Raw genomic sequence first — 144,179 nt, forward strand, 5'->3', positions numbered from 1 at the left:
TAAAATATACCAAGATTTAATATATAACCACATACTGGCATTTCATTTACTATTTCTAAAATCCTCCAATGACACTAAATCCTTATGTCCTATTCTAGCTAAACATCCATAATATTTAATAACAAAGTTTTCTAATCCTTATTTCCAAACCACTGTTTACAATTTACATCCCATTTCCTTATACCCATACATAAATATGCACCTTATTATCATTATCCCTCCTTTATTTGACTATATCCTGCATCATATCATTTCCCCCCTAATAATTAAGACTTAACTGAATCTAACTTAATTCTTTTTTTTAATTAACCTTTATATATAATCCAAAAGGGTTTCTAATCTTCCTTTCATGGGTACCATTCAATATTCATATCCAATTACTACTTATCATAACACTACACATTGTATACATTATTATCATCATCAATTATTTATTTAACTATATCTATTGTCACTAAATATCACTAAGTTTAGCTAGTTTTAAATTATACTCTTCCATCTATCAACCTGTATCTTTCCAGTTGCAAAACAATCTCATATCTTCTGCCATTTGTGGTGTCAGTCCTCTAATCATCTCCTTAATCAACTTTGTATGGACTCCTCTTAGCAACTCTTTGCTTACAAAATCACTCATGTAATTTCTTTTGTTTACTTAATCAGCTTATCTTTGATTGTCGGTAGTGTTATCAATGATATTGCTAATAAAATTTCTCTCTTTAAATCTATAAATTCTTTTGTTTTCTCTTCTTCTGTATCTTGCCATCTGGGATAGATTTCCCCTCCATTTAATTCCTCTTTCAGTATTCCACTCTTTCTCTTTTCAGAGACAAACCAATCACCATAAATATCAGCAATTTTAATTTATTTATATTCATTTTCCTCTTTGATTTTTAGGATTTTAACCGCCACTTTTTCCATTTGATTAGCATCTTCAACTTCTTCATCATATTTTGCTGTTAGGTGAACTAAGTCTTCCAACTTCTTCTCTATCCTCTCATGTATATCTGATAATTTCTGTATTTTTGAGAGTATCTTTTACAAACTTAAAACTTCTTTCTGCTGTTGAAATTGTGCCATTATCTCCAGCTAACAAACACTGCTGCCCTATCTTAGAAGGTTTTAACAGGATTAAGCATAGATTCACAATAACATTTCACCTTTCTCTGGTTGAAAATATACTTCAAAGGAACATCTGTGTGCTTTTCTTCTTATCACTCTCTATAAACAAGCTGTGAGACCTTGAAGTGCCAAGATAGGATAATCAGTGAAAAAAAAATAAAAGTGTTTCGTTTCCAGTACACAAACCTCCAGCCTTGGAGTAGCGGTGTTACAATGTTACAATTTCTTTGTTTCTTTTTTGTATCTTTTTTGTATTTCAAGTTTTAAAAAAGTCTGATTCTTAAATGAGTTAGAAAAACACCCACAGTAATGAAAGAGGAGAGTTTTAGTCCATAGATTACAGAGAATAGTAAAAGAAAAAAAAAATAGAAGGAAACTTAATCCATTCGTTTTAAAAGGCTTGCATAAATTCCATCCGTGAAGATAGCGTTTAAAAAGTAAGATAACCCACTGTCCAAAACCAGTCCAAATTTAATTCCGCCGCTTATTTCTTCTGTTCTCCAATTTAAATTAATTTTAAGTTTTTTTATAGGCAGTCACTTTTAAAACAGTAAAAATTCCTCACCAGCTGGAAACACTTTCTCTTTCCATATCCTTCCGTTTTGCAGCTGCCCCGACTTCATCAGCCAAATGGCGGGATTTTTTGTCACCGGCTTGAAGAACTTCTCTTGGATCAATCAGGGACTTTGCGATGTCCCTGAGATCAGTACGACGTATTCTTCCTGTTCACCATCTCTGCGGGACGGTTTAGGTCCGTTTGGACCACCCAGCGGCAAAAGTGTCGACTGCGATCTCAGAGCATTGAGATCGCACATCGTGTTGTCACGACTTCGGCTCCTCCCCTCCCAAAGTGTGCAAGTCTTAAAGCTGTCAAGTTACAAGACCCTTGCACCCCTAACCCTTTAGAAAAAAAACCCCATGCGTGTTCAAGCTTGACAGCTTTAAGACTTGTGGACTTCAACTCCCAGAATTCCTCCTCTCGCTCTTCATCTTGATGATGTGCGGACGGGCGGGAGGAGGGAGCTGGAACCGGTTCTAAACGGCACTGTAGATTTGTGGAACCTCTTCTATAGAAGAGGTTAGAACTGGCAGGAACCCACCCCTGATAGAATTGTAACATCTCATCCTGTCTGTGACGTGAAATGAGCAGTCCTTTGCCTGGCCCAGTTCTTGGGAATGACTATGTTCTTTTCTCCATCACACCAAGTTTCTCGAGATCCATAGCTTCCCCTTTTGTATTTTAGTTAAGCCAAAGATGCATAATTCAAGGGGATCACCTGCTACCAGAAGCATTGGGTTTAATCCAAGGGTGTCAAACTCAAGGCCTGTGGGCTTGATGCGGCCCACAGGGTGCTTAAATGTGGCCTGCGGGACTGGCCTGGAAATAGGAAAGGACTGGCCTGCAGTGGCTCTTGCAGCCAAAACGGCACGGGCATGGGGGATGCACGTGCCCCCATGCCCCATTTTGGCCAGCAAAGTGCTGCAGGTGGCGTCCTGGTTTAAACTGATCTGGAATTGTTTTCTTTATTCTTGCTTGCTTTTAAAAAACATCCATATCAAAGTTTTTAAGAGCATCACCTTTTTAAAAACATTGCATATGCTCTATGAAGAAACAGTTCATGCACACACCCTGAAAACAAGTTTTATTTATTCTATTTTAATCCTATTTTTTTCTCAGTTGATAACAATCACGGGTTTATTGTTTTGAGGCTACAGCTCAACACTTCAGACCAAACATTTCTACTGAAGAATTGAGAAACCATAACAACGCTCAATGGGCTTTGCGAAGGTAGCACCATTGGATTCCTTATCTGACACTGACCTGCAGAGTTTTACAATGTGATTGAGCCATACCAAAGCTGGAGCTTTGTTTTGCCCTCTGCTCCTCCTCTTTTGAAGCCAAATTCAATAGGAACGTTCAAGTTTCAACACTATAGTTAAACAACAATTTGGTGTTTGGCTGCTATGAATCACAATCAAAGTTCCAGGAGAAGACATGCAGCTGGACATAAATCACCATTTTTCTGAACATAGTGAGAGAGGTGTTATTCTATCTAGGAGAATGAATTTAATTCCTTTAAAGAAGTGCTACCTGGGGAATTCTGGGAGTTGAAGTCCACACATCTTAAAATTGCCGGATTTAAAAACCACTGCTTTAAAGCATTTCGCGGCAAGTAGCCTTCACTTCTTCTTGATGTAGCAAACATAGCTACTACCACAGTTTGATTATGGAGAGTATGCCGAAGCACTTCCTTAGTCAGTTTTAAATTTTTCCATCGTTCAGCTGATTCGTTGGAAGAGTCTGGCTTCTAATATAGGCAATCCTCAACTTACAACAGTTCATTTAGTGACCATTCAAAGTTACGATGACACTGAAAAAGTGACTTATGACTGTTTTTCACACTTATGACGGTTGGAGCATTCCCCTTGGTCATGTGATCCAAATTCAGAGGCTTGGGAACTGACTCACATTTATGACTGTTGTAGTGTCCCGGGGTCATGTGATCACCTTTTGCAACCTTCTGACTAGCAAAGTCAATGAGAAAACTAGATTCATTTAACAACCGTGTTACTCATTTAACAACCGCAGTGGTTATTAACAACTGTGGTGAAAAAGGTCGTAAAATAAAGCAAAATTCATTGAACACTTCGCATTTAGCAACAAAAATTTTGGGCTCAATTGTGGTCGTAAGTTGAGGACTACCTGTATTTTCAAAAAAGGCCAATACACATTTTCCACACCATCTGTGATTTGAGAAACATCTACCACGTCTGCCTCTCTTTATTTGAATAAACTTTTTTTTAAATTTTTTTTTCTAAATCTAAGACTTTCCACGTTTTTCTCGCAGGGCAGTTATTTCAGCTACTCCATCGTTTTCTTTGCTCTTTTCTAGCTTAGATAAAGGTAAAGGTTCCCCTCGCAAATAATTGCTAGTCGTTCCCGACTCTAGGGGGTGGTGCTCATCTCCATTTCAAAGCCGAAGAGCCAGCGCTGTCTGGAGACATCTTGTGGTCATGTGGCCGGCATGACTAAATGCCAAAGGAGCACGGGACGCTGTTACCTTCCCACCAAAGGTGGTCCCTATTTTTCGACTTGCATTTTTACATGCTTTCAAACTGCTGGGTTGGCAGAAGCTGGGACAAGTAACGGAAGCTCACTCCGTTACGCGGCACTAGGGATTCGAACCGCTGAACTGCCAACCTTTCTGATCGACAAGCTCAGCGTCTTAGCCACTGAGCCACCACGTCCCCTTTTCTAGTTTATTAAGATGTAAAAACTGAAATGATGTGGAGTGTTCCCAGAGAGCCCACTGGGGATATCTGCAGTTTGTAGGGCCGGTTTGGTATAGTGGTTAAAGTCATCAGGCTAGAAACCAGGAATCTGAGAGGTCTATTCCCACCTTAGGCATGAGAGTGACTTTGGGCCAGTCACTCTCAGCCAACCCACCTCACAGGGTTGTGCTGTTGTGAGGAAAATAGGAGAGGGATGGAGTATGTTTCCTCCCTTATTTATAAAAATAAAGGCAGGTTACACATAAAAAAATAAAATTGAATTAATTCTTTAAATGGAACTCACCTTTTCACTGTTGCCCGTCTAAATTGCTTGTTTCAACTGGTACTGCTGCACGGATTTGTGGAGACAGGTCCAGAGGAACCTTGTAAGATCCATATTCAGATAGGCTCAATATTTGCAATCCAGAAGAATCAAACTTCCCACAACTATCTAGGCATCTTTTCTAATCCTCATACACGTTCAGGCTTGTTTTATATTCAGGGTAGTACTTCTGTTGTAAAAGGTTAGAAAATACAACCTGAGGGCATTGGAAATGATGCTATGGCTGCTTTCTTAGGCCTTCATTTAAAGGGCCTTAAAAGGATTGGAGGACACCTCCCAATTCTGTACAGGCAGACAAGTTTCCACCTGAATTGGACGGTAAGTAAAAGGCTGGGAATTCTGATTTGAAGGACATCTGCGCAGATAAAGCTAGGCCACTCCTTTTATACATTGCTTTTCTGCTTATCTTTCTGTCAAAATGCAAAGAAAAGAGGAGGAGGAGGAGGAGGAGGAGGAGGTAGGAAAGGAGGAGTGAAATTATTACTTTTGGAGAAGATCTTCAGTTGTTCCTTTCCTACAGCTGGTTGAAACAGAGGCTATTCTGTGAAGAATCCCATGGTAGTTGCTGCAGGTGAAATTGGTTGACCGGTAGAAATCAATTATGTTGTAAAGCCCGAGGATTGGGGTGGATGGAAACTGAGATGCCTAGAAGCTAAGGAGGCTCTGCTCCAACCAATAGAATTGTTTTGAACACAATATCTAACCATTCCACTATTTGACTGAATACAGATAGCCCTCGACTTAGGACCACAATTGGGCCCAAAATCTCTTGCTCAGTGAGACATTTGTTAAATGAGTTTTGTCCCATTTTACAGTTTTCCTTACCCCAGTTGTTAAGTTAATCACTGCCGTTGTTTAGTTCAGTAACACGGTCGTTAAATGAATCTGGCTTCCCCATCGACTTTGCCAGCACAAAACAGGATCGCGTGACTCCGGGACACTGCAACCATCATAAATATGAGTCAGCGGCTGAATTTGGATCACATGATCAAAGGGGGATGCCCGCAACTGTTATAAGTGTGAAAAACTTAAGATTTTAAGTGTGAAAAACTTAAGTCTTTAATCATGTTTTTCAGTGACTTTTGAACAGTCACTAAATGAACAGTTGTAAGTTGAGGACTACCTGTACTACGTTCCTTCATACTTCTTTTTTTTTTAATCCAGGCCAAAGCCATTTCTTTTGTCATCTAGTTGGGAATTCCGGGAAGTGCAATTCCCAGGTTAGGAAAGACTGGCCTAGAGAAACCTATTAATATTTCAACCCCCAATTTTGTACCAGAAAAGCTTGGGGTAAATTATAACAGGCTCCCCACTTTCCAAGGGTGGGCTCTGGATTCTGCAAGGCTGGTGAAGAGAATGCATTAGTGTCTGAGCGCTACCTTTCCGCAGCTGATGGTAATTGTACCCCACAGAACAGCTTAGCAATTAGTTGCCCTTTTCGAATTAAGTCGTGCTAAAACTTCCAATTAGGCAGATTATCCAAAGAGAAACAAACTGCTGCAGCAGAGCTTGGATTTTTTTGTCACTCAAATTAAGCATGCTGCAATATAATTTTTTTATTATACAACTTTTAGAATTTTCACTAACACCAGGTATGACTTTTTCCCCTGACACAATCTTGGTTCTGGAAGGTCCTGCCAGGCACTAGTGCACACACACACGCAATATATACCATACTTTTTGGAGTATAAGACGTACTTCCCCCCCTAAAAGTGGGTGAAAATTTAGGTGTGTCTTATAGACCGAATATGGGCCCGTTTTTGGGCTCCCGAACCTTCTTTGCGTCACGTTTTCACCCTCCGCAGCTCTCAGAACACTGGTGGGTCCCTCCTGGTTCAACCAAACCGGTAGTGGTTTGGCGGCCTGGGTCTCAGGAACTGGCAACAACCCAGGCGTGCCACGCCCCTGAACCAGTTCTCTGGGTGCCACCGTAGGTACCATATTGTTTTTTTGCTTCTGCGCATGCGCATAGCAAATTTTATTGCACTGCACATGTACGCACAGCACGCAACAAGCACACATGTGCAAAGTGTGTGCACGGTGTGGCCATGAACAAACCAGCAGTAGCGATTGCCGGAACCCACTCCTGCCCCAGAAGCATTCTGCATGCCAAAAATGGAAGCATTCTGCATGCCAGAAACAGGACACGCAGAGGGTTCGGGAGGCCAGAAATGGGCCTATTTTTGGTCTGCAAAGTTTTTCCGGAGGCTGGGGAGGGCGAAAACATGATGCACGGAGGCCAAAAACTATTTTTTTCTTGGTTTCGTCCTCTAAATCTAGGTGCGTCTTATAATCCGAAAAATAAAGTATATATTGGTACCTGGCAGGATCTTCCAGAGCCACTTAAAATTGATTTCATCCCATTTTCATATTAAAATCTTATTCTCCAGTTGTGTATCTAAGACCTTTTCTTCCTACACTCATTAAATATTAACAATTTGATCACAGTTCTGAGAAGTCTCCGGAGGACTGCAGCTGGCTTTGAGGACTCAACTCAGATTTTATTCTATAGTTAGGAAAACATCCTTTGGTGAAATGGGCAGCATATAAGACAGACAGACAGATAATAAACCCTCTCAGGTGATTTCCATTTGTAAGCTCATTAAACATTAGAACTGGAAAAGCAAGAACATCAGCCTGCCAACCAAATGTAAAGTTTGTCCACTTTATCATAGCTATCTATGGTTGTGGAAGTTGGACCTTTTAAAAACGAGATGGTGAAAACCGATTCTTTTGAGTTGTGGTGTTGGAGAAGTCTCCTGCATATTCCTTGGACAGCACAGGTGGCCAACAAGCAAGTACTAAATTGCCTAAAAGGAGACTGAAAGCAAATCACAAAACTATGTCACATTTATTTTGGCCATATTATACAGTAAATTCATTGGAGAAAGCAATTACTGTATATTTGGGTGAGTTAGCAGTAAAAGGAAACTAAGCCACAAAAGAATACGGTGGCTGGACAGGTCTAGGACAATTCATTTTGCCACGGCCATCTCACCATAGCAGTCTCACCATGGCCACCTCACCACGGGGACAATTTGCTGTGGCCAACTTGCTATGGAACAACTTGCCACTCAAAATTCCACGAGGGATAACTCAATGCAATAAATGTTATTCTCTACAGTTTCTTTGTCCTGTGCCATGTTGGCCACGGCGAGGTGACCTGTAGTGAGTTGGCTGCATCGAAACGGCCACGGCGAATTGTCCCTGGCGACATGGTGTGGTGAAATGGACACGATGATTTGGCCACAGTAAATTGTTCCATTCTGTGGCTGGACACCATCAAAGAGGACACCAGCCAGAGCATGGAAAAATTCAAAGAAGTAGTGCAAGATCAGAAGATGTGAAGAGATTTGGCCCATAGAATCACCAAGAGTCGAACACAACCGAGTGCTCCAACAACCCTCTAAAAGGATGCAAATCACCAGCTGTCTGCAAGTAATAGAAATCCTTCTATTCCCCACCATCCTGTCAGAGCTGAAGAAGCGTCTTGGATGAGAAGCAAAATGTCTTCAAATAAAAAAACAAGAAAGTCCAGTTGCCTCTTGAAAAAGTACCTTTGGGATACAACTAAATGGATAACATCGTCAACAACAACATTATAACAGGACTGGGCACTTGCTTCTCCTGTCATTATCCTCCGGAATAATCTGCTTGGCCTGGGCATGGCCAGGCAACCAAGTGGGATCAGCCTATTCCCCCTCCCTTTGGCTGACCTGCTTTCTCTCCTTCCCCAGCCAGCTGCTAGCTAAGGAGTAAATTACTTACAATTCTACAAATGGTTTTTGGAATTAAATCCAGGGGCTGCTTGTCACACCTAAGCTTCTAGCTCTACATTAGAAGCAGGAAAAATAAGATGAATTATTTCCTATTTGGGAGGAGAGCAAAAGCATTAGGGGCTGGTGGGCTATGCATTTAATAATTGGGTTGATTAAATGATAGCTGGATTAGAGCCAGATAATAGCTACGGAAAGACTTAAGAGGATGGGCTGCAGTGTTCAGTGTTGGGAGCATATGGTCTGCAAAAATGGAAATGCATCCTAGCTCAATCCTTGGCATCAATTCAATTTAAAGGATGAGGTTGCAAGTGATTGCAAACCCTTCCTTTGTCTGAAGCCCTGGAGAATTGCAGCTTGTCAGAAAAGACGGCACTGTAATACATGGAGAAATAGTGTGACTCAGCCTGTGTTTAGATATGCGACAAAACATTTTGAATCAAATCATATTAAAATCATACTTTTACCCACAGCAGTAGTGCAGCAGTTCCCCTGTCACAAACTCATTTATTTATTAAATGGGGAGACAGAACCAGCCAAAGAGAAAGCATATTAAGCCTATTTTGTTTTGGCATCAAGCCAGCAGGGTTGTGAAGGTTAAAATTCCGGCCTTAAACTTGCTGCAACAAACCCAAAGCTAATTAGATGACTTCAGAAAAAAAACGAGGCAGAGAAAGCTCTGAGCTCCTTGACGAAAAGTAGAATTCAAATGTGAATCGTGTAACTGTCTCTCACATTACAACAATTAACAGTGGCAAAGTTAGACCAAAGATTGCTTACCTTTAGACTAAACCATTTTGATAGCAACTTTTTCCAAGGAGACATCTTAGGGCTATCAGTCAAAAAGCACCACGCACATTTCTATATCAGTATGGCCAGTTGCACAGTTAGCCTGATGTTTAGGTTGGATTTGGCATTTTTGTCCATCTAGTGTGTCCTTCCCAACAATAGCAATAGCACTTAGACTTATATATTAAGTCAGTGCTTTACAGCCCTCTCTAAGTGATTTAGAGAGTCAGCCTATTGCCCCCAACACTCTGGGTCTTATTTTACCCACCTCGGAAGGATGGAAGGCCAAGTCAACCTTGAGCCTGGTGAGATTCGGTCTGCCAAATTGCTGGCAGCCAGTGATCAGCAGAAGTAGCCTGCAGTACTGCACTCTTACCACTGTGCCATCGCAGCTGGGACAGGCAATGTTTGATGGTCTTAAAGGTATCGCCTGTTTCAAGTAAAGCTGCCTTTTGCAGTTGATTGATGGGGATTTTGTCATTGTTGATGGTGGTCAAATGGTGTCCAGTTGTTTTCTGAATTGCACTCAAGATGCTTATTACTGGTACTATCTTTGCTTTTTTTTGTCACAGTCATTCTATACTGACGAATATTTGTAGCTCGGGTGTAGGATGAGGGTGAAGGTTCGTTTGTGGATTGGTTTTTGAACATTTCATTACCAGATAGGTAACATCTTCAGCAGACTTTAGGGGATGTCTGTGTCAATGTTCTTCTGTTTATAAAGGCTTCAGCGGTCAAGTGAGGGTCTCGATACACTCACAACTGAAGCCCTTACAAACAGAAGAACACTAACACTGACACTCCTAAACTCCACTGAAGATGTTATCTGTCCTGGTAATGAATGTTTGGAAACCAACCCACAAGCTCCAAGAACGAACCTTCATCTTCAGATCTTTGTATTTTGTGATTTAATCCAGTTCTGCTGTCTTCTCCAGATACCACCATGTCCATGATTGGAATTCTCTAAATATCAGATTTCACCCAAGAGCCAGTTTGGCCTAGCGGTTAAGGAACCCGGATAAAAAGTAGGAGACCCTGGGTTCAAGTCCCACCTTAGCCATGAAAGCCAACTAGGTGATTTTGGGCCAGTCATTCTCAGACCAACACAGCTCACAGAGTTGTTGTTGTTGTGACGAAAATAGGAAGAAGGTGTTGGATATTTTCACCGCCTTGAGTTATTTGTCAAAATGATAAAGGAGGGATAAATAAAATGAAATAAATGAAATACAAACACTGACCTCAAGCATCAGAAGTAGAGTGTGTGATCCTCCATATCCTACTAAACTATCAACATCCCAGCTTTAACTAGCTAGGGCTAATGAAAATTGAAACGAGGGACTTTTCTCTCCTCTCATACGGAAGAAGAAAACTACTTGTAACAAGAGCCACACTGCAAAGTAGTTTAGCAGCAGGAGACAGCGCAGGGTGGATAGAAGATTGGATTCAAGTATCCAGTGCTTGAATTTGCAACCAAGGCTCTCTTGTTTAGCTTATATCACAGGTGGTTTTGTTTGGTTTGATGCCTTTGAATCAGTATTGATTCCTAGCAAATATAGAGCAATTCATACATTTTCTTGACATCTTTGGAACGGCTTGCCATTGCATCCTTCCTAAGGCCGAGAGAAAGCGACTGGTTCAAATTCAGCCAGCTGACTTAGTGTCTAAGACAGGACTAACATTTACAGTCTCCCAGTTTCTTGCCTTAACCGCACCACCAAATTGGCTCCGCATGCCACAATGGCTTGTATAAATCAAATGGAATGGTGGGAAAATTGCAGGCAATCCCTCTTTTTCTTTGGAGGAATAGATACATTAACTAATCATAAAGAGAATGGGAACTCTGTTTTAAATGCCACAGGTATGATAAATTTTAATTTTTAAGGATTCTTTTTACTACATGTAGGTTTCCTTTCGTTGCCATGTACATTGTTCTGCCTGCTGTAAAGACAGTAGGTGTAGAATTTCATATAACAATTTCAAATAATAATTTTGTTATTTTGCAGTGAGAGTTGTAGTTTTTTCTGGAACAAGCAGCAATAAGACAAAACTCAAGCAAGGAAGCAAACTTGTAAGAACCGAGGGCTCATTGTAAACCTTCTCAAAAATAGGTCATCATGCAGATAGTGGATTTGGAGGGGGGGGGGGAAACTTCTCCTATAAGTTACATCAAGCCTGTAGTCTTTTTTTTTTTTCAGGGAAGCATTTTGAGATCTCGGAATAGGCCAATCAACTGTTTAACTGGCAGGTACAGCAAATTGGTGAAGGATTATCAGAGGTCTAAACAGGAGCCTGCTTCTAGATTAGGTTCTGCTCAAATGACATGTATAATTACAGTAAACAGTCTTTAAGAGTTCTGTGGAATTAGGTGGCGCTTCCAGCTTCATTTCTCTTAAAGGAATGCTGTTCAGTTTTACAGATACTTCTTTAGAAATCCTTTCAAGTAACTGCATACTCTTGAGATCATGGAAAAATACTCATGAGGTGCGGGCCATTGTGTGCAAGTCATAGTTGATTGCGCAAAGGACTGTTCACATGTCTTCCAGCACTTCTTGTCACTTCTTCAGGGATTTTCAGGGAGTGCAGTATGAGCCCAGAATAACACAGCAAAAGACTCAGAAGCAACCCTGCCCTAGCTTGCAACCCTGCTACACTTTTACAGCTGCTCTCTACTTTCTGGAAGCAACTGTTATCCAGGGTGTGAATCTGGGGTCGATTTATGCAAAATCTGCAGTGTTTTGTGAGAAAGGATAATTTGGTCATGGCTCCAGCATTTTCATCTGTGAAATGGGATGTGGGGGGGAACTGGATTTTAATTGTTCTATTCTGTACATTTCTTCCTCTGGCCCTCTTACTGAAATGTTTTCCTGCACCCGGCGGGAATGACTTTTAGCAAATGGCATGATATTGCCTCTTGCTAGGTCCTTGATTTTAAATAGCAACAGAGCAGCGCAAAGCAAAAGAAACTGGCAGCTGCAAATAATAATTAAAGGGCCACATGATAAGGCTTTTATTTATTTATTTATGGCAACTGACCAGCTTACATAAGATAACAACTGAAGTAGTAAACAAGCCAAGCACGGATTGAGTTTGAGCGCTAACGCTGCATCTGATTTGGTTGCTGCTGATCAGAGAGCTGCCCTTTAACTGATGTAGCTCCCCCCCCTTTTGTGATGGCGGCTGTGGTCCAGATGTGCAAAGGTGTTTCTGAGTGCCACTGAAAATGCAATGCCCACCGTTCACAGCTCTATGTATTGAAATGCAAGTTCATTATCATCAGGCATGTGCTCCGGCAACCCTTATTTTTATAGCATGTCTTTTCCCAGATGATTCCTTGATAAAGGGATTTGCTTCCTCAACTAGATTTGAATTTTCACAGGAAAGTCGGGTGTCTTTTGATTTGCTTTCTCCCGAGCATCCTCTCTCTTCTGCAGGTCCAGCTGTCTTTGTTGCCATATTGTAAATGGACAAATCAGCAGTATTTATATTGCAGGTATATTTGTTTTACGGCAGGGGTGTCCAACCTTGGCAACTCCGGTAAACTTCAACTCCCAGAATTTCCCAGCCAACCCACAACTTGTTGAAGTCTACCGGTCTTAAAGTTGCCAAGGTTGGATACTCCTATATTAGGGAGTATAATGGAAGACGAACCAGGAACCTCTGTGATTTCTTTGCCCTTGGTACCTGTGCCAAAGTGGCTTTTATATCTAAAGTGCTATGGCAACCATATTCTGCTGGCTGAAAATGCTTTCTCCGCGTGGTTGGGCAGAATGTTGAGTTCATTCATACTGATTTCTACCTGAGGAGTTAAAAAGGGAGCAACCAGGGCTACTAATGCACAACTGCCTGCATTGAAGAAATTCCACCTTGTTTTGTAAAGACCCTCGAAGCGCGCTTCTTGATGATGTACATTCTGTATCATTTGATAAAGCAAGAATTCTTCCACAAGCTGCTAGCACTGCAGAGCATAAATATTATCTGCCACTGGCCTAGTCAAGCCTTACTGGTTTACTTTAACCATTATGCAATTTGTTTCATTTCTTTTTAAAGATTTTTTAGATTTTAATTTTTTTTACAAATCATTTCTATTTCCTGATTTAGAACAAAAGCTAAGGCAATTTTAAAAAAAAACTTTTCATGTGTAACGATATCCATAAAACAAGAAACATCTATTTTAAATAGTCTAAGAGGCATTTAGCAGAGAAAGATTAGGACATTTTAGTATTTTTTCAAAGTGAAGGATTGTAAATAAAAACAATTCTTTTAGTATTTACTAATTACATATTGAGGGGCAGATGAAAACTATATTGAATTACTTACTATTGAATTATCTATAAATTTTTCTTGTTGATCAATAACAATAATACTTGCTTGAATTATCATTCCAATTTTATAAAGTAAAGAACTATCTGGCCTTCAACACAACGCTAAATGAACAGAGCCGTTTAAAATTATTTATAGTAAGAAAAGGTCACCAATTTAATCATGTACGTTAAGCAGGCAAGCAATTTGTAAACATTCAAAAGCGGCAGCATCCATGTTACAAACATAAGGGAAACAAAAATCAAGATTGTTTTAACGATTTCCCCAACCCTTCTTTGCCCTCCCAAAATTTTGGAAGTAATGTTTAAAAATACTACAAACACCAAAGGAGATTCTACCGGGCTTAACAGTCCTTTCTTACAAAAAGAAAAAAAAGTTCCAAATTTTCAACACAACATTTTATTGGTGTGCTCTTTAATATGATCTATATTGGTCACCAAGTTCGAGCTCTGTTTAAATCCCATTAGCAAAGGGAATGCTTGTATCTTGATTCAACGCTTCTTTAACTTCTGAGGACAATGTATCAAAAAGATGATCTTCTACAATTAGTCCACTTTTTCTGAGAAGCCGACACTGACCCAGAGTGGCTGGCAGACGGTCTAAACAGTTCCCCTTCAGCTCTAAGTTAGTTAGTTGCAACAGCTGGCCAATTTTTTCTGGAATTGAGGTGATGCAATTTTGTCCCAAACTCAAAGTTCTCAACTTGGAGCACTTAAATAGTTGCTTTGGCAAAACTTCCACTTTATTTCCTGTGATATGCAAGTGCTGGAGATTTTGAAGCAACCCTATTTCCACAGGAATCACCGCAATGGAGTTGTAGCTTACATCCAAGCATCTGAGTTTTTGTAAACTGAATACTGCAACAGGTAAGGATTCGAGTTTATTGTTGGAGAGGTAAAGCGACTCCAAGTTTTTAACATGGGTAATGGAAGAAGGAATGTTAACTATTTTATTGTGCCACAATTTCAGACAAGTTAGCCTTTTTAAATGTTGGAAGCTGATGACTTCTTCAATTGTGCGTATGCTGTTTGACTTTAGGTCTAGTTCCTGCAAGTTAGTGAGACTAAAAATGGCATGGGGAATACGTTCCAGTTCACAGTTCTGCAGCTCTAATTCTGCTACATTCATCATTTTCTTAAGGCTATTCAGTACAAAAAGCTTGGTACCATCATTGTGAATTACCAGCTTGGTTAGATGTGGTGCTACATCTGTGATGTTAGATGGAATTTTGGTCAAATTGCTTTTCACATAGAGAATCTTAAGGTGCCTTAATTCTCTAAGCGATTCAAGTCCTATCATTTTATTGTTTTCAGAATTCAAGTTGCCTACCAAATACAACTCTCGGAGATTTTTAAGTAAGTACACCCAAGCTGGTATCTCTGCAACATCAGTAAATTTTACATGCAGGCATCTCAGGTGGTCCCGAAGAAAACTGAAGGCTGTCTGCTCCACCTTGGCAGGGCAATGATAGAGATGTAGCTCTTGAAGGTTAGTCATCTGGGATATTTTAGCAGGGATTTTTGCTTCAGGAATCAGCTCAAGCTTTAACACATCTAAATCTGTCAAATCAAAAACCGCATCCGGGACTCCCGATAGCATGAAAAGATGTAATTCTTGCTTATCCTGAGCATTGCGAGAAACGTGTTGCCTCAATTTCTCAAAAGTCCATTCGTGGTTCAAACTTATTTCCCTCAGTTTATTTTCACTGACCTCTGACAGAAATACACCAAACCTCTTGGAGTATAACTGATCGTACTGGTCAACCATGTGCAAGAGAAAAGCAAAATCATTTTTAACATCTGGAATATCGCTGAAACTGCTCTCCTCTCTCACTTTTTCAAAAGAGTACTCCTTGAGGGGTAACCGAAACAGCCAGAAGAGAGTGTACAGACAGACAAAACCATAGACACAGATGAGAGAAATGTAACTAATAAGCAACTTTTTTAACATGTAAGCCATATTGTGTGTGCATTCAAATTCTTGGTAGCCAGTCAGATGTTCCACTTTGGGCATGCAAATATGCTCAAAGCTGATTTCATTGACAAAATTTGCTGTGTAGCAGAGAATAAATATGAATTTTACAGTTTTGATGACAGTCTGAACAACGTAGAGTTTATAAATCAAATCGCTGTCCTCCACGTGGGCCCGGAATTTCCGTACTTTTTCAAAGAGTGCTTTGGCTTGTTCTCCATCTTTTTTGTCCAAAATGGTCATACCCGGGACTTCAATCACTGGCTTTTCTGCTGAAAACTTGAAACCAGTCTTGTTTATCATGGGGGTACTGGCATTTGGACTTCCTTCATCACTACTAGTTGATACATGCTTTGGCAGGGACTGGGCTCCAGTTAGTCTCTGTTTATTCTCCTCAGAGTCTTCACATGCCGTTTCAGACAATGCTTTGGTAGTCCAAGGGGATTCAAAGCATTTTCCTAAAATAGAGACAAAATGCTCAATTTTTGAGCAGGTTTTGGGGTATTTAAACCAAAAATTGCTACTGACCATTAAAATAATTGTGTGTATAAGAGCTAGGTAGGGAAAGTACTTTGAATACCAAGGAAGAGCCACATGATAACACATCTGGTTAATGAAAACATATTGCTGATAATCCAAGTTAGTTTTACGGCCCAGAAAATCTTTCTGTTCCTTCTTTGCTTCCTGACTTGCAGCAGTTGAGTGTAATGGGGGATAGGCAGTTCTACGTACATCAGGCGTAGTGACAGGTGTCGTGTCAAGAGATACAGCCATGGCTGCCTGTTTGTCTTTGTCCTGAATAGCTGGCGTTTCGGATTCCGGCATATCTGTAGCTTTGGCATTTCCCAAGGGGCTGGGTTGCATTTTCGCACTTACAGCAGACTGTAACACAGGCAAACAAACCACCTGATCTTTGGTCAACTGCATGGTTCCTGCAAAAATGGCAACCATTAGCATTACAACTGCCAGGTAATCCATAAATACATCCCACCATGGTTTCAGAATTCGGTAAGTTGGCTGTATGTCATTCAGAGATGCAACTTCTGCAAGGGTAAACATTCCTGTAACAAAACAGAAGTTCCTGTTATTCACTGCTGAGAAGCACAATAATAATTTATGCATTTCTTTATTTTTAATTTCTATTTTTCCTACTTGTTTTAATTTCAATTTTATCTCTTATAAATGGTGGACAGCAGCCACTTTTAAAATATAAACGGTGGACAATAGCCACTATTAAATATAAAACAAAATATATATTTAAGGTCTCTCAAGCTGTATTGACAAAAAATTAAGACACTGGCACTAAAATATGTTCCTTGAAAGTATTTTAACATTTTAGTAGATGTTTTAGGGTTACCATCTTAATTTAATAGTTTAGGACAGAAATGAAAGAAAATAATACAGAGCAAATGAGAATCTTCAATGAGAATCAATCTAATTGTAATGGGTGGGTTACACAGTAAAAATCTATTTTATAAATTATAACCAATAATAGTATTATTACATCAGAGCAATAATCCATTTAAAAGGACAGTAAGCAGTACATATGTGGTTTTATTTTTCCAACTTCATATATACTTATCCATTCCAATATGGATATATTGCTATATTCCTGTTTCCAAAACACTGACATTTCTTATGGTAAGGAAAAACAATCTAATGTAATGGACAGGGGATGCTTCAATACTATTAAATAATTAGCAGATGTAAATCCTCCCTTTAATCTTTTCCCATAAGGTAGGCATTATACTCAAGGTTTTAACCTGCAGGCTGATTTTAGGACTAATTGTCTCAAAACCAAAACAATCAAAGTTTGCTTTGAACTGCCAAAGAAATTATGTTTCTTTGGAATACTGGAAGGCTTAGAAGTAGGAAGACAGAATTAATGTAATTCAGCATATTTTTCTATGTGAGTTAAACACATCTTTACTCCAGTCCACTGAAATAAAAGAGAATCAAAATGTTTTCATGATCATGAACTTGAATGACGTAACCGCCCTGTCCATGTTTAGCTCAATCCTAAATTGTTTAATGGAAAAAAAAATTCCCTAAATTCAGTGTAAGTTTATTTCCAAATAAGCAGGAGACAATTGGAGTCTCAATGTCTTCTGAGTTGCAACTATGATATACCAGTAAATATGAAACACAAGTTCTGAAAATGCCAATTATCAGAAATTAGCTACTTGATGCAATCAAATCTTTGCAATAATGTAGACTAACCTAATCATGATCTTACAAGAAATTCATTAAAACCAGCCTTGCTGGCAGTTTAAGAGCTCTAGACAATCCCTGGAAGAAGCACAATGTAATTTAGTTACTCTTTGTAAAGCCTTCAAGTAATAATGCTAATAAACAGGTTTTGCTTGCTCGCCCATTGCTTACCTCCAGCTGTGCAGCCGGGTTCCTAACAGGCCACGGACCAATACCGGTCCATGGCCTAGAGGTTGGGACCCCTGCTACAATTAATAAATCTCGTTTACAACAGTGTAAATAAAAAAAAACATGCCAAAAACCACATGTCATATAGGCAGAACTGATAAAAGTTGGGAAGGTCACTAATCATAAGCCAGCATTCTCCAAATCATACACATACAGTACCTGACTTTTACATGCAGTAAGTGAGACTAGGGAAAGATTAAAGGTATACAGTTATTTTTCATGTTTACTGCCTAAATAACCATCAGTTTTAAGGCTGCAATATTACTGAACCTAGTGTGAGTGGGTAAATATAGTTAAGACTTAATTGTTAATGCTGTAATAATTTAAAACTTTGAAGCCAGGAGGAAAAACTAAAAATAATTATTTCATTATTCTAATTAGATATATTTACACATGTAGATTTTTAGCACAATGAATTCCATTTACTATGGACTGCAAAAATCTGTCTGTTCACTAGATGCTAGCAAATAGCTTGTTTTTTGCATCTCCTTGTTGCCACCTAATGGTGGTCCAAAGTTTTGCAGCCCACATTTCATAATAGCATTTCCCCCCTCTTTCACTCAAACTTAAACTAGATTAAGCTTCCATCTCCCACTGTCAATATATGGAAAAGTCAAGATCACCTAAGGGACAAAACTGTGATTAAGTAAACCAACAGCAGAAGCTCAGAAGTTTAGATCTGAAGGCCAGAAATATTTTTCAGAAGTCTTGACTATAGTTCAGAAAACAGCTCCAAAATTTGCTGAGAAAGTAAATTTTCTTATATGACAAAAAAGAGAGTTCATGTAGAGCAGGGCTGCCAAACCTGCAGCCTATGGGCCAGATGCGTCACACATTGGCCACGCTCATGCCTGGTTTAGCAAAGGGGGGTAAAATCATGATACGTCACGAGATGATGCTGTGATGAAGCGAGTTTGACACCCCTGATGTAGAGTAATATTAATTAAATATATTGTAAACTATTTGTTCAATAAGTTAACTATATTTAACTTAAACAAAGATTTTGTTCTGGGTCTAACCACATCTTTTTCCTGTCTCTGTTATTTTGACTGTATTTGTGGCACCAGGTGTTCTACAATGTTTGAAATGCAGAAATGTGGTGGTATTATATATGTAATTCAGTATGCCAGTAGATACTTTCAAGACTGCAAGTGTGGAAAATAGGATTAAAAATGTTTACTAATGTATTCTCAGGAGTTATGTAAAGAATGTTTCAATTTAAAGAGAACAGTAGCCTAGAAGCTACATTTAATAATAATAATAATAATAATAATAATAATAATAATAATAATAATAATAATAATAATAATAATAAAAATAAAAATAAATATTTATTTCTTAGCCGCACCCTCTCCCGAAGGACTCGGGGCGGCGTACAATGAAACATATGAAATAAATATGGACAAAACAAACATATAACAGAGACATATACCGAGACATACACAAGGAGGAGGTCGGCTGATAAATAAAACAATTAAAATACAGTCTTTAAAAACCCCTAGATAATTAAATTAAATATAATTAAAATACCCAGTAAAAGCCCGTCAGGAGCGATATGGTTAGATCAAAGTTGAGCCAGGCCAGCTGCTTGGAATAGGTGGGTCTTAAGCTTAATACGAAAGGAGCGGAGGTCAGAGGTATTCCTAATATCCGGAGGGAGGTCATTCCACAGGGCTGGGCCCGCCACAGAGAAGGCTCTACTCTTGGCGCCGCCCCCCGACACTGTCTTGTGGACGGCACCTGGAGGAGGCCCTCTCTGTGCGAGCGGATTGGTCGCAGGGATGTATGGGGCAGAATACGATCCCGCAAGTAACTAGGTCCTGAGCCATGGAGCGCTTTAAAGATTATTATCAAAACCTTGAAACGCACCCGATAGACCACAGGAAGCCAGTGCAGCTCGCGCAGGAACGGTGTCACATGGGAGTACCTAGTACTCCCCATAATTACCCGCGCGGCTGCGTTCTGGACCAACTGTAGCCTCCGGGTGCATTTCAAGGGAAGCCCCATGTAGAGAGCGTTACAGTAGTCCAAGCGAGACGTCACCAGCGCATGAGTGACTGTGCGTAAGGCGTCCCGGTCCAGTAGGGGGCGCAATTGACGCACCAGGCGAACCTGGTGGAACGCCCCCCTTGCCACGGCTGTCACATGGTCATCCATGGACAGCCGGGCATCCAGGAGGACGCCCAAATTGCGCGCCCGCTCCACGGGGGCAAGTTGAATGCCCCCAATGGCCAATGATGGAATTAATTGGCTGAACCGGGGAGCTGGTACCCACAGCCACTCCGTCTTGGAGGGGTTGAGCTTGAGTCGGTTGTCATCCATCCAGATCCGTACGGCTTCCACACACCGGGACATCACTTTGATGGCCTCGTTGGGGTGGTTCGGGGTAGAAAAGTACAGCTGAGTATCATCAGCGTACAGATGGTATCCCACCCCGAAACCACGGATGATCTCACCCAGCGGCTTCATATATGTGTTGAAGAGGAGTGGCGAGAGGACCGACCCCTGTGGCACCCCACAAGTAAGGGGGCGTAGGGTCGACCTCTCTTCTCCTGCCAACACACGCTGCGTCCGGTCAGAAAGGTAGGAGCCGAACCACTGCAAAACGGTGCCCCGGACCCCCAGCCCCTCCAGCCGGCGCAGCAGGATACCATGGTCGATGGTATCAAAAGCCGCCGAGAGGTCTAATAGGACCAGGATAGAGGAACAACCTCTGTCTCTGGCCCTCCAGAGATCATCCACCAACGCGACCAAGGCCGTCTCCGTGCTGTGACCGGGGCGGAAGCCGGACTGGCGCGGGTCTAGATAATCATTTTCCTCCAGATGTCGTGGAAACTGGTAGGCCACCACACTCTCTACAACCTTCGCCAAAAAGGGAAGGTTGGAGACAGGACGATAATTGGCCAGCTCCAAAGGGTCCAGGGAAGGCTTCTTGAGCAAGGGTCTCACCACTGCCTCTTTCAAGGCGGCCGGGAGAGACCCCTCGCTCAGCGAAGCATTCACTAGGCCCAGGAGCCAGTCTCGTGTAACCTCCCAGGATGCCAGTACAAGCCAGGAGGGGCACGGGTCCAATAAACATGTGGTGGGTCGCAGTCGTCCACGCAATCTGTCCAAATCCTCGATGGCAACCAAGTCAAACTCCTCCCAGATCGATACCTCAAGACTCGCCATGGACGTCTCCATTGGATCACTGACAGGAACCCAATCTCTCCGGATTTGAGCGATTTTATCCTGCAGATATTTACCAAATTCCTCTGCCCTGCCCTGTAGGGGGGCCTCCCGCGGCCTCTGAAACAAGAGGGAGCGGGACACCTGAAACAGGGCGGCAGGGCGGTTCTCCGCAGATGCAATGAGAGTGGCACAATATTGGCGTTTGGCCACTCTCAATGCCACAAGGTACGTCCTTAAATGGGCTCGTGCCTGTGTTCGATCAAATTCGGAGCGAGAGGATCTCCAACGACTCTCTAGACGTCTCTTGCGGCACTTCATCACCCTTAGCTCCTCGGTAAACCAAGGGGCTAGGGTGGATCGTTGCCGCCGGAGAGGCCACAAAGGCGCCACCCGGTTCAAGGCCCCGGTAGTTGCATTATTCCACGCAACTACCAGGTCCTCTACCCGAGGGCGGGTCAAGGTTACAGGAGGTGGCCCAAGCTCCGTCTGGAACCTATCAGGTTCCATCAGGCGCCTGGGGCGGAACCATCTGGAACTTTCCGGTTCCGCCTCCCCGCAGCGGGAGGTAGCACCAGGGAAGTCAAGACGGAGGAGTGAGTGATCTGACCATGACAGGGGAGTGATGGTTAAGTCCCCTCCTCCCAGATCACTCAGCCACTGGCCAGAGACAAAAACAAGGTCCAGAGTGTGTCCTCCCTCGTGTGTCGGGCCCTGAATCATTTGAGTCAGGTCCATGGCTGTCATGGAAGCCATGAACTCCTGAACCCCCTCTGATGCTTCTCCCATCGATGGCAGGTTAAAATCCCCCATCACTAAAAGTTTGGGGGTCTCAACCGCCACCGATGCGATCAGCTCGAGGAGTTCAGGCAGGGCCGCTGATGTATAGCGAGGAGCCAGTATACTATCAGCAGGCCCAACTGTCTCCCAGGCCCCCATTTCACAACAAGGGATTCACATCCGGACGTCTTCGATGAACTATGTCAGTTCTAAATGGCTCTTTTATTCACAAGCTTCCCTATACTCAATGAACTGATTTACCATTGCAAATCATACTTTAGACATATTAGATGTTCATTTAAAGGAGTTACGGTTAGTCCTCAGTTAACAACAAGGTAACTGGGGCCGGAATTTCCATTGGTAAGTGATGTAGTTAAAAAGCACAACGTTGCTGGAATGCAATCCTGCACACCCCATTGCTATTGTTAAGTGAGGATCCTGGGTTGTTAAGCAACTCCCAGGTAGTTGCAAGCAGACCTGCAGGCAGGTAAGGCATAGTGGTGCCTGGAGTGGCTGCTGTTGCATAGGGGTAGCTGTGCAAGTGGCCTGAGAGGCTTAGCAAGATTATAGACCAGGGGTGGGGAACTGTGGCTCTTTTGCGACTTGTGGACTTCAACTCCCAGAATTCCTGAGGCAGCTATGTTGGTTCTGGAATTCTGGGAGTTGAAGTCCACAAGTCGCAAAAGAGCCACAGTTCCCCACCCCTGTTATAGACGGATGCCTAGTGCAAAGTGGGGGAGGATGCAAGTGCCTTACCGAAGTAACTTTCAACTTTTCCTGCTGATTTCCCCATTGGCTTTGCTTGCGGAAAGCCAGCAGGGAACATCACAAATAGCATTTAGCATTTAGATTTATATACCGCTTCACAACCCTCTGTAAGCGATTTTACAGAGTCAGCCTATTGCCCCCAACAATGTGGGTCCTCATTTTACCCACCTCGGAAGGATGGAAGGCAGAGTCAACCTTGAGCCTGGTAAGATTTGAACTGCCAAATTGCAGGCAGCAGTAGCAGCCTGCAGTACTGCATTCTAACCACTGAGCCACCACACGGTGACTATGTAATCTCAGGACACTGTAATCATAAATGCAAGTTGATTGCCAAGTGCCTAGATCCCAATTACATGACTCTGAGCATGCTGTCACCACCACAACTGCAAGGGCCAGTCATAACTTGGAATAGCTGCTCGGCAAAGACTACTTGTATTAAGGAATGCTTGCAAAACAAACACACTGCCTCAAGATTTTGGTATGTACTTAGCAAGCCAGTTTAGTCTGGTATATTAAATTCTGTATATATTGATAATAACCTGTACAGGCTGGAAAACATTTAATATCTCATGACTTTCTATGATTTTTGGCAGGGATTGTGCCTAATCACCTCTCCAATGAAGGAATAATAACATGCATTTTGAGTATAATTAGGTGAAAACCTGGGTTTTTATTATATTCAGAAAAGTTACCGTTGCAAACAAAACACACTGGCTTTAAAAAATCCAGTAAAAGAAAATATCCAGGGAACACTATACTCAGTCAGCTAACGTAATTATTCCAGTTAAAATAGATTTGTTTTACATAAAGAACCTTCTAGCTGTTCTTGTATTTTCTAGGACACCTTTTCACCTTCACTTACCCACAGTGCACTTTAAAAGTAAGAAAAATAGCTATATTCTTTTCTCAGAATCCTAAGAACTGGTGTGCTTCAGGAACAGATGCAACAAAAACCTCATCAATATCACCAAATTACCATTTCCTATGATTATACCGTATCTTCATCATTCCTCCATAAAGGATCTTAATCTGGTAAACAAATCAGTTTGATGAGGGATTTGAACCCAGGAATTCTTGTTCTTAGGTTAAGATGCACTCTGCACTTCTGCTTCTGGAACTGCATCTCCATTTTATATGAAACTAATTAAATACTTAACTGGTACCAACTTTATACAATATAGCTGGAAAAAAACCCTGGAGTTTTTATGTTTAGAAACAGAAGTATGTTGGGATAACGGAATCACTATTTATGTTACATTAGATATTAGACTATCTGCTTCTAAAATGAAGAAGTTAAATTGCTCTGGGACTTTAGAATTCAAACAGGCAAGCATCTGCCACACAACACTCTAGATTTAACCATGGTTTATAAAAAAGATAAAAACATCTGGATAGTGGACGTGGCATTTCCTGGAGACAACAGAAGAGAAGACAAAGTAGTGGAGAAAATCACAAAATACAAAGATCTTCAAATAGATGTAGAATGATTGTGACAAAAGAAAGCAAAGGTAGAACCAATAGTAACAGGCACCTTGCACCTTGGGTGCAATCCCAAAACTTCAGGAGCATTACTTGAATATCATCAACATTGACAAAATCACCATCACCCAACTGCAAAAAGCAGCTTTTACTTGAAACAGCTTACATTCTGTTATGATACCTTTTGCTCCATGAAAGAACATCTACCTATCCCAGGTTCTGGGGAAGGACTCAATAGGTGGATAAAAATGCCAAATCCAGTCTAAACATCTGGCTGACTGTGTGACCAACCATAAGAGTAATAATAATAAGTTGGTGCTGACAGTGTTACAGAATTGCTGTGACTAAACACAGAAATTATGAAACTGCTTCCTTGGTTCATTTTACTTCCAAACTCTGAAAACATCTTATGAAAAGCTGCTGTTGATCACTTTTCATTGAAATGTGGAACAAATTCATCAAAGCTGCTTGAAGAATTATGGAAATAAATGTGTTTGAAAGCACTTCAAAGTACTCATTTTATTACCGTGTAATTCTTATTTGCTCTGAGAAAAGGAACTGTGCAGAGATTTCTCCTTGAATGGCTGGCCCCTCTACAAGGCAAAGACAAGGTTGTTGTTTTTTTAACTAGGAGATCATATTCTTTCAAGAATAATCTGGTGGGGCCATATAGTGGGCAGAGCATAAGCAAACACTGCTTAAGCTCAGGGTAAAAATGAGTGCGGAAGCTTCTTTTCTAAACTCTTTTTTCTTGGACAATATTTTTTATTCTCTTCTCTTCTAAAAACCTTGCTGTAAAGAAGACACAATGCTTATCAAAGGTCCGAACTGTTTTCCTGCAGTGTTTTTAAAATTAGACCAAGGGCTCCAGGATAAATTTATCCCCAACTATTACAAAAACAAGAAGGACAACTCGCTCTTTCAATCTTTGCTATTTTCAAGAGTATAATGAAGCACCAATTGCTACTAAAAATATCTGAGCTGTGGCATTAGTTCTATTTGTCTGCAATTCTAACAATAAAACCAGCAGTATGTTACAAGAGATAATCAATTTACTTTGTGTATTGATAACAAAGCTATGTAAATGTATTAGGAAAAATGCCAACATAATTCAGTTATATCAGAACTTGTAATAGGAACAGGGGAGGATAAATGGAAAGAAATTATCTTTCTTAATTGAGGTTTTGAAGTTCAAAAGCAATTGTGTGCAGGTAAGAGAGTCAGGTAAGAAGTGTCACAACACATCTACTAACGTAATCCTACAAACTCATTTGCAGTCTTGGGTTACTCCAGAAAGATAAGCATTTATTTATTAAGTCTGAACAGTTAAATTTCTCCTAACCAGATGCTTAGAAAACTCCTCATAACGCTACCTCCAAGAGACTAAACCATTTAATGACCAAGCTGACATACACAGATTTCACATGACAAGTTATTGGATTACTCAATGGAATGGAGGAGAGATGACTTTGCACAAAAATAAACCTATAGATATTCAATTAATATGTTACTCTGTGACTGTGGGCAATAGGTTTCCCACATAAGTGCATCTTTTTGAAGGAAAGTTTCATTTCCCAAGCATTGAATATATTGTACTGTCAATAAGTATCATTTTATCCATATCTGCTCATACAGTATATGCAGAAATCTATGATCTATGGGCCCACTGAAAAACATAAGCAAAGTTAATACCTTCATCCACATCAACAATTCTAACATGGATATACTGTACATCATTTTTCTAAAACTATAAGAATCAAGAATTTTAATTCTCATGTTTCTACAATTATTCAAGGTTTATCTCCATCTCTACATAACAAAGTAGAAAATACAAGAGCAACTCATGAAGAATAAATATTAATTTAAGCAATACTCTATAAAAGATATTTGGGAGAATACATAGGTCTTGTCTACTCTGTATGGCCACATGAGTCAGCTCTCAAGATTACTATCCTTCCTTTTATTTTGAGTCATTCCATATTTCTTGGTCAATGGGTCTTGTACAGCATTGTTTTAGTAAACTGTGAAATCTGAAATTTTATTCTCCAAGGCACCTGAGGGTGGAACAAGAAGCAATGGGTGGAAACTAATCAAGGAGAGAAGCAACTTAGAACTGAGGAGACATTTCCTGACAGTTAGAACAATTAATCAGTGGAACAGCTTGCCTCCAGAAGTTGTGAATGCCCCAACACTGGAAGTCTTTAAGAAGATGTTGGATAGCCATTGTCTGTCTATAGGGTTTCCTGCCTAGGCAGAGGGTTGGACTAGAAGACCTCCAAGGTCCCTTCCAACTCTGCTATTATATTTCAGTACAAAATTAACTAGACAGCTGCTAAACTGGACAGAAGATGATAAAGGAAATATAAAATTATCACGTATACTACTAAATAGGTGGGATTGGCTTTGTCTAATTCTACCACCCCACTTCTCCTTATGCCCAATGACAATCTAAAAAAATACAGTTATAAATATTCTTAAATTAGCATTTCCCTTTGGACTCTCAAATTTATTCTATTCTGATTAGAATCATAAATGCATATCCAGAATTGGTCCATGGTTCAAAGATGAATATGGCAATTAGTCCTATTGCAGAGCATTGTTGTCTCCAAATTACATGAGACAATTTTCCTGTTCTGTTTAATCATGGATGGATCATTTATAGAGGCAAAGCATAAAATGATGTCAGTCGGTATCGGAACCCTTCTATTGGAAGAGTCTCTCCATTGTGGTAAAAACCAGCAAGTAGAATGTAACCCATACAGCAGTATTTATGTAGGCCATGAGATCAAACTAATTCAAGAGTTTCTTTCTCCATACAGTTCAGATTGAATCTTGAACCAATCCATCTAAGGAAAACTGCCAAGTCCTGGAGCTGTCAATGCAGAGGAGAAAAAGACATCCAAGAAAACAGAATGTGCAAACACAGCAATTTAAGAGATTAAAGTCCAATATATCACTCTTCATCAACTTTGTAAGGAAAAGTACTTGCTTATGTTCTACTGAAATAGCTTTTAGAAAGAAAGTATGACACTAAAGCAGTGTCTAGTTCTGAATCGCTTGTATTACAATTTTGAATGTGTTTTCCGTCTTCCTCACAAATAACCATTCCCAAGATTTGAAAAATGAAATACACATACCTAAAATGAAATATTTTGATTACTGTGACTAATAGTGACTTGCTTGTAAAAAGATTTCCTTCAGGTGTTACATATGCACCATTTTGTCTGAACATTTAAAATAGCTTGTAAAGATTGTAGGAAGTTATCACCCAGCCCTCTCCCAGAAAAATGAAATATCCTAGGAAATATTGAAAAGGCAGAATATTATATTTTCCTGGATGTGAAAAAGGGAGAAATACATTTTAAACACAAAGTAAATTCCTGCAGCTTCCTGCCCATCCTCACTTTATCAATGGGCCATTAAGAAGGCCAAGGTAGTCCACTTTACATAATAAAGAGTTCTCCCCTTCAGCTCCAGTGGGGATGGGAATGAAGGCAGGATAATATAAGCCTTTACTCAACTGACCACATGGCATCTGAACTCAACTGACCACATGGCATCTGAACTCAACTGACCACATGGCATCTGAACTCAATCAAACCTGGATTCAAAACTCAGCCTAGAGGGTTGCCCTTGCATGGGCCCATGTGAGTCTGACAGCCAATCAGAATACATTTCTTACACAGGAACAGGAAACAGATAGGTGGGGCCGAACAGATTATAAAAATCCCTGCAAGCCCTTCTTCAGCTCTTCTCTTCCCTTCCTTTGCCTTCTCTTCTTCTCCACCAACATTGAAGCATGTGATCACCTTTTCTGTTCAGGACTCAAGCCATGTGGTCCTGTCCACCATTAAAACCATCTTTCCAAGCAGCCTCCATGCCTCCAGTGTCTTTTTTTCCACTTGGAGCCGAACCCAGAAGGACATTTCTTTCAACAATATCATCAACTTACTACATTCCTTTTCTATGAAAGCCTATCAACTTTTTCCACTCTATACAATTACAGAAGAAAGTAAATATTTTACGTTTTGTTTGAACAGGTGTTAAAATGCAACCAGGGAATTAAAGAAACCCTTTGGGATTGAATTAAATATTTTCTAGAAATATTATAAAAGCTCAAGAATTTCAAAGCAGTGATTCAACTTCCTTACAAGAGCTTATCTACATAAATTCATTATTTCTACATTAATCATTCTAATTTTTTAAAAAAGAAAGAAGACATTTTTAATTCTCTGTCATCACAAGTATTTAAAAACATTTTAAGTAGAGCTGGCATTAATCAGCCTATCCCACAATTTGAAGACAACAGTATGATGCAGTGCAATTTTTTCAAATGAAAGCACACCAGGGAAAATTCTCATGTGCACACTTTTCCCTTTCCTTTGTCCATAAACTATAGAAATCCATGATCATACATAGTAGATTTTGCCTGCCTTGTATTCACAGGACTTTCCTATTTTATACCATAAATGACCAGTTCAGATAAAGTATTTTCATTGCATGTGATTCAAATGTGTTATTTCAAAAGTAATCCTGCTAATCCCTACATTTGTAGGTATTAAAATTAAAATACATATTAGTGTAGCCAGTATTCTGAATGATGGAAACATGATGGTACGGAGGCCCAGAAAGGTTGTGGAATCTGTTTAGTTATGCCCAGATCACAATGAATACTTGCTAGACTTTTGGTTACAACTGGAAGGACAACAAAAGATCAATGACAGATTCAAAAAAATACCATCCTCCTAAACTAATTTGTCACTCATTAATTGCTACATGAACTGCACTTTGGACCAGAGCACAAAATGGTAACTGGTGAGGCAGCAGTAATCTTATATTGAACAGATAAACTGGGAGGTATACTGTCATTTACAAAAGCAGCTACTTTTATTTAAACAGCTTTTGGAGAAAGTGTCTTTCAGAAGAATTTTCTTTTTCTAACTTTTATAGGTTCCGTTGGATCTCTGAATGGCAGGTATACTTAAAATCGGCTTGAATGCAAATAGTTTTCCATGATGACTTCTACTTTAAGCAGTTAGCACCAAACTTGTAACTGGATAAGGCTTCCTTTGAGTAAAGATCAACTATTGGTGAATCTATGATCAGATACTTACCCCTTCCTTGACAAAAGTATGGAATGGTTAATCATTGTCACTTTCTCCCATGTTCTTCCATCTTCCAGTCTAGCCTACAGTTTTGCTACCAGACAATGTCAGGCATGAGCTATCCAATTTCTTCAATTTCAGTTGTAATCCTTTATTTGGGGTGGACATTCCAAATAAATTGATCTTTTCTTAGTCAATACTGACCTATCTGGGATGCCCACACTAAAACAATAGTTTTCTTGTAATACTTTATTACTTCTGGTCCACAAAATATTCACATGTCTCATCATGCTTATCATTCTTACTTATAACTAGCCAGTGACCACAATATAAACCAACAACTCATCAGAAACGACTATAGCACATTTAGGCAAAGAAGGGCCATCAACTATAGTTAAGGAGCTACATGGAGTGGAGACAAAATAGCAGCAATCCAGACTGGGTTAATTATTCAGCTTTTTACAAAACAAAGCTCAGCCAACAGACATAAAAGTACAGAACCCAATTAGCTGACTTTTACAAGATACAGTGAGCAAACAGGCATCTATATTTTAAACTAATTTGTTGTGTGAATTCAGTCAATATGCTTAACTTATAGTAAAAATAATGGGTTAGTTGGGTGAATTATGGATTGGCTATCTATGGGTAGGCATGCTGTGAATAAGAATTCATTTATCTTACTTTGCTAGACTTACCCCAAAGGAAATCAATTTAAAACAAGAAATTAGATTACCCAAGGTGAACTTTATAAAAGTTGTATGTTGTTTATTTATTTATTTAAATTTTAAAGTGAGAGCATAAGCCGTTTTTCCTTGGGGAGACGGGAGACTGCTACAGAGACTGCTCCCTCTTGCCACACTAAAATGCTTCAGATAATAAATGGACTCTGATCTCTTTTCTTGCCCATATAAATTTCTATATTCCAATCTATATATCTAAAGGACCATAATAGATTCTGTTTATTAAAGTTCCCCCGCTACCATAGTGTGGCAAGAGGGGGCAGTCTCTATAGCAGCCTCCCGTCTATGAAACATCCAAACCCCTCCCTAAGGAAGAATGGCTTACACTCTCACTTTAAATTGTAAATAAATAACATATAAATAATGACCTTCCAGGCACTGGTTAAAACCTGCCTTTTTCATATGGCTTTTAGAATTGTGGACCCACAGGCATATATTTAAAAAGGAATATGGTGGGCCTCAAGGGAAACAGAAATGTACAGAGTGGTAGTTATGAGACCTACACTATTTAATGGTGCTGTTTGAAATGTGTTTAAATGTCTCCTAGTCTCTGTGTACAGTAGCTTTTTTCAAATATTAAGATCCAAGAAAGTTTAATTCAAGTTTCTACTTGATTATAAATTATAGTTTGCAGATGGTCTGGACAAGTCCTTAGGTGTTTTAAGAAAATCTGAAAACTGGTGAAATTACTAGAGAAGGAAATGGTATAAAACCCTAAAGAAAAGCAAATGAAGTACAGTGCTACTTAACTGATTATAGATTAATATACAGAGTGTCATTCCCTTGATTATATGTCTTGTTTTAACTATATTTCATTCTGCATAAAGTAAAATACCTCAAAGGAAACAGAATTATAATCAAATAGTTAAATAGTCCAAAATATCCTGGATTTTAACACATCTTTTAAAGTACTATTTGATTTTTTTACATTAAAAATCTGCTTACCAATTCTTTGCTAATGCAAAGCATCATTTCTGATTATTTTACCTCATTATTTTCTCAGATTTTCTTTCTCTAAATGAATGCATACAATTTGTATACAAGAATAAAAAATGGATTGAAAGAACACAAGCATTTTTTTCATCAAATCTTCTATATGATAGGATGCATCTTATAGAAGAGGAGAACAAGCCTGAAGAGGCTGCATGATCAAATATATGGAAATATTAAACTATCAGATGTATCTCATTAAAAGATTTCTAGTATTTCACATTTGTTTTCCAATATAGTGGAGCAAACTGGAGTTAAATACAATAGTAGCAAGTTTTAAAAAGTTCAGGCATTTTAAATGCAAAGTTTTATAGATATAAGTGGGCATTTTCATCAAATCAGGTAGAAAAAAATCAGGTTGGTATATTTCAACTATTTTTTTATTTGACTAGAAATGCTTAGCCCTAAAGAATGCATAATGCAATTCTAATCCCATAATAATGAATTGTTAGTCAGAATGTACTAGAAAGCCAGTGGTAGTAGTCCCATATTACTGTTTTCTTAGCTCAAACAACAAAAGCACACATATGAAAGAATGCAATCTATTTACTGAATATATTTTGTATTCAGTAGTTTCTGCAGTGTTTTATTTTATTTACAATAGTAAAAGACCAAAAGTATGAATGCAAATATAAACGAAATAAACTAGTTATTACATTAATTAGTGCTCAATAAACTTATGTTTTTTAAAAAGATGGACAGTCTTTTGTTGGTCACTGCAGGAAAAAAAATGATGGACTAGATCTAAGAGAGTTCTTAACGAAAAATATTGAGTCATTATATACTCAGTACTCAAAGAAATGTATGTCACATCTCAATTACATTGTAACAGATTACTACAGCTATAAGAAAATATACAAGGCATGAACACAATCTTTCTTTTAACAGAAAACAGGGATGAAAACATGCTCCAGTACAGTGGAGTGGAGTGGTGTTTCTCTTCTGGTATCATATTCCTCAGAGCTAAGAGTGACAATAATTTGACTCTTGGTGCTGCAGAGAATTGTATGTAGGTTCAATCCAACGTCATGATGATCCAGTCAAGTAAGGAACTCAGAATGGATGCTTAAGCTGCTTGATAAATCTTTGTGAATACCCACAACATATTCTCATAACTCCGTTCTTTCCAGAGGAATTCTTAGGCTCTTTATAGATTTAAAGTGGAATTCCTAAAGGATTTACCTCTCTACACATTAAGAAGCAGCAACAAGAAAAATGTTTCAACAACTATTATAATAAAAATAGTTTACTTTGTCAGATGTAAGAATCTTGAAAGATACTTTATATTGCAAATTGAGCTTTATTGAGCAAACGTTTCTTTAATTTTACAACTCATCGCATCACATCTTTTAAAAAAATTCTTTAAAAATAATATTGTATTAAAGGAAAAAGAGCCCTTCTAAACATCTATCAGAATTCTGATTAACAAAAAAAATATAAATTGGAAAAAAACATAAAAACAAAAGCACATAAATTATTCTGCAGTTACTTTCATTTCCTTAGCACTAAATCAGTGGTGGGATTCAATTTTTTTTACTACCAGTTCAGTGAGCGTGCTTGGTGGGCGTGGCTTGGCTTGGTGGGCGTGGCAGGGGAAGGATACTGTAAAATCTCCATTCCCTCCCAATCAGCTGGGAGGCAGAGAATAGATGGGGGCGGGGCCAGCCAGAGGTGGTAATTACTGGTTCTCCAAACTACTCAAAAATTTCCGCTACTCCAGAACTGGTGAGCACTTCTGCACTAAATCCAATTTTATTTCTTACTCAAATATCTGCAGGTTTTACAAAATGCCTTCAGTAGTATTCCAGTGGCTCCTCTAGATCTTTATCACCTTTCTTATTGTATCTCACTAATATACTACAGGTAAAAAAGCAGCATCTACATCTTCTAGCTAACCTGCAGCTCAGGCACATAATCAAGCAGAGAATCAGTCCGCAGTGTTTTCTTCTCCTAGCAACAATTTGTGTAAGCACGTTACCCACTGAAACATGTTCCTGCAAGCAAGGCTTTAACACTCCATGTAAGCTAACAGAACAACAGTTGTCATTGAATGAGTTCTCTACATTTTTTAGAGTTCTTTAGAGGGTATTTAATTATTTTCTATGAAAAAGATGAAAACAGTACATATAGTCCTCAACTTACAACAGTTCGCTTAGCGACCATTTGAAGCTACAATGGCACTGAAAAAAGTGACTTATGATCATGCTTCAGATGTACGACCGTTGCAGCACTTAACTGTGTTACTAATTTAATAATTGCAGCGATTCACTTAACAAAAGTGGCAAGAAAAGTCATTAAATGGGACAAAACTCACTTAGCTAATTTCTCACTTAGCCATGTAAATTTTGGGCTTAATTGTGGTCATAGGTTGAGGACTACCGGTACCTGTATTCGGTCAGATTCAGTTGTTAATGGAATCTGGCTTCCCCATTGACTTTGTTTGTCAGAAGTTCGCAAAAGAGGATCACGAGACCTTCGGACAAAGCAACGATCATGAAATATGAACCAGTTGCCAAGCATCTGAATTTTGATCACATGATCGTAGGGATGCTACTAAGGTCATAGCTCTGAAAAATGGTCATAAGTAACATTTTTCAGTGCCATTGTAACTTTGAATGGTCACTAAATGAACTGTTGTGAGTGGAGGACTAACTGTATTAACTGTTGTTTAACATACAGATGAAACCAAGTAATTCTTCTATATAAAATATTTCTAATTATCATGAGTTATTAATTCATTTTCTGTACAAGTTCACAGCAAATTAAATTGTAGGATGACTGATATATATTCCTGGTGATTTTTTGCACTTTCCTCAGTTTCTTCTTTTACGAAAACAATGCAGATGTTTACAGAATCCTTAATATTTAGAATAGTACTTGGTTAAGGTTTGAGGAAGGACCTGAATATATACCAAGGAGTTTGATAAAATGGATGAGAACTGATGCTTTTCCTGCTGTCCCTCACATCTGTTATAGTACTAGTTTTGGACTCTAGTAGTAGCACAGCTGCAGTGCATCTCGATCCCATTCACATAATCTTACTTGGTAAAGGGTTGGAAGCTGAGCAGTTATGTTATTCAATATGATTAAAGGTGACCAATTTTTATCTACCATAATATTCTTGAGCTTAAAAAAATGGTGACCTACACCAATCAGATGTGAAAAAAATATGTATAGACCAGTGGTGGGTTGCTAACCAGTTTCCTACCAGTTCGCCCATGTGCGCGCAAACCTTCTGCGCATGCTCAGAAGCGTCTGGGTGGGTGGGCGGAGCCTTTCACCGCCGCCATTATCGGTTTGGCCGAACCGGGCCGAACTGAGAGCAACCCACCTCTGGTATAGATCTGGATCCGAAGCTTTATTGCCAGGTTGCTCAATGGATAACTGGAAAATTGGTAACTGAAGCAATGCTGCTGGGAAACACACATACCAGATACTTTGGGAAAAGGTATACCAAGGGCCCTGATTGCTTTTTAGAAGCCCAGATCCTGAAGATTAAACTCAAATACTTTGGCCCCCAAATGAGAAGGAAGGACTCACTGGAGAAGAACCTAATGCTGGGAAAGATTGGGGGGGGGGGGAAAGAAGAAGGGGACAACAGAGAATGATGTGGCTGGATGGAGTCATCGAAGCAGCAGATGTGAGTTTAAATGGACTCCAGAGGATAGTAGAGGACAGGAAGGCCTGGAGTAACATTGTCCATGGGGTCACGACGGGTCAGACAAGACTTCACAACTAACAACAACAACATACCAAGGGCCATTTGCCAAGGATCCTTAAAGAATCAGGCCTTAAAAAATTAGAACCATAAGTTGAAAATGAACTTGACTGACTTTGACTGCAAGTTTTGTACATTCTGTAGGCTACGTGATTTACCTTGCAAACCAACTGCACATTGCAAGTGCTTTTCAAAAAACAACATCATCACTCTTCAGATGAAAAGGGCTGAATGTTTACATAAGTAATTGTACACTAATGTATAGAAATGCATTAGATTTTTCCCATCAGAAAAACATTGCAGAACAGCACAGGTTTATATATACTGTATGTTCGAGTTCTCAGGGTTCAAGGGCAAAAACTAGAGGTTCAAGAACGTATCGACGATGAAGGAAAGCAGATCCCAGTGGCGCTTGTGCTATACTCCAATCCATACTCACCAAAAGTTGCAAGACTCAATGAAAGATGTAGAGATCATATTGCCATGATGATAAATACAGCTAATTAATTCAAAATCAGCTTTAATGTCAAATGCTTCAAGAAAAACAGACAACGGGCACTGAAAACCTGGAAGTATTTTCCTCCAGTCTGGTACATCTAAAGGACCTGGACTGCAGTTCCCCTCATCCCCCATCAGCACATATATTTCAAGGAGGATCGTTCACAAAGGAATTCTCTTCTACCTTGTATAGCTTCAAAACATTCCATATTATATACAATCTACTACTTCCAATGTATATATTTTTTAAAAACCTAATAAATGCCAAGGAATCTATTACTCAACTTACTCAAAATCTTAATTACTTAAGAAGAATGAGTTGATTGTGTAAATGTTCAAGATTTACATGAGGATGTTCTTGAAGACTATTAACATCGTTTCCACTGTCCTTTAGCTTTGTAGTTTATAATCATTACAAAACTAAAAAATGTACATGCATTATTTATCATATTTATCACAGCGGTCTCCATAAAAGAAAAAAAATCCCATTCAAACTCAATTTTTGTGTAGCTAACAAGTATTTCAGTGCCTATTACCTTTACCTTTACCTTTATTTCGATTTTTATACCGCCCCCTCTCCCCAGAGGGACTCGGGGCGGTGTACAGTCAAATAAAACAGATAAAATGGAATACAAACATACAAACGTAAAAACATAGAAGAGAAGGCAATACGACACTGTACAAGGTAAAGCAGATAAAAACAGTATATCAACAATCCTAAAAAGTACCCAATTAAAATTACCCAGTTAAAATATATCTGCCAGGAGGTATAATAAGGTTATGAATGAATAAGGTTATTATAGAAGTTGCCCTACACCCTTAAGTATAATGATTATTTTCAAAACTGTTTATTGGAACTAACAATTACAACAAAACTAATAAATCTCCATAACTCATTTGTTTTCAGAATACGATGATTTTAGAGGTTTGGGTAAATAATAATGTTAAAGGTAAATTAAATTAAAGCATAATGAAAATTTCTTCAGCAACTTGATATCAACAAGAGGAAAGGAAAATGTAACCTTAAAATTAAAATTAGTGTTAATCTCAAGAGTTCCAACATCTGTGAGCACATTCCAAAACTGGCCGCACCATCTCCTTTTAAGATAACTGGCAGAAAATGCTAGTTAATCATGATAAAAATCTGATGATCTATTTATTTATTACTAGAAGGAACAGAAAAGACAAAGTTAAAAATAAATCTAAACAAAACCACAATTGGGACCAACAATTGGGTCATTAAGTGAAATGGATACTAAAAACTGCCACTGTGCTTATGATCTTATTTCTTTTGCTTTACAAACTTAACAAAGGTCATAAATGCAAGGACTGGTCACAAATCTACCTTGCCATCACATATCTGTGAACGGTTGCTAAATGAAGACTACCTTACCTTCCATTCACGCCCACATTCCCAAGTACACGCATACACACGCTAGTGAGAGAAAGAGGCTTTGTATTCTTATATTCTACCATTACCCTAGTGGTAGAAAATATTGCCATTTTTAAACTGCTGAGATCCTGAAGAACAACCAACAACCAACCAAGATGTAGGTGAGGTGAGCTTGTCCTTGTAGTTTCTTATGACTAAGGATTATGTGGTTAGAGATAAGATTGCCTTCGGCAGCCATTATGCTACTATAGCATTGCTGTTGTTTTGTAATTGTTTCTTCTTCTTCTTCTTCTTCTTCTGGTTTCTTGATCTTGTGTTCACAGTAACGAGAAGCAAGGCTATGTAAATCAATATAATTAATAAATAAATGATAACCCCAGCTTATCCTCTCACTCTTACCCTCCTTCATCATGGTTCCTCAGCAAGAAAACACAGTTGCTGACAAAATTAGTTAGGCCCAAAGGAGTAACCACTCTTGCCAACCATAGAGTTCTGCAAACTCTATGATGGCAACAGAATCTGCCACCTGCAAGGTCAAGTTTTGCAAAGCTGAATTCCAGCATCTTCTGATGCTCTCAGAATGCTTAATTATGGCTGCAGCAAGGGGGGCGGGGGCGGAATGGGGTGCAAAACAGGATATTGAGAATTGGGTGAAATCTAGTGGGTTCCTTCCCTAGATGTGCGGTACAAGGACGCTGATTTTCTCCAGCCAGCATAATAATTTCAGATGGAAATAGCAGAAATGTTGAGAGATGATGTTTGGGAAAGTTTACATACAGTTGCTCTGCTGTCATTACTCCATCTCTCCGCCTCCCTTTCCCTTTGATCTCATAGAGCTATGGTTTAAAAAGGACACAAAGCAAAAACCTATTGGATTCCAGATGCGTTTTATTTTATTTTCTTGATGTACACACCCAGTCTTTATTTTGCATCTCTCAAGGCAATTAATGTTCCCTCTTCCTATGGAATCCTGTGAAGGTGGGTTGAGCTGAGCAAAAGTGAGTAGCCTAAAGTCACCCAGCTGGCTTTCCTGCCTAAGGGAAGACTAAAACTTACTGAAACTCCAAGTAATACTGTTTATTCTGAGTAAAGAATTGAAATCTCTTCATGTAAACAAGTCAAGAGGTTAATTGGAAGCTGCTGGAGTCATGACTCAACTGTTTCATCTCCAGATATCTCATTCTGTCAATGGAATTGAGGTCACCATCTTGGATACAGCATTCCCTGCAAAGAAAATAGTCGTGAAAAAAAGACGGGCTAATGATATGCAGTACATGGTTCCAAAACAAGTAAAAGGTAGCTATAGATGCAGAAACACCATTTCTGTCAACACTAGATCTCATGTTTTCTTCACTCTTGCTTCATTTTCTGAAAGTTAACTGTTGGCTCCTATTAATGTCTTTCTTAGTGAGAGATTACACAACCTATTTTTTTAAGGAATAGAAATAACATTAAAGATTTATCAAGGACATTTTATTCAAGGGGAGAAAACACTACATACACATCAATTATTATTTCTTTGGCCATAAGTCAAAGAAAATCCTTTAAAATTTCATTTGCTTTAATGGAATATATGTGCACTGATAAGGTTACTCCCACTACAGTTAATACAAAGTGCTTCAAAACAGACAAAGCAATGCATAGGTTTCTACACTTTTAGGAACCTTCAGTAAGATCTTCAAAGATTTTTATCTGAACTGCACAAAGAATAGACATGTTTGTTCCCCAGTGAATTCTGGGGGCAGGAGTTACAAAACACTGATCTTATCTGTTTGGAACAACAGCAATATTACTAGCTTGCTCACTAATTTATCTGTCTACTGAATAAGTCTGTCCCCATAAAGAGTTCCTGTTTCCAATATTTATTTTAAAAGATGAGCCAGCCATCTCGATTCACTTTTTGAACGACGCTAATAGCTTAAGTGTTTTGTCCTATTTTTCAGTTTCTTTTCCTTTTAATCTATTTCTAAATTAAATGCATACATTATTTATTTATTGAAAGCTTATCAAATGTATCAAGGAGAAAAGTTGACTGACATTTCGTTGATTTATCTGAAAGAACGGTTATTTGAGTTTTCGCAGCTGTAATTGTAAGGTTGGAAACTTTTCGGAGTTCAGATGTGGGACCACTGACCCCGTTGTATAAAGGGGCGCATTCAAAAAGAAAGTGAGCCCATGATATAAAAGTGGGCCAGGGCAAAAACTATATTTAATTTAATGTGAATTTATTTGACATTAAGTTCCATTAAATAAAATGAATATGATTTTTCCCCAGACATGTTTTATTCATCCTGCTATATTAAAAATTAAGCTTGGTAACCAATTTTTGGAGGATGCACATGACTCTGTGACCTCAGTTAATATAAACTTTAATTCAAAAAGAATTATATTTACAAAGAAAGTTGTAAAATCAAAAAGAAATCAATTAAAGCTTTCAGGGTAGGGGGATATCATGGATCAACACTTTTCAGCTGTATTGGCCAAAATTATATGTGGTGTAATTCAATATATTTGGGAAATGTATGCTTGAGGAATCCTGCCAGATTTATAATCCTTTCACTTCTTACGTAGTTCCTTTTAATCAGCAAGATCGCCTTGGGTCTGAATTCTCTAAGATGGAGAATCTGTCAAAGATTTGTTTTTGTGGCCTTGAGAAAAGCAGATTTACAAATGATCTTTAAAAAAATCTCCACAAAACCCAGCCCTTGCTTCTATAACCCTTAAACATTTTTAATCTCTGCTGCAAATATTATATAGCTCATCCCTAACATAATGCAGATCCAGAAATTTCACTGCTGTTATTGACAGTGATAAATAATTCACTATTATATAATTTTATATTAAAAGCAATTATATTTTCCACTGCTTTTTTACTTCAGAAAGGGAGTAAACTTAAGCTATTATTCACCATGAAATGCACATTTTTTTTCAGTTCTGAAACATTACACACATCCATTTATTAACAATAATGTTTTATATTTAACACATTACTGAATAATTAAGATTGTACGGAAGACCTAACTTGATGGATTAGACACAAGACCTACTATTGAAAGATTCTGATCTGAAGAAAAGTGGTTAGCTGGAACGTATTTGTAAAGCCAGAAAAATTTCAGGTCCTGAATCTGCCTTTGAAAACAAATCCAACAGCAGAAATATCTTATTTGATCTTTGTCCTTAGATTTTTCCTGCGATAGCATTTTCATTGTATTGGTTGCCTATACATTTTAACAAGATCTATGTGCCCTCCCCCCATGCATGCCCATGCGACTCCCCACCCTCCCCCCTCTTTTGGCATGCGATGACACGGTGGACGCATTTTTCGTCCTCCACAGGCTCCAGAGGCTTCCCCCACCTCCCGCAGGCCCGTTTTCCAACTTCCAGTTTGCACATTGGGACGTTTTTTCCTCTCCAGAGTCTTCAGGAGGCTTCCCTGGAGCCTCCAGAGGGCAAAAAACAGCCCAATGTGCAAACCTGAAGTCTGTTCCCGAACCATGTTGGGCGGTTTTCCACCCTCTGGAAGCTTCTCCAAAGCCTCCAGAGGGTGAAAAACAGCCGAAAATCATGACCGAAATCAGCTGGCCAATGCATGCATGCGTGCTGGAACTGACAGGGCAATGCCTCACGTGCCCTCAGAAATGGCTCCACGTGCCATAGGTTCACCATCACAGTCTTAGATGCTGGAAACTGCAGGCCCCTGATTTAATCATTCTTAAATTATATCAGTCCAATGGGTAATTTATACTCTTTTGCTCTGCATTTAGAGCAAAAAAGTTGCTGAAGAGCTGAACCCAAAGGTGCTTTTTCAAAAGGCAACTGGACTTTCTGGTTTATCTTTGAAGATATTTCCCTTCTCATCCAAGCTTCTTCAGCTCTGGAAAAGGACCTTCATGATCTGGATGATTGAGAATCTCCATAGACATTAAGAGTCAAACATTTCATGTTTATAAGGTCACCAGCTATTAATCTAGAAAATTAAATTAAATTAAAACCACTAAACTACTGTTCTAGCTTTTCTTCCTTAATTTATGTTTTTGGTAACAATAAAAATAATAGAAGCCATTGGGTAAATGTAAGGCATAAAAGCAGCAGCAACAGGACTCTTGCAAAATGCTGTTAATGTGGCCAGGTAATTATACAACAAGGAAAACCCTTGTGTGACCCGGCATGACAACATTTATTAATAAGGATATGACTACATTCAAAAAAGAAACAAATAAGCGAGTCACCATCCCTGTCACCTGAAAGCTTAATTTCTATACAGAATAGAGACAAAATTATTTTTTCTTAATAGTATGGAAGGCTTTCAGGAGACCTATCTCAATAGTGCACTATTTAAGAGGTCTTGTGGAAGTGCAACCACCCAAAACTTCAAAAAGAGTTGCCAAAACTTTTCCGTTGTGATTTTAAATATGTCAGAAAATCATTCACTACCTTAACGGGGCAATATAAAACAAAAACACCTAATTCAGTTTTTTCCACAAACTCCTTTTAGATTTTTTTTTTAGACTCAAACATTTTAGCTTTTGTTAATTATGGAGAGGCATCTTCAAAAGTGAGAGCCAGTTAGGGGTAGTGGTTAAGGTACCAGACCAAAAATTAGGAGTCTGTGAATTCTAGTCTCATTTTAGTCACAATACCATCTGGTTGTCTTTGATTTAGTTTCTCTCACCCTAAGAAGGAGGTAATGGCAATCAGCTTCTGAAATCTTGCCAAGAAAAATGCAGGCAGTTGCCAAAGTTCAATAATGACTCAAAGGCACACGCATGCGCACACAGACACAATCAATAGTGCAAGGTTGGCAACAAAAACAATAGAACACAACAATCATCCAAGTCTGCAAAAAAAAAAAAGAGAGTCTAATTTCTAATTCTATCTTAGTTTGAGTAATGATTTTTCATGCAAGCAATAGCTTTGACTTCCACAGGAATGCTTCCTGTGACAAACAGTTCATTATGATACATGACACAAAATTGGCGGGGGGGGACCAGACTTCATGTCCTGCAGCACCCAGCTGTCCTCCCACAAAAAACACCCTTCAAACCAAATCAGAAGTCCAAAGATGCTTTCATTTCTCCTTGGTTTTAGTATATTGTTAACATACAAATACACCTGCCATGCACTCAAGAATCTTTTATTTGAAACCAAAGAAACATAAATAAAAGAATTACTTTGTGAGAGAGTTTTATAAAAGAATGTGATGTTTCAGAAAGGAAGGGTTTTTTTTAAGCATGGTACAGAAAATAATATTTTCTCCAGGCATCGTAAACAAAACAAATTTAATATTGAAGCTTGCACACACTGAGAGAGCTCTCGGGTGGAATAATTTATTCAGACTGAAATTAAATTTAAATTTTTATCTTTGATCTGTAACAAACAGTTTCATTCTAATAGAACCCAACACATCTATTATATCCAACTGCTTTTGTTTGACAGTAACCAAACAAGGCATTAAATGATTAGTTATCTAACACATTATTGATCCCGAATTTGCTGCTGGTAGGAATTCTGGTTTCTTGTTTTCAAATTGTGCTTCAATATCATCCACTGCATTTTCCATGCATTTCTATCACAAAGTCCCGCAGTCTTAAGACTGCAGCCAGTCTTGAGAGCTCATGTTACTCATCCTTGGCTGGAATTAAAGTCTAAACTTCCATCAAGCCAACAGTATTACTTTACTCAGCTATAGTGTTGTCAATTTCAGATAAATTAACCGACCTATTATGCTGACTTGTTAATGTGGTATTTTTGCAAAGTAAAGAAGCATTTTCCCCCCTTACAGTTAGTCAATACAGCCTATTCGTTGCAAACAGCTCCTCTTCTGAGTTATGGTAACTTAAGGCAGCTATTTCTTTTCCATCAAGTGCCTGGTTGAGATTTGTTTGCACCTTCAGCAGCTTTTAGGACTCTCGGAGATTGAACGGCATCTTTTAAAAAAGGGGATCTAAGGAAGCAAAAGTTTATAAGGATATTTGGGGGGGGGGGATGTCTAAATCTCTGGTAAGTGATGTATGGACAAAATCTTTGTATAAAGGAAATCCTTGATACTAGATAGGAAGAATATCTTTTTGCTGTGCTAGTACCAATTGCAAGCTTAGGGTTGGTTATGTTGAAAGGTGTCATTTATGCTGAAATATAAAGGTAGTTCTCGAGTTACGACCACAACTGAGTCAAAATTTCCAGTACTGAGCCAGGCAGTTGTTAAGGGAGTTTTGCCTCATTTAATGACCTGTTTGCCGCAGTTGTTAAGCAAATCGCTACAATTGTTAAGTGAACTGTATTGTCATTAAGCTTTGCCCATTGACTTTGCTTTTTGGAAGCCAGCTGGAAAGGTTGCAAATGGTAATCATCTGATCCCAGGACAAGGCAACTATCATAAATAATGATTTATGTTGCCAAGTGCCCAAATTTTAATCACGTGACCATGGGGATGTTACAACAGTCATTAAGTGTGAAAAATGGTTGTAAGTCACTTTTTCAGTGCTGCTGTTACTTTGAACAGTCACTAAATGAATGGTTATAAGTTGAGGACTGTCTGTAATGGTTATAAGTTGAGGATTACCTTTAATCATTTAACCTAGCGGCAATAGAATAGACCTGGAGAAAGCTTTTTCCTGAGATGGTGTTGTTCCTGAGAAGGTATGCCATGCATTTGAAATTCCCTTCATTTGTTCCTATCCAAGACAATCTCAGACTTTTTTTTTTATTACTCTGATATTTTCATTCCCTTCTGTATTTAATTTACAACTTGAGATGTGCACATGAAACATCTGCAACAGACAATGGTGGAATGCAGTGTCCCAGACTCACTAGGCAGAAAAAGTATCTTGGCAGAGACACAATGACGTTCCTGAATTCATGCGAACTGCAATTCTACAGAATTATAAGCTTAGTAGAATTAAAATTGATTGTTACAGGGTGCCAAGTTTTATTTTCCAGCTACAAAACATGGGCAACATTATACATTGGTGGGCTTTGGCAGCTAAGCAGAATTAGAATTGACTGTTGCATATGCCAAGTTTTAGTTTCTTCTAGTTACTTAGGCAGCATTATACTTTATACATTAAAATTAGGCAGCATTATACTTTGGTGGGCTTTGTCACAAGAAAACGATATGAAACGCATATTAATCATACAAATCTATGCATTCCACATTCAGTTTCTCTAATTTGTCCATGAACTGCATTAAAACTGAATTAACGTTCATTTTTGTACCATAACATTTGAGTTCCTTATACATAGAATAGAATAGAATAGAATAGAATAGAATAGAATAGAATAGAATAGAATAACAGAGTTGGAAAGGACCTTGGAGGTCTTCTAGTCCAACCCCCTGCTTAGGCAGGAAATCCTACACAACTTCAGACAAATGGATATCCAACATCTTCTTGAAATTTTTTTATTCACAACTTGGAGCATTCACAACTTCTGGAGGCAAGTTGTTCCACTAATTAATTGTTCTAATTGTCAGGGAATTTCTGCTTAGTTCTAAATTGCTTCTCTCCTTGATTTGTTTCCACCCATTGCTTCTTGTCCTACCCTCAAGTGCTTCGGAGAATAGCTTGACTCCCTCTTTTTTGTGGCAGCCCCTGAGATATCAGAATACTGCTGTCATGTCCCCTCTAGTCCTTCTTTTCATTAAACTAGACATACCCAGTTCCTGCAACCATTCTTCATATTTTTAGCCTCCAGTCCCCTTATCATCTTTTTTGCTCTTTTTGCACTCTTGAGTCTCAATATCTTTTTTACATCGTGGCGACCGAAACTGAATGCAGTATTCCAAGTGTGGCCTTACTAAGGCATTATAAAGTGTTATTATTACCTCACATGATCTTGATTCTGTCCCTCTGTTTATGCAATCTAGAATGTGTGTGCGTGTGTATTCCATACTCATATTCCATACTTGTAGGGGTTTTTTTAACCAATTGTAAGGCAGGTATATTGAAGTGTCCAACTGGGAAAGGAATTCCATAGAAACATTCAGTTAGAAAGACCTGGAGGGATTTTTAATCCAAACTGCTATCCTTTCTACAGAAGGACGTTATAAATTATGTTCACAACTCAAGAGAATAATTAATATGAGCTTCTCTGACTGCAAGACTAATAGGAATCAATTTTACATACTAGCATTACTGTCTTTTGATTCTGCCAAAGGCATGGAAATCAAAGAAAGATTATGTGGAGGAAAAACAAAGGCGGACTATACAAGTTTACAGAATGCTTTCAAGATGTCAAGTATCATAACAGCCTGCTGAATTTATATCAAACACTGCCATATTGTCATAAAGTTATTTGGTTAAGCAAGCTGCGGTTTTCAAGCCGTAATTTATGGCTTCCCCTGTCTTGTGTATCCAACCGTTGTGGTTCAGTTCATAAATCACAGTAAAGCAAACTATGGCATAACTTGATTCAGAACTGGGCCACTAGCTTTTATTCCTAGAAATAATCAGTCCCTTGATTTCTTGTTAGGGTCTTTATCCCACCTTTCAGTTAGAACCATTCTGTAATGTTTTGTCCTTCCAGTTTCACAACAAGCATCCCTACATTAGTGTTCTGACCTGGGTTTCACAAGAGCATGAAACAAAACTCCTTGTCCCGACAAAAACTCCTTTTATTAATTTACTGTGAATGACAGTTGGTCTTACCTGAACTGTTATTTTTGGGGTTGTTTGCAGGATGGTCCAGAGATAGTATTATCACAGCCAATTGGCCTCGAGACTGGGTTGAAGCTGAAGCCACGCCTCTGAGCTCCTCCCTTCTGACTCCAGTTTCAATGCAGTGTGCGCATCCGAGATCCTGAAAACAAGTCGCAAAGGAGACACCTCCACCCCCAATACTGTCTATCTAACCTAGGGTGGGAAGAGGACCATCCTGCAAACAACCCCAAAAATAACAGTTCAGGTAAGAACAACTGTCATTTTCCAGAGTGGGTTTGCAGGATGGTCCAGAGATGGGACATACCCAAGTTGCCGTCCCATGGGGTGGGCCATCATTGATCAGACAGGACCCGTTGCAGTACCCTGCGGCTAAACGCCGCGTCAGAGGATGCGAAGGCATTCAGCCTGTAGTGCCGGATGAAAGGCGACAGGGAGGCCCATGTCGATGCCCTGCAGATATCTTCTATAGAGGCCTGGGAGGCCCAGGCCACTGATGTGGCCGCGCTCCTTGTGGAATGTGCCGTGATACCGACCAGCACAGGCAAGTTTTGCACCTCATAGGCGAGGGCGATAGCCAAATGAATCCAGCGACTAATGGTGGAAGAGGACTCCCTCTTCCCTAATGAGGGTTGGTATGATACAAACAGAGCCTCAGACCTCAGCTGTCTGCTTCAAGTAAATCCGCAATGCCCGTCTTACGTCTAAGCGGTGCCACCTGTGCTCCTGCTCTCTGACCGGGCCTGGATAGAAGTCCGAAAGGACTACCTCCTGAGCACGATGGAAAACCGAATTAACCTTAGGCAGGAATGCTGGGTCAAGGCATAGCACTACCCTGTTGCTGTGGAACATACAGAGATCCTCCCTGGAAGAGAGGGCCTCCAGTTTAGAAACACGCCTAGCCAAGGTGATCTCCACCAAGAACACAACCTCACAAGTGCCTAGCTTTTGGCTACCGTCCGCAACGGTTCAAAAGGCTCGGCCATGAAGGCCCGTAACACTATGGGGATGTGCCACGTAGGAAACCTATGGACTGGCAGAGGACGTAGATGGGACGCCCCCTTGAGGAACCTTTTAACTAAGGGCAAACGAGACAGCGGAGTGGAACCCTCCCCAGGAATTACCGTGGCTAGTGATGCCAACTGTCTCTTGACAGTTGCCAGGGACAGGCTCTTATCCAAGCCATCCTGGATGAATTCCAGTACCTGAGGAACCATAGCCCTGGAAGGGGCCACGTGGGCAGACTGACACCAGGAAACGAACGTCACCCAGGTGGAATCATAAATGAGGTTGGTTGACTGTCTGCGGGAAGCCTCGATGGTCCTGATCACTCTCTGGAACAGATGGCCATCTCTCATGCGCTCCCGCTCAATCTTCATGCAGCAAATTGAAGCCACTGTGCATCTGGATGGATCAGCTTCCCCTAATGGATCCTCCATGGTCTCCCTGCCGAGAGGCTCAACAGGTCCGCGAACCAGGCCCTCCTGGGCCAGTAGGGGGCCACTAAGATTACCTCTGCCTGCTCTCTGACTATCTTCTGGATGACCCCGGGAAGGAGAGGCGGGGGGGAAAGCATACAGGCCTGAGCCTCTGCCTGGTCCAGGTCCTCCATAGAGAGAGGAGGAGAGAAGGGAGCCTCCCCAAAAAACTCCCCCAAGGAACCTGGGGACCCAGGAGGAGAATTCTGCCTCAGGGTGCCCCCCAGGTGTGACCTGGACCTTGATCTGGAGGGGGAGGGACTGATCCTGCCTGCAGGGCCCGCAATATCTCAGCCCTGGAGAAGGTCTTGAGTAATGCCCTGTGCCTCCTTTGCTCGTCTCTCTGGATGGCACAGGAAGGGCAAGAGGCATCAGAGGCTTTAAGCCTCGTGGAGGAGGCAGTGGGCCGTTGCCTGGAAGAAGTCCCCTCCCCAGGAGACATGAGGGGGAAGGAGATCTGTCCGCCATCATGCATCTACTTACGACCACTCCTCGTGCTTCCTGGCAATCCACCTCTCACTTCCACCTTAGCAATCAGATAGTGGGTCTTCACTCTCTTTGCAGCAAGCCCCGATCTCTTAAATGCTGCAATTGGCGAATTCTGGGGCTGCCACGGCTTTTCAGGGAGTCTGCTGCCGACGCTTGTCTTCCCAGCTGCTGCTGCAGCTCTTTGGGCGCCCGCAGCCTTCGCGATTTTCTCCGTGCTCTTCTAAGCCCACAGCAGTGAGGCATGCTCTGTTTTAGGGCTTCGGGGGCTGTCGGGCTGGAAACCAGAGTCCATTACACCCTTCCCAGTGCCTATCTGCCCGATAAAGGCTCCACGTGGCTGCTGGCTTAAAAATGGCCCCCGGGACAGTGACTCAGCCACCGGAGCCTCCAAGCCTTGAAATTTAACCCCCAGGAGGCTGGAAAACCACAGCTACCAGCAGGGACTTACAAGGAAGGTGGAGGAAAGGTCACCTTGAGATCGAGGAAGCAGGAAGAAATGAGGATGGTCCAGAAATGGAGTATCTAGTCAGGAGTCAACAATTTTTAATGTCTTCTGGCCAAAGACTGGATTGAAACTGGAGTCAGAAGGGAAGAGCTCAGAGGCGTGGCTTCAGCTTCAACCCAGTCTTGAGGCCAATTGGCTGTGATAATACCATCTCTGGACCATCCTGCAAACCCACTCTGGAAAATTCTGCTCATTCACATCCAGCAAAGTCTTTCAAGGGAGGATTTACAGTCACAGACCTTATCTGGCTTGGAGAGCTGACAGGCGGATATCTGCAAAACTTGGCAAGGAGATTGGAGAGTCACCAACCAATTAAGCAAACTAATTGTCTCCTGCAAACTCCACTCCCCTTTTGCTCCTCTTTGATTTTCTCTGGGAGGCCCCATTCATCATCCACCTGTAGCCTTACTCCCAAGTCAACCTCTGTTCTTTAGCTGTTCCCTTTGTCTGGCAACTCTGCACATGCGCACACTGGGAACAGGCTCCAGCTGTTCATCTGCCTCACTGATGTCTGACTCTGAAAGCAGCTGATAACTGGCATACGGCTCTGGCCCCCTCTCTGTCTCCGACACAGAGCCCTCATCAGAGGCTTCCCCAGATGCCAGGACTGGCCCATGTTCCTCCCCAACCTCCTCACTATCTGAATCTGCTGCCAGTTCTGCTGGCCACTGGCGTACCACAATAATTGGCCAACCTCAGAGAGAATGACTGGCTGAAGTTTACCCGCTGAACTCTGAGGATGGATTTGGGTCTTCCCAGAGTTAAGTTCACTACTTTCATTACCACACCACATAGTGGTGGGGGGTTTTCCAGACATTTTCAGGAGGGTGAAACATATTGTTCAATACATTGAGACTAGAGTCCGCTAAATATTTATATGCCTATTTTAAAGATCTACTAACGTCTTTTATAACACTAGAAATAGGCTAATGACTCAACCCAGTATCTTATATCTGCAATCTTTTATAGCCAAATTTAGAAGCATTCCATCTCCATCCCAAAAATATATCCCTACGGTTTTTATTTTAACACCTGAAAAAACGTGTCAGCACTTTAACAGAAAAAGGTTAGCATAGTGGATCCTGCCTCTATCTTGGAATTAGAAAACTGTAAAATATACGCTAGAAAACTCCGTGTGAATTTCATTCAAGCAACAGGCTGGGCGTAGCTGTTGATTAGCTTTCTTTCGCGGGATGAAATGGTTAAATAATTACATAAAGCCTCTTTGGCAAAGTCAATACAGAGGGCAAATGTAGTCTCCAAATGTCAAGCGCTTGTTCTTTCATCATCATCCTGTAGTCTTGTAACAGTTTGGAAATAAGCTGTTTGGACAGGCAAAAATTGTCATACCGTAAGAAAAAAAAACAAAAAAACAAAATTTCTCCTGCAAGAAGAATTCAAGAAGAAGAAGGCTTTTAAGGTGTCTTTTTTAAAAAAGTTTTTTTTTCCTGTTATATGAAGAGAAAGCAACATGAAGTATCTAGAACAAATCCGGTTCTTCCAGTTTTTGTCAGGTGCACAAGTTAAAGAGCAGCCTTACTTTAATTATTTCAGTATTTTCTGCTGTGGCTGGAGATACACTGTCCCTTGAACAGGGCAAATTCTTCATTTCATCGATTTACGAGCCGAAAACAATTTTTTCATAACTACATAAGACTGTGCAATCCTTTCAACTTCAATCAAAGACGATATTCATAGAAGTGCTTGACCTTTCCAGCAAACAGAACACTTGGCTACTGATTGCAGAATGAAGCTAAGAAAGATCAAGCCAGACACCTTTGAAACATCATTTTAAAGCTTTGTTGAATATTTGAAGCTCTGATTAGATCTCAGATTTAAACAATTATACATCAGGAGAGGGGGAGAAAATTGCCAGACTTGAGAAATGTTGCGACAATGATTAATTTTTGAAACAATTACTTTAAAAAAAAAAAAGGAGAAAGCTTGAAAAGGTTCAAGGATTCACATTTGAAATGAATTTTTGAAACCCCTATTACTGCTTATGTGATTACAACAGAGAGAGCAGTCATAAAAGGGCTTTTGATCTTGCTGGAATCTGTTCCTCAAAGCCTGTCTGACAGTATGAGTTAATATTCAAAAGGCAAGCTCACCAGGCTGAATTAATTCTCCCCAAATCCCTATCAAATAATACTGGCAAATTAAAGACTGTTTTTCAGAATACCAGGGAGATTATTTTTCATGTTGGGGGACACACACACACACAAAAAAAAAAAACCTTTCTCATAATATCTACATCCTGACCAAAAGAAAACAGCAAAGATCAGCAAGTTCCATGAAGACATGGCCAACCTTATGATTCTTGACGAATGTATCTTGTCTTTTTATGTACACTGAGAGAATGTGCATCAAAGACAAATTCCTTGTGTGTCCAATCACACTTGGCCAATAAAGAATTCTATTCTATTCTATTCTATTCTATTCTATTCTATTCTATTCTATTCTATGAACTCTCATCCTTGCCATTTCTATTTACTGCGCTTCCCTCTGGCTCAGACTACAGGTCCTACCTGTAGAGGATCTCCTTTACTGGAGTCCATATCACCCTTAAAGCTTTACCTGGAGCAATGAATAGGAAGAAGCTGACAGATTCAAAAAGGCCTCACAATGCTAAAGCATATCCACTGAGACCAGCAATTGTTTTGCTATTCTTTCAAGAAAAGTTTGGCCTCCCAGGATATTTCTTAAAAGCCTGCCCAGATTATGGAATTATTTTAATCTAATTTGAATCATAGTTGCTCACTATTCAATTGTTACTACCTTGTTTCCATGAAAATAAGTCCTCCCCGGATAATAAGTCCAATTGAGCTTTTGAGTGCATGCACTAAAATAAACCCTCCCCCGAAAATTAGCCCTCCCCAAAAATATTATAACATGGCAGCAGTCATGAGATGACCACGCTCACCGCCTCCTGCACCTCAAAAATAATAAGTCTCCCCAAAAATAAGACCCAAGAGCTTATTTCGGGGGGGGGGGGGGTGTCAAAAGAAAATAAGACCCTGTCTTATTATCAGGGAAACACGATAACATTATGATCTTTGCATTGGTTTTGTTTCACTTTTCTCTCCCCATATCAATTTCCTTTTGTGCTGTACCTTTCGGTAAAATTCCTGAAACTCAACCACAGTGAGGTTAGAAGGGACTGAGGATCTATTGGCTTGTTCACACTGCAAAATAAAAAGTAAACCATATGGTAGGATTAAGCTCTCACTGCAGTGGAAGGATAAGGCACAAACAAACTGGGTGACTGGCTGAGTAAAATAGAGACTGCATCTCTTCTCAAATGCCAAGAAGATTCCTAAAACATGAATGGCCCCGATGTTTACATGAAAGCTCTGTTTATGTGTCTGATCTGTGGCAAATGAAAGGTCTAGCTGTATGTTTTATCTAAGATGCACACATAAGCACCATTTGATATTATCAGTCGTCAACAGATACATCCTGAGATTGAAACAGACAAAAACTTTGCATTTCAGGTAAAAGGAGAGGAAAGAAACAGAAATTATTCAAAAGAACACACAATCCAGAGAGAGAAGAGACTTACAATACAACTCTATCTGCCTATTTCTATTTGTACATTTCTTGTTTTATTTCTTTTAAACTGAAAGGTGGTTATTGTTAAATTATTAGAGAACCACATGCAATTCAAGGGGTAAAAAGTCTCTAAATAGTAACAAAACCATCATAGCCATTGATAAAAAAAATCCAGTTTGGTAGGCATCACAGTCCTACCTTAAGCATGAAGTCCTTCAGCCAGTTGCCGTATTTCAGCCCAACCCACTTCACAGGGTTGTTGTTATGGGGAAAATAGGTGGAGGAAGGTGTGAGTTATTTGTAAAAAAATAAAATAAAGGCAGGATACTAATAACTATGTAAATATATACCTAAATACATAAGTAAATAAATATTTAGGATTAAATTTAACATGAAACACCGAACATGAGAGAAAGAAGTCTACCTTGCACTATGTATAGGACCAGGATTTTTACTCGACAAACATTTTTCAAGGTGTCAACTTTTCTTTTTGAATGAACAAGATAGGTGGATCATTTTGCTCATGAGGCAACACAATAATTTAGGAAAAAGAAAATGGGTACATTTATCCTGGGAAAAGCATCAAAGTACACTACAGGAAATGAAGGATAGGGAAGTAATAGTTGAATGTCATTCAGTCTGGGCAGCCAAAATTATTGCTGAACACACTTCCTGGAAATACTGGGAGGGCCTATATCCAATAGCTCCTAAGCTACCAGCTGCTGTCCTAGAACAAATATCTAGGAACCTTTTAATAAAGCTAAGCTTCAGCCCAGTAAGGGCTGATCTGAAATCTCTGTAATTTGCGGGATGGAATTTGCATCTCCCAGTTGTGTATTTGAATCTTCAGTGACACAAACTGGTTACTTGTCTCATTGCTTGCCTTTCAGAAGTGTTGGAGACAAACTCGTATTAGTAGCAATAGCACTTAGACTTATATACCGCTTCATAGTTCTTTACAGCTTCTCTAAGTGGTTTACAGAGTCAGCATATTACCCCCAACAATCTGGATCCTCATTTTATTTACCTCAGAAGGATGGAAGGCTAAGTCAACCTTGAGCAGGTCAGGATCAAATTTCTGGCAGTGAGCAGAGTCAGCCTGCAATACTGCATTTTAACCACTGAGCCACCATGGCTCATAGTATTGCTTTACACTTCTTCTGTATCAGGGCACGGACGTCAGATCAATTAACGGGGCAGCTGTCTCATGCACTGTGGTTAAGGTTTGCATATGATTCTCCAACTTTTTCAATGCATCTTCCTGTTCAGTGCTTAGCAAGTCTCCAAAGACATCAATTAATTCTGCCTCCAGTGGTTCAGCTGCAACCTCTCCTCCTCTCTCTGCCTGAAAAGGTTTATCTGAATAAGTTTCTTCCAGGGACAGGACTGGTGGATTCTCATTTAAAATGCTGGCAACATCTTGAGGTAATGACTCAAAAAAAGTGGTGAGATTTGACTCTCACACAACACAGGCCTTGGGAAATATTAGGAAAGTAGTCAACACAAGCTCCATTTTGAAAACCATACTTGGAAATATGGACTGATTGAATGTCAGTAGGATTTGCTTTCAGCCCACCTTACTAGAAAGACTCTCCGCCAAATGTAAGTTAGTTGCATAATCCAGGTAATCTTCAATTTACAATCATTTGTTTAGTGACCGTGCAACATTACAATGGCGCTGGAAAGAATTATTTATGACCCTCCTCGCACTTCCAACCCTGGCAGCTTCCCCACAATCATGTGACCAACATTGGGGCACCTGGCAACAGCATGTATGTATTTATGCCTGTTGTAATGTCCTGGGGTCATGTGATCATTTGTGACCTTCCTAAATGGTTTCCAACAAGCAAAGTCACTGGGGAGGCCAGATTCTCTGAGTCTGAACTGTTGTGTGACTGACTTACTAACTGTACTGATTTGCTTAACAACCATGGCAAAAAACAACAACACAAGAGGTCATAAAATCAGGGGTGACTGCCTTAACCAATGCCAGTGTGGCAAGAGAAATGTTGGTCCCAATTGTAGCTAAATTAACATTCAATTGACACTGAAGGAACTGACTTTGGGAAATAACACGCCACTTTCTTTGAATCCCACCATCTGCTGTTGATTCTGTTACAGGTGCTTGTCAATCAAATTAGTTTGCAACAAACGGTTGCTTTCATTTTGATTTTCAACCCTTCCATGTCTCAAAAAATGGAGGGCAGGGTTTTGGGGGTGTCGGTCCCTTTACTTAGTAGATTCAAACATAGAGTCTTTATTTTGATTTACAACAGCTGGACCATTTTTGGGACTCTGAGTTTTCTTCTTCAGCAATCTAAGTTAACTTACTGTAAATGGACCAAGTAAATAAGGGACTCTTTCAATTAATCCACTTTCTTTTTATTTGTATTAAATAATAAAGTAAATATAGAGACAGAGGTCTGCCCCATCAGTAAGCTTTACCTAGACACAAGATCTGCAGTCTCATTTTTTAAAGATCTCTTCCTGGCAACTTTTGGTTGTAAAAGTTGGAACTGAATATTCTGTAGCTGCTTCAGAAGAAAAAACTGTTCTGCCTATATGGAGCCCAGGGAATTGGGTTTCCTGCTATTGTAAGTGGATTGGTCCATTATATTTTCATCCTGCGAATCCCAATTCAACACATCATATCTATTTGGAGCATACCCAGCCATGGTTTATTAATAATTACTTACAAAATAAGGGTGGGATATAAATAAACAAAAATAAATAAACCTTTTTTCTTTTTAAATTCCATGAGGCGTGGGCAACCTTCAGGCCATGTTGCCCCGGATAGCTAGTAATTCAGGCCCACAAGATTGATAAAATAATAAAGAAAGTTTGTTATTTGTGTGCATTAACTATAATATATATTTTATATGTGGCCCAACACAATTCCTCTTCGCTCAATGTGGTCCAGGCAAGCCCAAAAAATTGACAACTATGATTTCGACATGTCTGCAAGACAAAATTCATTCTTTCTTCCTTTTTCCCATTTCTTGGTTGAAAATTAAGTCACATGCAGTTGTGCACAGGGGCCAGTAACTAATAAAAGATTACTGTAATACATAGCAAAGAAATAAAAATAAAAATTTTCCAGACCACTTCAGGAGCTAGATGCTTTAAGTTCACTATTATGGGATCTACTTTCTATTTATTCTTTGCTTGTGGGCCAAAATGGGATCTGATGCTGTGTGTCTTAATTCTGGATCCCACAATTATGTGGGACAAAGGAGAACTTCACAGTTAGTTCTGTGAGCCCAACTATAAAAGACATCTAGGGCTATATACATTTAACACTATCTGCAAATTCAGGAGGATCTGGCTTTATAAAACAGAGAGTCAGCTTTTGTAAACTTCTGTAAAAGCATGCATTATAAAATATTTTTCCAAAAACCAGAATATAGAAATGAACAAAAGGTATCACAGTAGCAAACTGGGTTGTAACAGGAAAACAAAGATAATACAAATATTAGAATTTCATTTGTTTTCTCTTTATCAAAATGAATTGAAATCAAATATTGATCTCCTGACTCAAAAGGTGCCATGAAAATCATCCTCTTAAGGGACTGGAATGCTACTTCTAAAGAAATGTTTCTAACTACCATCTGCCATGGAAGCTCATTGGGCAATTTTGAGTGAGGGCAAACTGTCACACAAGATTGCTGTTAAGGAGACAAGACTGAGGGCAAGAGTAGATTATGTAGGCCACCTGATCTCCAGGAGGAAAGACAAGATAGAAATCTAACAAATAAATGGATGAAGATTCCATCGGGATCTGGTGGGGGCCAGTATATTTTATATATCTCCTAGTTGGTGGGATTTGACTCAGAGTATAGTGATTTTTAAAGTAATGTCTAGATCAAAATTCCTGGTTTGCATAGAATAGCATGGGCATATACGGAGTAAAATTGAGATTGACCAAAATGTGCCAAGACTGACTGGCATTTCCCTGAACATTAGCAGCAAATGCTACATGTATTTGTGTGCATGTAAAATAAATCTCAATAGGTTAATATCCTAGTCTATCCTTTTCCAGTATTACTTATTAGCATTTTGTGATAGCCTCTTGACCAAAACCCATGATAGAAAATTGAAATTAATATCTTTGGGCCAATAAAATGATGTACATTCAGTAAATGGACAATTGCCTTGGACTGTAAAAGGAAAACATAGTAAAAAGTATGAACAGGAAAAAAAGTTGTGTCTATAATAATAAGATAAATTGATGGATTATCTACCATGAAGTCATTTTTGACTCCTAGTTACCACTTAGACAGAAAATAAGAATAAGAGAAATAGAATGGATGTAATACTGGTAGACCTGAATCTTGTTGAGTTCGATTGATTGATACTTGCAGTGAAGTAGAATTGTAAATTTAGGTTTGATTTTGAATGGAAGAGCTAAAAGAAAGTCGGGAAAAAAAGAATTGGTGTCATTTAGATTGTGGTGGTGGATGTACAAGAAAGTAGGAATAAATCGGGGATAGTTGCATAGTATGCTGCAGAAAATGGTGATATAGATCAAATGGAAATCAGTCTGAGGGGCAGCTGTGCAACTTTCTAATTATTCTTATGAGACAAGAATCAATGGATAAAAATGAGTCAATACAAATAAAGCAACTGGGCTACTCAGGGACCAAAGAATGAAAGAGAACTGTGACAATATGGTGAGTCTCTTCTTATCAGAATATCTGTTTCAAATGAAACCATATACCGTATTTATCGGCGTATAACACGCACAGGCGTATAACACGCACCTTCATTTTAAGAGGGAAATTTCAGGAAAAAAATTTAAATTTCAAATAAAGAACTTTGAAGCAAAATAAGGGTAGCTCAGAACTTTTTTTTATTAATATTATTACCACTTATAAGGTAAATAATGTAAAAGGACAGTAAAAGCAACTATGAACACTGCTGCTTTCACTGCTACTATCTTCCACCCTCCCTTCCTCCTTCCCTTCCTTCCTGCCTCCCTTCCAGTTCCCTCCTTCCTCTTTCCTCCTGCCTGCCTGCCTTCTTTCCCTCCTGCTTATCTATGCTTCCTTCCTTCCTTGCACCTCCCTCCCTTCTGCCTGCCTGCCTTCTTTCCTCTTTCCCTATCCTCTTATCCTTCCTTTCTCCCTCCCTCCTTCCCTGCCTCCCTTCCAGTTCCATCCTTCCCTCCTTCCTTTTTTTATTAACTTTTAGTCGGGAGTCCGGGGAGAGGAGAGACGGCTCATCCATTCTCTCCTCCTCTCACCCACACCCCCGCTGTCTAAAGCGCTTCCTTTCGCCCGCCCGAGCTCTTCCGCGGGCGAAAGAAAGCGTTTTAGTCAGGTGTCGGGGAGAGGAGAGACGGCTCATCCATTCTCTCCTCCTCTCGCCCACACCCCGCTGAGTAGCGCTCCGCGATCCTTTTCTGTGCGCCTGGCGTTTAGATAGATAGCCGGATGTTTTAAACGCCAGGCGCACAGAAAAGCAGCTGCTTTTGGGGCGAAGCGCTCCGCAATCCTTTTCTGTGCGCCTGGCGTTTAAAACATCTGGCTATCTATCTAAACGCCAGGCGCACAGAAAAGGATCGCGGAGCGCTTCGCCCCAACAGCAGCTGCTTTTCTGTGCGCCTGGCATTTAAAACATCCGGCTATCTATCTAAACGTCAGGCGCACAGAAAAGGATCGCGGAGCGCTTCGCCCCAACAGCAGCTGCTTTTCTGTGTGCCTGGCGTTTAAAACATCCGGCTATCTATCTAAACGGCTGCTGTTGGGGTGAAGTGCTCCGCGATCCTTTTCTGTGTGCCTGGCGTTTAGATAGATAGCTGGATGTTTTAAACGCCAGGCGCACAGAAAAGCAGCTGCTTTTGGGGCGAAGCGCTCCGCGATCCTTTTCTGTGTGCCTGGCGTATATCGCCTGGCGTATATCGGCGTATAACACGCATACATCATTTGCCCCCTATTTTTCGGGGGGGAAAGTGCGTGTTATACGCCGATAAATACGGTATGTGAAAGTCTATTCATGTATGTATACAGATCAAAATGAAGCAAAAAGCATGGTTAATTTAATTGTTTACAATGGAAGATTCAGAGGAGTTGTGAAGGATAGAAAATGAACCAAACCATTATTTACAGTATCAAGAATGTATCAGAGCTGGTTGAAACACGGTGTCTATATAAATGTTTAAATAAATAAAATCATAGAAGGAAAGAAATTAAAGTGAAAGCAGAACAACGGCAGGAAGAAAATGTATAAATTCTGCATGAAAGGGTATCAAAAGGATGGATTAATCCCCCAACAGGCTGAATGGAAAGCAGACATAAGAAAAAAAGGAAGGGGGCAGCTGCCTGGAACAGAGTGAAAAGGCTTGTGTTACAAACTGCTATAGAAGTGTATGGAGTTACATTAGTGGGAACTTTGAAAAAGAATGCTGGGGCTGGAACAAGAAGAGGCTATGGAGGAGAAAAAAGTGTGTTTAACAGAATGACTGCTACCAAAACTCTTTTTAAAAAAAGACATTTTATACTTCAAACAGAGAGGGGAAGAAAGATATAATCAAAGAGTGCAAAAATGCAGAAAAATATAAATATGTATAAATATGACTGTGGAGCTACATATATATGAATGCACTTTTACAATGCAGATTAAGTTAGGCTGCCGACTGAAAGCCAAAAAGTTAGTTTATGTGATATACAGAGGATGATATGAAATTCATTTGTCAAAGACCAAAGCAAATCTGTTTGACAAGAAAAACTGTAATAAAACAGCTATACATAAATGACAAAAATAAGTGCAAATACAGGTAATCCTTATTTGACGACTATTATTTATTTATTTATTTATTTATTTATTTATTTATTTATTTATTTATTTATTTATTTATTTGCACTTCTAGACCGCCCCCTCTCCCAAAAGGGACTCGGGGCGGTGTACAGTCCACACAGCAAATACATCATCCACAGTAAAATTCATTAAATAGATAAACAGATGAATAAATAAATAAATATGGAGGAGGTTAAAAGAATTAAAAGAACTGTACAGCAAGAATATAAATATGGCTTTAAAACCCCTAAAATCAATTAAGTTTAAAACAATACCCTTAAAATACCAGTTAAAAATATATTTCCAGGAGGTAACAGTTATAACAGTTATAATTATGCCAGGCCAGCTAATCGGAACAGGTGAGTCTTCAATTTTTGTCGGAAGGAGCGGAAGTCCGTGGTGGTTCTAATATCGGGGGGGGGGGAGGACTAACTTGTTTAGTGACCATTCACAGTTGCAATGGTGACGAAAAGTTAACTTTGCAGCCAATCCTCACATTATGATGTCCAATAAAGCAAAGGAAAGGTGAAATAACAACATACGTAAATGAAGTCATGGCTTCACTTTGCAACCTCTTTGCTTAACTACCGAGTTGCTGGTCCCAACTATGGATGCTAAATGAAGACTACCTGTAGTTGAATTTGTGTAACCAGGCAGAATATTTACTAAAGATAGAAAATAAATGGGGAAATGTAGATGTCCCAATACCGACAAAGAAGTAATGGATAAAATTGGTGCTCTGCTCCTGCCACCTAGCAGTTCAAAAGCATTCAAATGCGAGTACATTAATAGGTACCACTTTGGTGGGAAGTTAAGTGTGTTCCTTGCACCTCTGGCATAAAGCCATGCTGGCTACATGACCACAGAAATTGTCTTTGGACCACGCTGGCTCCCTCGGCCAAAAAATGGAGGTAAGCACGCTCTAAAATCACTGTCAAGGAAACCTTTATCTTTAATTGCCAGGGATGAGTGACTGTTTTAAAAAAAAGACAATGGTTGTGTATTACCAAGGTCATCCACACATTCCCCAGTACAGTAACCCATTTCTGCTACAAATTAGTTTACGGATAGTCCTAGACTTACAACAGTTCATTTAGTGACTGTCCAAAGTTACAATGGACCTGAATAAAGTGATCTAGAACCATTTTTCACAGTTACAACCTTTCCCGCATCCCCATGATCATGTGATCAAAATTCAGGTGCTTGGCAGCTGCTTCTTATTTATGACCGCTGTGTCGCAGAGTCACGTCATGTCCTTTTGCGACCTTCTGACAAGCAAAGTGGGGAAGCCAGATTCAATTAACAACCGGGTTACTAACTTATCAACTGCAGTGATTCACTCAACAACTGAGGGAAGAAAGGTCATATAATACAGCAAAATTCATTTAATCAATGTCTCACTTAACAACATAAATGTTGGGCTCAATTGTGGTCATTAAGCCAAGGACTTCCTGTATTTTTATCCTTCTGTATACCAGTCCCATTCTGCCCATTTTGTTACAGAAAACTGAGGACTGGTATAGGGAAGGATAAAAATAAACCCAGTGTAGCAGAAATGGGTGTAATGGAATGTGTGAATGGCCTTGGGGAAAGAGGGAAAGAGATGCCACCTCGGAAACAATCAGATAAGAGAGGCTGGGACCCCCAGTGGCTTCCTTGTCAGACAATAAAATTTAAGAAGAATCCGCCTTAATTGATCAAGCAGTTAAAATTAGTGGCAGGAAGTTTGTTCTTTCAGACTTGCCAGATTCTGTTAATGTAGTCTTACCATAAACTAGAATTGGTTCTTCTAGTCAGTTTCAGGTCTGGTTTACCTAGAAGGGCTAACAGTTACTTAAAGGGTTATTATAAAACATGAAGAGACAAGAGTCAAAAAAGAACGTATGTTGAAAAAAGGTTGATTGAGCGCAAACCTGAATTAACAGAGGAAAGAAATATCTCTCTACGATGAGCTCACCTCACAGAGTTGTCGTTGTAGGAAAATAGGCGGAGGGAGCATTAGGTACGTTCACTGCCTTGAATTATTTGTAAAAATAATAAAGGTTGTATGTGTGTGTGTGTGTGTGTGTGTTTTCTCAACTTACAACCATTCGTTTAAGGATGGTTCAAAGTTACAATGGTGCTGAAAAAATGTGACTTATGACCAGTTCTTACATTTATGACCACATTGCCATAGTCATAAGATCAAACTTCAGCTACGTGGCAACCATTATGTATTTACAATGGTTGCCGCGTCCCGGGCTGAGGCAGTATTCAGCAGGTTCTGACCAGTTCTGGAGAACCAATAGCGGAAATTTTGAGTAGTTCGGAGGACCGGTAAATACCACCTCTGACTGGCCCCGCCCCCATCTATTCTCTGCCTCCCGAGTCCCAGCTGATCGGGAGGGAATGGGGATTTTGCAGTATCCTTCTCTTGCCATGTCCAGCAAGCCATGTCACGCCTACCAAGCCATGCCCACAGTAAAACATTTTGAATCCCATCACTGGTCCTGGAGTCCTGGGATTGTCATTTGCAACCTTCCTAGGGACCTTCTAACACGTAAAGCCAATGGAGGAAGCCAGATTTTGTTAATGATTGCATGATTCATTTCACAATTATAGTAATTTGCATCTGTGTATATTCCACCTTTATTATTATTTTAGTATCTAAACAGTTGTATAAATAAGTCAAGGCCATGGTATACCTAATACTCCTTCCTCCTCCTATTTTTCCCTATGAGATTAGTTGGTCTGAGAGAGAGTGATTGGTCCAAAGTCATCCAGCCTGCTTTCATGGCCAAGTGGGAACAGAGCTCACAATCTCCTGGTTTCTAGCCTAATTCCTTAACCACTAGACCAAACTGACACTCTCTCTAAAAATGTAATATAAGGTTAATTCTCTGGAAGGAGCAAGTAACGACTGAATCACAACCTAAATATGTGAAAGAGGCGTCAACAGGTTCAGAGGAAGACAAAAATCATGAAAACTAAATAGAACAGATGAGATCTTCAAAAAAAATGAGAAAGTTAAAGAGCAAAAAGCAAAGTATGAATTGCACATAGATGTGCTAGAAGTAAGGATGATTTGCATGAATAGAAAAGTACAGAGAGTTTCAGTGCATGTCAGTGTATTTAATAATTTACATTTCTTTTGCTTTTGCTTACTTCATTTTCAAAATAGGTACACTGTGTTCTGATTCACTCCCTCATTAAGTCTCTTCTATCTACTATCTTGTATTTATATACCTAATTTTGGATAGATACTTTTTGGAGGAAAGGACCTATCCTTCTGCATCATCTCCAATCTCGCCCTTGTCCGTAACACTACATCAATAATATTAAACAGCTTCACTGTGGCAACTCACAATTGGTGCTAACTTCTGTCTCCCCATATTGGGACCTGGCATGATTATGGAGAAACTGATGGCTTTGGGAAATCATATATGGATGTTTAACAAAGCCCACACTGCCAGTTTGGCACTCCTGATCATGGCTTCTTCTCATACATGGCATAATAAAAGTTGAAAGTCAGGATTTAGAACAGATCTCCAGGTACAAGCAGGCTTGCTTGAAACTTCAGAAAAATATTCTTCTTTTATAAGGGGGGAAAAAAGTCAATGCATGTTTATAATTGGGAATTTAAGTATAAACATGATGATCTTTTGTTTCCCCAGTCCCAATTTATATTCAAATCACAGTCTCATCACAATTGAAGAAGTAAGGATAGAGTTACATTGATCTTTTTCACTCTCCTGTTCCAAACATTTCTGCATAAATGCTCGAAACAAATAAGATGATTGAATCAATTATTGATATAGGAAGGGTGCATTTTATTTAACCGCTATAAGTAACTGAACCTCATAGATTCTTACTCCAAACAAAATACATTTAAATAGCAAAAGAGGACTCCAATGTACAAAACACTGTCCTAGACAGTTTTTATAATTTAATAGAATTTATTTATACCAATACAGGTAGTCCTTGACTTACATTATTTCATTTAGTGACTGTTCGAAGTTACAATGGCACTGGAAAAAGTGATTTATGGCCATTTATCAGCCTTAGGACCATTGCAGTATCGCCATGATCACATGATGAAAATTCGGACACTTGGAAACTGGCTTATATTTAGGACAGTTCCAGTGGCCCAGGGTCATGTGATCACCTTTTGCGACCTTATGGCAAGCAAAGTCATTGGGGAAGCCAGATTCACTTAACAACCATGTGGCTAACTTAACAACTGCAGTGATTCACTTAACAACTGTGGTAAGAAAGATCATAAAATGGAACAAAAATCACTTAACAAATGTCTTGTTTAGCATGGAAATTATGGCCTCAATTGTGGTCGTAAGTCAAGGACTTCCTGTATTAGCACTTTGATGATGCTGGCGGTTTTCACACAACGACATTACTCAGTAATGTAAGCAAACTGTTCTGCAACATAAAGCTATAAACCAATGTTTGAAAACCACATTGCTTGGATTCATATCATACCAGGTCCAAATCGAACAAGCCACATTAAGATTAATCATAATGTATGGATCCAAGAATGGACAGACTGATCCAAGCAGATTATTCCATTATAATTAATGAAATTAATGTATGTATGTCCTGTTCAAGATAAGGGATATTGTTGCCAAGATTGCTTCTAGAAATAGAGTTAAAACCATAACATATGAACAAGGCCTCTAAGATTTATTATTTGACTCAGAAAGACCTTGCTGTTGGACTCATTTTCACCTCTATTCCTCTTTTTTGTTATTAACAACAAAGTCTATGGCAGGGTATATTTATATATTTACAAAATATATAGTAGCAGCTATATCTTCTGCTACCTCCTTTGAGTTTTTTGAATGAATGGCAGACAGTAAAACAAGCAATCATTTTTTTAAAAAAAGAAAACATGTATAAATTATAGCTAGCACCGGACAGACAGAAGACATCAAAAATGCCCCTGTTCTATGGGTTAAAACTTGCAAAACTAACTCTGCCCCTTTTCTTCATCTTGCGTCATATATTATGAAACGTCTAGTCATGTAACTCAGGATGAAAACAATAGAGGGAAAGACAAGGAAGAAAAAAATGAGCAACGAATGGGAGGGAACTTTCTACTTTTCACTAGTTTCAATTGTTATTTGTTGAGGTTTCCCCACCCCACCCCCTTTCTTACAAGACCTGGAGAAAGAAAAAAGAAAATACACTGCATAAACTGTAGAGCTATATTTCAAATTGGAGTTTTCACAAGCCATTGAGCAAAACCCAACATTATACAAACTGAAGTCTTTTAAGGCTAAGAAACTTAATCCTCCCTTCCTTTCTTCTGCCTGTTCCCTAATCGGGGACGTTCCCCAAATCTTCATAGTTAGTTGTGAAGTCATGAAGATATAAGAAAACTCCCCTGCTAATGGGAGCAATTATATCAATAATAGAAGGCTTGGCTGGCTTCTTAAGTCTTCTTCCCATGACAATACAGCTAAACATTTATGCTAGATTATATAGGTAATCCATGATTTATGGCCACAATTAGAACCAGAACTTATCGATAAACAATGCAGAGAATCAGCGTGTCACCACACTCAATTTTATCACCTTTTTTTTGCCATGGTCTTTAAGTGAATCCAACTTCCGCCATTGAGGCCGGCTGGGCAGGTTGCAAATGGCCATCAGGTAACCCCTGGGATGCTGCAACCATCATAAACACATGCCTGTTGGCAGGGTCATGTGAACACGGAAACACTGCAACAGTGTTAAGTGCGAGGACCAGTTGTAGGTCATTTCTTTTTCAATGCCAGCATAACTTCACAAGGTTGGTAAATGAAGGGTCATAACTTGAAGACTACCTATATCTACGTTCATGTAGACGAAACTGAACTTATTAATGGCCTGTGTTTATAATGACACATAAGAAGCATTCAGAAAAGCACTGAGTAATTAGCTTTTAAGACAATGCATTAATTAGCATTCCAAACCGGAAAATTCTATGTAGCGAATTTATTTCTTTCTGAAACTACTAGAATTACAACCTTTAACAATAGGGCAACCGAGATACATATCAATGCTTTTGAAATAGTAAACAATTTCTGCTTTGTTTGAAACTCTTCTATGAGCCCACTCTTAAAGAAATCTTCAATAGGCTTTGTATGCTTGGATATAAGACTATTACAGCCTTCTGAATGAATTGCAGTTATTCATATATATGCATGCCTTATATTTACATGCATATATGCAAACACATACACAACGCACATAAAGTTGCCTAGGTTAAACTTTCTGCTAATACCCCTCCCCTTAAATTTTAGTGACCCTTATTGTAAACTACAAAGTGTCTCAGAAAAGATACTAAAACACACAGCTCATTGGTCACAAAATTCTTATCTTTATAATGCATGTTATCATCTCTTCCACTCACAATTAAAAAGTATATGAAGATGAAAATGTGATAACAATGTGCCGCAATCTGACCACATCATCAAGATTAGTTTTAACCTTCTCCTAACCTTCTTTAAGGTAAGTCTTTAGTCTTCTTTCTGCAATTCCGAGGCATCAGAAATCACATCAGCTGTGGCATTCCCTAATCTTTCACCAGGATTTATACCTAACAGCGTCTGGGCTACCTGTACAACACAACCATTTTAATTTAACCCAAATGCTGAACTTAAATCAGAATTGTTTCAGACATTTCCAAACGAAAATAGCTCAACGGGTTTACAATCAGCTCTCTTTTTATTCCTATAACCTGGTAGCCATTTCTGTTCAGTAGGAGACTTGCCTACAATATACAATGGATGCTTCGGCATCTTGAGCTGGTTGCTTTCCCTTACCTTCAGATGTGATAGCAACAATATCAGCTAAAGGCAGAAATTCTCAGCAGTTTTTTGAAACAACTGCGTGTCTTCAGTATCACTGAAAACTAATGCAGAAACAAACAGTTTAATAATACATGAATGTTACTAAAGTGGTTTGTCTTGCGTCAGGCAAACTTCCAACTAAGCTACCCTGTTTCCCCGAAAATAAGACCTCCCCAGATAATAAGCCCAATCGGGCTTTTCAGCGCATGCGCTAAAATAAGCCCTCTCCTGAAAATAAGCCCTCCCTGAAAATATTGCAACACAGAAGCAGCCATGAGGTGACCACGCTCGTCACCTCCTGCACCTCAAAAATAATAAAACCTTCCCGAAAATAAGGCCAAGTGCTTATTTTGGGAGTCAAAAGAAAATAAGACCCTGTCTTATTTTCGGGAAAGCACGGCACATATTTAACAAATAAAAATGCAATGCAAGGACAAATTAAGAATTTCTTTCCTGAAGAAATGCATTCTTCTACTGTCAAGGGCATCATGAGCTGATCAGAGAAGTTTCTTGATTGCTACTTGCATATTTACAAGAATCTCACCAGACTAACTTACTCTCTAGAGCAGCGATGTCAAACTCTATTTCATTGAGGGCCGCGTCAGGGTTGTTTTGGACCTGGGGGGGGGCAGGTGGGCGTGGCCAGGGTGGGTGTGGCCAGCTTGACGTCACCTATGTTGGAGGCACCTGTGGTGGCTCAAGCACCCTGCCAGAGAAAACTGAGCTCTGTTTTCCCTGGCAGAGAGTTGCAGGAGGCTGTCGCAGCCAAAAACAGAGCTTGAGAGGCTCGTGCACAGCCCTTCCGAGTTCCATTTTTGCTGACAGAGACATTGCAGGCCAGTCCTTTGTTGTTTCTAGAGAGGCCCTGCTGGCCATAAGCACCTTGAGGGTTGGATCCAGCCCCCGGGCCTTGAGTTTGACACCCTTGTTGTAGACAGTAGAATAGGGTATAGTTATCCAACTGCCTGCCTGACGTGTCAGGATTATGTTTGACCTCGAGGGGGCGGGGGGGTGTAGCCAGCTCAACGTCACTCGTATTGGGGGCATCTGTGGTGGCCCAAGAGCCCTGCCAGAGAAAATGGGCTCTGAAGCTCCATTTTCGGCTGCAACAACTTCCTGCCAGCCTCTGCTAGTGAAAATGGAGTTCGGCAACCCGTTTTCGTGTGCAGCCATCCCATGCTCTGTTTTCAGTGGCAGAGGCAGTAAAGGCCAGTCCTTCGCTGCTTCCAGGGCAACCCCGCAGCCCAGATCTAAGCACCCCATGGGCCAGATCCAGCCCCCAGGCCTTGTGTTTGACACCCCTGCTCTACAAGAAGAACCAAATAACCCCTTCAGGGATTTAGGGAAAGTCAGGTCTTCCATCACTTCTTTCCCTCAGGGATTTCATGCTAGCCAAACTCTTAACTCCACCCACCACTTCAGAAGACTCCATCACATCTACCGTCTATTAACTCAACTAAAAAAGACTTTTAAAAACTGCATTTTTTAAAAAAGGCAAAAAAGCAATAATAGCGCATTCCCTGTGCCAGCAATCCTGCTGAAGGGTTAGATACAATTTTGTGGAATGGTTGACATAGAATAACAATGCATGTTGATGTAAATAAAATTATGGACTCTTGATTCCATTCAAGAAAAGAAAAAAAATGTTCAAGACTGTAAATTGAAAGTATAAAACTCAAAAACCTGAGAAGAGAAAAGGCAAGTTTTTGAAATAAAACCCTAACAAAATCAGATGATGAAGTGTACCATAGGGGGCGCCAGAATATGTTTTTGCCAAAATGTCTGAAGACGGCCCTGCTTAAAGACAAATTGCATCATGCAAAATACACAGTAACTATAAATAAGAATAAATGCTTTCTTATATCCCTGGTTTCAATGAAAATATAATTCTATGAACAAAATAGAAACAACACTTTTCAAAACTGGAAAGCTGAAGAACGCAAAACAAACAAGACCAAGATAAGCTGTTAGAAGCATTCGCCTACTTTCCCTCTTTTGTATTTGACAGTAACCTTCCCCCCCCCACAAAATTTAAATATATTTATGCAGCTGTCTCTTTAGATGTAAACTTTGATATTGTAAAATGCTTTAAATGTTAAGATTGCATGCGTGTATATAATGCTTTAAATGTTAAATTATCCACCTGTCCGTCCGTCCGTCCATCGGCCTAACTATATATCTATAGATAACCCCCAATATCTGAAATGTTGAACCCGGCAATTTACATGGACTTTATTCAGGATTATCCTAGTTCTCTCTAACCCAAGACCTAATTAAAAAGCCAAATCAAGACATAAACACAAGTAGTCCTCGATTTACAACAGTTCACTTAGCGACCATTCTGTCAAGTGCCAGGGAAATCAGAAGTTTCGGGGCAGTTCAAAGCTTAAGCTCTCTACAAGAATCTGAACTACTAACAGTCAAGAGAAATTGGGAAATGCAAGAGTTAAGAAAGGAATTCACGTTGGGCTGGACTTAGATCTCTTGTGGGCCTGCAGGGACTCATGACTGATGACGCACTTGACCCCTCCCTCAGGGTCAGTCTGGTCATCTCTTACATACTCAAAATTACCATATTTTTCAGAGTATAAGACGCACCGGAGTATAAGAGACACCAAGGTTTTGAGGAGGCAAATTTAAAAAAAAAGTTTTTGCACTCTGCAAACCTCCCAAAAATGGCCCATTTTTTGCAAAAACGGGCCCTTTTTTTTTCAAAAAAAAGAGCATGAATAGCCTTTAGGAGGCTTATAGAGTGCTCCTGGGAAGTGCGGGGACCAAAAAAGCTACTGTATGCATGGCCATTTTGGTGAAGGGGGCGGGGTTTCTGGAGGCAAAAAATGCTGTATTCAGTGTATAAGACGGACCCAGATTTTCAGCCTCTTTTTTAAGGGAAAAGGGTGCGTCTTATACTCCGAAAAATATGGTACAATGGCACTTTAAAAAGTGACTTATAATTGATTTTCACACTTAAAACCAGAGGTGGTATTCTACTGGTTCAGACCAGTTCATTGAACTGGTAGCGGAAATATAGGGTGTCCCCCCCGCCGCCCCTATGGCATCCCATTTAGGCTTTTTTTTAGCCAAAAGCACATGCGCGGATCCTGATAAAATCTCAGAAATAAATGCCGTAAAGTTTTATCTAAGGTCTATCATCAGAGACAATATAGATTCATGCATTACATTATGCCATGCTTTCTTTCAGGCATCACTTGTAGAAATAGTTATAATGGCTTAATTAGCATGTAAATTATAGTTAATGTACTACAGGGGCTGGCTTCACATCTGAAACAAGCCACATATGAGCTCAAGATGATCCATGAACATAATTACTGTCCATTTTTGTTGGAGACCAGAGAGTGGAAGAATCATCCCTAAGGGTTTAAGAGTTAAATTCAAAGAACTACATTTACGCATAATAACATAACATTCTGTAACTGAGATGAACATGAAGGGGGTAATTACACTTTTTAGAACTTTCTGGTAACATGCAAGTTATTTTGATAGTCTGATAAGCCTTGAAAAGAGCAGGAAGAATATAATGAGCTCTTCTACTAAACAAAATATTTTGCCAGGCAGGTTGGATAACTATACCCTATTCTACTGTCTACAACAGGGGTGTCAAACTCAAGGCCCGGGGGCCGGATCCAACCCTCAAGGTGCTTAAATCTGGCCTGCAGGGCCGCTCTGGAAACAACGAAGGACTGGCCTGCGGTGCCTCTGTCAGCAAAAATGGAGCTCGGGAGGGCTGTGCACAAGCCTCTCAAGCTCTGTTTTTGGCTGCGACAGCCTCCTGCAACTCTCTGCCAGGGAAAACAGAGCTCAGTTTTCTCTGGCAGGGTGCTTGAGCCACCACAGGTGCCTCCAACATAGGTGACGTCAAGCTGGCCACACCCACCCTGGCCACGCCCACCTGCCCCCCCCCCCCCAAGGTCCAAAACAACCCTGATCCGGCCCTCAATGAAATGGAGTTTGACACCCCTGGTCTACAACTCAGATGGGTACTACCAAGATAAGCCTGAGAAATTACTAAGAGCTAGATTTAGCTCTGTAGAACTTTCCAAGGATATTCTAATCAACAGCTTGAGTGCAATGGGGATTCAAAATGTCTTCATTGCCCTGTATTTTTTACCACCAAATTCTCCAGGAATTTTCTTCACTCCAGGAATTTTCCAACCTCATTACCACTAACGGCATTAAAAATTTTCCTGAGAGTAAATATGAAGGAAAAGAGAATGCACCACCTTTTTGTAGAGTTCCCTGCCAGAAATGAATAACAGAACTGGGTAAAACCAAATATGGCCATAGAAAAAAAATTAAGAGTGAAGGCATAGGACAGACAGTTCAAAGGACATAGATATAATAAGTCTCAAAAAATGAAATTACTACAGAGGCCAAAGTAAAGCAATTTTTTTTAAAAAAATTGAGTTCTATCAAACTGAAATAGAAAATTACTTTTTTCCAAGACAGGGAAAAGGACTTATTTTGGCTATTCCTTCTGACAGGAATGGTTTCCTATCCTTTGAACAAGATACAGGTTTTCAGGGAAAGATTTGCCATCAAACTATCTAGCTTGGTGTTTGGAGAAAGAGTTCCTACAATGTAGGCCTCAGATATCTAAGGATGGAATAACTATTCATAAATACTATACTGAACTCACTCTTCCTACTAAGAGTGGTAAGTCTTGATATCATTTTCATTTAACCTGTGAGAAATCCAACCAACAGCTTTCTTTTTAGACACGGCAAACTCAAAACGGTCTTGACCATTTTCGCCATATTCTGCACGGACTAGAGGAATACACATTCCTGAACCAGAGAATGTCAAACATCTGCTTTTATCTTCCAGAAGGGATTGGGGTAAAGGATAACCAACTTGAACTCACTTTCAGAAGTACTGAGTATCTCATGGCTGCAGCCTAAACCAGCAAGAATTCCAGCTCAAAGCTAATCTGGAGAGGAGATTATAACATTAGTATTTTATTAACAGAGCAAAAAGAAAAAAGAAAAAAGGAACTCAAGAGCACTCAAGAGTGAACACAACATATTTACTTGGACCAGGTTTTTGTGCACTTACTATTAGCTTGCTAGTTTGACTTATTTATTAAATAAAACTGACTGTCTGAATACCGCACAATTATTAAAGTCACAGGGCTTTCCAGAGAAAAGAATAACCCAAACATACAATTAAAAATATTTAACTTGCATGATGCCTGCTTATCTATACAATACATTGACAACTCTCAAAACAAAAGCCCTTGTTGCAAAACTATACTGTTACATACATCAGTTAAGCAAGACAGAAGTAGACAGGCAGGCAGGCAGTCACCTTTCTTCATTTATATTTCAATGGGAAAATGGGACAGTTTTTCCCCCACCAAAGGCCTTGATATTTTTTGTATCAACTATGTTCTTCTTACTCTGCCAGGCTGCGAAAACAGCTTGCAAAAAGGGGGACATGAACAGTCCTTGCATCAATCATGGTAGAGGCTTCCCACCAACCACACACACACACACACACACACACAGACAAATATTGGTCATTGCATAGGGATCATAACCAACGATCCCGATGAAACCAGGATTTTACACGAGGAAAGGGGGTGTATTTTCTAACCTGCACGTTGCCCCCCCCACCCTTCAATGCCAAAGAGAGTGATTGATACATTCCCCATCTTTTGTTTCCAAAGCCCCCGAGCGCATCACACACATGTCACCAAGAGCTTCCCTTCCCGTTAGGACAGGATGCACGTTCGACAATCCCAGCTCTCCCAAACCCATCAATGGCTGAGCCGAAAGAACTTTAACACCGGAAACCTTCGTCGTCCTCCTCTCAACGTCCCCGAAAGGCGGCTCTCACTCCAACACCCTCGCCCGGCCGGATGGCATTTCCTTCCAACTGATCGAAGGCTGAACTTACTGCCAAGAGGGAGGAGATGTGACAAAGGCGACCGCAGGCCTTCCCTCTCTTTCTTTCTTTCTTTCTTTCTTTCTATGATTAGAAAAATAAAAAGGCTCCAGGAGAGCAAAGCCAACATCCACCTCTCAGTTGCGCCTGCTCTCCTTGGGAAACCGCTCTCGCAGTCCGGCGTCAATTCAATTCCCCTCCTCCAGCGCCTCCCGGCTAAAGCCGGTTTGCTCTGATGCTCCTACTTTTCGGTCTGCTTCGTGAGCGGCTCCACCATTGTCTGCCCGGGCTCCCCGGATCGCGATACACCAGCAGCTCAGGTGGCCCGGCGAGCGAACAAAGAGCCACCGGCGCTCGCAGGCTGGAATAAGCCGGTCCCGGAAAAGCCCACTCTGGGCTGGGAAGCCCCGACCGAGGAAAACAACGTGCCTTTTACCCCCGCCCTTCGTCTCTTCCCCCTCCCTCCCTCCCAACCAGACTTGTCAACTGCGCATTTGCGCCGAGGCTGCCGTTGAGCAAGCAGGCAAGCTGGGGCCAGGCGGGCACGCACTGTATATATATACATTCATATGCATGTATATAGACATGCTCGCTATTCAGGCTCCGGGGTCGAGGAGGGGGGGGGGAGGGCGGACGGGACTAGTCCGTACCTGAACGAGCCGCGCTCTTTTCTACCCTTCCTGCCTTCCTGAAAGCTGCGGTTTCCTGGAGGATCGGGGGAAGCCGGAGAAGGCGGCGAGCCCGAGATGATCACTCAGTCATTTTGGTCGGTCCTGCAGAGACGCTTGGGGTCTCCTAGAAGAGAAGAGAAGCAAGGGTGCGCTGTCGGGCTCTCCATGGCAGCTTCTACGGCGAACCTCCATTTTCTCCCCCCTTTTCCCATTTAGCCCCCTTTCCTAGCAAACCGGGCTCCCCTCCCTTGCCCCGAACGCGGGAACCTTGGCTGAGCTTCCTTCTCACCCCGATCCAGCACCGAGTTTTTGAGATGGGCACCCGCGATTCACTTGCAAAGTCTGCAAAGTTTCCCTCGCCTGGCGGCGCCGCTTCTTAGCTCTCTGGCGCTGGATCGCCAACGCAGGCTGATTCTCCTCGGCACCTTGCTAGCTGGTATGAGGCGGGAACTAGGAACCTTCGACGTATTACAGCGAAGGGCTTTTTTCCCCCTTCGTTCAACCGGCTCCCCGTTTTGCATAAAACGCGAGATCCGGACTCTGCGTCCAAGCATCTGCCTGCATTATTTTTTTTAAAGGAGGGGGGGGGAAATTCAACCGTTCCTCAGGCGGGATTGATCGTCCGCCTGCTATAGCAAAAGGGGGTGAAACTCCACGCCGCGGAAAGGCTCCGCTCAGTTCCCATCCATGCGGGAGCCAGAGCGGACCTTATCCACTCTGGACGCCTGCGGGATATTTCATCCCAGGCTCCAGCACTCAAAAACGGCGCTTTCTCTCTGGTTTATCTTCGAGGTGAAGATGGTTGTCTATGGAGAGTCTCAATCATCCAGGTCATGGTTGTCCCAAAGGTGTTTTTGCAAAAGGCAACTGGACTTTTTGGTTTTCCTTCGAAGACGTTTCGCTTCTCATCCAAGAAGCAAAACGTCTTCAGAGAAAAACAAGATTCAGAGCTGAAGAAGCTTCTTAGATGAGAAGCGAAACCCCTTCAAAGAAAATCAGAACGTCCAGTTGCCTCCTGAAAAAGCACCTTCACAGGTGGTTGTTTTTTGTGAAGGCTTTGAATGTTACCCTACTAGAAACCTCTCTCCTGTGGCCACAGATGGGAAGGTGGTTTGGCATGGGTTCAAAATGGTTTAGCCTAAGCGGCCACATTAATCACAACAGACTGAGTTAAAATGGAAATAAGCAACTTGAAATAAGTGTTGTTATTATTATATTACGTATACGCTGTGATCCTCTTGCTCTCCCTGCCATCTACAGCTTATCTCAGAAACAGTTGTCTGCTATTCAACTACTCCTCAAGGTTATCCATTCCTCCAGTATTGTGGACAAGATAAGGCTATGGGCAGGAAGTTTTACTGATACACAGGGGAACAACACAACGTTAACTACACTTCCTGTTTGTTCGATGCAACTTGGGAGCTTTGGTTTTTACTGGATCCATGAGAGAAAGTCAAATCTACTTGAATACTTTGAAAAGAAATGTGCTGGTGCCATGCAAGCAACCAGAGCCAAGTCCTCCACTCCACATGCGTGCTAGTCGTTCCTGACTCTAGGGGGCGGTGCTCATCTCCATTTCAAAGCTGAAGAGCTAGCGCTGTCCGAAGATGTCTCTGTGGTCATGTGGCCAGCATGACTAAATGCCAAAAGTACACCGAATGCTGTTACCTTCCCACCAAAGGTGGTTTCTATTTTTCTACTTGCATTTTTTACTTGCTTTCAAACTGCTAGGTTGGCAGAAGCTGGGACAATTAATGGAAGCTCACTCCGTTACGCAGCACTAGGGATTCAAACTGCCAAACTGCCGACCTTTCTGATCAACAAGCTCAGCATCTTAGCCACTGAGCCACCGCGTCCCTTTTCCTCCACTGGTTAGGAATATCTATTTTATCATCAAGTCCCTTTTTGGCATCCCTTTCCTTCCCAAATAACAGACTGCAGAATTGGGAAAGACAATGTGGTTTACTGGTTTAGCCCTTCTAATGTTGGATTAAATCAGAACAACCCAGGTTTTAGTCTGCCCTCTCTACTCTAGAGAGAAGCAGCTCAGGAGGTGCCTTTGTCTAAGTTGTTCTTGTGCAGGGTTGTTGTCATGGACAAGGGAAAAGAAAAACTCTGTATCTTGAACTCCTTTATACTGTACAATATAAACATGTTTATTCTGAGGAGCGGGGACTGTGCCTTCAGGCCATTGTTGACTCCTGGCGACTACCTGGACAAGTTGCTGCAGTTTTCTTGGCAAGATTTTGGAAGTGGGTTGCCAGTGCCTCCTTAATGACTGACCTAATGTCACCCAGGTGGAACTAGAACTAAGGTGGAACTAGAACTCACAACCTCCCAGTTTCTAGTCTGGTGGACTACCAAAATAGTAGGCTAAACATAATACTGTATTTTTTGTATAAGATGCACCTTTTCTCTCCAAAAAGAGGGTGAAAATCTGGGTCCACCTTATACACTGAATACAGCATTTTTGGCCTCCTGAAACTCCACCCTGCGTGTCCCATTTTTCCCAAAAATGGACACACAGAGGGTTTGGGAAGCCTGTAGAATGCTCCTGGGGGCCAGAGATGGCAAAAACTTTTTTTTTAATTTACCCCTTCAAAATCTTGGTATGTCTTATCGTCCGAAAAATATGGTAGTCTGCACAAGTACTTGTGCTATACTATGCTGCACTGCCTAGATGTAGTCTTCAACTTACAACTGTTATTGAACCTAGAATTACAGTGATAAGCTGTTCCCGTACTTAAGCAGGTCACTAGATAACTGTACCTGACTATTTATTATTATTATTATTATTATTGCAGCAATTGTAAAGCAAATCCATTGCTGGCAAGCAGAAGCACTGGTTTCCGGCAAAAAAGTGTCATAAATTGCGGTCACGTAACCACAAGCAACTGTAAAAGCTGGGGACTATCTGTACATCTTTCCTACTCTGATACATCTTCATACAGGAAGTGGCTGTGCATACAGGGAAAATGCCTTCTCAAGATTTTCCAGAGTTGTCACGTTCTTGAAACATCTAAAATGTTCCCAGTTTTTACTGTCAGCCCTAAGATGTGCGTAATGTGCAATTATTCCTTTAATCCAAGTTGGTCTGCTTCTGAACCAGAAGCCAGACTCTCCTTTTGAAACATAGATATTTATCACTTTTTAAACACTTCCTTTCTTCTTTACTAATTAAATATAATTTTAAAAGCAGCAGGGTTTTTCACTACAGTGGGTGGTGCATAATGAGTGGATAGTTCAAGACCAATGAAGTGATACAAACATTCATAAAGTACATTTAGCATTGTTTTAAATATCTCACTATCGCCATGACTGTGAACCAGTTTTTCTTTAGTGATCTTTGCATCATAAAAAGATTCTGGATACAATCCTATCTAAACTGTAGGGGAGCAAAGTCCATAATCGGCCTAAACGAACTGGAATATATCAAGAGAGCAAGAAACTGGAAGTTTAACTAGTTTAAATCTGCTTTGTTCATTCCAATGGAGCAGGAAAAAAGCTCACACAGCTATTATCTAGGACTAGCAAAAGGAAGTCTGTTCAACTGAAGACTCCTCTAACATCCACCATTATGCTTCCTAGAGTTTCTGCTCTTCTACTCCACACTATTCTAACAGAATAACAGAGTTAAGGGACTTTGCAGGTCATCTAGTCCAACCCCCTGCCCAAGCAAGACCCTACATCTGCCTCTACATAGGATAGAACTCACAACCAAGCAAGAGCTTACTCTTCTTGAGAGATGAGCAGCTGTTTGTACACAATCATAACTCTCAGAGTAGAAGGCCTTGAGATCTAGACACGGTTGCTGTGCATTCATCAGGGTTGAACCCCACTGTCTTCTAGCATAATGTTACCTAGTTTGGTAATTAAGTGTCTGCAAGAAAACAACCAAATGCAGAGAATACCAAGGACTCCACAGTTCAACTCCACGCTACAAATATTCTGTTGGGATTTGCACCTGCTACCCATTCTCCAAGCAGGAAGACTAGATAAATCCTCCAGTCGTAACAACTGCAGTTGTATCTGGTAATGTGGAAAATGGGTACTTGTACTTTTTGTGTGTATGCTACCAAAACCCTCAGAGAACTGTACTTTCTCTCATTCCATGAGAATGAACCGGGTGTGTGTGTGTGTGTGTAAATGCAGAACAACAAACTGTTTGCTGTAAATCCTACCCTTTTTGTAAGTGCATAAGAGACATTGCATATGTATCTCCAAAAGGCAGACTTACAGGATTCTTTATTGGCCAAGTGTGATTGGACACACAAGGAATTTGTCTCCGGTACATAAACTCTCAAGAGTACATACAAGCAACAAGTAATAAATCATGGTCATAATCATCATAAATATACATTTATTGTGAATCATAAGATACAACACTTAAGTGATAATCATAGGATACCACATAAGCAACCAATATTAATCATGCAACAATACTAAATAAAACAATATAAATCGTAAGATACAAGCAACAAAGTTATAGTCATAAGAAGATAAGGAGAGAGGTAATGGGAAAGATGAGTAGAATAATAGTAATACAGCCCTACTAGGTAGATTGATAGTATTATGGGAATTAGTTTTTTAGCAGAGTGATGGCATGGGGAAAAAAACTATCCTTGTGTCTAGTTGTTCTGGTGTGAAATGCCCCATAGCGCCATCTTGAGGGAAGAAGTTGAAACAGTTTAAGTTCAGGATGTGAGGGGTCTGTAGATATTTTCACAACCCTCTTTCTGGCTCATGCAGTATACAGGTCCTCAATGGAAGGCAGGCTGGTAGCAATTGTTTTTTCTGCAGTTCTAACTATCCATTGAAGTCTGTGTCTGTCTGTCTTGTTTGGTTGCAGAGCCAAACCAGGCAGTTATGGAGGTGCAGATGACAGACTCCATAATTCTTTTGTAGAACTGTATCAGCAGCTTTTGGGGCAGTTTGCGCTTCCTGAATTGGCGCAGAAAGAACATTCTTTGTTGTGCTTTTCTGATGACGTTTTTGATGTTAGGTGTCCATTTTAAGTCTTGAGATATTATAGAACCTAGAAACTTGAAAGGCCTGTACTGTAAATATTGTGTTGTCTAGTATTGTAAGAGGTGGTAGTATAGGACGGTTTCTCCTAAAATCTACCACCATTTCTACTGTTTTGAGTGTGTTGCGGTCAAGATTGTTCCAGCCACACAAGGCTAGTTGTTCAACTTCCCTTCTGTATGCAGATTTGTAACACGGTTATTAAGTGAATCTGGCTTCCCCATTGATCGTAAGAGGTTGTATAAGGTGATCACATGACTCCAGGACACAGCAACTATCATAAATGTGGGTCAGTTGTCAAGTGTCCAAATTTTGATCCCAGCAGATACAGTAACGGTTGTGTGCAAAACGGTCATAAGTCACTTTTTTCAGTGACATTGTAACTTAAAACAGCCACTAAATGAACAGTTGAAAGTTGAGGACTACTTGTATAACATTTCATAAAATAATAAATATATTCTTTCAAATAAATTTTCATAAAACAGGGACAACCTATCTGGATCCATGGACTGTATATAAACCTCTAGCCCTGTTTTTGGAGACTCCTAATTTGCACTTTTGAAATTAAATGGCAAAATAATTCCTTTTAAAACTAAGGTATAAAAATATTTTTCTCCTTAAGACGCCAAAATATCAGGTCCATCCCCTCCAGTGACCTAATTATTTTTCCCCTGCGGCCATCAGAGGCTATAAAACCATCGTTCCAATCAGACCTGACATATCCAGTCTTTACTAGATCAAATTGCAGGTGAATTTAGTATACCACCCATTTTACATGCAATATTAGACTCTAGGACCGCAATGGTGAACCCGTGGCACACGTGCCACAGGTGGCACGCAGAGCCATTTGTCAGGGCACGCGAGGCGTTGCCCTGTTAGCTGAGGTCAGCCTTTTTTAAAGCAACCGAGGTCAGCCTTTTTTAAAGCCATTTTTCACCCTCCACAGGCTCCAGAGGCTTTATAGAAGCCTGGGAAGGGCGAAAAGAGCCTCCCTCCCCTCACCCCCGAGGCCCTTCGGAGGCTTCAGGAGCTTTCCTGAAGCATCTGGAGTGCAAAAAACCGTCCCTATGGGCAAAGAGGAAGTTCAGGAATGGACTTCCGGTTTGCTTGGAGGGTGGGTTTAAGCCCTTCAGAGGCTTCAGGGACCTTCAGGAGGCGTCCCTGAAGCCTCTAGAGGACTAAAAACCACCCTACGAGCAATCTGGAAGTGACTTCCGGTTTGCTCGGAGGGTCATTTTTTGCCCTTCGGAGGCTTCAGGGAAGCCTCCTGAAGGTCCCTGAAGCCTCCGGAAGGCCTCCGGAGGGGCGGGGGGGGGGCAGGCTCCTATAAAGCCTCTGAAGCCTGGGGAGGGCGAAAAAAGCGTGGAAAAATGGGGGAGTGCCTCTCATGCATGTATGCGCACTGGGAGGTCACAATTGCATTATGGGTATGGCACACCCTTCGTTCTCCCCCATGGCATGCGAGCCAAAAATGGTTTGCCATCACTGCTCTAGGAAGAGGAGAATGTGTGTCTTTTAGGTCAGGTTAAGGAATCTGTTAATTTTCTTTATGCTGCCAAACTAGACTCTTTATTGTATATACCAGTGATTCTCAACCTGTGTTCCACGGACCCCTGAAAGGAACCTTGATGTCCTCACAGGGGACTTGAAGAATTGTTATGATTTAAATCTTGAGTTAAGTCTTGGGGGTCCGTGACCACAAAAGGTATTTAAAGGGTGAAGAAAAGGTTCTGATTACTGGTATCACTGGTATTCTGGTGAAGGTTGCTCTGCAACAGGTAAAGGTTCCCCTTGCACATATGTGCTAGTCATTCCCGACTCTAGGGTATGGTAGTCATCTCCGTTTCAAAGCCGAAGAGCCAGCTCTCTCCGAAGATGTCTCTATGGTCATGTGGATGACATGACTAAACGCCAAAGGCACACGGAGCACTGTTACCTTCCCACCAAAGGTGGTTCCTATTTTCCTACTCGCATTTTTTTACATGCTTTCGAATGGCTAGGTTGGCAGAAGCTGGGAGAAGTAACGTGAGCTCACTCTGTTACGCAGCACTAGGGATTCGAACCGCCAAACTGCCAACCTTTCTGATCAACAAGCTCAACATCTTAGCCACTGAGCCACTGCATCCCTTTTGCTGTACATGCAACAAGTACAGCACCACAATTCCATACACTTCCCTTGGCAGAGAGGGACCCAGAGGAAGACTATCCCATTAAATAAGTCCTATACTCACAGCTTGAGATATATGGACTAGATACAAATTTTCAGTAGAACTGGGATTCTACATGGGAAAGATTCCTGATGCTATTTGACAACAGAGAATCCTACAATTGGTCACTGATGCAGCCCCCTCCAAAAATATTCTTTGAAGTATTCTTTGAAGAGGAATCCTTTATTCATCCTTTCAGCAAAGAGAGTAAGATTTGTGCGTTGCTTACCTAGTATTCCCATCCTCCATTCACCGTTTGGTTGTTTTTTTTAATGAGATTGAACCTCTCAGGATTCATATTTATGTAATCATCAAAAAAAGTAAGCAGATCCACTCTTATGTAATGGCTTTAAGTTCACATCTGACTTGCTGAGGTTATAAGTGAATCTTCTAATCTTTTGGCTCTTTGCAATATCCGCAATTACGTGGCTTTATTCCATAGGTCTTTGTGAAACATTCTTGCAGGTTGTTCAGACTGTAAGGGATTTTTTTTTTCAAATCACTGCATGAAATTCTTACTGAACATTTTTCATTAATTGAGAGTGATGAAATGAAAGTTTTAAGTAAATCAGAAAAGCTGCAATATAGGTTATTGCTCTCATGAAAAAAGAACGAAATTAGGCTGACCACTGAGGAGAAAGCACTGTGCAGCAGTGTATTTGTTTAGCTGTTTAACAGATTTTCTTTGTTGAAGAAGGATTAGCTACTGAAAACACACAAAAGTTAGCCTCATAGAAGATTTCTAGCACCACTTTTCCTAACTAACAAAAGTTATTAAAAGGCACACTATACCACTCTGTAGATCTGATGAAACGAACTGCAGTGCAAAAATGCTACGCATTTGAATACAAGTAGTCCTTGACTTACAACCACAATTGAACCCCAAATATCTGTTGCTAAGCGAGATGGTTTTTAAGTGGGTTTTGTCCCATTTTACCATTTTTATTCGTTTTTCTTGCCACGGCTGTTAAATGGATGACTGCAGTAATTAATTTATTTATTTATTTTATTATTCGTATTTATAGACCGCCCCCTCTCCCAAAAGGGACTCGGGGCGGTGTACAGTCACTAAAATGCGTTATAAAATACATACATAAAACAGTTAAATAATTAAATACGTAGGTGGAGGAGGTTGCAAGACTGTATATAGAATAATAAATATAGTACATTAAAAACTCTAATAACCCAAGAGTTAAAATATTACCCAAAATTACCCATTAAAATATATCCATCGAGAGGTAAAAACTAAGAATGTGCCAGGCCAGCTAATCGAAACAGGTGAGTCTTTAATTTTTGACGGAAGGAACGGAAGTCAGTGGTAGTTCTAATGTCGGGGGGGAGGTCATTCCAGAGGGTTGGACCCATCACAGAGAAGGGCCTACCCCTAGGCGTCGCCCGCTGGCACTGCCTAGTGGACGGCACCAGTAGTAGTCCCTCCCTGTGAGAGCGGATTGGTCGTAGGGATGTGTGCGGGAGGATACGATCCCGCAGGTAACTGGGTCCTGTGCCATGGAGCGCTTTAAAGATGGTAATCAATACCTTGAAACGCACCCGAAAAACCACAGGTAGCCAGTGCAGCTCGCGCAGGAGAGGTGTCACATGGGAGTATCTTGAGCTCCCCATAATCACCCGCGCGGCTGCGTTCTGAACTAGCTGTAGTCTTCGGACGCGTCCCAAGGGAAGCCCCATGTAGAGGGCATTGCAGTAGTCCAGGTGAGACGTCACCAGCGCATGAGTGACCGTGCGTAGGGCATCCCGGTCCAGTAGGGGGCGCAATTGACGCACCAGGCGAACCTGGTGGAACGCCCCCCTTGCCACGGCTGCCACATGGTCATTAAGTTAGTAGCACGGTTGTTAAGTGAATCTGGCTTTCTCCATTGCCTTTGCTTGTCAGGAGGTCGTAAAAGGGGATAACGTGACCCTGGGACACTGCAACTGTCGTAAATACGTGGTAGTTGGTAAGTGTCCAAATTTTGATCATATGACCACAAGGATGCTGCAGTTAAGTGTGAAAAACAGCCATAAATCACTTTTTTTCAGTGCTATTAAAACTTGCAGTAGTCATTAAAGGGACTGTTGTAAGGCTACTGTAAAAGTTATTAGCTGGAAAAACTGCTACCTGATTTTTGGCAATTAAATCAGATATAGAATTATAGGGACATGGTGGCTCAGTGGCTAAGATGATGAGCTTTTTGATCAGAAAGTTCGGCTACTCGAATCCCTAGCAGATTTGAATGAGTGAGCTCACGTTACTTGTCCCAGCTTCTGCCAACCTAGAAGTTCAAAAGCATGTAAAAATGCAAGTAGAAAAATAGGTACCACCTTGGTGGGAAGGTAACAGCGTTCCGTGGGCCTTTGGCATTTAGTCATGACCACATGACCACGGAGACATCTTCGGACAGCACTGGCTCTTCGGCTTTGAAACGGAGATGAGCACCACCCTCTAGAGTCGGGAACAACTAGCACATATGTGCGAGGGGGACCTTTACCTAGAATTATATACCTGTATAGACTAACAAGGTTTCCTTCTGCAACATAAAAATATAACATCTGAATTCCATTAAGTTTTGATGTATCAAGAGTGAAAGAATTATCTATCCGCTCATTCTTTACCATTACTAGTTTCCAACATCAAAAAGAACAAACATCAGGTACATGCATGGAAGATTTTGTCTCTTCAAGACTATTGTTTTCCATTTTTAGAAGATAGAAACTAACAAGCATCCGTGATAGCTTGGCATGCCCCCGTTCTGCAGATACAGTGATGATGGCTAGGAACAGCTTTGTTTGCTGTCACTGAACAGGACATCAGGATCCATTCTAGAGTCTATATCAGGTCTAGCTATTCTTCCAAGTGTTATTGCTATTTATCATTTTTACCTTCAACTGATTTAAATAGCCTGTAAGCCAGTGGTAATTATTATGCAATAAGATGGCTAAATTGTTACATTTCTCTTTCAAGAGCTACAGTATATCTGGAAAAGAACAGAATGGTTGTGTGTTTATGAAGCTCATATAAATCCTTCGCCTAAGTACCTTCAGATGCAATCTGAGAGATTCGCCATGCAAAGCACATAAAAGCAGCTTATATGAACAATCCTGGTCCATGCTGTTCAAAAGCTTTTTATTGCAGTTCTTCCCATTAGATAAATAGTCATGGGCCAATATTATCTTGAGGGTCAACCAATATGGGGACAAAAGTCTTTGGGTTGAACAGCACGAGGAAGAAAATCCAGGAGATTCGTGTTCAAAAGCTATCTGGAACAATAGTTCTGTGGAGTGAAATGTTTGTATATCGAGGTTTATACAAATCAGGTGGTTTTCAAAATAGCAGCATATTTTTGTAGTGGCCAGGCAGAAGGTATGGTAATTTCAATGTAATGACATACCTCTTTTTAAAATCAACATATGCAATGAATTGCTGGATTAGGCCGGGGTAATTGCCATGGGTAGCAATTAAAAGTGTTGACTGCTTTAGGAGACGATCTTTATTTGAAACTGGATAGAAAAGAGTACAGCCTTGCCAGTTTGCTAACTGATCTGTGTGTTTTTGTATCATATTACCCTTCCGGGCTGCTTAACTGGTTTGGGGCTTGGAAGCAACTGTTTTATTATTCTATACAGTTCATGTGAGGCTGGACTAGACTCCTATGGGGTCATCGGCCAGTAGAACTCCTCAGAGTTCTAACTTAACCTTCCAGATATTTAATATTTCTATTGAACTGCTGTGAGAAATAGTGGAGGATGTAACCAAATGTTAATAAAAATTTCCATATAAATATAAATTTCATATAAACATAGGTGCATAATTACATAATTAAATCCATGCCTTTTAGAAGGAAGCTGCTTAAGTTCTGAACTGCTGCCTTTTAGTAACAATGAACTGAAATAGAGAGAAGAACCTAACATGGAATCCGGATAAGTTAATGATGTTTTTAATCATTCACGGAACAGATTCAGTTTCTCTTGGATGGATTTGCTCACCTGTGAAGGCTTGGTAAGCAGGTAAGTGTATTTCTCTCTCTCCCTCCCTCCCTCCCTCCCTCCCTCTCTCTCTCACACACACAGAGATTAGTGTCTGTAATTATATGAACCACTGTTTTAAAAGTGTTCTGAAATTTCAGATAGATTTCCATTATTACAGGAGCTGGTTATAGGTAGGCTGTTAACTCGTTAGAAAAATTAACACTGACCAATTCGCTTATGAGATCTATGAGTCTATTCTATAAGGCAGGGATTGATAAGGTAGATATCCTGTAAATTCTATGAAACTATTCTGTAAGATACTCTCATTCTCATAGAAAATGTGATGAGGTGAGTAGCAAAAATGGAAGATTCAGTGAAATTATCTGTTAATTTGACAAAAAAAAATGTAATAGTTTTCACAAGAGATATGCTGTAGCTAGTCCTAGCAATTTTCTTTTCTTTATAATTTGTTCTTCAGACATAATATTTTATGTATTCCTAATTAACAATGCAAATTTTTGAAATGGCCACTTCATAAATACAAGAACAAAAAAATACCTGGTGCAAATGTGTTTTGGAAAAGACAATATTTTCTATTAATCAAAGGATGTGGAAATATGTATTAATATGGCATGGATTTTGTGATGTTTTATACTGACTGTATTGTATTAATCATATAGTAATGAACTCATGACTATTGGTAAGTATAAAATGTTTCTTTGCTCCATAGTTTGTATTTTTAAGAGTTTTAATCCCCCCCCCCTTAAAGTTAAATATTGTCTTTTTAATGCATGGATTATGATAATTAAATAAATTTTTTAAAAAGAATGAAATAATATTGAAATCTGTTGAAATTTGGTATTCTTTCAATATTTCTGGGATACCATTGTAACTAACAACCTATTATTAAAATAAACATTAAAAATTATCCTGGTTAGCTACTTTTTAATCTTCTTTGCTATAATGATTTTGAATCTTCTTACTTTAATAATATTGGGCTCTTTGATTCAGTGGCATTTTACATGAAGTTAATAGGTAATTAGTTCTGGAAAAGATATATAGACCAATATTTTTGGCTAAGTATCTATATCTGATTATGTGTTTTATGAAATAATATAAAAAATGGATCTAACTGAGATTTAACATTAACAAACTTGTTAAAATTATTATATGTTAACTACTCTTCTGAAATAAATGTGATAAATAGAGAATAGTTCTTAGGATTTCCTGGAAAAATTTGTAGTTGGGGCAGACAATATTCAGATTACATTATCTTCAAGTATTGAATTCCATTATGAAATTAGGAACCTTTAAATAGAAGAGGGCTAGATCATTCTTAACATTTTCTGCTGTAGGACATGTGATAATCCCAGGTTTTGTAGCAATGTGTGTTTCCCATTAAGCACTGAAGCTCCTGGGATTGCTTTATGAAGCCAGCTGGAAATGCCTACAGAAAATGTTCCTAGCCACAAACTCTTATTTTTCTTTATTAATGCACACATTAGAATGTATCATGTAATTAGAGCATTTATTACATAAATTATTTATCATATCATCAACAAAATTAAAGTTCTTTCCTTGAGGGTAATATTAGAACAAATAACTGAAAATGGATATGTGGCTTTTTCATTAAATGGGAATTACTTACTCTGTATTCCTGCTTTCCTGTGACCAAAGGAGGAGATCCAAAACTATTGAAGTGGTGGCTCCTCCCCTAGAGAGTCAATCAAGTCCAAAATCTAGATGCACCCATCCAGATCACACTAGAGGGGCAGAAGAATACTTCAACCTCTTACAATGCCCACCAGTCAGCTGCCAATGTGTTTTCAAAACAAAATGAAAATGAAAAAAATGTAAGCTTCCCTGCCATACCATTGCATACCAACCTTACAATGTTGCACTAGGAACGGGTGACCAAGATTTTAGGCCTGGGAGTTGCCTAAGCCACTTGGTTATGGGGGGAAAAAAAGTCTTGCATTGTACTTTGATATAAGGGCATACCAAATAAAAAATACCAGGCACTATATATGGAGATAAATGAAGCTACTAATTTTTTAAATTTATTTTCAACACACAGATCCCAGAAAGAGGTGTATGAAGTGCCCTTGGTTAGACCAAGAGAAATACAGCATAAATATCATCTGCAATTATGGACTTGCGATCATAATGGAGCCAAAAATTTATGTTGCTAAGTGAGACATTTGTTAAGGGAGCTTTGCTCCATTTTACGATCTTTCGTGCCACAGTTGTTAAGTGAATCACTGCAGTTGTTAAATTAGTAACATGGTTGTTAAGTGAATCTACCTCCCCATTGACTTTGTTTGTCAGAAGGTCGCAAAATGGGGTCACATGACCCTGGGACAACGCAACCCTGACAAATATGAACCAGTTGCCAAGCATCTGAATTTTTAATCATGTGACCTTGGGAATGCTGCAACAGCCATAAGTAGGAAAACCTGCCATAACTTTTTTCAGTGCCATTATAACTTTGAACAGTCACTAATAAATTACTGTAAGTCCAGGACTTCCCATATTTCTGTCTTGTCTGTAGGAGCACATGAGGTGCTTTTCAGAAAATCGAAGTGTAGTTTCAATACAAAAGAGGACCTGAATTTAAAGAAACTGTTCGCTACAAAGCATCATTTGCTAAAGAGAAATATCCATTCGTAATACCTGGAAAACAGGGGGGTAGTCAATTTCTGTAGTCACTGGACAGTTTCAAATATTAGTTGATGTGACGGTTCCTTTTAGCTAATCAAAAATGTATTCTGGGATCCATTTATCTGGAGAATGGCAGGCCAACAAGAAACAATAGCTCAGCCTTTCGAGACACAGATGTTTTGGGCACATTGCTTTCTACATGAAACAATTGTTAGGATATGCTCATAGATCCTACTTTGTAAAATGGGGTGGTCTTGCTAAAGTTAAAATATAGTGCACTATTACGTTCAACCTAGTTTTTAGTTTTTCTTGATAATGTTTATAGGCTGAAGGAAAGACATAATCCTAACCCTAACCCTTGGGAGAAGCAAATATTGAACTATTAATAGGAAAAATATTTGAAACCTGATACAGTAGAACCTCTGGTCACGACCATAATTCATTCCATAACTATGTTCACAACCCGATTTGGCGTGACCTAAATCTAATTTTGGAAATTTGGCACTTACAAAAAAAAAATGGCGCGAAAGGAGAAATCGGCCACAGGGGGGATGTGTGTGTGTGAATTTTTTGGTCAGAACCTGATTTAGTCGTGGTCAGAAGTGTTCGTAACCAGACGTTCTACTGTAGTTTGAAAAGAAAAAAAATGTTTTATAAATGCAGCATATTGGTCTTGTAGGAGCTAAAAACAATTTCAGATTGTCGCCCTTATTAAATTCAAAACCTGTATTGATAAATGGTAAAATTATTAAAGAGTGTAATTATAGTAAGTGGATTTAATGCAATAAGTACAAAAAGAAATTCAATCTAGATTAATATCTATCAAGTAAGTGCACATTTGTATGAAATATGATACAAATGATTGGAATCTCTGTAGCTTCCTTGTGGTAATTTAATACCATATTCTATAATAATAAGTGGTACAGATATCACCCCTCAGCACCTGGCCATCCTTGCTTGGGCTCAGAATCTAAGCATGATAAAATCTGGGAGTCTGCCAGGGAATATCAGGGTTGTAAAGTAGATTGGGAAACTGGGAAAAAAATCTCAGAAGAAAGCAAAGCCAAGATATATATTGTTGCCCAAAATTATATGTCAATGTCTATGGAGTCATCATGAATCAAATCTGACTTGACTTACCTTATTAGCTGCATTAAGATTGTTAATAAAGTTATATATGGTATAATTTCATTATAATTTAATCATTGTTACATTTTGGATCATCCACAACTGAAATTAGGTTTTCAGCTTTGAGTAAAACGTTCCCTGACACTTGATGTAACACAGATTCCTTTCATCTCCTTGAAAATATATTGTCTGGATCCATGTTTCAAGCCAAGCCACAGTTTGTTAAGTACGCTCCAAGAGTTGAGCTTACACGTTGCTCTAAGCCATTAAACATGACTTATTAAAACACAACTGACTGGATTCACATACCACATTTAACCAAAAACAAACAATGTGCATTATGGCTTACTTAGAGGTATGAACTACTAGACCACAGACTGACCGGGCAAGAAGTAACAACAGAGTAGAAAAATAAAGGAAGTCTGTGGCCATACTGACAAATAAAGCCCTTTCTTATACACACACCCCACCCCAAAACATGAGGGACGAGGAAAGGTGTAGGGGGTTGATATAACAGACAATAATTTTGAACCAATTATTCTATTTCTTAAAATATGACTGCAAAACATTATTAATAGAAGCATTTCAGGAAATGCATAATTCACTTCCTCAAAGAACATTTCAAGCTTTGAAACATTTTTTCCCCTCAACAGTTGTAGCCCTTAAATCCTCTCCGGCAGATTTCCATGGTTGTTTATAAGAGGATGGAAAATGCTGTTCTGACGAACAGTGAAGGCCTATACTTCAAAAACAGTGTTGATTCCTCCACATTAAAATAACTTTTACCACTAGAGACAGAGGAGCTATGTCAGTTAAAATTAGTAATGGGGAAGTGAGCATTACTTACTGTGCTAAACGGCAAGCTTGACTTAGGAGTCACATTTTGCCAAAATACAAAAAGATTATTCAAGTTAAATCTGAATAAAGCTGGATTTGTTCCGTTACAGCAGACATACTATTTCAACTAGTCTAATAATTGCATATTCTAAAATGTCAAATTATGCATACAAAAAAAGAATAATTATTATTTTTAATTAAATGCAGCTTCAGGGAACTGGAATTATTATTTTAAAAAGTGATTCTGAGAAAAGGGTGTGAGAGAATTTCCTGATTAAAACCAGCGCCATGAGAGAGCTTCTATCTGCTCCTCAAGGCAGGAGGTGAAAAGGAAAGATGCTCATTGCAATTCAAAGTACGTAAATAAGACAGCTTGGTTAAAGGTAAAAGTAAAGGTTCCCCTCACACATATGTGCTAGTTGTTCCCGACTCTAGGGGGTGGTGCTCATCTCCGTTTCAAAGCCGAAGAGCCAGCGCTGTCTAAAGACGTCTCCGTGATCATGTGGCCGGCATGACTAAACGCCAAAGGCACACAAGACACTGTTAACTTCCCACCAAAGGTGGTTCCTATTTTTCTACTTGCATTTTTACGTGCTTCCAAACTGCTAGGTTGGCAGAAGCTGGAACAAGTAACGGGAGCTCACTCTGTTATGCAACACTAGGGATTCGAACCGCCAAACTGCCAACCTTTCTGATCGATAAACTCAGCATCTTAGCCATTGAGCCACCGGGTCCCTTTTGATAGCTGGGATAGGATGATGCTAACTTGGTTTATTTGTTTTACCTATGACCCAGGCCTCTGTTATATATTACATAATGACTTAATTCGACATGTAAACCCATCAATGTTTGTCATATGGTTTGATCATATGTGGCCACATTTTTTAATTTACATTACATTATTTTTTGTAAAAAAAAAAAAAGGAAGAGAGAAACTAATTCCATCTGTGTTTACAAAAGCAAAAATAGGGTTGAAAACTATTGCGCCTGCTCTACAATTCATACCATTTACTAAGCAATTAAAACAAAGAGCAGTGTATACAACACAACACCAAGAATTACAATATATCTAGTTTGACTCTAAAAAAAGGGGAAAAAATACGCATTATATGATAAAGCTTCAAAGCCTAAATCAACAGTAGTAGATAGGCTTTTAACAGAAGCCAGCAACAGTCGAGCAGGTGAGTCAAGCAGGGGAGTGAGCGGGGTGGGGGGGGAGAGGGAACAAGCTATTCCAGTAGAGGGTTGTTTTATTACATCGGTCGTTGGGAGGGGGGGATGCGAGGATAGGAGAAAATCACGAGGTTGGTTGGGAGACCGTGGCTGTTGGCTACGCCCGGTCGTTTGTACCAAGCCCCGCAGACTGGGTGGTCAGGAACTACAGGGCCAGGGCATGCGGCTGATGCTGTGCAACGCAAGGTCCGTAACCAACAAGGCCCCCCTCATTAGTGAGTTGATCTCCGAGGGGGAGCTGGACCTTGCAGGGATAACGGAGACCTGGTTGGGCCACGAGGGTGGCTTACCCCTCGTGGAAATGTGCCCACCAGGTTTCCGTGCATTCCATCAGCCCCGGGCCCTGGGTAAGGGTGGCGGGGTGGCGGTAGTTATTCGGGAGAGTCTAGAACCGAGAGAGTTCACTGTCCCTCAGATACCCGGTTGTGAGTCCCTAGGTGTTAAATGGGGCCCAGGGAGGCAGTTGGGCCTGCTGATTGTATACTTGGCTCCTCGCTATACATCAGCGGCCCTGCCCGAGCTCCTCGAGCTGATCTCAGAGACGGCAGTTGAGATCCCCAGGCTTATGGTCATGGGTGACTTCAACCTGCCGTCGACGGGAGCAGCATCTGAGGTGGCTCGGGAGTTCATGGCTTCCATGACAGCCATGGGCCTGACCCAACTAATTCAGGGCCCCACACACGAGGGTGGTCACACACTGGACCTTGTTTTTGTATCTGAACAGTGGACGAGTGATCTGGGAATAGGGGACCTAGTTATTACTCCCCTGTCATGGTCAGATCACTCATGTCTCCGGCTCGACTTCCCTGTCGCTACCCCTCACCGCGAGGAGGCGGAGCCAGCTCGTCCAAGCTGGTACCGCCCCAAGCACCTGATGGAACCGGAGAGGTTCCAGACGGAGCTTGGGCCGCTACCTGTAGCCCTGACCCGCGCTCGGTCGGAGGACCTAGTGGCCGCCTGGAATACGGCGGTGGCTGGGGCCTTGGACCGGGTTGCGCCTTTGCGACCTCTCCTGCGGCAGCGATCCGCCCGAGCCCTTTGGTATACCGAGGAGCTGAGGGCGATGAAGCGCCATAGGAGACGTCTAGAGAGCAGGTGGATGTCCTCACGCTCCGAGTCTGATCGAACACAGGTAAGATCCTATTTACGGACCTACCTTGTGGCATTGAGAGCGGCCAAACGTAGACATTGTGCCGCTCTTATTGCGTCCGCGGATAACCGCCCTGCCGCCCTGTTTAGGGTGACCCGCTCCCTCCTATCACAGGGGGCGCGGGTGGCGCCCTTGCAGGGTAGAGCAGAGGTGTTTGGGGAATATCTGCAGGACAAAGTCGCTCAGATCCGGAGCGGATGGGCCCCCTCCAGTGGCACGGATGAGCCGTCAACAGTGAGTCTTGTAAGACCACTCTGGGAGGAGTTTGACTCTGTTGCCCCCGAGGATTTGGACAGGTTGCGTGGACGGCTGCGGCCCACCACATGTTTAATGGACCCGTGCCCCTCCCGGCTGGTACTGGCATCCTGGGAGGTGACACGAGGCTGGCTTCTGGGCCTGGTGAACGCTTCATTGGGTGAGGGATCCTTACCAACTGCCTTGAAAGAGGCGGTGGTGAGGCCCTTACTCAAGAGGCCTTCACTGGACCCAATGGAGCTGGCTAATTATCGTCCAGTCTCCAACCTTCCCTTTTTAGCGAAGGTTGTTGAGAATGTGGTGGCGCAGCAATTTCCACGACACCTTGACGAATCCGAATATCTAGACCCACGCCAGTCCGGCTTCCGACCCGGACACAGCACAGAGACAGCCTTGGTCGCGCTGGTTGATGATCTCTGGAGGGCCAGAGATAGAGGTTGCTCCTCTATCCTGGTCCTATTAGACCTCTCAGCGGCTTTTGATACCATCGACCATGGTATCCTATTGCGCCGGCTGGAGGGGATGGGAGTCGGAGGCACCGTTTTACGGTGGTTCGGCTCCTACCTCTCCGACCGGTCGCAATGTGTGTTGACGGGGGGGCAGAGGTCGACCCTGAGGCCACTCACTTGTGGGGTGCCACAGGGGTCGGTCCTCTCGCCCCTCCTGTTCAACACATATGTGAAGCCGCTGGGTGAGATCATCCGTGGTTTTGGGGTTGAGTACCACCTCTACGCTGATGATACTCAGCTGTACGTTTCAACCCCAAACCACCCCAGTGAGGCTGTCGAAGTGATGTCCCGGTGTATGGAAGCCGTCGGGGTCTGGATGGGGGACAACAGACTCAAACTCAACCCCTCCAAGACTGAGTGGCTGTGGCTACCGGCACCTCGGTTCAGTCAGCTAATTCCAACGCTGACCATAGGGGGCGAGCAGTTGCCCCGTGGAACGGGCGCGCAATTTGGGCGTCCTCCTAGATGCCCGGCTGTCAATGGACGATCATGTGGCAGCCGTGGCAAGGGGGGCGTTCCACCAGGTTCGCCTGATGCGCCAATTGCGCCCCCTCCTGGACCGGGATGCCCTACGCACGGTCACTCATGCACTGGTGACGTCTCGCCTGGACTACTGTAACGCTCTCTACATGGGGCTTCCCTTGGGACGCGCCCGAAGACTGCAGCTAGTCCAGAACGCAGCTGCGCGGGCGGTCATGGGGAGTACCAGGTACTCCCATGTGACACCACTCCTGCGTGAGCTGCACTGGCTGCCTGTGGTCTTTCGGGTGCGTTTCAAGGTTTTGACCACCATCTTTAAAGCGCTTCATGGCATAGGGCCCAGTTACCTGCGGGATCGCATCCTCCCACATACATCCCAGCGGCCAATTCGCTCTCACAGAGAGGGGCTTCTCCTGGTGCCGTCCGCTAGGCAATGCCAGTGGGCGACGCCAAGGAGTAGGGCCTTCTCTGTGATGGGCCCAACCTTCTGGAATGACCTCCCCCCCGACATCAGAACCACCACCGACTTCCGCTCCTTCCGGCAGAAACTAAAGACTGACCTGTTTCGACTGGCTGGCCTGGCATAATTTCAACGCCTATCTCCTGGCATTTATATTCTACTGGTTTTTAAGGGTATTATTCTATAGTCTTAATTTTATTGGGTATTGGGATCTTAATGTCTGTTTATTTTAATTATTTATTAGCAATACAGTCCTGCACATCTTTTATCCTCCTCTTATGCATCTATCCATTTTATATTTGTATATATATATTTTCCATGTAGTAATTTTAATTGTTTTAATTTTGTTCTTTGACATGGACTGTACACCGCCCCGAGTCCCTTTCGGGAGAGGTGGCGGTCTATAAGCGCTAATAAATTGAAATTGAATTGAAATAGAAGCAATGGAGGATTCAAAAAGGATCATCTGGCTGACATTTGCAGTTGCTGGATAATGTAGAAAACAACAAATTTGCTTGTAAAACTTGAGATTTTATATAATACCCGTAACGGGAAAGATTATACAGCTCAATCGATCTAGAAATAAGCCGTTCATACAGAGTGTATTAGGATTCTTCCCAATGAAAGAGCCCAGAAGAGTTCCAAGAGATAACTGCCTAGGTCACATTTTAAATGTGTCAATCAAATGCCCAGGTCCTTATCTCAGCACATTCAAGTCAATATAAGAACCAGAACCACAACCATCTGTCCTATGCATGTATGACCAAACACTAGTATTTTTAAAAAAATATTTTTTATTTATATATTTTTTTCCTTAATATGTATGTATTTAATAGACAGTGTATTGTCTGGGTCATTTTAAATAATAATAGGAATAATGATATTCTTTACTTGTATACAATAGTATTATTCCAACTTCTAATTTCTACCTTTATTATCTAACCCAGTGGTAGTCAACCTGGTCCCTACCGCCCACTAGTGGGCGTTCCAGTTTTCATGGTGGGCGGTAGGGGTTTGCTGTAACTCTGCTTTATAAATTTCATAAAGTAAAGATACTTCCCTACTTTATAAATCACCATGACTGTGGAACCGGTGGGCAGTTAGAAAATTTTACTACTAACAGAGATACAAAAGTGGGCAGTAGGTATAAAAAGGTTGACTACCCCTGATCTAACCATTGATAAAACAAATCCTGTTAAAAATATTCTGCATCTTCATTATCTTTAGCATTAACATATCCATTTCTACACAATCTATTTCTTTTATTTTTTTACATTTTCATCTGAAGGAGTTTCCTCATTTTTCCAGTGTTGTGCAAATACAGTTCTCTCTGCCATTAAGATGTAGTATTAAATATATATATATTCCCTTTATTATATTTTTCTGGCAAAATTCCTAACAAAAATATTTCTGGCTTTAAATCTATATGTTGTTTTATCATTTTCTCTAACCATGTATGTATTTTCATCCAAACTTTTTAGCTTTTGGGCAAGTCCACCACATATGGTAGTATGAGCCTGGTATCTGGTTGCATTTCCAACATTTGGGGGATATGTTTTTGAACATATTTGCTAGCCTTGCTGGTGGCAAATGGCACCTATAAAACATTTTATTCAGGTTTTCCTTCTACGTAGTTGCCATTGTCAATTTGCAGTTTCTATCCCAAGGTTTTTGCCATTTATCTAGTTCTATAGAATATCCAGTATTGTTGTTACTCCAAGTCAATTTTGTGAAAGGAGTGGTCTTGATTATATAAATAGAACTGCTTGCTCACTATTGTGAACAAAATCAGGGTAGACCACAGCCCTCCCTCCATCAAATTATCATAAAACAATAAACTTGAACAGCATCAATATCAAAACATCTCTCAAAGTTCAAAAAGTTTGAGTTATACAGTCATCGGGTTAAAAGTTAATTGCAAATGAATTGATTACGAGCAATAAGGATTTTTTATTTCCTTGTATGAAAGGAAAGGTACAATTAAGCTTCAGTAGAGTATGCTACCTCAACTGGTAGCTGAAATGAGGACCATATAAACTCAATCGAGTTCTTGAACTTTTTGACATTTCTGCAGTAATAAAAGCAGTTAAAGGATTATCACATTACTTTATTCATTCCAAATGCTATATTCTAACCTAAACATTCATAACAATCATTGCAACTTAAATCACCAAGCCAGAGCACCAAGCTAGAAAATGTCTGTTATTGTATAAATGTTGTAGTTAAAAAGTAGCTACAAGGAGGCAAGGAGGAATAATAGGTGATATCATAGCAATTGAGAAAAAGTATTACCGTACTTTTCGGAATATAAGATGCACCTATTTCCCCCAAAAAAGAGGGTGAAAATCTGGGTACATTTTATACATTGAACACAGCATTTTTGGCCCCGCCCCGTGCATCCAGTTTTTCACAAAAATGTACATACAGAGAGTTTGGAAGGCCTGCAAAGTGCTCCTGGGGGCTGGGGAGGGCACAAACGAGCAGAAAATGGACCCATTTTTTACAAAAATGGGGGTGTTTTTGCCCTCCTGGCCCCCAGGAGCTCTTTGCAGGCCTTCCAAACTCTCTCCACGCCCCATTTTCTGCCAAAAAACTGGGCTGTTTTTTGCTCATTTTTGCCCTCCCCAGCCTCCAGGAACACTTTGCAGGCCTCTCAAACTCCCTGCATGCCCAGTTTTGACAAAAAATGGGCAATATTTTTTTTTAATTTACCTCTTCAAAATCTTGGTGCGTCTTATACTCCGAAGCATCTTATAGTCCAAAAATATGGTAAATCTCTTTCCCAATTATAATTTGCAACAACAGGGAAACATGACTTAGAGAAGTGAGGCAGGAGTCTTGAATATCCTGCTGTCACTCCAAATGGACACAACATTTTTCTCACACTACCAAAAACTTACTTGAATTGATTACACCAATTCTGGCCAGCAAAGCTGTTTTGAACTTAATTTTTAAGTGATGTTTCTCTTTGCATTGATATTTTAGAAACTATTTTTCAGGCTTTGTTTTCTTTTTAAAATCACCATGCTGGAAAGATCAATCCTGAAAGAAAATCACATTAAAATTCAAGAAATGTGTCACTGTTTTACTTGAGGTCAAAAATATTTAAATTTAACAAGAAATTCAGATACTGCAGTATAACAAAAATGACTAGCAATTCACAAATGGTTAAGCCAGGCAAAGAAATCATGTGACAAAACTTCCTCAATATGAAGATAGCATTTAAAGGCTTTGATGTACAAACAATGTGTTATATATATTTAAAGAGAATATGAAGGCAAAGATTGAAAAGGTTCTACTTGTTATGTCAAAAAAAAATAACTTTGTTTGAGAGTGCTACAATTTTGCACAGAAAATATTGAGCCTAAAGTATTAATTAGCAAAACATTGAAGTACTGTATCATTTTCTTTCTTGTTAACAAGCTATGCTTAAGATCTGAACAAGATCGATCATGGTAATTCAGAAATGGACGTGGATTACTTGAGAAGAAATTGTTTCAATTCACTATGATATAATTCAAAATTCTCTGCAAAGGCCCACTGTCCTGAAACTAGTGGTCTTGCAGCACTATCCAAAGAGAGGAGAGGAGCATAGCATAGCATAGCATAGCATAGCATAGCATAGCAAAGGAAAGCGAAAGGAAAATCTTATTTAAAAGTTCATGATGGCGATTTATTTTATTTTATTTATTTATTTATTTATTAGACTTGTTAGCCGCTCCCTCTCCACGAAGGGACTCGGGGCGGCGTACAATAAATAAATCACATGTTACACGATTAGACATTACACGGTTAGACATTACACGGAGGAGGTATAAAATCACAACAATTGTTACAATACATAAAAAACAATAACAGTAAGGTTAAAAATTAAAATACCCCGATTTAAAATTTTAAAATGTAAAAGTTTAAAATTGCCAGGAGGATTAGAGATAGAACTATAGTTGAGCCAGGCCAGCTAATTGGAAAAGGTGGGTCTTGAGTTTTGTACGGAAGGAGCGGAAGTCGGTAGTAATCCTAATGTCGGGGGGGGAGGTCATTCCAGAGGGCTGGGCCCATCACAGAGAAGGCCCTGCTCCTGAGCGCCGCCCTTTGGCACTGCTTAGTGGACGGCACCCGGAGGAGTCCCTCTCTGTGAGAGCGGATTGGTCGTAGGGATGTATGGGGCAGGATGCGATCCCGCAAGTAACTAGGTCCTGTGCCATGGAGCGCTTTAAAGATTGTGATCAGCACCTTGAAACGCACCCGATAGACCACAGGGAGCCAGTGCAGCTCGCGCAGGAGAGGTGTTATATGGGAGTATCTCATACTCCCCAAGATCACCCGCGCGGCCGCATTCTGGACCAGCTGTAGTCTTCGGGTGCATCTCAAGGGAAGCCCCATGTAGAGAGCATTGCAGTAGTCCAGGCGGGACGTCACCAGCGCATGAGTGACTGTGCGTAGGGCATCCCGGTCCAATAGGGGGCGCAATTGGCGCACCAGGCGAACCTGGTGGAACGCCCCCCTCGCCACGGCTGCCACATGGTCATCCATAGACAGCCGGGCATCTAGGAGGATGCCCAAATTGCGCGCCCGCTCCATGGGGGCCAGTTGCTCGCCCCCAATGGCCAGCGATGGGGTCCACTGGTTGAACCGGGGGGCTGGAAGCCACAGCCACTCCGTCTTGGAGGGGTTGAGCTTAAGTCTGTTGTCACCCATCCAGACCCGTACGGCTTCCAAGCACCGGGACATCATTTCGACGGCCTCGTTGGGGTGGTTCGGGGTGGAGATGTACAACTGCGTATCGTCAGCATACAGATGATATCCCACCCCAAAACCACGAATGATCTCACCCAGTGGCTTCATATATGTGTTGAACAGGAGAGGCGAGAGGACCGACCCCTGCGGCACCCCACAAGTGAGCGGCCTCAGGGTCGACCTCTGCTCCCCTGCCAACACGCATTGCGTCTGGTCGGAGAGGTAGGAGCAGAACCACCGCAAAACGGTGCCCCTTACCCCCAGCCCCTCCAGCCGGTGCAATAGGATACCATGGTCGATGGTATCAAAAGCCGCTGAGAGATCTAATACGACCAGGATAGAGGAACAACCCCTATCCCTGGCCCTCCAGAGATCATCTACCAAGGCCATCTCTGTGCTGTGCCCGGGTCAGAAGCCGGACTGGCGCGGGTCTAGATAATCAGTTTCCTCCAGGTGACGTGGGAACTGTTGGGCCACCACACTCTCTACAACCTTCGCTAAAAAGGGAAGGTTGGAGACGGGACGATAATTAGCTAGCTCAGTTGAGTCCAGGGAAGGCTTCTTGAGTAAGGGCCTCACAACCGCCTCTTTCAAGGCGGCTGGTAAGGACCCCTCACCCAGCGAAGCGTTCACTAGTCCCAAGAGCCAGTCTCGTGTGACCTCCCAGGATGCCAGTACAAGCCAGGAGGGACACGGGTCCAATAAACATGTGGTGGCTCGTAGTCACCCACGCAACCTGTCCAAATCATCGGTGGCAACAGAGTCAAACTCCTCCCAGAATGGTCTCTCAAGACTCGCCTCGGGCGTCCCTCCTGGCCCACTGAGGGGGACCCATTCCCTCCGGATTTGAGCGATTTTATCCTGCAGATATTCCCCAAATTCCTCTGCCCTGCCCTGTAAAGGGGCTTCCCGCAGCCTCTGTGACAGAAGGGAGCGGGTCACCCGAAACAGGGCGGCAGGGCGGTTATCTGCGGACGCAATAAGAGCGGCACAACGTCGACGTTTGGCCGCTCTTAATGCCACAAGGTATGTCCTTAAATAGGTTCTTACCTGTGTTCGGTCAAATTCGGAACGGGAGGATCTCCATCTGCTCTCTAGGCGTCTGTGGCGTTTCATCACCCTTAGCTCCTCGGTAAACCAAGGGGCCAGGGTGGTTCGCCGCCGCAGGAGAGGCCGCAAAGGCGCCACCCGGTCTAAGGCCCCGGCGGCCGCACTATTCCATGCGGCTACCAGGTCCTCCATCCGGGGGTGGGTCAGGGCTACAGGAGGTGGCCCAAGCTCCGTCTGGAACCTATCTGGTTCCATCAGGCGCCTGGGGCGGAACCATCTAGGACATTCCGGTTCCGCCTCCCCGCGGCGGGGGGGTAGCGCCAGGGAAGTCAAGCCGGAGAAGTGAGTGATCTGACCATGACTGGGGGGTAATAGCTAAATCCCCTATTCCCAGATCACTCATCCACTGGCCAGAGACAAAAACAAGGTCCAGCGTGTGGCCTCCCTCGTGTGTGGGGCCCTGAATTAATTGAGTCAGGTACATGGCTGTCATGGAAGCCATGAACTCCCGAACCACCTCGGATGCTTCTCCCATCGATGGCAGGTTGAAGTCCCCCATAACTAAAAGTTTGGGGGTCTCAATCGCCATCGCTGCGATCAGCTCGAGGAGTTCAGGCAGGGCCACTGATGTATAGCGAGGACCCAAGTATACAATCAGCAGGCCCAACTGTCTCCCTGGACCCCATCTCACGACAAGAGACTCGCACCCGGATATCTGTGGCACAGCGAACTCTCTCGGCTCCAGGTCCTCCCGTATAATCACCGCTACCCCGCCGCCCCTACCCTGGGCCCGTGGCTGGTGGAATGCTCAATAGCCTGGTGGGCACATTTCCACGAGGGGTACACCTCCCTCATGGCCCAACCAGGTCTCCGTTATTCCTGCGAGGTCTGGCTCCCCCTCCGAGATCAGATCATTAATGAGGGGGGCCTTGTTGACAATGGACCTTGCATTGCATAACATCAGCCTCAGGCCCTGGCTCTGTAGATCCTGGCCACCTAGAATGCGGGGGTTGGTACAAGCGACCGGGTGTGTCCAACAGCCACGGTCTCCCAACCGACTACAGGTTCTTAGTCTGTCCTCGCACCCACCCCTCCCCACGACCGTTGGTATGGCAAAGCCCTCTGCTAGAATGTTATTTTCCCTCTCCTCCCCCGCTCCGCTCACTCCCCTCCCGACCACACCTATTCGCCTGGCTCTAATCTCACTCCTGGCCTGACTAACCCTCCCTCCTGCCCTAGAAACCCTTAAAACCGTTAAAAAACATTTAATTAAAAACCCCCTTAATTTCCGCTTCCTCCACCTCTCTGGGTTAGTAAACCCATCATCAAGGTGGGCCCTTAGAAGGGCTGAGGGCCATACCTGCGAGAGGGGGGACTCTCGCAGCAGCAGTAGGTCTGACCGATAGGAAAGAGGAGGAGAATTGGACTAAATGATCAACCCATCTGTCCTCTCCATGAGTGGTGTCTTTAATAGATAGCAATTGTCATCAGGAAAGGGTCTGTCATCAGTGAGCAATGCCAATCATTCAAGGACAAGCACAAATTTATTAGGAGTTTGGAAGACTCTGCAAAAGAAACCAGAACATGTAGCTGCTGCAGTTTGAAGGCAACTTTACTTTCCCGAAACAGTGAAGGATGTCTCTACAGAATCACATCTGATTCAAAGGGTGATTATTTGTGCTGGGGTCAAGCTGGGTCACTGAAATAATTAAACAATTTTTCCTCTCCTCCTACTCTTTAGCAAGTTTGGTAGCAAGACTTCTAGGTTATCTGAGGGGTGGCAGCTTATCGTGCAGCTCTTTGTTTAATGTTTCTTGAGAGACTGTGGTGTATGGCATTGGTTCCCCAACAGGGATATGTTTTAACTGGGGATGGCTCCCTCATAATTCTTTACACTTAAGCATCTCTGGGAAAAAGCAGACACAGCAGCTGGTCTCAGAGTCATTTCTCAATTAGACTCAACAGAGAAGAAGAATCAAAATCACCCGAGAGAGATATGTTTCTCTAGTCCACACCATAGGGAGAATTGTCCCCTAGAGAACACAATTCTGTTTTCCAAATCATGCTGTGTTTGATCATACCAACTCCCATTTTAGATAGCATTTTCATTTTAGTCCTAATGCGTAATATTATACACCTTCCTTGACCGTATCTTCCTTGAATCATCTTTTTTTTTCTAAAAAAATTCCAGATGTTGCCATCTTTTTTCCTGGTAGGAAGATGCTCAAATCTTCTTTTTCCAGCTTTATGATATCTTTTTTTTCAGATCTAGCAATCAAAATTGCTACATGCATATACTGTATTTTAAAATTTGTTATAAGGATATTAGAATGTTGGCAATTTTATTTTCAGGTTTTTTTTTGCTTCTGATTCCTAGTATGAAACCCCAAGTTTGATTGAGCAGGCTATTTCTGCAGCCACAGACTTTTACAAAACTCCAGTAATATTAGTTACCTAATTCTACAAGCCTTAATAATTCTGGTCACCTGATAGAAACAAACTTATTTTTTACACATTAAAATAAAATGTTGGTTTAATGTAGTCGCTTAGCAGACAGAAATTAATCTTGGACTGTAGTGTTATATTTCACTGGAAAATACTGCAATGTTTAAAAATATCCTCAATTTTTCAAATGTAAACCCTGATTAATATTTCAGGACTACAGTAAGCAATGGAAGGTAACAATATTTTTGAAAACTGAAAATAATGGGAACTAAAAAAAAGTAATTTTAGTTATATTTTCCTTTTCTTCCAAAATCTGCTTCTTGTAGGGTCAATTTTATCAGATAAAACTATATACCATGTTAACATCTAACGTAGTGATGGCGAACCTATGGCACGCGGGCCACAGGTGGCACGCAGAGCCATTTGTCAGGGCACGCGAGGTGCTGCCCTATCAGCTGACCAGCGCGCATACGCACGCTGGCCAGATGAGTTCACCCTTTTTAAAAGCCATTTTTCACCCTCCCCAGGCTCCAGAGGCTTTAAAGGAGCCTGGGGAGGGCGAAAACAGCCTCCCCCCCCCGGACACCCTCCAGAGGTGTGAGGGAAGTCTCTGGACAGTCCCTGAAGCCTTCGGAACACTCAAAACGACCCTCCGAGGTCGGAGGGTCGTTTTAAGCGTTCCGAAGGCTTCAGGGACCATCCGGAGGCTTCCCTGAAGCCTTCGGAATGCTTAAAACAACCCTCCGAGCTCAGAGGGTCGTTTTGAGTGCTCCGAAGACGTCAGAGAAGCCTCCGGACGGTCCCTGAAGCCTTCGGAACGGTTAAAATGACCCTCCGAGCGTTTGCAAGTGACTTCCGGTTTGCTCGGAGGATTGTTTGAGCGCTCCAAAGGCTTCAGGGACCATCCGGAGGCTTCCCTGATGCCTCCAGAGGGCGTCCGGGGGGGCTGTTTTTTCCCTCCCCAGGCTCCTATAAAGCCTCTGGAGCCTGGGGAGGGCGAAAAAAGCACGTAAAAATGGGGGGGGAGCGCCTATAGTGTGTGCATGCACACTGGGGGTCACACATTGCATTATGGGTGCGGCATGCCCGCACACAACCCCCCTGCGCTCCCTCCATTTATGGCCCGCGAGCCAAAAAAGGTTCGCCATCGCTGATCTAACGCCTTGCATTTTCAAGGATTTTTGCCTTTTCTCAGTATTTTCCAGCCTGGGCAAGTTGCAGTTGTGTAGATTTCAAAGCCTTTTTTTAAAGCCAGTATAGCCCTTGCTGAGAATTCTGGGAGTTGTAGTCCACATACCAGAGTTTTACCAATTTACCAGGTTGGAAAATTCTGGAAAGTAAGATCCCAGGCACAAAATCAGGGAGATGATCATGACAGCAGCCAGGGACTGACTTTGAATGCCAAGATTATGTTTTACCAAGCAAAGGTTCTTCCTGTTCCCTATACCCAGAAATAACCATTGTACTTTCTTGCTTCTGACATTTACACTAGAAAGGGACCATCGTTTTCTCTTTGTGCAATCTTGCTAAGGTAATACCCAGCCTCTCTTAAAACGATGTTCTTTTGAACTTTGTATAGTGTATAGTGAACTATAAAGCCAAATGTAAACTCATATCCTAAACAGATGAGTTTCATAGCATACAGTATAAGAGTATTTTTTTCTTGACTGCCTTATTTCCAACTATTTTTAAAACTATTTTATACTTTTAGATTATCTACAATTAAAAAACAACCATTTTTTTTCCAGATAACTCTGACCATAGGTTGGTGCCACACTAATAACAGCTGGGTGTTATTTGCAATGCTCTTTAGGGCTGAACAGAGTGTAATGGACTTTTTAGCCAGAACAAACAAGAGGAGAAACCTATGGCTTATTTTAACATTAACAACTTTCCCCTCTGGCCTAAAAGGGAATCAGGATGTAGAGAGAGGCTAAAGTATAATTGTACTTATAAATGCTGTGAAGAATATCAGAAACCACTTCTTTGCGTCTTCCTTTTCCTTAACTTGTTTCCTTTCTTGCACTTTTCACTTTCTCTGAGTTTTTCTTTTTTCTTCCTGACTTTAGTTTATGTTAAGTTCTTTATTTTTGTCTAAAATGCAGCAGTGTGGGTAGTTATGGACCCAAAGACTTGGGAGTTGCCCCGGCTCCCAACAAGCATCCAGATGTAATTCAAGATGCTGGTTATCACCTTGAAAGTCCTGCATGGCATAGGACCGAGCTACTTGCAGAAGCGCCTGGTTCCAACATCTGTCTGACTCACATATAGCAATAGCACTTAGACTTGTATACGGCTCCATAGTGATTTATAGTACTCTCTGGGTGGTTTGTAAAGTCAACCTATTGCCCCCAACAATCTGACTCTTCGTTTTACCAACCTCGGAAGAATGGAAGGTCAACCTTATGATCTGTAAGAATTGAACTCTTGGCGGTGGAATGCCGACTCAGCCTGCAATACTGCATTGTAACCACTATGCCCCCAGCAGGGTTCCGTTTCCCCATAAGGAGGACACACTCCAGGTTCCCTCATTTAAGTACTGCCATGTTATGGCACCTAGGACAGTGATGGTGAATTTTTTTTTTGCTCAGGTGCCAAAAGGGCGCATGTGCGCGTGGTAGTATGTGTGTGTACGTGTTCACATCCATAATGCAATGCCCTCTCCCAGCGCATACACACACATACACACCCTTACTCCTTCCCCACATGGGTGCAGGCCTGACTACCGGACTTCCGGTAGGCCCGTTGGGCCGTTTTTCACCCTCCCCAGACTTCAGGAAAGCCTCCGGAAGCCTGGGGAGGGTGAAAAACATCCCAATTTCCGGTAGGCCAGTTGGGCCCATTTTCTGCCATCCACAGGCTCTGGAGGCTTTTCTGAAGCCTGGGGAGGGTGAAAACGGCCTCCCCCCGCCCTCCGGAAAGCCAAAAATCAGCTGGCCAGCGAGCACATGCGCACTGGGGCTGACACAGGGCAACGCCTCACGTGCCCTCACATATGGCTCCGTGTGCCACCATCACACACTTAGGCCTTTTCATTGTCCGTGCTGTGTACAAACATCTCCCACATACAACAAGCCCAACCCTGTTGCTCGCCTTTGGAAAAGTAGTCAAGACTTGACTTTTTTCCCCAGTCAATAACTGTTGGCTGTTTTCATCTATTCCATTCAGTTTCCCATTTTACACATATTATCTTTTAATAATGTATGCTTCCTTCTTATTCATGTTTGGTGTAGGTCACCCAGAATCATGTTGGTTGAGTTACATAAAGATGGACATATAAATGCTTAAATCAGGAAAGATCAGCTATCAGGACAGTCCAAATTCTCCCAACATACTTTAGTGCCACTTCACTTCATTAAAGCAGCTGTCTGGATGACTCCTTAGTCTTTTTACTTCTGGTGGAAGGAACAAAAACATTTTTCTAATGCCAAAAGGAACAGATGCAATTTGTTGTTAGTTACATCTTCAGCAAAAGCTATGATTGTAAAATAATGACCAGATAGTCCTTGAGGACCAACTGTGGCCTATTTAACCACATCTTAGAGTGGGGCTGGTGCATAGCTGATAAACAGAAAAATCTGCAGAGGACAGAAAAGTGATAACTAAGGTTAATGAACAACAACGACTTTCAAGGGCTCCAAAACTATGAGGTGTACGCAATATTTATCATGCACTAATATTAAAAAAAATAAAATCATGATCATTGGGTAGAAGATTTATTGGCTTTCGTGTCTTGTAATGTCAGTAATAATGCAAAAAACATGAAAGGCCACATTAATCCTCTCAACAAAGGTCACAAGAAAAGCAGAAAATAGTTTTCTTCCTTTAATGCCCTTTAAAAAGGCCATGGAAAAAGTAGGTTAAAGACCTATGCACAGGGAAGTAGTGTGAATCATAAATCAAGGAAGGGATCTAGCTCTGATTTGCTATGATGAGAGAAAAGAGTTTCTGAAAAAAGCAAACTGATTCTCCTTCCTAGATGAAACAGCACGGGTGAGAAAAAATGAAATGTCCTTAGAATGGCCATTTCTATATTGCCAAAACAGAGAGATCCACCCATTTCTATTTGCAGATTTAAGACGTATAGATGCGAATTCAGAATTAGCTGTTGTAAGTTCAATAGAAACACAAGTAACACTTTTCAACACAGTTCAGCTGGGGAGCAGGGACTGTCAAGACGGCAACCACAACCATAGCAAAAGCCCTCCCCCTGTTAAAAGTAGCCACCATTTTGACTTTTTTGACTGCAGCCAAGGATATCCTCAGCATAGTGGGAATACTGTAAACCAGTGGTTCCCAAACTTTTTCAGTCCATCCCCCCCTTGGTGCTACAAACTGATCTTCAGGGCCCCCCACTCAGTGGTGAATTCAATTTTTTTTACTACCGGTTCTGTGGGCGTGGCTTGGTGGGCATGGCTGGGGGAGTCATGTGACTGGGCGGTTTGCACGATGGAAGGAAGATAGTAACAGTAAAATTCAAAACTGTAACAATTAATTGCACATTTGTTCAAAATCCAATTTAAATACCTTTTTAGTTAATGTTAATTCAACAAAATTGTTGAATATGATCCAGTGATACCAGGTTTTCAAAGTCTGATAGTCATTTATCAAGAACCTTAGTAACTAGTAACTTAGTAAACTCAGTAAAATTTAGTAACAACGTCACTGCTCTTAGTAGATGATAATTCCTGTGTAGATATTGAAAGAAGTAATCTCAGTAAGGTATTATCACAAAGCACAAAACTGCAACAGATATCATTAAGATATCACAAACTTACACGAAATATGTTCTTGTAAGAAACCCAAAATGGATAATAAACACTTTTGTCTTTTATCTAAAGTTTTTCATCTTTAGATCAATGACCTTAATTATTCTTTCTCTCCCTCACAAACATACACATATACCAGTGGTGGGTTTCAAATTTTTTTAGAACCTATTCTGTAGATGTGGCCTATTTTGTGGGCATGGCTTGGCAGTCATGTGACCGGGTGGGAGTAGCCAACTTGTAAAATGTGGTGAAACTCATTTAACAATGCTCTTGCTTAGCAACCAAAATTTTGGGCTCAATTGTGATCATAGGTTCTCTTTCTCTCTTTCTCTTTCTTTCTCTCTTTCTCTTTCTTTCTCTCTTTCTTTTTCTTTCTCTCTTTCTTTCTCTCTTTCTCTCTCTCTTTCTTTTTCTTTCTCTCTTTCTTTCTCTCTTTCTCTCTCTCTATCTCCCTCCCTTCCTTCTTATATCTCTCTTTCTCTTTCTATATTTCTTTCTTTCTTTCCTTTTTCTTCTTTCCGTCCATTCTTTCTTTCTTGTGTGTGTCTCTCTCTTTTTTTTCCTTTTCTTCCTTTCTCTTCCTTCCTCCCTTCCTTTGTTCCTTCTTTCTTTCTTGTCTCTGTCTCCCCACTTACTTTCTCTTTCCTTCTTTCTCTTTCTTTCTTTCTCTCTCTTTCTCTTTTTGTCCCTCTCTTTTTTCTCTCTCTTCCTCCTCCTTCCTTTTATTCTCTCTCTCTCTCTCTCTCTCTCTCTCTCTCTCTCTCTCTCTCTCTCTCACCCCCACTCTCTCTCACACACACACACATACCTTCCAGTTGGCAAAAAATTCTGTTTTGCCAGCTGGGAAGCTGACAAAGAAGCTTCGTTTTCCCTGCCACCTGCAGCTCTTGGAGGAAGGATGAAAGAAAGCGAGCCCCGGGCCTCATCTCTGCTTCCTTCCTCGAGAGCTGGCTTCGGGGACGGCCAGCCTCTCCCGTCACTGCATCCTTCAGTCGCCTTTCACTCAGAGGCTCTGCTAGCAGGGTGCCTGCCATTTCACCTCCCGAGAGAAGCTCGGGAGAGACATGCAAACGGCTGCAACTCCTCAGAGGCTCCTGAGGAGCATGCTGGACACCAGGGGTGGCAGTGGCGCCCGCTGCTGCTCTTCTGCTGCTCCCGGTAATGCAGGCTTCTTGGAGAGCATTAAGTTACAGGCGCACAGATTCCAGCAGCTGCGTTTTCCCTTGAAATTTGCTGTCCCAGCAACCCGAAGGGGACATTCTCTCAGCGGCATCTCAGGCGCTACCACCCTTAGCCGCGAGGGAGTGAGGACGGGCACAGTTTGGCACCTCCCGGCTCCCCTCAGATCATCGAGGGGCCTCGCGCACCTGCTTGCTCACATGGCCTGCGTGCTTCCAGCAGAAATGGGAAGCGCGGGGATCTTAATGTAGTAGGGCAGGGGAGGCTGGAGCGGGAGGTTAAATAAACAAATTTGGCTTCACTTCCTTGTGCGGCAAGGTGCCTGAGACGCCGCTGGGAGAATCTCCCCTTTGGGTTGTCCCCTTAGCATCGCCCTGCTGCCCCCCCCTTGCCTCTTAGCACACCCCCCTAAGTCATCCCACCACTCCCCAGAGGGCGGTACCACCCACTTTGGGAATCACTGCTGTAAACAAAGGATATATGGGCTGACTTAAAGGGATAACCTAAGTTCCTGCTTTTCTTCCCTTCTGATGGTTTCTGTTTTAAAAATGATCGCTGTTCAGGAAATACTCTTGAGTAGAAAACTGTTCCTTGCAAAGTACTTATTTCTTTTAGTAGGCTTACCTATCACTTCAATTGTTAGTTGATTTTGAGGGGTTTACAACCCTTCCGTGCGTAAAACAGATTAAAAACAACCAAGAAACAAACCAAATAAACAACAATACACAGTTGAATACTCCTATGTTGAGGAATAATTAATGTAGGTATATATGTATGTATGTACATTTGTACGCATGAAGTATCCCCCTCAATTCATCTACCCCACAAAGACCTGCTAAAATAACCAGACTGCTTTCTTAAACCCTTCTAATGTTGAGGGCAATCTCACAGGAATGCTATAGAAACAGCTATCCTAACTCATAATTTGGGCCAAACTCCCATAAGACAGCTGCAGAGTCCCAAGAGATCATTATGATTGATCTTAGGAGCCTCTTTCTGTCTTCGCCTTCAGCCTGCTCATTCCTTGACTAAGCTTGGTCTCCCTCTTCCTTTTTTTATTTTTTTTACTTTTTTGTGCTGTTCAAACCCTGTTGGCAGCTGTCTTGGCTTCCTTAACGTACTACTACTTCTTTTATTGGATGTTTTTATTTGAGATGTAAAAGCTTAATTCTAAATGCTGTTATTTTATCCACATGTTATTGTTAACTGCCTTGACAGTATATTTTTTACTGGAAACGAGGGATATAAATATTCTATTTAATAGCTATCAACCTACTGAATATAATGGACTTCATGGTACTATTTAAAGTCATACCTTCCTAAATCGGGACAGGGCCAACAGACTGTTTATCTGTACAGTGATGTTAATGGTTAAACAATCCACATGCATAATTCCTCATCTTCAAGAGCTTTTGCCTATTTATCAAGAAAAATAGACATGTTATTGCCAAGGTAGCTGCAGCTCGGCCTACACTATGCCGGCCGAAACACTTTTTCCTCCTGACTTGTTTCTGGAACAGACTTGATTGTGCCACAATGCTAAAGCATAACGTAGCTCAAGCAACTTCTGTTCCTTGAATTCCCAGCAGTTTTAGCCTTCCAGATGTTGCTGAGTAAGGTTCCCCATCTCTAATGAATAAAGATGCTTGAGATTACAGAGAAAAACTTGTGGTAGGCCAATGATGGCTAACCTTTTGGCCATTACGTGCTAAAAGCAGTGGGAGTACGAGAGGTCATGCCACGCATGCCCACACCCATAATTCTATGTGCCTGCTCCCGCTGATGCGTACGTGACCCCCCCCCCCACGCTCCCCCTGCGTTTGCCACACGATGGCACGGTGGACCTGTTTTTCACTTTCCCCAGGCTCATGACCCTTTCTAGGAGCCTGGGGAGGGTGAAAACGCCCCCCCCCGAGGCCGAAAACAGCCCGTTTGCCAATTTCCGGTCGGACCGGAAGGCCTGTTTTTCGCTCTCCCCAGGCTCCAGAGTCTTTCTAAGAGCCTGGGGAGGGTGAAAACAGCCTCCCCCACCCCCGGAGACCCTCCGGAGGCCGGAAACTGCCCATTTTCCTACTTCCGGTTTGTGTGTTCGGTCATTTTTCACCCTTTGGGGGCTTCCGGAGGCTTCCCTGAAGCCTCCGCAGTGTGAAAAATGGCCCAATGCGACAACCGGAAGTTTGGGGATGGACTTCCGGGTTGCCCGTATGGCTGTTTTTCGCCCGATGGCCCAATGCGCAAACTAGAAGTCAGTTCCTGAACCTCCGTTTTACACGTTGGGTTGTTTTTTGCCCTCCGGAGGCTTCAGGGAAGCCTCCGGAGGGCAAAAAACGGTAAAAAACTAAGGCAGAAATCAGCTGGCCAGTGTGTGCATGCTCGTTGGAGCTGACAGAGCAACTCCACACGTGCCCTAAGAAATGGCTCCACGTGTCTCCTATGGGATGTGTGCCATAGGTTTGCCATCACGGCTGAAGACCCTGTTTGGCAGGCGTCCCCAACCCCAGTGCCATGGACCAGTATCGGTCCATAGTCTTTTAGGAATTGAGATGCACAGCTGGAGGTGAGAGGGGGGCAACTGAAATTTCATCTGTATTTGCAGCCGCTCCATAATCTGTTAGGAACTGAGATGCACAGCTGGAGGTGAGGGGGGGCGACGGCGACCAAAACCTCATCTGTATTTGCAGCCGCTCCCCAACTCCCTAGCATCAAGGCCTTAGATTAAACCTCAGATTATCGGGCATTAGATTCCCAAACCCTTCTGTAAACTGCACATGCAAGGGATCTATGTTGCACGCTCTCCCCCACCCCACAAATTAGTGGAAAAATTGTCTTCCACAAAACTGCTCCCTGGTGCCAAAAAGGTTGGGGACCGCTGCTATATGGTATTGATGAATCTTGATTTATTTCCAAGGTTTCTGTCCTCTCTGCGGACACGCCAGCCATCGCCCCAACCCAGCTAGACTATATATGCACGCGTGTCTCCCGCCAGCCAGCTGTTCTTCGAGTCTCTGCCTTGCCTGTGTGGGGGATGGGGCACCTAAAAGGTTAACTATCACTGATATAGTTCATATTTTAAATAAATAAAGTTGGCTTCTGCAAAAATAAACCTATAGCCTAGTGAATTTTATTTCATTAGTTTGCAACATATGAAAGTGCACAAGTTGTGCACCCCTGATGTAATATTACAGGTAGTCCTCAACTTACTACAGGTCATTTAGTGACAGTTCAAAGTTACAATGATACTGAAAAAAGAGACTTACAACCATTTTTCACAGTCACAACCTTTGCATCACTCCCATGATCATGTTATTAAAACTCAGATGTTTGGGAATTGGTTCGCATTTATGACCGTTGCTGTGTCCCAAGATCACGTGATCCCCTTTCGTGACCGTTTGCCAAGGAAAGTCAATGCAGAAGCCAGATTCACTTAACAACCGGGTTACTAATTTATCAACTACAGTGATTCACTTAACAACTGCGGCAAGAAAGATCGTAAAATGGGGCAAAGCTCACTTAACAAATGTCTCACTGAACAATCAAAATTTTGGGCTCCATTGTGGTCGAAAGTTGAGGACTACCTGTACACAAATGAGATACAGGTAGTCCTCAACTTACAACTCTGAAAAAAGTGACTTACAATTGGTTTTCAGAGTTACAACCGTTGCAGCATCCTCTTGGTCACATGACCAAAATTCAAACACTTGGGCAACTGACTCATATTTATGATGGCTACATTGTCCCGGGGTCATGTGATCGCCTTTTGCGACCTTCTGACAAGCAAGGTTAATAGGGAAGCCAGATTCACTTAACAACCTGGTAATTAACTTAACAACAGTTAGGGTGGCAAAGCAAGGGAACTCTCAAAGAGTGTTTCGTAATATTTTGAAATGTTACTTTGAATTACAAGTAGTCCTCACCTTACAGCAATTCACTTAGTGACTGTTTGAAGTTACAACGGCACTGAAAAAAGTGACTTATGACCACTTTTCACACTTATGACCATTGTTGCATTCCCATGGTCATGTGATTTGCATACGGATGCTTGACAACTGACTCAGCGTCTCAGAGGCATGTGATCCCCATTTGGGAACTTCTGACAAAGAAAGTCAATGGAGTTCACTCCTCAGTTGTTTTTGCTAGGTATAATTACAGACTTATAGAGATTAGGTTGATTTTGAACTTAATAATGGCAACAAGATTGCGGGAAGAAGGAAGAATTGCTTATCATTCAAGATTGGACGTTAAAGGTAGTAAATCTAGCAGAGATGGCAAAAATTTCACTATATTGGAAAGACTGTTCAGAAGAGAAATACAAGTCGAAATGGAGAAGATGGACTGTCTATATTTAAAATAAACATTGGACGAAGGAACTTTAGTCTAGGAATGAATAAGGAATGTTATAGTTTATCTAAATTTGGTTTAATAAAAGGGGAGTTAAAGTACAAGAGGGAGCAAAGATGTTATAGTTAGTTAGCCTATGTTAGGGTATGATTGTTAAAGGTTTATACCCTGTATTTGCTTTGGGAAGTTGGGGGGAGGGAGGTTTGGAGGGGTGGTAGGGTTGGGGTGGAGGGAGGGGAGGGGAAGGGGAAAATATTTGTAAAAAATTATTAAAACTTTTCAATAAAAAAAAGAAAGTCAATGAAGAAACCGGGTTCACTTAACATGTTACTAATTTAAGAACTGCAGTGATTCACTTTAACAAATGTGGTGAGAAAAATGGGGCAAGTTCACTTAACAAATTTCTCACTTAACAATGTAAATTTTGGGCTCAACTAGGGTCCTAAGTTGTGGACTACCTGTATAGAAATATTGTGGAGCTGCCATTTAAGAGCAAACCAAAGAATCTTTCATCCAGGGGGAAACTGTTACATCTGCAAGATTATACTACCTAAAGACATAGTACTGAACTATAAAAGGTCTTTATGATGCTTTTCCCAGCACAAAATGGACATGAATGCATTTGCTGCCACCTGAGGCTTCACAAATTAAAAGAGCAATGCCTGGAGGGCATGGCAAGTAACATTTCGTATTTGTGGCCTTTCATTTCTACCACACCTAGACTGCAACACACTTCCTCCTTTCTCCTGGCACATACAGTACTCAGCTATGGAGAGATTCATCTCCCTCCAATTACTTTCTTTCCCATATCAGCAGTACAATTAGTTACTTTCTGTTCTCAGCAGCAGCTGCTATCCTCAACATTTATGGATGCCTTTCGGCAAGTCGCTGTTGGAAGCCAAAGGAGGGGGGGGAGAAATGGGGGGGGGAAGCAAACAAAAGACTTTTGCAATGGAATTTAATCTGAGGATATTAGCCTTCCCGATTTCAGTGTTCTTGCTACAATTCTGGATGCATTCCACTTTCCATTCATAACTGTCTTTCTCATGAATGAGAAGCATCAGATCTTAGTAACAAGATATTTTACTGTATTTTCTATTGGTATGGCAAAAGCCCTAAGCATTTCTCATGCATAGGTGTCATATGTTTTAGAACGCTTGGGCTTTGCAGTTGATGTTTTTCTAAGTGATACTAGCACCTTCATTTATTTTGACACCTTTAGATAGCACTTACATCAACTTTGGGTTTGTTCTTCAGGCAAAAAAAACCCACTTCTCTTATATCTGCCCAAAGAAACAGGGGAAGGGAATGACCTGAGGATTCCCTGAAATTAGAAGGTGAAGTCACATAACTGTGTCACACAGTACATCTTTCTGGATAAGATTTAACTTAATCCAGCATTGCAAGGCTCGTCTTTAAAATGCAATATCTTCTTCAAAGGAAAAATCACTAGTATTTTATTTTCTCACATGATAAATGAAATTGGTTTCTGGAAAAAGAACACCCCCAAAACTATAGACGACTGAATTTTATTTCATTCGTTTACAAAGGAGATAAAGTTTCATCTTTACCGTGAAAATCCATTTTCATTCAGATAGTTAATACCATATAGTTTATACAGTAGCACAGAAGATAGTTCACAGACCTTGTCTCAAGCCTTCTAGTCTGCTAATATTTCATATATTTCTTAACTTTTACAAAAGGAGAGGAGGGGTATGTTGCCCAAGAAACTAGCAGTCTAAGCATCCTTCTGAAGCAGTCAGAAATGTGAGAAGACCTCTCTCTTTCTATTTGCAAAAAAGAGCTAGTCCAGCACAGTCCAAAATAAAAACCAGAGAATCCAAAGTTGAAATCCAAATTTATGTGCAGCGCAGGCATAAACACGTCTATTAATACCAGCAAAAGTTGTGTTCAGTATCGCACACTGCCATATTGTGGCTTTGTCAATACTGCAACCGTTTGCAAGCAGTCAAACCTGACTCATTAAATAAACCACGAAGCAGCTTTCCCGGTGTTTACTACTTGCACTGACTTCCAGGTAAACAGGTGCAAGTTTAAAGTCCTCAGGCTATAATCTTACCTTCACTTACCTGAGCACAAGACTCACTGAAGGCAAAGTCTGACTTTCCAACATTCCCCAGACCTGAGCTTTGTGCTTCAAACGAATCGCTTTCTCGCGAACTCGGCGCCTCTTCCCCACCGCCCAAAAAGGGACGCCAATACCGGCCCACCGGCCAAGATTGTTGTAAAAAAAGGATGCCCGGCATTAGCGTGGACGGCTTTTGCCAACCGTCCCCTCATCAACGGATGAGACTGCACACAAAAAAAATATCTGATCCGCAACACAACCGGGCGAAGACCGTAGACCCTTCAGTTAGCAATAATGTTAAATCACCCGGCAAACCGGGCATTTTTTACGCACCTCACCTAGCAGCAGCAGCACCGGAGAAGCGACTCACTCTAGCAGCCGAGCCCATGCAGGCGGGGCCAAAAGCGCCGGGCGTGGGAGCGCGGTCCAAACCCGGGCGAGGCAAGCTTTAGACGAAGCCCCCGAGCTTACCTCTTCGGCCTTGGCTGGAGGAAGGAAAAAGGAAACCTCCACCATTTTTTTTTAATCACGCCCGGTCTAGCTACCCTCGTTTCTCTCAACGCAGAGCGAAGCTAATGGCTAGGCCCTATCCAATGGCGCCAGAAGCAGAGAGCCCATGTGATTGCTGGCGACGCCTTTCCTCCCCGCCTTGCCGTTCAGGTGCGGTTGCAGCCAAACCGAGCCAGGGCCCCGAAAGGAAAGTCCGGCACGGGCCCGCGTGCTTTTATTTTGGAGGGGGGGGGAGGGTGAGGGGCGGTTGTATTTGCTTTTTTTTTTTTTTTTACAGTTTGGCCGGGGGCGCTCGGCCTCCAATGGCGGGAATGCCTCTCTGCACCGTCCCGGAGGAAAGGTGAACGGGGAAGAGCGCGGAGATGCGCCTAGGAGGAGGGGGGATTGCCGGCTAACCCTGCAGCCCGAGATATCTCTTGACGGCGACCCCATTGCATTTCTTTTATTTATTTTATTATTTCATTTGTCAATCGTTTACAAGATAATAGGTGTAAGAATAAACCTGAGTATGGATGAAGTGGGTACGGATAAATGGACACAGTAGGACAGGGACGGTAGGCTTATGCCTTTTAGGAATGGGGTGAGGTCAATAGTGGACAGTTTTAAGATTAAAGTTATGGGGATTTGAAGATGTAACAACTGCCAGGTAGTACATTCCAGGTATTGAATATTCCGTTGCTGAAGTCGTATTTTCTGCAGTCGAATTTGGAGCGGTTTACATTGAGTTTGTACCTGTTGTGCGCTCTTGTTTTGCTGCGGTTGAAGCTGAAGTATTTTTTTATTTTGCATCCAGGCCGGGCCTTTCTGTGAGGCAGAGGAGGGCAGCTGCAGTTGGTTATCATAACCCAACTTTGATTTCCTTCGCATTTCCTACACGCGCACACCCGCGAGTGGAAGAGAGGGAGTGGTCCTTCCTTTCAAGTTTCCCCCCAATAGTCAGCCTCTGAGCCAAATAAGCTGGAAACCAGGATCCTGGGATCACCCAATCGCATTAAAAGGGTTAAGAGAGGATTTGAGTCTAGGCCTGCCTTTCATGGGTGATTTTCAATGGTAGCAGAATTTAATTCCTGCAGAGTGACATGATTGTTGGCTTCTCTTTTTTTAAAAAAAATGTTTTTGCCTTGGATGCCAAAATAACTGGATTATCCTTGGATTGTATGGAATTTGGTTTGAGAAAAGGAACAGAGTGGCATTTAATGTTCCCTCTTGAAGCTTGGGCTGACTTGGGCCCAGATACTGCTTAAACTGGGCCCATCTTCTTTGAGAAAGCTGTGGTTTTAAAATCATGGTTTGTTTCCCCATGGTTTATAGAAAAGCCACGACTTGGAGGCAGAGGTGGGTTGCTGCCAGTTCGCCCCAGATTGGGCGAACTGGTAGTAACAGCGGCAGGAGGCTCCGCCCACCCACCCGGATGCTTCTGCATATGCGCAGAAGCATCGCCCAATTGCGGGCGGGCGCATGAGCAAACTGGTAGCAAAATAAATTGCAACCCACCACTGCTTGGAGGATTCTAAACCGTGGTTTAGAATCATCCTGCCAAAGTCAAATAATTTCTTCAGAGCTGAAAAAGCTTCTTAGATGATAAGCGAAACGTCTTCAAAGAAAAAACAAAAAGTCCAGTTGCCTCTTGAAAAAGCACCTTTGGGACAACCATGACCGGGATGCCTGACAATCTCCATAGACAAAAATCAAATAACCTTGATTAGGCCTGACCATGCTAAAACAAACAGGCCTACCTTTTTTGATATGTTAAAAGTCTTAACAGATACAATGTAACCGGGGTTTTTTTCTCTGTTCACTATAAAGCAGAAACAATTCTGATGAAATTTGGCACTATTATTTCTAGGCTGAGTTCACCCAAGGTATCCAGTTAAAATGCAGTTGGCTTGCTTACAGAATAGAATGCAATTTCACAATAACTTTTTAAAAAACAATATTTAACTAAACCCGTTAAGCTGAAACCCATATATATTCAACTGGCAATCACAGTTCATGTGAGTGTGTTTGTAAACCTAGGCTACATTAACATGCTGTCAGATTAATTCAAATGTCAAGTTTCCTTCCATCCAGAAGAACTAAGTCTGAAAGAAGTCTGTTTGCCAGATCCACGGAACCACAAAGAAATTCAATATGTTGTCTCAACCTAGCCTATGTTGAAGGCTCAGTGGGTTGTATGAATACAGAAAACAAGACTGAATAAATGCTATGTTAAATATAAAAAAGCATAGCATGCATACATACAGTACTGTGCAAAAGTTTTAGGCAGGCATGAAAAAATGCTGTAAGTAAAGAATGCTTTCAGACATATAAATAATTGTTTATTTTTGTCAATTTTCAAAATGCAAAGTGAGCGAACAAAAGAAAAATTGAAATCAAATCAATATTTGGTGTGACCACTCTTTGCCTTCAAACCAGCATCAATTCTCATAGGTACACTTGCACAAAGTCAGGGATTTTGCAGGATTATAGTCAGGTGTATGATCAACCAATTATACCAAACAGGTGCTAATGAGCATCAATGTCACACATAGGTTGAAACCCAGTCATGAACTGAAACAAACAGCTGTGTGGGAGGCTTAAAACTGGGTGAGGAACAGTCAAACTGCTACCAAGGTGAGGTTGTGAAAGACAGTTTCATGTCATGGCAAGATTGAGCACAGCAACAAGACACAAGATAGTTATACTGCATCAACAAGGTCTCTCCCAGACAAAGATTTCAAAGCAGACTGGGGTTTCAAGATGTGCTGTTCAAGCTCTTTTGAAGAAGCACAAAGAAACGGGCAACATTGAGGATCGTAGATGCAGTGGTCGGCCAAGGAAACTTAGTGCAGCAGATGAAAGACACATCAAGCTTATTACCCTTTGAAATCGGAAGATGTCCAGCAGTGCCATCAGCTCAGAACTGGCAGAAACCAGTGGGACCCAGGTACACCCATCTACTGTCTGGAGAAGTCTGGCCAGAAGTGGTCTTCATGGAAGAGTTGCAGCCAAAAGCCATACCTCCGACATGGGAACAAGGCCAAGCGACTAAAGTATGCACGAAAACATAGGAACTGAGGTGCAGAAAAATGGCAGCAGGTGCTCTGAACTGATGAGTCAAAATTTGAAATATTTGGCTGTAGCAGAAGGCAGTTTGTTTGTTGAAGGGCTGGAGAGTGGTATAATAATGAGTGTCTGCAGGCAACAGTGAAGCATGGTGGAGGTACCTTGAACGTTTGGGGCTGCATTTCTGCAAATGGAGTTGGAGATTTGGTCAGGATTAATGGTGTTCTCAATGCTGAGAAATACAGGCAGATACTTATCCATCATGCAATACTATCAGGGAGGTGTATGATTAGCCCCAAATTTATTTTGCAGCAGGACAATGACCCCAAGCATACAGCCAAAGTCATTAAGAACTATCTTCAGCGTAAAGAAGAACAAGAAGTACTGGAAGTGATGGAATGGCCCCCACAGAGCCCTGATCATCGAGTGTGTCTGGGATTACACGAAGAGACAGAAGGATGTGAGAAAGCCTACATCCACAGAAAATCTGTGGTTGGTTCTCCAAGATGTTTGGAACAACCTACCAGCCGAGTCCCTTCAAAAACTGTGTGCAAGTGTACCTAGAAGAATTGCTGCTGTTTTGAAGGCAAAGGGTGAGTATACCAAATATTGATTTGATTTAGATTTTTCTTTTGTTCGCTCACTTTGCATTTTGAAAATTGACAAACATAAACAATCATTATTTATATTTCTGAAAGCATTCTTTATTTACAGCATTTTTCCACAGCTGCCTACAACCTTTTTTGTAATGGTTGTTAAGCAAATCATTACGGTTAAGTGAATTAAGCAGTCATTAAGTGAATCTGGCTTCACTCATTGACTTTGCTTGTTGGAAACCAAGCGGTGATCACATGACCATGGGATGCTGAACCTTTGTAAATGCAGGTAGTCCATAATGGAGCCCACCATTTCTGTTGCTAAGCAAGACATTTGTTAAGTGAGTTTTGCCCCATTTTACAATCTTTTTTTGTCACATTTGTTAAGTGAATCATTGCAGTTAAGTTAGTAAGCTGTTAAGTGAGGCCTTTACATTTGCTTGTCAAAAGGTGATGATATTATCCCGGGATACTGCAATGATTCTTGACGAATGTATCTTGTCTTTTTATGTACACTGAGAGCATATGCACCAAAGACAAATTCCTTGTGTGTCTAATCACACTTGGCCAATAAAGAATTCTATTCTATTCTATGATGCACCATTTCATCCAAAAAGGTTATGACAATGAGAGTTTTAGTAGCATAGACATAAACGCTGAAAGGCTGACTTTCCCTTTACGTTTGCTTGTCAAAAGGTTACAAAAGGTGATATTATCCCGGGACACTGCAACTGTAAAAAATACGAGTCAGTTGCTGACTGTTCTGAATTTTGATCACGTGAATCATGTGGAATCTTCAGTCATAAGTGTGAAAAATGGTCATAATGGAGAGATTCCGATTCTAGTCTACCATCAGCTATGGAAACTCACTGGTAATTTTTGATCGATCATTTTTTTCTCAGTCCAACCTACCTTGCAAGATTATTGTGGGAATCCAGTGGAGGGAAATCCCCCACATAAACTGTCTTGAACTTCTGGAGAAAAGGGAGGACAAACATAAATACTGGATAAGCAAGTGCCATTAAAAGTACTAAATGTATTTTAAATTTCAATAATAAATATTAACTAACAACCAGGGTATGAGATAGAAAAAGTTCAAAGTTCCAAATTACCATAACTCAGCACAAAGCATTAATAGGTAAACAAATTTAAATTACAAAAGCTCAAAGATTAATTGGCAGCTCAAAGTCATCAAGAATGACTTTAATTTTATTAACTCTTTAGCAAAACTGAATATACAGTATACATTAAAACATTGAACTATTTTTTCCATGAACACCATCTCTCTGCTAAACAAATAATTCCCTCACCACTGTCAAACTATTCACTAAGGCTGCATTACTATTACTATTAGTTTTCTCATCATTCCTATCACCCATCTCCTCCTCCCACTTATGACTGCAGGACTGTAACTTTGCTGCTTGAATCCTTACGATTTATATTGATTGTTTCCTGTTTGCTTATTTGTACCCTATGACTATAATTAAGTGTTGTACCTTACGATTCTTGACGAATGTATCTTGTCTTTTTATGTACACTGAGAGCATATGCACCAAAGACAAATTCCTTGTGTGTCTAATCACACTTGGCCAATAAAGAATTCTATTTTCCAGGGCGCTGCTCTGGAGAGTCCAATGAAGGGTTAAACACAGCCAATCTGCCCAGAACTGAATTGAAACTTTAAGCCACGCCTCTGGTGCTGACTATCTTCAGATTTTTTCAATTCAGCTAGCCCAGTGGACGTGCTTAAAATTTCTCCAGTTCTAAGATTGATTCCTTGGACTCTCCAGAGGAAGAATATTTCTTAACACATAAGTAATTAAGGAGGTTTTTGGAGCAGGCTGGTGAGTTTAAATTAAGTTTGGTTTTTTCCCTCTTTAATTGGAATTTCTCACCTTTTCGGCTCTCCTGGTGTCCGGGGCTTTGCTCTGGCTCCTCGAAGCCGCAGGCAGCTGTTGGGGGAAGTGCGTGGGTCGGAGTGCCGACGCCAGCGCTGTTGGGGCACCCCTACTGGGGGCCGATTCCCGCTGGAAGCCCGCTGTTGCCGTTGGTGCTTCTAGCAAGTCAAATTGCGGCGCGGGCTTCCAGGGCAGCCATTTTGGCTTGTTTCCTCTTCAAATTTGGCGCGCAAAGCAGCGGTGAGTTCCGGCCGCCATTTTGGATTGCGCAACCTTCAGTTTCGTCGTGTTAGAAGTTTTGCCGCAGCTGCCTGGTGCCTGACTCTTTGCAGGAGCCACGTGGAGTCAGACTTGGCCGGTGTGACCGGCGACCTGGGCCCCAATCCAAGCAAGTGATAGCGGCGTGGGATCGTGGCCTGCTGGGTCGCCTCCCTTACTCTCCTGCAGGCGCTGGGAGCGAATTCTGCTCGCGCCAAAATTTCCAAAGTTTACTTCAGGCCTTGCAGTTTTTTTGTCTCCTCAGGAGCATCGTGCTGCGGTGGGCTTTCTGGAGGTGGTGAGTGGTGGTCTTCCCATCCCCCTACTGTCCTATCCAGTGATTGTTACCATGGCAGATCAGGCCCCTGAGACTTCTGAGGGTGTCTCTTCCAGAGCCCCTGTAAGACAGGCCGGGAAAGCTGCCAGGGAGGCCATTAGAGGGAGTAAGCCTTACTCCAGGCATGGTCCCAAACAGGGCTCAGGCCTAGATAAAGATGCATTAAGGCGCCAGAAGGCCTTAGAAAAACAGTTTTCCAAAGCCCAACAGCAGGCCCAATCTTCCTTTTCGGTGTCTCCTGGGGAGCCCTCCAGGGAAATTCCTCCAGCCCAGGGAGGCCCCATTTCTGATAGTGAAGAGGAAGGCCAGGAATTCTCCCCCACGGACTCCTTGGCCATGGCAACTTCTCCAGGCCATTCCATGGCTGATCAGGCTGATCTCTTTGTCTGTCCCTCAGATATGGAGGAGGGACCAGCTCCAATGGGGCCCTTAGCCCCTCAACAGCCGATCTCCGGGCCCGCTCAAGGGGTTCGCCCCATTGAGGACCAAGGGCCTAACTTATCCACTGAAATGCAGGAAGTAATTAACAGGGCCATTTCCCAGGGCATTGAGGCAGGCATGCGAAGGGGTGGCAAGCGCACTCGCAAGACCCACCATTTGCAGCCCCAGGAGGATCCCAGAGAGATGACTCCTAGCCTTCCACCCCCGTCCCTGCATTCTTCAGTGGCCTCCGATGAGTCAGACTGGGAGGAGGAAGAGGATATTCTTCCTAGGCAGGAAGCTGAATTCTCTGGGGATGAGGCAGGCCCCTCCAAAAAGCCAGCCTTTTCGGGCCTATTTAAATTGGATAACTTCAAAACCATTTTAGATAAGGCTAAGATCTCAACTCGCATGGGGTCCACTCCCCCAGCTCAAGAGGCTGTAGACCCTGATGATCTATCTGGGGATCTCTTTGAGGAACCTATTTCGGTCCAGGAGATAGTTCCCGTGCCCAAGATGTTCCTAAATTTAGTTCAAAGACAGTGGGCGCAGCCAGCTACCATGGCTACCCCCAGCAGCAATGACAAGAGGCTGTACACGGTGGATGCCAGCCTGGAGGATCTGCTCAAGCTCCCTCCTATCGATCCCCCTGTAGCGGCTCTTACCTCCTCTTCTGTGCTCCCTCCTGACCTGTTGGAGGGGCTCAAGGCCGAGGACAAGAGAACCGAAACTGCTTGTCACAAGACTCATCAGGCAGCTGCATGGGCTATTAAGTCCTCCGCTTCTGCCTCCTTTTTCTCCAGGGCTGCTCTCCTGTGGCTAAGGCAGTTGTTGAGGAAGATACCTGCCAAGGACGTTAAAGTGAGGCAGGATATCAATAAGATCATGGCAGCCACAGAGTACACTGCTGATGCCACTCTGAATGCTGCTAAGTTTGCCTCGCGTGCCCTGGCGTCTAATGTTACTTCCAGGCGCCTCCTGTGGCTTAGGCACTGGAATGTGGATATGCGCTCCAAATGGAAGCTTGTTACTGCCCCCTTTAAAGGGGACAAGCTGTTTGGTGAGGTCCTTGATCCAGTCCTTGTGGAAAACAAGGACAAAAAGAAAGTGATGCCATCAGTTGCCAAGAAGCCTGATCGTAAGGGTTCTGGCTCTTACAGGAGGCAGGCCTTTCGGAGCAATGAGCCCTCCACCAGCTCCGCCCCCTATCATTGGGCGTATCCCCAGCAGGGTGAGCGGTCCCAGGACCGTCAGTCCTTTCGAGACAGAGGTCGCCAGCAGCCTTTCTCCAAGCGGCCATTTCGGGGGGGCTCCGGCTCCCGACCCTTTAGGAGGTATAAATGACCATCACAGGTCAGCTCCCATAGGAGGGCGGCTGCAGTTGTTTCACGCCAAATGGGAGCAGACCACGTCGGACCAGTGGGTTCTTCAAACGGTCCGCATGGGTCTCACTCTGGAATTCTGGTCCCCCCCCCTCCCTGCCACTTCATCCGGTGTCCAGTTCCCTCAGGCTTAGTCAAAAGATCCCTCATGGAACAGGAGATAAGGCACCTCAAGGAGATCAGGGCCATAGAGCCTGTCCCAGCAGGCCAGGAGGGAAGAGGGTTTTACTCCATCCTGTTTCTGGTCCCCAAAAACTCAGGAGGGTGGAGGGGGATATTAGATCTAAAGAGGTTCAATTACCACGTGACATATCGCAGGTTCAAGATGCAGTCCCTCCGTCCATCTTGGGGTGCATCAGACCAGGCGATATACTAACGTCCATAGACCTCAAGGAGGCCTACCTCCACGTCCCTATCCGCAAAGCCCACCCCAAGTTCCTGAGGTTCTCTTACGCGGGCCTTCATTACCAGTACCGGGCCTTGCCATTCGGCCTGTCATCGGCGCCCAGGACATTCACAAAGGTTCTCGCAGCCGTGGCGGCCTTTCTACGGTCACGTCCGGTCAGACTCCACTGTTACCTGGACGATGTTCTCATTCTGTCATCATCGCATCAACAAGCTGTCAGCGACCTAGAGCACACCATTCAGGTGCTCCGGGACCACGGGTTCACCATCAACCTGTAAAAAAGTCATCTCGTTCCCACGACCAGACTGCAACATCTAAGGGCCGTCATCGACACCACCTCGTGCACGGTATCCCTGTCCCCGGAAAGGATGGCCAGCCTTCGGGAGATGGTCATTCAGGTGCAGCAGTCACGACTAGTCAAGGTGGTTCAGCTCTCACAGCTCCTCGGCAAGATGATCTCGTGCCTGTCAATCGTGCCTTGGGCGAGACTTCACTCCTGTCCCCTTCAGTGGCTCCTGCTTCCATATCAAAGAGCAAACGAAAGCAGCTCAACAAGACTGATTCCAGTTCCGGCAGAGGTACGTCGCTCTCTCCAGTGGTGGTTGTCTCCGGCCCTGTTAAAGGGGTCGCCATTCAAGGAGCCAGTCAGGCTCACCATCACAACGGATGCCAGCCTGTTCGGTTGGGGGGCCCACTGCCACAACCAGCTCGCACAGGGCAGGTGGTCCCCTTCCGAAGCCGCTCACAGCATCAACTGGCTGGAGCTGAGGGCAGTCAGGCTTGCGCTCAAGCACTTCCAGAGCACCGTTCAGGGCCACCACGTGCGCATCATGACAGACAATGTCGCCACCAAGGCGCACATCAATCGACAGAGGGGAACGCGCTCCAGATCCCTGATGAAGGAGGTGGAGCTCTTGGGTCGATGGGCGGAGAGGTATCTTCTCTCTCTTCAGGCGGAGCACATCTCGGGCACGAGCAACACCCAGGCGGACTGGCTGAGCAGATCCACAGTCGACCACTCGGAGTGGCGTCTACATCCGCTGCTGTTCCAGCAACTGTCCCAGAGGTTCGGTCTTCCGCTGGTGGACCTGTTCGCCACCGCGGCTAACGCGCATCTTCCGCGGTTCTTCACAAGGTTCCACGACCCGAGGGCGGAAGGAGTCAACGCGCTGCACGGCCTGTGGCCGAAAGGTCTGCTTTACGCCTTCCCCCCGCTACCTCTTCTTCCCAGAGTCATCAGGAAGATCCTATCAGAGGACGCGGAGGTGCTGCTGGTAGCACCGTACTGGCCCAGGAGAACCTGGCTTGCAGACTTGGTGAGTCTCTCGATCACACCACCGTGGCGGATTCCTCCACAGGACATCTCTCTCAGCCAGGGGGCCCTTCAACATCCAGAGCCCCAGTGGCTTCAGCTGGCCGTCTGGCACTTGAGAGGGATCTCCTGAGCAGAGGCAAGTTGTCAGACAAGGTGATTGGCACCATCCAAGCGTCACGACGGCAGTCCACGACGCGCATCTACGACGCCACTTGGAAATCCTTCGCTAGTTGGTGCACTGCTCATGGTACGTCTGCGCCGTCTGCTTCGGTTCCTGCCATCCTGGACTTCCTGCAGGAAGGTTTGGACAAGGGCCTGGCACCTAACACTCTGAGGCGTCAGGTGGCAGCCCTGTCAACCATCCTCTCAGTTGAGGGCTACGGATCTCTTGGCCGGAATCCGACCATCCGCAGTTTTCTCAGGGGAGCGACCAACCTGAGACCCCCAGTGGTTCACAGATACCCGTCTTGGGATCTCAATGTAGTGTTGTGGTCCCTCATCGGTCCCCTGTTTGAGCCACTTAAGACGGCCAGTCTCAGACACCTCACATTCAAGACGGTCTTTCTGGTCGCTATCACCTCTGCTCGACGCATATCGGAACTGGCTGCCTTGTCAGTCAGAGAGGACTTGTGTCTCATTCGTAATGACAGAGTAATCCTGAGGCTGGATCCTTCCTTTATTCCGAAGGTCAATTCCTGGTTCCATCGGGCACAGGAGGTGGTCCTTCCGGATTTTTGTCCGCATCCTCGGTACCCGAGGGAAAAGCGCTGGCACATGCTGGATGTGCGCAGGACTATTCGCAGATACATCAAGCGCACGGCCAGTTTTCGGAGATCTGAATCGCTATTCGTCTCTTTTCAACCAGCTTCTCAAGGCAAGAAGGTCTCTTCATCTACCATCGGCAGATGGCTGCGAGCCTGCATTGCGCTTGCCCATGTTTTACAGTCCGTTCCTGTGCCTCGCAATATCACAGCACATTTGACTAGAAGCGCCGCCACCACAGCTGCCTGGTCTACACAGGCACTGATTGAAGAGATCTGCAAGGCGGCCACCTGGACTTCTCTGTCTCCATTTGTCCAAAATTACAAACTGGACAGTTTTGCATCAGCGGAGGGGGCCTTTGGGAGGCGTGTTCTTCAGGGCATCCATACCAGTAGAGCGACCCTGATGGCTGAGCCTTCCCGCCCTAGTGACAGTTAGCTTGGGCATGTCCCTTCGTTGGACTCTCCAGAGCAGCGCCCTGGAAAATGACTATTGTCTTACCTGAAGGGTCCTTTTCAGGGCGCTGCAAGGGAGAGTCCACCCCGCCCTGGGGTCTTTTCTCCGCTGGTGTTTGTGAAGTCACAGTGTTTTGTTGTTTCTGTTATTGTTGTTTGGACTATTTTTGACTTGTTCCATATTAAAATCCAGTTGGATCTTCAGCGCGCAACTGTTCCACGTCTTCATTGAATAAATCTGAAGATAGTCAGCACCAGAGGCGTGGCTTAAAGTTTCAATTCAGTTCTGGGCAGATTGGCTGTGTTTAACCCTTCATTGGACTCTCCCTTGCAGCGCCCTGAAAAGGACCCTTCAGGTAAGACAATGGTCATTCTATTCTATGATGCACCATTTCATCCAAAAAGGTTATGACAATGAGAGTTTTAGTAGCATAGACATAAATGCGGAAAGATAAACTTTATTAACCCTACATTAATTCTTTACAGAACAGTTTAAGAACCCAGGAGGATTCTGAGCTATCTTGAAAACTACCATAGTGTAAAATGGGCCATTAGAGATTTCTCCTATCACTGCCTGGGGGGAAAAATGAAACTAAAAGGGAAGTGGGAGATGTTTATGTCATGGGAAAAACTTGACAGACTTACTTTCCAAGCTGTACATGACTTGGGAAATACCTAAGATATTTCTGCACTATTGAAGGGGGTGCAACAAAACTTAACCATTATATGTCCAGTTGAGAGTCTAAATACATTTTGTGGACTGTTCCTCCTTCAGGGAGGCCCAGCACTCGAGAGTTACCAGATCTGGGCAGCAAAATCCAGAATAAATAGCAGCAGAGATTTTATCTATCATCATGTTGCCATCTAATGTTCATTCCAAATATGGTTGCCTTACCAATGCAGTAAACATTTCAATAATTCAATTTGAATGTAACTACAATGTGTAGTTTGTGATAGGGACGCAGTGGCTCAGTAGCTAAGATGCTGAGCTTGTCGGCAGTTCAGCTGTTCAAATCCCTAGCACTGTAACAGAGTGAGTTCCTGTTACTTGTCCCAGCTTCTGCCAACCTAGCAGTTTGAAAGCATGTAAACATGCAAGTAGAAAAATAGGAACCACCTTCGGTGGGAGAGTAACAGCATTCTGTGCACCTTCGGCGTTTAGTCATGCTAGCCACATGACCATGGAGATGTCTTCGGACAGTGCTGGCTCTTCAGCTTTGAAATGGAGATGAGCACTGCTCCCTAGAGTCGGGAACAACTAGCACATATGTGCGAGGGGAACCTTTACCTTTGCAGTGTGTAGAATGTTAAGTGCAGTGTTCAATGCAAAATCTGATTTTTCTTTGACTTGCTTCTGCATTTATTCTTGCATCCCCAAACTCTTCATGTTGAATATTTTTAAAATCACTATTTGATCAATTAGGATTAAAAATAATATTTTAAATTCAACTAGTCAAATTGCTGTTTAATGACTTTTGCAGACTTGATTTTTCTTCTTCTCAAAGAGCTCCCTCTGCTGACCAGTGTCGGTGTATAAAGACCACAGCCACAAGAATTGCTGCACCAATCTCAATTGAAACAAATGAAGAAAATGATACTCCAGAAGACCTGCTTAATTAAATCACACTCGTTGATCTGACTTTAAAACTTCTAAGTGACATTAAACATTATGGTTATATGGCATATGCCCCCTACAGTCGGACATGACTGGATAGAGGAAACCTTTACCTTTTTAAAGTAATAAAAAGCTAAACTAAAGCCATGTGAAAACCTTTATGCATTTACTGAGACCTTGTTTCTGTTTATCAATTACAAACGCACAAAGCTATGCATAAAAGTTACTTTGTTAGGACATTTTTGTGTATTGAATGTTGCTATTGAACATTATCTGAGCTTGGTGTTGGTGTCTATATCTGTCTGAACAAATAAAGCTACAATTTATGGACAACCAAACCAGTTTATGCATAAGGTAGGAGTTGAATGAACCAATCATTGCAAATTTTAGATGCAGCTATGGTTTAATTTAGTTATGCCATTAATATTATAAACCTAACCTTTACACTAAAAAGTAAATATGAGATAGAGAAAAGTCATATTCTACTGCATTTCCTTTAGATGGAAAGCAAGGAAGGAAATCAGATTGTTCCTAGAATTTTTTGCTATTTCCATACACACGATGAATAAATTACCAAATAGATTAATGGTGACTGTGCCCTGTTTTCTATTCATTTTTATGAGTAAAGGATGACATGGAAAATAAATTCTCAAAAACAGGACAGCATATGCTAAAATAGTATCTGCTGAAGCAAGAATAAAACGTGGATTTTACAAAGACAGCCAAGGAATGAGAAATGGCACCTGAGCTAATGTATATTCTTATTCCAAAATAATATTCCTATCATGTCTTATTAATAAATCTGAAATAAATACAATATTTTCTAGTTGACAAATTATATCTTTATTCTTTTGCTACTCTCATTTTTATTAACCTATTTCTACCTCCTCTCCAAAACACAAGTCACTATTTCCAGTGTAATAAGAAAGAAGAAAATAGCATGTGGATAAGCATTTCAAACAAAATGGAATATGGTTGATGACTGATACCCAGAATTGGATCATAAAACAGCTGGAAATAGGTGACAAGCCAATAATAAGAGAGTGAAAGTTGGTGCTGCAAAGTAGAATGGCAAATTACAACTACCAAGCTCCAAAAATAACAATGGGTGCAAGATTGGTCGATAACCTCAATGGGAAGTAAAATCAGATTTAAATTAGAACATCTCAGCAGCTTTAAAAGAAGGACAGTACAAAGTAAAGTAGGTCAGATGAGATCCCTGGCCAAATTAAAATCAGGAAGCCCAAAGAGTGTGACAGACATTGATATCTGGTTTATGGGTTTCAACCTTTATGGTCCCCTGGGCACATTGTCATGAGAGGTTTTACAAAATGATGGTCACGGGTGGAGCAGCAAATCATGAAGGCAAAGTGATGCTATTTCTCCCTAGCTGCTCCACAGATGTTTTCTATCTAGTTGGTACCTTCCAAACAACACACTAAGATCCATCATTTTTTTAGTTTCAAAGAATGCGACCGTGGTTCATTCCCAAGTATAGGATTCAGAAAAGGTCTGACAATAAAATTCAGTCAATGAGCTTTTATTTATTTTTAACAAAATCTAATATCAAATCAAGTACATCATGGAGGGCAAAAGATATGTTGTCAAGTATATTGATACATGCACACACCATAATGGATTCACAGGATTGAATTAAAGTTATCCCAAGATCCAGACAGCAAGCATAATTATTTCAACTTGTTTTGTTCGATAGCATTATTTGACTCATCTACTTCCAGGCTCAAATGTTGCAAGTCCATAAAATGCCTAAAGAATAATAAAAATGCAACACAGCTTCCTACAGTCATTAAAATGCCCATTATTTCATGCACTGCAATTATTCATTTTTAAAATGTCTCCATGTACCAGGTTTCAGAAAGTCCTCGATACTGCAGTTGGTAGAACAGAACATACTGCTATTCATAGACTTGAACAGCATATTAAACTATGAACAAAGCCAGAACCAAATAAATCATATTATATAAACTAGGTCATCTATCTTGCAACTCAGGCTAATGGGTCTTGGAACTCTAGTGAACGTATCAGCAACAGATAATATACATCTCAGTGTATCATGTATTTTATCCTTATTGTATCAATAACACTGACTGTATCTTCCATGTAACTTTAAATTGTAAAGTTGTTTAGCCAATTCGATTTGTCTTAATTCCCTGCCCCCCCCCCTTCCATGGAATCAGTAGCCATTGGGAGCAGAGGTGGTATTCAGCAGGTTCTGGCCAGGGGTGGGTTCCTGCCAGTTCTAACCTCTTCTATAGAAGAGGGTCCAAAAATCTACCATGCCGTTTAGAACCAGTTCCAGCTCCCTCCCACCGCCTGTCCACACCATGCTTGCCCCGCCCGCCGCTCACTGATTGGCTGGCTCACCAATCGCCCCGCCCACCTCTAAGAGTACTATCTAAACCTTAAAGTCTTAAAGCTGGTAAATACCACCTCTGACTGGTTCCACCATCTATTCTCTGCCTCCCAAGTCCCAGCTGATCAGGAGGAAATGGGGATTTTGCAGTAACCTTCCCCTGCCAAGCAATGCCCACCAAGCCACACCACACCCACCAAGCCAAACTATGCCCACCAAGCCACACCCACATAACCAGTAGTAAAAAAATGTGAATCCCACCACTGGTTGGGAGGCTTTCAATTCTGGGCTAAAAGGGGGGGGTGTCAATGGAAGACACTTTCCTCCCTGCAAGCAGTTATTTAAATATTTTGTCTGACTAGAATAAACAGCTTATGCTTGAGCTATTGTCAAATTGGAGAAGGCTTTGCTACCAGGTCACTATTCCCTCCTCACCAATTAAATATTTTGCTAGCTAGTTAGAATGGCCAATCAAGGATGTTTCCTTCTGGAGCTGCTGAACCTTTCAATAATTACTGCTGTTTCTTAGCAACGTCATCTGTATATTCCGCACATCCCTTTAGATTTGATTTCATAGTCCTTTGGGAAACCATTACCGCCTGTTTGTTTTACTTCATCTCACGTTGATGCAGAATTATGGTTCATTAGCGTCGTGATAACATTTGTTACATCTGTGTCCAATTCAGGCATTGGGGGAGAAATAATCCTCATGAACATCTGATGTTTATATCCCTGATGTTTTTGATGTAGATCTTGCAGGGCTGATAACGGATGCTTTTTCAGGAGGGGTCTATTGTATTTGATGGGTGTGTTTAATGGCATTTCCTAGATTGTTGTTGTTTTTTTTGGGTCAAACAAGTACGAGATAACAGGTATAAGTATAAACATGGACATGAACACAGGAAATGGGTACAAATAAATGGGGACAGTAGGACAGGAAGGGTAGGCACCCTGCTGCCCTTATGCACGTCCCCTTTACAGACCTCTTATGAATCGGGTGAGGTCCACAGTGGGCAGTTTAAGGTCGAAGCTGTGAGGGTTAGAGGATGTAACAACAGAGTCAGGTAGAGCATTCCATGCATTCCATCTATTGCTGAAGTTGCATTTTCTGCAATAGAGTTTGGAGCGGTTTACCTTGTGTCTATTGTTATATTATATTGTAGAGGATTTTTTTAAATGTTCTTTTTCTCATTATAATTGAAACTGAAAGATAATCTCAAAAAGCAAAGCAAAACAAAACAAAAAATCCCTTTATCTGTATGCTAGTGTACCCCATACTAGAGAAATATTTTAATCCCTTTCAGGTGCCTGATGTTTTAAAATGGCATAAGAGGCTGGCTCCTATAGAAAATATTGGGCTTTTTTTTACTTTTTAAAGACTTACAGTTTATACAAGCAATCCTCGACTTGCAACAGTACATTTAGTGACCGTTTGAAGTTACAACGGCATTGAAAAAAGTGACTTATGACCATTTTTCACACTTAGGACCCTTACTTCATCCCCGTGGTCATGTGATTTACTTTCAGATGCTTGACAACTGACTCCCATTTATAATAGTTGCAGTTTCCCGGGGGGGTGGGGTGTTACGTGATCACCATTTGCGACCTTCTGGCAAGCCAAGCCAACGGAGAAGCCAGATTCACTTAACAACTGGCTTACTAATCTAACAACTGCAGTGATTCACTTAACACTTCACTTAAATGTGGCAAGAAAAGTCCTAAAACAGGGCAAAACTCACTTAACAAATTTAACATTTACAGTATTTTTCAGAGTATAAGACGCACTGGAATATAAGATGCAACAAGATTTTGAAGAGGCAAACTTTAAAAAAGTTTTTGCATTCTGCAGATCTCCCCAAAATGGCCCATTTTTTGTGAAAACGGGCCCATTTTTTGTCCAAAAAAAGGGTATGAATAGCCTTTAGGAGGCTTGTAGAGTGCTCCTGGGGGGGGGGGGCAAAAACCAGTCCGTTTTTCTCCCATTTTTTACCTCCCTGGCCCCCAGGAGCACTCTGGAAGCCTTCTGAAGGCTATGCATGGCCATTTTGGTGAAGGGGGGGGCGGGGTTTTGGGAGGCCAAAAATGCTGTATTCAGTGTATAAGACACATCCAGATTTTCAGCCTCATTTTGGAGGGAAAAAGGTGCATCTTGTACTCTGAAAAATACGGTAGAAACATACATTTTGGACTCAATTGTAGTTGTAAATTGAGGACTACCTGTAATAGGGTAGTTAGAAATGAATTAAAAGAGGTAAAGCCTGACCTTAGTAATATTCTGGGATCCTCCATATCTCTTGTTCATGAACTGTGCTCTTTCCTGGGCCAAGATTCACTCAAAAAGCAGATATGGTAGCTCAGTCTGCCTTGCAACAGTATTTCCCTTGGAAATTTTGCAGTACTATGGAGAACATTCTGTACCTCTAATAGCCCTGGACATTTAATAGTCTATTGTTTTTCCATGTGAGGACATGACCCTCTAGTAATAGAATTCTTAGCATCTCAACAAAAAAACAAAAACCAAATGAGCGCCCAATGTAATAACAGCATTTGATGTGTGGCTTGCTTTATTAGGTTCAAGTAGTCCTCGACTTACAACAGTTTAATGCCCATTCAAGGTTACAACGGCACTGGAAAAAAATGACTTATAACCATTTCTCACACTTATGATTATTGCAGCATCCCCATAGTCACGTGATTTAATCTTGAATGCTTGACAAACTGGTTCATATTTGTGATGGTTGCAGTGTCCTGGGGTCATGTGATCCCCTTTTGTGACCTCCTGTCAAGCAAAGTCAATGGGGAAGCCAGATTCACTTAACAACCGTGTTACTAATTTAACAACTGTAGGGATTCACTCAACAATAGTAGCAAGAAAAGGTGCAAAATGGGTCAAAACTCAATTAATGAATTTCTCACTTGGCAACATAAATTCTGGGCTCAGTTGTGATCATAAATCGAGGATGACCTGCATACCCAAACCAGTGGAAATACATTTCCTAAATCATGGTTAGAACCATGGCTTGAAATGGTAGGGGGATATATTTCTGTTGGCCATTTCTCTGACTGTTTTATAATAAATTGCAAATGGAATGTTAGTGGTTTCAGCATAATGGCTAATGTATCACTGTCTCTGCTTGCTGGAGACTATTAGATGTACTAAAATAAAGGTTTATATCTACAAATAAAGAAAGGAATATGCTTCCCTGGAGTAGATCAGTCACCTACAATGATCTCTGGCCACATTCACTGAATCCAGAGATACTCATGCGCTGAGGTAATGGAAAAACCGCCCGTTTCCTTGCCTTGCCAATTAACTGTAGCAGTCTGCTTGAACCTTGAGTTCCTTTGATGAAGCTGCCTTGCTAATTAATTTCTCATATATTTATTTTTGAACAGGAATGAGAATTATGAAGCATATGTAATACAATGTGGAATTTTAGAAACAGACGTGAAAACAGACATAGAGGAGATAATTTCCTCCTTGTTATTATGATTATTAAAAGAAAAAGGGTGCTTTGAAGATTATATTCTTGGAGAATTTTATTAGGCAAAGTGAATAGGATAATGGAATCTTAGAAGGAGCCAAAGGGTTGATTAACTGTATCTTCCCCAGCACCACTACTGTACTTTAAATGGATAATTCAGATCATTTAAGTAATATTACAAAAAAAAATTGCACTTCAGTCATATGAATTTCATCTCAGGATTCTGGCTCAGGGACTGACTACCTTTTTGGCCAAAATATAATTTAGAATGTTGAGAACAGGTTGCAAAAACCCTCTCCAAAAATGGATGCCATGAAGGGGTTGGCCTGGACAGCTACCATAGTGGCTACGACTAGTCACAAAACAATCATTTTCCAGAAGGCAAACTGGACCTTGTGCCCTGCCCTGTCTTTTAACCATCCAGCATCTTCTATCACCTCATTTATCACTTAGTTTGTCTTTTGGTGATAGGAATAGCTAGATACACATGCAAACAATGCTCTGGGCTGCAGTTCCCTATCATTCTTCTTTTCTAAAGATGTCTGGGGATTCACAGGCATTCTTGTAAATATGGATGTCATTACAGATAACACTTTTGCTTGTTTGCAAAATATTTTTCAGCATCCTAGCTTCATTTATTTATACATACATATATGCATTAATTTTAATATGATTATTTTACTTAAACAGCACATGTAGCATTGGCCTGCCAGTATAGAATGGCTGTAGAATGGTTAACTCTCCATAGAGTTTGAAATCATGGTTAATGGCTTAAAGTGATGTGCGAAATGAATGGTAGCTTAATAAACCAGATTTATACCGACGAGGACAGAAGAACAACAACATCATGGCTTCAAAATCTAAGGGACTGGTTTGGACAAAACTCAGCAGCACTTTTTTGAGTGGCTGTTGATAAACATGATCTCCAGTGTCGGATGATGGATACAGCACAAGAAGAAGAACACAGAACCGGTTTGGATCAATGGGTAAACTGATTCAAAGAAAGCAAAATTGCCCTATCTGGGTTTGTCATCAATTTCTAGCCTTTTGTCAAAAAGATGGAAACCTTCACTTAGGAAATAGAAAACAAATGCACAAAAAGGAGACTGTAGTTTTTCACTTGATCGATCATAAGGTGAACATGAGTCAGCAGTTATGGTGTAATTGCAGCACAGGGCTGCGTCAAGAGAAGCACTGTATAGTTCCCAAATTGCCAGAAATAGTTATTCCACTGTTTTACACTGGTCACCGTTTATAATAAGAACTCTCCAGTTTTGAGCACCATGCTTTAAGGAGGATTTAGCAAACTGGAACTGGTGTAAATGCAAAAAGCAGGGAATTAGAAATTACTGTATTTTTCACACTATAAGACGCACCCCCCCCACACAAAAAAGTGGGTGTAAATGTCTGTGCGTCTTATAGAGTGAATATTGTGGCGAGGGAGGTGGTTGGTGCGGTAGCAACATGCCTGTCACCACTGCCACTGTTCGCTGCCTCTGGGGAACGAGTTTTTGCTGCCGAGCAGCTGATGGGTGGTTGGAGTGGCCTCCTGGAATACCACTGAACAGCTGTTCTATGTGGCAGGGATCGCCACTGCCACCAATCGGCACTGAATGGCGGCATTGGTGAATGGCGGTGGTGGCGAGCTGCAGCGGTGAGCAGTGGCAGCGGTGGGAGGCCACTCCAACCTGGAGGTTGATCCAACCGCCAATCAGCTGCTCAGCAGCGAAGGTTCCAGCATTTTTCAGCAGCGGCGGCAGCTCATCTCAGTTGACCAGTGGTGGATGCAACGGAGTGGAGCCCTGATGAGCTACGTGCTAGGGCTGCGATAACATGCTGAAGCTGACCAGGCTGTTTGCTGTTTGCTGCAAGGATGCTTGTCAGTTGAATACTGGATGGATGCTGGGAGGCAAGACAGATTTTTTCCCCCTTATTTTCTTCCTCTACAGCTAATGTGTGTATTATGGTCCAGTGCATCTTACAGTGCAAAAAATACAGTAAGTCTTAAGTAAAGAATTTGAGGAAATGAACTGGGTATGTTTAGCCCTAAGAAGAGAAGATTGAAGGGGGAAAGGATGACATTCTTTAATTACAGGAAGAATGTCACACAGACATCAGGCCTATCATCAGAGAGTTCAGGACATGGAATAATGGCCTAAAATTACAAGAAAGCAGATTTTAGTTGAACATTAGGAAGAACATCCTAACAGCAAAAACATGTCAACCATGGAATTGCTTTCTAAGGAAAATGAATGGGCTGCTGCTGACCAGATGTATACAAACAAAAGGCAAATAGACATTTGTTGGGAATGTTTTCAGTTGTGCTCTTAAACCAAGCAAGTGTTTGAATTCCATGACTAATTTGCTCTGTCCAATTCTTTGATTCAAAGAGGAGAAAAGAAAAGAAAAGAAAGATGTATTTTAAATTATTTTTTAAACAAATATTTCTGCTTACAGCACAACCAGGGATGGAGGCATTGAATGGAGCAAATTATTAGTACGGGGATGAGACATTTCAAATCTCTTGCCAGATGATTTCCATACCAAATGGATTCAGACTCTCATGTTTTTAATTTAAGACAGACGTTCACATTCTAATAGGAAAGCTCGTAATAAAGTTCATAATAAATATTAAATATAATTTAACATTAATTATGTACTATTGAGAGTTGGTTTGGTGTAGTGGTTAAGGCAGGGGTGTCAAACTCACATTGTCACAACAGTGTCACATGAGGTATCAGGACTTTTCCCCCCTTCGCTAAATCGGGCGTGGGTGTGGCCAGTGCATATTATTGCTTGGAAATAAGAGGTTTTGTATGTACAGCTACTCCTTGATTTAACAACCATTTGATTGGTGATCTTTTAAAGTTATAACGGCATTAAAAAAAAGTGACTTGTGATTGACCCTTTTACAACCATTGCAGCAGTCGCTTTCGTGGCTTCGTCATCCGGGAGTGCCGACAACATTTCTGCCTCCGCAGCTCCTGGGCGCGGACGGACGGATGTAGCCAGAGTGATGCCGAGGCGGTCCAGGTGGACGAAAGAGCGAGTGAGCGAGCGATGGAGGATCAGGCAGCCTGATCCTTGGTCGCTCGCCCGCCGGACTGCCTCGGCGCCACTCTGGCTACCTCCGTCCGTCCGCGCCCGCAAGCTGCGGAGGCAGAAATGTCAGCGCTCCCGGATGACGGGGAATGGGATCACGTGTGCTGGAGGCTGAGGCAGCCTCAGCCTCCAGCACACGTGGTCTCATTCCCCGCCTTCCTGATGACGTCACCAGCCTCACCAGCCATAAACCTCACCGCACGTCACTGCATTGCAGTATGCTGCTGTGAGTGCCGCATCACAACCACTTGCTGATAATACTGATTAGTAATTTGTACTCCATTTAAATTAGTGCAATTTACTGATCAGTATTAAATCTACTATCAAAAAGAAACCAAACCAAACCAAACATTAAAACAGGATAAATATTATTCTTCAGGAAATATCAGTGGAGTAAGATCCCCCAAGTTCTGGATTTAAACAAATGGGATACAAATCTTTCTGAAACTTCTTTAAGGCAGGGGTCCCCAACTCCTGGGCTGCAATCCACTACCAGGCTGTGGTCTGTTCGGAACTGGGCTATAGAAGTGGCAGGCGAGGGTGGATGTGCAACTCCATCTGTGCAAATGGCGGTCGTCCTTGCCCACCACTTGCCCGGAACCATTCCCTTTCCACTCCTCAGCAGTTAACAAAGCCAGAAAGGTTGGGGACTGCTGCTTTAAAATCACTGTCATTTAAATAAAATATATTTGTTTATTAGATTTGTTTGTCACACATCTCGCTAGAGGTGACTCTGGCAACTTACAAATATGAAAAGCCAATAAAATATAGGAGCAATCAATATTGTAATAATTTACAATTAAAAAGAAGGGGAGGAAGGGTTCAGGATGCTCACGGAGGAGAGGTGGGGTTTTGTCTTAATTCTCTCAGCCCCCTCCATCTTGATGAATCCCTGTTGGGTCCCAGGCCAACTGCAGAGCCAGGTCTTCAAACCCTTAAGGTAAAGGTAAAGGTCCCCCTCACACATATGTTCTAGTCGTTCCCGACTCTAGAGGGCGGTGCTCTTCTCTGTTTCAAAGCCGAAGAGCCAACACTGTCCAAAGATGTCTCCATGGCCCTGGGGCTGGCATGACTAAACACCAAAGGTGCATGGAACGCTGTTACCTTCCCACCAAAGGTGGTTCTTATTTTTCTACTTGCATTTTTTACATGCTTTCAAAATGCTAGGTTGGCAGAAGCTGGGACAAGTAATGGGAGCTCACTCCATTACGCGGTGCTAGGGATTCAAACCGCTGAACTGCCAACCTTTTGGATCGACAAGCTCAGCATCGTAGCCACTGAGCCCTTTCAAACCCTTACAGAAAGTCAAACAGATAGCTGCGGATCTCACCTTGGGGGCCACTATGTCCCAAAGAGCAAGAGCCACGGCAGAGATGGGTTACTCCTGGATGCTGCCAACCAAAATTCCTTAACCGTTGGGGTGCCCAGCATGCCTCTTCTACTGGGATGGGTGGGATGAGCCAATCCCAGTGGGGTGAGATGGTTCCTCAGATGGGTTCTTTTTATAGATCATGCCCTGAAGCTTGTGCAAAAATCTTCGATTTCTATCTTAGGAAAAAAATAAAAAGCCCTTTGCCTTGGGGCTATTACTCAGTCCCACTGGGAGCAGAAAGGAAGCAAACTTTATTTACAGAGAGATTCCAAGCACAAAGGAGGGATGTAAGAGAAGGATTACTGAAAATATGTGACACTGCCTGAACTGTGACAAAAGCTTAGTTGCCACTCTTATCAGAGGAGATAAAGAAGTAAGGTGCAAGATGAAACATTTCATTTTTGAGCCCTAATATTTCTCTTTGATTACTCAGTCTGTATATACATACATACACACCGATATTTCAATGGGGAGAAAGCAGAAGCAAGATGAGATAAGCTGAACAACGGAAGGCCTTCACTCATCAAGGCCATTCTAGTTGCCCAGGGAGTTTTATTAAACAGTCTCCTTTGATTTGCGGTATTCAGAAAGTAAATTGAGATTTCATGATCATGCCCCGTATCCAACAAAAATGGTAACTGAAACAATATATGATACTAAGCCATGACTTTATAGTTTATTGAGTAAGTGCTCTCCCTATATAAGGTAAAGGTTCCCCTCGCACATATGTGTTAGTCATTCCTGACTCTAGGGGGCGGTACTCAACTCCATTTCAAAGTCGAAGAGCCACCGCTGTCCGAAGACGTCTTGGTGGTCATTTGGCTGGCATAACTAAATGCCGAAGGTGCACAGAACACTGTTACCTTCCCACCAAAGGTGATCCCTATTTTTCTACTTGCCCTTTTTTAAAAAAGAATTTTATTGGTTTTTAAACATTTATAGGGAAGGGTAGGTGGATATACAAAAAATTTTGGCAGCTACATCGTGCTGAAAGTAGAAATCTCTCCAAATCTCACAACTTTTACAGAAAGAAAAACAAAAGATAAAAAATAAGCAAAAACAGCATCTTATTATACATTGTATCAACCATATGTTCAATCATCTCTTTTACCACTTTCTAATATATCAATAATTACAATAATATTTCAAATACATTTATTTTTGTGACCTGAGTCTTTTCAGTATTGCTCCCCCTTGTCCCCTGGCGGAGCCGCAGCCCCTCCCTCCCTCATATCTTGTATATTATCGCCTTTTTCACTACCTCTTATAGTTTCATCCTCTAGGAGGGAACTGTGTTTTTTCATGAAGGCCTCTGCCTCCACAACTGAATTAATTCTAATTCTATTTCCCTCCCAGAAAACCAACATTCCTTCGGCAATAACCATCTAAACCAAATTCCTTTATTATATAATTTCTTTGATAAGGAAGAATACTTCTCCTCTTTTCTCTTATTTTTTTCGGAATTTGTTTAAAAATGGCAATTTCTTTATCTTTATATTTTAATGGTCCCCCCCCTTTTGGGCTCCCAAAACCTCATCCCTCGTCGTCTTCCTAAGAAATTTAACATGGACTTCCCTTGGAACATTATGTGTTCTGGCATATTCTGAATTGATTCTATAAACCAGGTCCATATCCCACCACAACTGTTCTTTATCTCTCTTAATGTATTCTGCTAAGATTGTACACATAATATCCTTAAGGTCTTCATCTTCTGTCTCGGGTAGGTTCTGGAATCTGAGAAAAAGGGACATTCTTTCAAGTTCCATCTTTACCATGAAGTTTTCCAGTTCTCTCTTCCCCTTCTGAGTTGCCTTCACTTCCTCCCTCAGCCCAACCATGCCCTCCTCCAGTACTCCAACCCTCTGCTTATTTTCTATTGTTTGCTGCTGCACGTCTCTGAGCTGCTCTTTAAAATCTGTCAGTTCTTTTTTCAGTTCTTCCTGTCCCTTCATAATAGCCTGAAACATTTGGGCAACTGATAAGTCCTTTGTGCTCTCTCCAGCCACTTCTTGTTGTAAGAATGATAGTTTTTGTCTGTTGGGTCATTGGGCTAGATGCAGAGGAGGCAGGCGCTGAGGCTGCCTTCCCCAGCAGTGGTTTTCTGGGCCCCATTTGTTAAACTCAGGGATAAGTGTAAATCCTTATGCAGAAGAAATGGTGTCTGTGGAGTGCGCAGTTGGGTGATACCGAGGAGGCAGACAAGCCCAGAAGCGAATGTTAATCCTCAGTCACAGTTCCAAGCCAGAAGAAGAGAGTCAAATAATCCAAATCCTGAAAGACTATAAAACAGGGGAGGCTCCAGAAGTCCTTCGGGAGGTAATAGTAATATAAAGCCAGAAATTTCTTCAAAGGTAGTTTCAAAAGGCTAGTTTCATTTATTAGAGTGAAGAAGAAGAAGGAAGTGAGTCTGGTGCCCACTAAACCAGACTGGCTGTCTATTAGCTGAGTTTTGGCTTCCCACCAAAAGTGGTTCCTATTTTTCTACTTGCACTTTTACATGCTTTCGAACTGCTAGGTTGGCAGAAGTTGGGACATGTAACGGGAGCTCACCCCATTACGCAGTGCTAGGGATTCAAACTACTGAACTGCCAACCTTCTGATCGACAAGCTCAGCATCTTAGCCTCTGAGCCCCTTCTCTCTATATATCCCACCATTATTATTTTTATAAATAACTCAAAACACCAAACATACCTATTACTCCTTCCTCCCCCTATTTCTCCCACAACAGCAACAACCCTGTTAAATGGTTTGGACCGAGAGAGTGTGACTAGCCCAGGGGTGTCCAAACTTGGCAACTTTAAGACTTGTGGACTTCAACTCCCAGAATTCCCCAGCCAGCAGAGCTGGAGTTGAAGTCCACAAGTCTTAAAGTTGCCAAGTTTGGACACCCCTGGATTAGCCAAAAGATATCCAGCTGGCTTTCATGGCTAAAAAGGGAGTAGAACTCACTGTCTCCCTCTTTCTAGCCTGGTGCCCACTAAACCAGACTGGCTGTCTATTAGCTAAGTTTTCAGAGCCTAATATTGCACCGTTGACCATATGAAGCCAAAAACAGCAAAATTAAAAATTAAAATCCTGGCTAGGTGCAGTGTGTGAACTCAGGCAATATGTCAGTGGTGAAATGTAAAAATTTTTGCCACTGGTTCTCTAGGAGTAACTTAGTGGGCGTGGCTTGGTGGTGGAGGTCATGTGACTGAGTAGGCGTGCCCAACTTTTTTTAATTTTTAAAGCATTTTTTACTACCTATTCGCTCAAACCGGTAGTAAAAAATGCTTTAAGAAGTGAAAAAAAAAGGTTCAGCTTTGCCGTGCGATCATGGGAACCTTCCCCCCCTCAACACTTTTAAAAGCATTTTTTAAATTACCGGTTCAGGCAAATAAGTTGTAAAAAAATTCTTTAAAAAGTATTTTAAAAAGTTCTGACGATCGTGCTGCACAGCTGATTGTCATGGAACCTTTTTTCACTTTTAAAAGCATTTTTCCCCTGCCGATTTGCCCGAACTGGCAGGGAAAAAATGCTTTAAAAAGCGGGGTGGGGTGGGGTTGTTTTCCAACGATCATGTGGCTCAGCTGTGAGCCGCATGATCGTCGGAAGCTTTTTTTTTTACTACCGGTTCACCGAACCAATGACAAGCATCCCTATCGGTTCGCGCAAACCAGTGCAAACTGGTAGCCTTTCACCCCTGCAATATGTGTATGGTTATTTGGGTGATCAAGAGAGAACCTTCAAAACTCCTACTTATTGGTTACTCAATCTATACTTCTGAAGATATATCTTTTCAATAGCAAGGTTGCCAAGCCAGTATAAGCTCTAACCTCCCAGTTGCATCAGCAATCTTTCCCAAGCCAGACAAAATTATGTCCTGGCTGATCTTCATCATGTCATTCCTTCTGATGATCATCCGTGTCGGCATTTAAGAATGTACTATGTTCCATGGGGAGTGATTTATTCTGAGTCTTTCAGTGAGCAGATAATGGAAACATCTTCCCACCAAAGTGATGGAACCACATATATATTTGTATTATCTGCTGTTTCTTGATTGTTTGATGCCAGACTGACGTTGGAACAAAGACGACGTTTTCCCAAAAAATATAGAGGGAGTGCTTAGGTTAATAATAACTTGTATTTCAGTACAGTCATTTAATTTCTCATTTTGGCCTGAGCCTTGTAAGTTGTTTCGCTGCTGTTAACCCTTGTGAACACAGCAAGTAGCAACTGGCCAATGTGTTAGCCACTGCTTAGTGATTATTGCTGAACTGCAACTGTAGGAGACACACTTCTACATTGTGCACCACAACATTTTATTTATTGATTTACAAATTCCTAAAGATAATCTCCCATCTGCTCTTTCCTCAGTATTTATCCTGAAACGCTTTTGTATCTCCCTTTTCTTGCAGTTAGTCTTGCATTCCAAGCAGAGTTGGTATTCAGCTGGTTCTCTACGGTTCGGGTGAACCGATAGCGGCAGCTGCGGGAGGCTCCGCCCCCCCCCCCAATGTAATGCACAAGCACTGCACATACAGAGAAGGTGTGTGCATGTGCAGAAGGCGGTGCGCATGTGCAGACATGGAGCATGTGACTGAAGAGTGCACATCAGAGGTGGGTTCCTGCCAGTTCTAACCTCTTCTATAGGAGAGGTTCCACAAATCTACAGTGCCGTTTAGAACCGGTTCCAGCTCCCGCCCCACGCCCGTCCGCACATCATCAAGATGAAGAACGAGAGGAGGAATTCTGGGAGTTGAAGTCCACAAGTCTTAAAGCTGTCAAGTTTGAACACGCCTGGGTTTTTTTTCTAAAGGGTTAGGGGTGCAAGGGTCTTGTAGCTTGACAGCTTTAAGACTTGCATGCTTCAAATGCCAGAGTTTATGAGCCAACATGACTGGAGGAGGAATTCTGGGAATTGAAGTCCACAAGTCTTAAAGCTGTCAAGTTTGAACACCCCTGGGTTTTTTTTTTCTAAAGGGTTAGGGGTGCAAGAGTCTTGTAACTTGACAGCTTTAAGATTTGCATGCTTCAAATACCAGAGTTTCTGAGCCAACGTTTTGGTTGCTAAGCAAGAGCGTTGTTAAGTGAGTTTCACATTTTACAAGTTGGCCACGCCCACCCAGTCATATGGCCACAAGCCACTCCCACAAAGCAGGCCACACCTACAGAAGAGGTTCTAAAAAATTTTGAAACCCACCACTGGTGCACATGCTCTCACATTTGCGAACTAGTAGGGAAGGTAAGTGAATCCCACCACTGATTCCAATTAACTCTGAAGACGCCTTGTACAGGTTTTTCTCATATACAATTAACCCAATTAACAAAAAGGGTTTACAATTACAGAAGGGTTTAAAGTGGAGAAAAGGTTTTAGGAATGCTTATGAACAAAGTCAAGCATGAATCTGATTCTGCATTGTAGGTGAGTTCCTCTGCTTGAGAGGTTTACTTGCAGATATTCAGCCACCTGGGACAATGCTGGAAGAATTTGCCTTGCTGAGTCATATTCATCCCAGGCTCCGGAGTAACACAGCATAGTTAGAGACTGAAAGAAATGTCAAAGTTCAGAATGATTAAAGGAAGTCTCGAAATAGCCAACTCTTCCTGTCAGGGTGTGTACCATTTCCTTAAATAAGTTTATATGGTAACCTCCTTAGCTGGTCATATAGACAGTGATATTTCCCCCCCCCCCTGCAGAACAGTAAACAGAATTGCAATCATGTTTTGGAAGGGACACTGACAAATGATTCCAAACCAGCTCCTTTAATTTTATTTTTCCAGGCATTGGTTCTGGTGATAACAAATCCCATGTTGCATTTGCTGAAGACGAGCATTCTTGAAATGCAAAGGGGATCAACCCCCCCCCCCCAACAGGTTGGCTTTTGTCTGTATTTGCTGCTCTGGGGATATTTCTAGATAGAGTGAGGCCCTTTTCATTGATTTTTGGAACTAGTGTGTATGAGGAGAATGAATAGTAATAGTAATGTTAGCCTCTAAATCGCTTGCTTGCTATCGCTGCCATAGTAACAGGGAAGGAGGGGTTTTTCGATATTTGGGAGGGGAGATATCTCCAAGAGGGAGCTTTGTTCTCACCATCTTCTGCGCATGCTGAATGCTCATGTTTAAGTCTGGTCAAGGCCCAACCATCTCTGCATACCAGCTGGATGAGGCCATCTAAAGATTCTCCCCACATGACACCCTTGAGGGTTGGAGATTGGACATTCAGCTTGGGGTTGTTGGGGGAGGTTTTTGGTTAAACTTTTGATAGGCAAAAGTTCGCACCTTTTAGCATCAGATCTTGCTTTACTTTCACTGTTTTCACTTCATGACCAATAAAAGTACCTTTTCTCTAAACCAATGGAGTTGGGGGGTTCCTTTCTTGGATATTGAAGGAGGCACATTTGACAAGTAAGGGCTACTTTACTTACAAATACATAACACAATGTATAAGAAAAGAGCAGGGAACGATCTACTACCACAAGGATTAAAAGAAAATAGAATGGGATCTACTATTATAAAAGGAAGGATTCCACTATTTCAGAAATTAGCAGAGCCAGTTTGGTCCAGTGGGTGTTTTTTTTAAATAAATCAAGGTTGCAAAGATATATAATGTTCTTCCTCCTCTTATTTTCCCTGCAACCCCACGAAGTGGGTTAGCCTGAGATGAAATCAGTGGTGACATTCAGCCGGTTTGGACCAGTTCAAACAAACCAGCAGTGGTGACCTGCAGGTGGACCCCCACACCCACCTGGGCGCTTTGCCATCCTACTTAACCACATTTTCTAGGCTGCACGCATGAATGCAAGCCACGTGCATGAGCTAAGCGCATGTGCAGAAGGCAATTGTCTGTGCTCACATTTTTGGTGTGCAGTGAACCGGTGGTAAAATTATGTGAAACCCACCGCTGGATGAAATGATTTGCCCAAAGCCACCCAACTGGCGTTCATGCCTAAGACAGAACTAGAAGTCACAGTCTACTGATTTTTAGCCTGGCCTTAACTAGACCAAATACCGTATTTTTCAGAGTATGAGACACACCTTTTTCCCTCAAAAAAGAGGCTGAAAATCTGGGTGCGTCTTATACACTAAATACAGCATTTTTTGCCTCCCGAAACCCTGCCCCTTCACCAAAATGGCCGTGCAGAGCCAGGAGAAAGCTCCTGGGGGCTGGGGAAGGCAGAAATGAGTGAAAATGGGTCATTTTTTGCTCGCTTTTGGGGGGGACCACCTCCAGGAGAACTCTGCAAGCCCCCTAAAGTCTATTCATGCCTTTGGGGGGGGGGGAAATGGGCCTGTTTTCACAAAAAATGGGCCGTTTTGTGGGAGAGTGCAAAAACTTTTTTTTAAAAAAATTTGCCTCTTCAAAACCTTGGTGCGTCTTATACTCGGGTGCATCTTATACTCCGAAAAATACGGTACCTTTGTACTGTAGGCCTTGAGAATCTCTCCTCTGAAGGATATTCTTGCCTATGTTTTTCTTATATGCAATGAACAGAAGGGTTAAACAGAAATGGATAAAAGATTTATGGTTTTGAACAAAGTAAGACTGAATTTGGAAGAGAATTATGTACTCATGATGAATATATTGTAGCTAAAATGTATGCACTTTTACTGAAATATGAGACAGAAGAAGAACAAGTGAAAGAATGTATGATAAAATCAGCTAAACATTTTGGCTATGATACACAAATTGACCAATGGGAAAATGTGCGGTTGAAAGGACTGAAATGCACATTATGTTTTAGCCGTAAAAAGAATTTTTATAAAATGTGGTATCCTTGGAATTTGTCAGCAGAGAAATTGTCAAGTGGAAATGTTTTGGAGATGTGAACAATCTAAAGTGACATTTTATCATGTTTAGTGGACATTTTTAAAAAGCTGAAACATTTTGGATACAAACACAATTTTAAAGGCTAAATTACAGCTGAAACCAGAGACTTTACTTTTTAGGATTAATGGACAAGCAACTAAAAAATGTCACATAACTTTTTTTTGATATGTGATAACTGCAATGAGACTATTACATGCTCAAAAGTGGGAAGGCTTAATACTACCTACAACAAAGGAATGGCAGGTAAAGATGATGGAACTTGAAGAGATGGCTAAATTAACTGCTTTGATTAGAGACAAAAACAATAATTACACTTATGGTTGACTGGAAATCCCTTACAGACTTGACTATGGCTTACCTTAACGCCCTGCTACAAACTGCTCCTTAGTACCACCTTGTTACAAACTGCTCCCCAGTTCCCCCTTGAGGCTCCACCTGTAGACCATTCTGGCTAGCCTGCTAGCTCACCAACCTACCCTTTCCATCCAGGGTAAGGATAACCATCATCTGCATACCCCTTTTGTGGGGAACCCTGGCTTACGAACAACAGCACCCGAAAATGAGCTCGCCCCTATGAACGCTATACATTCTAGGTCAGACCTACTACTACTGCGAGAGTCCCCCCTCTCGCAGGTATGGCCCTCAGACCTTTCAAGGACACACCTTGATGACGGGTTTGTTAACCCAGAGAGGTGGAGGAAGCGGAAATTAAGGGGTTTTTTATTGTATTGTGTTTTTATACCTCCTCCATAATTTTATAATATGTGTTTTTATTTATTGTACGCCGGCCCGAGTCCCTTTGTGGAGAGGGAGCGGCTAACAAATTTAATAAATAAAATAAAATAATAAATAAATAGACTTTTTTTGCATGAAACAGAAAAATGCACAAATGATTTGTGGTTTGATGTTTTTTTTTTGGGGGGGGAGTAATACGGTAGAAAAAATGAAGTATTTTTTGTAATCATAAAGAG

General features: G+C 41.8%; 1 protein-coding gene across 12 annotated transcripts; it reads right to left on the reverse strand.

The window, feature by feature from the left end:
- Positions 1 to 12,334: 12,334 nt before the first annotated feature.
- Positions 12,335 to 112,646, reverse strand: LRRC8D (leucine rich repeat containing 8 VRAC subunit D). Of its 12 annotated transcripts, none has more exons than XM_081946072.1 (3): positions 112,534 to 112,646; positions 71,524 to 71,668; positions 12,335 to 16,652 (listed from the first exon to the last, which is right to left on the reverse strand). In XM_081946072.1, the coding sequence occupies exon 3, from the start codon at positions 16,648 to 16,650 to the stop codon at positions 14,074 to 14,076; it is 2,577 nt and encodes an 858-aa protein (XP_081802198.1). In that variant the 5' UTR covers positions 16,651 to 16,652; positions 71,524 to 71,668; positions 112,534 to 112,646; the 3' UTR covers positions 12,335 to 14,073. The 12 variants fall into 12 exon arrangements, with proteins under 12 accessions (XP_081802198.1, XP_081802196.1, XP_081802199.1 ...); XM_081946070.1 differs by lacking the exon at positions 112,534 to 112,646 and adding an exon at positions 112,396 to 112,528; XM_081946073.1 differs by lacking the exon at positions 112,534 to 112,646 and adding an exon at positions 94,356 to 94,374.
- Between the last annotated feature and the right edge of the window lie 31,533 nt (positions 112,647 to 144,179).

The sequence above is a fragment of the Natrix helvetica genome (genome assembly GCF_964273705.1).
Source record: "Natrix helvetica genome assembly, chromosome: 3".
Classification (NCBI taxonomy): domain Eukaryota; kingdom Metazoa; phylum Chordata; class Lepidosauria; order Squamata; family Natricidae; genus Natrix; species Natrix helvetica.

Bases quoted from the DNA above. Each gene is read 5' to 3' on its own strand.
- LRRC8D (XM_081946065.1), bottom strand. From the start codon at position 71,003: ATGTTGGCTTTGCTCTCCTGGAGCCTTTTTATTTTTCTAATCATAGAA. The intron at 16,653-70,885 runs GTAAGTTCAGCC...GTTTTGTTACAG, and splicing joins ACATCTCCTCCCTCTTGGCA to GAATGTTTACCCTTGCAGAA.